The sequence below is a fragment of the Trachurus trachurus genome (assembly GCF_905171665.1).
Source record: "Trachurus trachurus genome assembly, chromosome: 18".
Taxonomy (NCBI): Eukaryota; Metazoa; Chordata; class Actinopteri; order Carangiformes; family Carangidae; genus Trachurus; species Trachurus trachurus.
In genome coordinates, this window is record NC_139909.1 from 28,064,704 (window position 1) to 28,208,882 (window position 144,179).

At 41.7% G+C, this 144,179-nt stretch overlaps 1 protein-coding gene across 5 annotated transcripts; it reads right to left on the reverse strand.

Annotated features, from left to right (window-relative positions):
* Positions 1–2,907: 2,907 nt before the first annotated feature.
* On the reverse strand, positions 2,908–102,786 carry LOC311001766 (receptor-type tyrosine-protein phosphatase delta; the record flags this gene model as incomplete). Of its 5 annotated transcripts, none has more annotated exons than XM_083992903.1 (35): positions 2,908–4,166; positions 4,712–4,847; positions 5,064–5,218; positions 5,915–6,040; positions 6,276–6,402; positions 7,206–7,384; positions 8,742–9,027; positions 16,431–16,585; positions 16,703–16,822; positions 19,421–19,596; positions 22,200–22,323; positions 26,088–26,185; positions 26,752–26,793; positions 28,749–28,861; positions 29,749–29,760; positions 31,838–31,998; positions 32,990–33,199; positions 35,096–35,189; positions 36,246–36,502; positions 36,597–36,697; positions 37,144–37,731; positions 38,711–38,828; positions 39,269–39,295; positions 39,645–39,838; positions 40,707–41,012; positions 42,677–42,821; positions 43,476–43,621; positions 45,236–45,817; positions 47,602–47,871; positions 52,388–52,498; positions 54,501–54,518; positions 56,414–56,602; positions 76,915–77,056; positions 79,038–79,183; positions 102,684–102,786. In XM_083992903.1, the coding sequence occupies 35 exons, from the start codon at positions 102,784–102,786 to the stop codon at positions 4,098–4,100; spliced, it is 5,826 nt and encodes a 1,941-aa protein (XP_083849029.1). In that variant the 3' UTR covers positions 2,908–4,097. The 5 variants fall into 5 exon arrangements, with proteins under 5 accessions (XP_083849029.1, XP_083849028.1, XP_083849026.1 ...); XM_083992902.1 differs by having other exon boundaries at positions 29,749–29,763; XM_083992900.1 differs by lacking the exon at positions 29,749–29,760 and having other exon boundaries at positions 28,749–28,921.
* Positions 102,787–144,179: the final 41,393 nt, after the last annotated feature.

The window sequence follows — 144,179 nt, forward strand, 5'->3', positions numbered from 1 at the left end:
GTAAGCAGTTGTATAGTTGCTGTGACTGTACAGGATAGAGGCGCAGTGTTGCTATCACTATAGACATGGTGAATCCTCATTCATTTCCTGAAATACCTTCCTGTGTTGAGAAGCTTTAAGTAAATATATATCTTTTTTAAATGTATATGATCTATATGTGCATATAGATTTATAGTTATTATATATTAATATTTATGACCACACATATTTACCAATGATGATATACATTACCAGAGAAGATGGAGCCCCCCCCCCCCCCACTGGCTGTATCCAAACCAGTGCATGTCAAGTCTATACACTGAATCATAATATTAAACACATTTAATATGATTCATGGTTGTGACCTTACTTGAGGGCAACGGTTATACACATCTTGTACTCTCGTACGGTGAATACATACAAAGTGGATGAGAGGCACAAACACGCAGCAAAGAACTGTAAAGCTGTGTAACTGCACTTACTACAATTGAAGTGTGGTTTTAGTTCTGAGTCTCAGCACCACAGGACTTTTGTCACTAGGGTGAACAAAATCTGTGTAAAAAAAAACAAAACAAGGCAGCTTTGAAAACATTGCACTTCATCTGTCAAAGGTTCCCCTGATGATTCATTGTGGCTGACATCAGTGACAGAAAAACCAGAGCGATGGAAATCTATTTAAATGCGGTGAGGCTCAATTTCCCCTTTCATGAGAGAACTGTGGATAATATGTTGGGCCCAGACCAGTAGGGGGTAAAATAGCTTCATCTGTCTTTTCAAGTCAAAGTGAGGTGGAGGGAAACAAGTGAAACGCCGATGCATAACACTGACATTTTTTAATAGAATTCATTTATAACAAATGGAACTTGTGTCAGCAAAGAACTGATTTTCATACAGACTTCTTTCGCCACCAATGTAACCTAAGTAAGAAAATAAAAAGCACTCCTTTCATTCAGAAAAAGAAACATTTTACGCTTACAACTAATCAGAGGTAATTGTATGATCTTTTTAACAAGCCTTTTTTTTTTACAATTTCATTATTTAATTTTTCAGTCTATGCATCCAGACGAGAGATAGATAGAGAGAGCAGAGAACACAACGTTTATTTCTGTTAATGACACTCCAAGCTTGAATGGCAAAGCCACAAGAACAGATGGTTGTGGGACAGATTTTTCTGAAGTCATCTGCTGGAGTAACCATGGCATCAGAATGGATGCTCTTTTTCGCCACAAACTTTTTTTTTTTTGTCTTTTTCAAGAATTGATACCTTTTTTTGTGTTATTTACATACACACAAAGTGAACGTTTAAGGAGATCTTTTTTATAGATGGGTTCAAGTAATATATTATTGGGTTTAGAATCAATAGGGCAGTGCATAGTACAAAGATAGAGAAAGTGCAAGTCTTCCTACCAGGCCAGCTTTGGCCATTCTGCAATGTTTCACCATGCATACGAAAAAAATAAGGAAAACAAAAAAAAAACTGAGATGAGAAAATAAACATGTTCCGAGTCTTGAACATAATTAACATTAGCCACCATGAGGTTAAATAATAGCACTTTTATATCTCAAAATTATGACAAAATGAATCTGATAAGCAGTGGACAAAATTAAAACACATAGCTGCTTGAGTTAACAAGGGAAAGAAAGCACCTGGAATGCACATCCACAAAGCCATCAAAGAGGGGACAGAGAAGGTAACGAATGCTCAACAAAAGGACTGAAACATAACCAAACTAAACCCAAGTCTCTGACCTTTATGTCATAAAAAAGACATGGCACACCGGATTGTCAGGAGAACAGAACCAATATTTTCTTTGCAGTTTGTATTTCTCTATATCTTCTTTCGGTAATGACACACATGAACGTCTACATTTCCAACCTAAGGCATGAAGAAGAAACCCTTCGGTGATGACCTGTGCATTAGGCATTTTTTTGACCAAATCAGCTTTTACTGGAGTGTGACAAAGCATTTTAAGATCTGTTGCAGAATATTCTGTACTTTGCTGCTGTAAAACGTGAACTGGTAAAAAGCTCATTAATGTAATGTTGGGCCTTGACACATGTACTATATGGACTTTTACCTCATCCTGTTGAGTTCTGAGACCAGTATTCTGTTATCTCATCCCCAGCTGCATGTTAGAAAATTTTAAATAATATGTATTGTAGCTATTGAGTATTCTTGACGGTTTTCTTTAGAGGTCAGTGTTATATAAAGTGTTTTATTCTAATTCACTCAGCCACAATAAGGCCACTGAAAATGAAAAATATGAGCTTTGAAATGTTCTTATTTGCATATATAATCTCATCATGTGACAAATGAATACTAAAGGTAAATAAACTATACAGTTACAATTACATTTACACTAAATGCCTAGATTACTATAAGGATACATTAATATGTTAAATGAAACATTATAAAAACAGGCATAAATATAAGGCACTCTAAATGCAAAAGGAAAAAAAAATGCCATTACCGTCGAATGCTTTAAAGTACCACAAGAAAGTGACGTCTTTGTACCTTGCCCTATTGTGTGGCGCGAGCGGTGAGTGCGGCTGTGTGACCCCTCTGCCTCTAATTACAGACCGTATGAGAGTTTGAAAAAAAGAAAGAAAATGCACCAGTGATGCTTTGACTGGCATCTGACATTCCCGCTCCCACACGTCACTTTGCAGGGGGGGAGACAACAATGTCATGAGTGAATAACATATCCACATAGAACCCTATCTAAAAACACACATATTTATTGCACAAGAAAAGATGCACTGAATCAGAATACAATTTTGTCCTACTGATGTGCATTCCAGTGAAAAATATCTTCATTTCCCCCATATAGCACACAACTCTCAATTTGGAAGCCTTCATAGACATTCCATATTTTATATACTTTTACTCATAAATTATATATTTTATTTATATATTTAGACTGTTATATTTATGGTTTAATATATATTTTACATATATTTGACAATCTGTACCATATATCTATATATCTTATCCAATTTATCAGGTTCTCTTATCATCATTCTAACATGGAAGAACTAAGATAATCGGTAGCAGCAACTTCATACTTTGCTCATCCCTGTTGATTCCACAAAGCCCCAGTTTATCTTATGGGAGTAATTAAGTTACCATGTATGTGATCATGGACAAAAACCAACAGAAAAATCAAGACCAAAAAATAACTCTTGGACAAAGTTAGATTTTGGTAGTGTGAATTCCGTTCTGTGCACTTAGTGCAACAAAATGAAGGGGAGAAAATAAACCAACAAAATAATAAAAAAAAGCAAAGAGATTCTCTGCAAAACAGCACATACGTCAGAACAGTTCTACAGCTTTAAAAAAACAAAACAAAAAAAAACATTTACGTAAATACATTTTATCACTTCTTTCCAAGTGATAAATTTGTGTAAAAAAAGGAAATTCACACAGTTCAAAAAAAGCACATCAGCTGTATAATAAAGTACTAAAAAACTAAATCAATAATTTGTATTTATTTCATAGATCATTCTAGCGTAACCCTCTCCCAAAATTTAGATGATGAACATTGTGACAGGAAAAGGGGTATTTATTCATTATTACTTTAAGTCTGTCCTGCTGTTGTGGACCAAGCATTGTCTTCTTTTTCGATGGGTTGGTTGTCTGTGTGTACTTGATTGTGAAACAGATTTTTTTTTTCTTTACAATGTGCATCAAGTTTTTTTCCCCGCAATTCTGTGTGCCTCCAATGCCTCTCGTAATGGTTCATAATCACTGATGCATTTCTGACGATGTCATTATTGTTCATTTAACTTTTTTGTTGTGTTGGTTTCATTCAGTTATATGAGCCCCAAAATGAATCCTTGAAGCAAAAGAGAAAGGTAATTCCGTATGATGCTTCAACAGTCAGGATTTCCTCACTTTGACTCAAGGCGAGGTTTTCTTGGGGTTGGTAAATACTTGGTCCTCCAGGAATCATCTTTTTCATTTTTTGACAAGTCATGTCTCACATCCAACACTTAATGAGTTGTTAGCAAGGAGTTAAGGAGTACTTTCTCAAGCAGGAATTTATGGCTCAGAAGAGAGGCTCACTGGGTTTTCTTTCCAAAGGGCCCTCTGCTTTTTTCTTCCAATACTGGGTCCTTTACGTTGCATAGTGATCAAAGCTTCCCAGGTACTCCAAGCCAGCTCTGTAGCAGAACTGGTATTGATCCTGAAAACAAAGAAGAGTCTTTAGTATGCACAGCCTCTGGCATCTTGAGTGTTCTCTATCACTTTTTGGTCCATTGTGTCTTAATCACAACCATTACCAGTGTGTTTATTATTAGAGCCACATGAAATTTGCGTGCTGTCATTAGAATTGAACTAAAATATTTTTTGTATAAAACAGCAGAGCTGTCAGTTTTGACAAAGGTGTAGAGAACATGTTGGGCAGTCTTTATGAAAAGGTGAGATTAAATTGCAGAGGAGAGCAGACAGAACTACTCTAGATTGGACCAGCTACTAAATTAATCACAGCCTTTAACAGAGACTTGCTTTAGTTAATCTGTTTGGCTCAAGAGGAGACTTGGAACCTCACCAGACCTTTCAGGCAAATGGAGTGCACTATCAAAATTAATAACACAGTAACTGATTCCATGTGCAGTCTGTAGTGTCACAAAACCTTAAGTAGCTCTATTACTATCTCAGTGCAGTCTGTGGGTTAGGTTTTCTTTGCAAGTGCAGTGGAAAAAGAGGAAAAGGATCAAAATGTCTCACCTCTGTCTGCACCATAGCTGGTCTCTGTGTCCGCAACATTTTCACTGTCTGAAAGATGTCTACTACGCCTTCGTATCTCATTCGTTCCAAGACGATGCTGAGGGTGATGAAAACTCCAGTTCTACCAACACCCGCGCTGTGTGGAGAGATCAGAAGGGCAGCAAAGTCAATGTTGAGGCCAGACAAAGGAGATAATTATATAAAAAGAAGCTTAGCTTTAAATCAAAACAGTCTGTTAGTACTGTATGCTATTTTTTAAAAACCAATTCCAGCTCTAGTGATATTTGCATCAAGTTTCATTTGATGCAGAGTGATGATATGGTTTGGTAAGTCATACCAGTTGCTCACTTACCTACAATGGACTGAGATAGGCCCATCTTGGCCAAACTGCTCTTTTGTTTTATGTACTTGGCCAATGAAATCGATGAAGCCCTCTCCTGATTTTGGCACTCCTTGTTCAGGCCAGTCTGTGAACTGAAACTGCCTTACTGTCCGTGACTGTCCATCCTGGAAATAACAGGATGGGAGAAATAGAAAAAAAAAAAAGCACAAATTGGACATTACTCAGAAATATGGAAAATTGGCAACAAAACCTGAAATGAAACAGTCTGAGTTGTTTTGCAGACAGCCAACCCATGGCAGTTCATTCCATGACCATCTCCATCATAACGCTGCACGCCTTGGTGCATTCTGCAGTGGGAGACGACAGCCTTCTTGAGAAAAAATCTGGGAGCTCAGGTGCCAAGTTTAAAGCATCAGAGAAAATATTTTGTCATTAGAGTTATTAGAGAGTCTGTCATTTTACCTGAAAGTATTAAGCATGAGCACTAAAGATGCAAATTCCTTTGATGTGCTACCCCCCGACAGGGTGCTTGGAGAATCGACTTTGAGGGTGTGCATTACTTAAGTGATATTGTATCCTCTTGATAAGGAAAGCAATCCCATTGACGAAACAGTGGAACATGCAGTACAAAGGGAGCCTGCACTATTTATCTGTGTAAGCCTTTGATGGAATTAAAAACTCTGGCAGCTCACTGCTGCCGGCACAACATTTGTTTTTACACACTGACATGTGTCATAAGTCCCACAAATATATTTATGCTTATGTTACACTTAAGGCCATAGTTTGGTATAAACAAATATTTGACAGAATGCCACAATTCTGATCTAATAACTAGCGTACTGTTAAGATGCTCTGCTTACCCTGGCATCAGTCACTTTGAACTCTCTCAGGATATACTGGGGCATGTTGTACTCGGCCATGGGGTCCACCACAAAGTACTGGTATCTGGCCGACCTTTCTGCTGGCCAGTACTGGTGGCATTTTTCCTGTAGGGAGTGAAAAATAGAATACCACAGTGAGCCACAGCATTCCCTCCACACACGAGCTTCATTCCCAGAAATTTTGTTATTGTAATCTCATGGCTGAATCTATGGTATTTCCTACAAGGTTTTTGTAACATGCCCCTCTGTGTTCTGTTGCCAGACAAAGGTTTATGTGCAAAAAAAAAAAAGAGAAAGCAAAAGACAGGACAAAGACAGAAGAAAATAGGCACATGCATACCCTGCCCATTTCTCTAAGCTTGGTGAGCATAACGACGATGGTGGAGTTGTGCTCCCAGAGCATTCTCCAGAAGTCCTCTGTGGTCTCTGCCAGTGGTCCCTGCGTGGCAATGTAGGCTTTCTGTTGCCTGTGGGAATCCCATAATCACATGATGTTAAAGGTGTGACATGTATCAGGGAAATACATTTCAACTTCCACTGTGACCGGTTTGTAGATTAATGCTGCGTTCAAGACAACTCGGAAGTCGGAAAAAAAACGAGCTCCGAGTTGTAAAAAATGAATTGAACGGCGTCGAACTCGGAAATTACAGGTCGGAAACTCAGGTATCATATCAGAGCTCCGACTTTCCGACTTGACGTCACGACAACATCAAAACATGGCGGCCCTCGTCTTAAACAGTTAGAATTTAGACATTTTAAGTTCTTTGTTGAGGTTTGAATGCATATTTCTGTGTATTATTGCAGTAGCCTATATGAAATACGTTTATATTTAGCTGTGATTGTTGTATGGTGTGAAATTGTGTTCCTCGTATGTGACGGAAATAATGTTTGTGACGGAAATAACGTCTGTTATCAAGGCTATAACATTATATGTGCACTCATCTGCAGCGTCTCCTCTCCTCCAAAATAAACATCTTTTACTGCTGCATTGATTTTTCGTATTCAGCTATGAGCCACAATACGCCAAACTTCCTTCAGGTATCCATGTTTTTTTTCTCCTGAGTTCCTGCAGCGTGAACGCAATGATGTCGGAAATTTTCTAGTTGGGATTTCCGACCTCCGAGTTGTTATGAACGCAGCATATACAGATGTAAAAAGAACCATATTAGCAATGGTTGATGGGAAACATGGCATTGGCTCTTGTCTTGTCCACTGACACTAAAACTGTTCATCTAATACACAAGGGGTGGCATAGTACTTGAGCACTTACCTGTATCCATCAATGAAACTGGCATTGATGTAGTCTGAGCCCTCAACTCCTCGAATGGGCTGAAGACACACTCGCGTGGACTCGTATGGCATTATGTTAACAAGGCGGTTCTTGAACTTGTTGCAGGGGAGATTGGCACTGATGAATCGTGATGTGTGGGCTTTAGTGTTAGCTAAACGCTGCATGGGAAAAAAGAGAAGAATAAAGATATTTGAACATAGCGCTATCAGCTACGGAGCGCTGACATTCTGCTGTTTATTTCCCCGGTGACTGACTGTGTTTGACACTAAAGGTGGATCGTACATGATAAAGATCTGAGCACTATGAACAATTGCCTGCGAGCATGCATGCCTGGAGAGTAGGGAAGAATCCTTAGCATAATAAACTGAACATAGTGAGTGATGAAATCTACACTATAATGGCTGCTAGTAGGCCTATACTGTGGTTATATACTATTTCAAACCATAAAGTATGGAAATAGCATCAAAGTGATTACTATCACAGCTTGCCGGTGCTGGAAAAAAAAGAGGCATGTTATGATGAAAAGACAGGGAAATGGATACCTAAGCAAGTCTGGGGTGGACAGCAGTGCCAAGTAATCTAACCTGCTTATCATCATCCAATGGAATCAACATCCTTCACACAGCACGGAAGTGGGTGCGTGACAAGCAAGCAATAGCACGCACACAGCACTGCCACAGACTGCAAAGGGCTGAATAAGGTTGGTGGAGCCTCTCATTGTTAATGCCGAGTGTATTGCTCAAGTCCCTCTGGCAACTGTTCTGTGGCTGGGAAAACCTATGTTTGGTGTTTTCATGTAAACCGAGAGCCTTTGACCAAAGGAAGGGGGGAAACAGAACGGGGAAAGTTATCCTATGTTGCGTTACACAAGTGAGTCAACTAAAGGGAATAGAGGGGAAACCACAGGCCCCATGCTGTCTGCTGAGCCTAATGGTGAGTGGAAGCGTAGACTTGGCCATGCTCGGTATGACTCCCATACTGTGACAGTGGGGTCTGCTCGGGACGTGACACACAGTTGCCACTTTGATGTGTGTAAGTTCTCCTTACATATGGAAAGTTGTTTCTGTAAAACTCAATATCAGGTGTGGTTTGAAATATTCAGATTATGTGGGAAATTAAGATCCATATCTTACTATTCACTCTCTTCAACTTTTCTTGAATTTCCTGCTCTCTCCATATCCCACATCCTTACTCTGTCTTTTTTTTATGATTTCAATCTATGAATTTTTTGTACCTTATTTCCATTGTCTCTATCACTTTGTTCTCTATCTCCTCATTTTTGCTCATTTTGCTCATATAACGTTGATTATGTGTGCAATTAATCTCCTTTTTTTCCTCTATGTTTATTTGTTAGCCATAGACATTTGTTTTGTTGTAATTAGTGACAGGGGTGGAACTTACGTACAAGCCAATCGGCTTCGTTCCCTCCTTGCACCATTAAATATAAATGTGTGCTAAATAAATAAACCTAAACCTAAAGCAGAAACCAAAATGACTGCACACACAGTTCTTTACCTTGAACTCAAGTTCCATGCCGGTGACATTCTCTCCGCCCTCTATCTGGGTCAGTTTCTGAATGTAGGCGTATAGGTTTCTGGCGGGCACTTCGGTGGTGCCGCAGTTGACGGCCTCTTGCAGCGCGTCATGTATGAAGACATACTGGTCCTCTGTCTGCACCATGTAGTTGCGCTGGGCACGCATTAGCGTTACATGCCCATAGATGTCCACAGTCTTCTCGTGCTTGATACGTTCCAGCATGGCATCAATCACGATGAAGCAGCCTGTGCGTCCCACCCCAGCACTGCAATAAAAAAACAGAAAACATCAGTAAGGAATGTTTATAGGATGGATTTCTCCACTGTAGCTCTAAAAGAAAGGTTCAGAATGTTATAGAATAAGACAATTTAGGAGAGCGCTAAAGTCACTCCTGTTAACCAGTCAATACTTTCCACATGGTCTACCTATCTAAACTGGGATTATTTTATATTTCTTATCATATGTTTATCAAGCTTTTGTATTGCATTGTACAATGTTAAATCATGTTAAACCTTGTTTGTATTTATCATATATGAACGATTTTTGTACCTCACAAATGTATGCTCATTAGCTTAGAACTGTAGTCGGAGAATGCCACCCCACAAGCCCCTGGAGGGTTTTTTTTGGCATTTCCCCTTCACATTGTCTTAGATTTTATATATTATATCTTTTTTAACTTTTGATATGTGAAAAATAAACAAACAAACAAACAAACAAGAAGAGAAAAAAATGTAGAAGTTGCCTAATTTGACATGTTTCTGTATCATAACGTCTGCAGATCATGGCAATGCTACAACATGAAGGTCGGTGCATGCACACAGGTTTGAAGAATTTACTTTCTTCCAGTGATGAGGCAAAAAGGTAAACTCTCTGTGCCAAGTTTTGCGCAGTAGGACGGGCCATTTGGCTTGGTGTGTAATTAAATGTGAAGTGGCACTGTGTGGAGAAGAGGGCTTGGCAGCAGCAGCCTTCAGTGGGCTCACTGCTGGCTTAGCAATCTCGTCTCTTCCCTCTAGACCCCACCTGTGCTCTCCAGCCCATCAGGACTAATCACTTATGCAACAGCAACATTTAACCTTTATGTCATAGTTCTGAAAAGTGCCACTACAACAAATGCTCACATAAATGTGGATACACAGTCGCAATTCTGAGAGTCTGATTTTTTTTTTTTTGAGGGCTTTGTTAATGTGCTGTGCAACTTCTGAGAAGTGCAGCTGACTTCAATTAACGCCATTAGATTAGCACAGTGCACCTAAATGGCATAAGAGCTTTAGAAGAGGCACTGAAAGGCAGGTCTCTTCATTAAGATTCACATCGGCACATTTTTACATTAGTGAGAAAAATGCACAAGTGAAAAGGCACTCTGACAAAGAGGGGAAATGTTTTGCTGTTTCTCTTTGACCTCTCCTTGCAGGCCAGTTTGAGACATGTGGTATAAATTTAGCCCCGTTTCCAGACTGCTGACGGTTTAAGAAAGCTCACCCCTGCACATTACATGTTTTAATAGCGCCAGCCTCCGCACAGATGTTTTCTCGTGACAATTTATTTACCGTGGGGCGACAAGGTGGTGCTAAATCTTGTTTGTTAACTTTCCCTCTCGCAAAGCGTGGCATTGACGAGACTTCTCCGCGCACTTGGCACTCCAAAGTAAATAGGTTATTCAATCCATTAAGCTGACATGCCTACGAGGTGTGAGCCGTGCTCCCGTGCTTCCTCCTTCTGATGAAGCATTTGTTTTTCATTTGTTCCGAGCAACAGGGGAAGGGTTGAGAAGGAAAACTCAAGAGGGAGTAAAGTTGGTCCCTCAGGGAGAAGTCTGCTTAATGTGCCATGCTGCACTGGAACTGTGCTGCCAGTGGAATAAAGACACATATGGGAGTCATTGGCTTTAACAAATGATCTGGTGATCACTTTCAAAATGGCTGATATTGGCCAAATGAAACTGAAGTCTTTTGTTATGTTTTGACAAAAACCCTTCACAGCTCCAGGTCCGATTCCAGAAGGCTTCGCATGTGAGTGAAAGAGAGAATCGGGCGGCATAGAAATGTGAAAAGTGTCTGAGGGATATTTGAAGAATGAATCACTTCCAGGTTTGAGAACACCTCAGCCCTTGGGCGGGCAATACAGAAAGTGGAAGAGATTTCTCCCTTTACCCCAGCTGCTTCCAATCTGAAAACATTTTACAGTGCAGCCCTGAATGTGGGAGAGTGATGACCTGCGAGAGAGTAAGTGACAGGGTGACAGCGCCGGGCTAGAGAGACGGAGACAGAGGAAGATGAGGAATGGGGGGAGAGAGGTGTGGGGAAGGAAGGAAGGTAGAGTCGTGGAGAGAGATGCTGCAAGTTATCTAGAAGTTGTGTAGTTCTCAAGTTAGTTTTCTAAAAGGCTGAGCTGCAGGGATATATATTAACCACCTTTTTCCCCCCAAAATGTAAGACCGGAAACTGTTAGAAACATGTGTAATACTCCTTTATTGACAAGCGATGGTGTGTGTAGTGGGGTGAGGTGGTGCAGAAAGCCGTCAGAACATTTGGCAGTTGAAGGGGGTGCTGGGCTGGCGGACTGCACTAATGACCTGACACTGCCTTTTCAGCCAGTCAGGACCAGCTGCTTTGGACATCCACACACATTAAGTGTCAGACTAATATGCTTTCCAGGAGTTTAGGGAATGGGAGAAAAAGTGCAGTGTAAAATGCAGCTGCAATGAGTACTGAGAAGATAAAGCACGAGCAGCAGTGAAAGCAATTACATATGTATTGTTACCAAATCTCTTGCTGTCAGCTAACCTGTCACCATTCCCCCCACTCTGCTTATTGAACAGACATATACTCACCAGGATCACTGCATAGCTGCTAATGCAGTCAATAATCATTTTAGTCTTTTGCCTGTGAGAATATACTTTTCCCCAAAAAAAGTAAACTTGGATTTACAGAACAGTGTTTTCAAACACTGAGTGCACTTTGAAGGTTTAGCCACTTTCCTTAAGAAGCCACTGGAAAATGTTTGTCTGCTGATCTTTGTCCATAGTGAGATAGCAACAGCAGTGGGACTGTTCCTCTGGCATGCAGATAACACCAGCACAGAGGGTGAGTGTCCTTCCCTGTATGATTGAATCTAAACAGTTGTTTGACCCTCTCCAAGAGCACATCAACTCTTTATGACTTTTCTTTTCCACCAGCCGTGTTTTGTGTGCCTCCTTGGCACTAAACCCTTTGTGCAACTCCTCTATTGTACCGTGTCAGGTCTCTGATGGTGGTGATAGGGAGGCCAGTGTTAGATCATTTCTTGAATCTTTCATTGTAGGAAAACATTGCTGAATTGACCATTATGTGTTGAGAGGCAGTCTAGTGAATCTCTGTCTAGACTCAATGGGCCCTAGTTTCCTTGACCGAGCTAAGTCTAAGCTCAGCGCAGCTTCGCCACGCCAACGGGGCGTGGACCAGGTCCATTTCGCAAGATTGGTGGGCCGCGCAGTCAGACTTAGACCAGCGCAAGCCCTTCCCTCGTCCCTCCCACCGGCGCAAACGGCAAAGAGGGAGGAGAGAGGGCGGGAGGGAGACAGGAGGAGGAGAGAAAGGCGTGGAGTGGGTTTGACACAGCCGAGTCAGATCTTCACCAATCAAAGGAGCTCCTCTCCTCACCTTTAACTGCGCGGCGGGTGATGCGCGCTGCAAGTTTGTCATTTTATACTTTGACATGGACGGAGGAAACAGCGACGCCAGAGGCCGAACCTCTCCCCGGAGGAAACAGCTGTTTCCCCGGAGGTCCGAGCTCAGAGTGACCAATAATGAGTTTACTAATATACTTAACCAGGATTGATCTGATACACTGAGAACGGCTGCCCAATGTAAGAAACAACAACTAATAGACTAATAAAGAAACTCACATTTATTCAAACCCTGTGTAAGCAAGATGAGAGGTGTAGCCTACACTAATCACAACATAAACAAACACCATGAAATCAGCGTAAAGGACGCTCTCTCTCTCTCTCTCTCTCTCTCTGTCCTCCTCTCTCTCTCTCTCTGTCCGTCTCTTTTTTTCTCTTTTTTTTCTGTGATAGAGAGTATACTGTAGTAGGCTATATACTGACTATCTGATACCGAGGCTGTGGTGGACTAAGAGAGATGATGATTTGTGTTTTGTTTTTCATTACGGCTACGTGATGCGGTCGCTCGCTCTAATGAATTAATAAGTAAATAAATAAATAAAGCGATCATCACAAGGGCAGAGTGGTATCTCAACACGGCAGCGACATGCAGTCATCCACCCTCAGTCCTGCTTGGGACATCCACAGCTGCTTTTCAGTGCCAGTTCGTCCCTGCTGTGTTAATTCAGGTGGAGTTTCCATTACGCTGCCGACAGCCTTTGATCTCTGCTTTGATCTGACGTCAGATGTGACGGGACAATCTATATAGATATAAATTCACTGTTGATTCCATTAGTTGCATTAAATAGTGGTTATTGTGGATATTTATTGCATTGAAATGTGCCTGGAACTGTGGAGATCTGCCTGTGAGGTCTTGGTGACGTGTGTGCACTGCAGGTCAGTCAGCCAAACTTGCACTGCACCTGCTGCGCTCCGCGCTGCGCTGAGACTAGACCTGGTTGGAGGTGGCGAGCTTTCAGCGCAACCTCGGCGAGACATTTTCGCACAAAACTTCCACTGCACCAAGCTGAATCTGTGACGCCTCCCCCTGCTGCGCGGCCACGCCTATCTCAGCGCAGCGCGATCTACAAATCTCCCAATCTGACTTTGCGCTAGGCTGCGCTGGTCGAAACTTGCATTAGACCAGCTGCGCTACCTTGCGCCACCTGCGCTGCGCCAACAAACTAGGGCCCAATATGTCTATTGAAATTCATCAAATTACTCTTTCATTGTAATCTGTTATATGGCTTCCGTTTTGTGTGTTTTTGCTATAATGTTAGTTGTGTGTGTTTGTCTTCCACAGTCTCAGAAAGAGAAGTTGAGAACCTCCATACAAGCTGAATTATGAACAATACACAGTAATAAGAGAAAAAAAGGAACATAACTCGGTTGTCAGTTGAATTCTATGAAACTGTGGCTTGTTCTATCAAATGTTTTTCTTCTCAGTCACTAAGAAAGGTCAACATATCCATGACATTCAATCATGTCCTTTTGACCTCTGCTTTGACTTGACATGGCCTGGGCAGCTTCAGCTGGAGGAGCAAAAAGCTCTCTGACCTGTGGGTTAGTGGAAACCGCGGGAAGCAGGAAATCATGAAATACGTTGTAATGTTCCTGAGAGACAGGAAAAGTAGTGTGATCTCACCTTGTGAGAAGTGCTTCTAGGTGGAAACACATGAACGCATTTTGATAACTACTCTTAAATACTCCCGTGGGGGGGTGGGGGTGGGGGTGCATTAGCCACCCACCAAAAACATATTTGCAACATCCCAAAAGCAAGTGCTCTGATTTGTGCTTGTATGAATATTTCTGAGCCTTAATCTTAGTTCACAGTTTGCTTTCTGGAAACTTAGTGATTGATTCTCTGCCTTACATGGAAAATTGTCACTGATGCAGGGAAAAAGAGAGAATGAAGTTTATGACAAATTAGAGCAATTTAAGTTTGTACTAGCACAAATGAAATACAAAACCCTTCTTCGAACTCTTGCTGTGTGAATCGCCTCACGCTGGAAGAATCTCATACAGTAACCTAAAATGAACATGTCACACCTAAAGAGTTTATTTCCATCTGCATCATCAAAATGTCTATTTTTTTTTTTTTTTTTAATAAAAAATTCTAACTTGAATCTCACACACAAGCTGCCACAGAAAACAAAATGAAGCAATCAAGGGCCCAGGATTTGTTTTCAGTCTTTATGGTCTTTACATAATGCATGTACATATGTAGTAAGAAATTTTTGGCACATGAACTGATTAATCAATCACTTGAGTCTGCACCACGCTGTTAATTATGGGCAACAAGTCTTTTTTCTTTTAGCTTTTGTTTAGTCCTTTCTGTATGTGCAGAGACATTTGGGCAGATAACAAGCTGTGTTGATTTCTACTGTACAAAATACCTTTATCTACAAACTATCTCTGCCTAAGCACTTAACACTCAAGTAAGTGGGTAAATATAAAAGATGGCTCCATTTAAAATGTGTGGTCAAACATGAAGTGAGAAAATGCCTCTTTAAGGATTTGGAGCAGGGGAATGACTGTATCTGATAGGAAGCCAGAGGAATTAAAACCTCCCATCTGCAGAGTGACATTAATTCCTGCATTCTGCTTCATTGTAAAAGTCAGGATTTTCAATTTGAGGCGATTTGGCAACTAGCTCTAATTAACTTCAGCATGTGGTAATTCTAATTCTCCAGTAATCCCCCTTCCCTTTTTGTCACTTTCTGACACAAGTTTGTATCTCTTACACTCACTATTGCCGTTTCTTCATTTTTGCCCCCAACCCCCCCTCAGTCACTTGCTTTCTCTGTGCAGAGTCTCTGATGACTTCCTGAGTTGAGAGGAGCCAGAAGTCTGTCTGATATCTTTGTTCCTCTCTGTTGGGAGTCTGGCCGCTTATGTAGCGGAGGGAAGTGAAGTTGGCATGAAAGTGAAAGTTATTTGTTTCAGATGCAGTAACCCGGGGGATAAGCCAAGGACTTGTGGGCTGCTGATGTGCGACGTGTTAGTGGTGTAGCGAGGAAGACGACAGGCCTGCGTGTGTTTATGTGTCAGTGTGTGGGAGGAGATGTTTGAGTTAGCTGAGGGCAATGACACTGCTACTCCTTGTGCCGTGATGTTGAAAACACCTTCAGATTTAAAATGCCTCCTGTGAAAGCTAGTGGGATGATTCATTTGAGCTACAGTCGTCCACAGTTTAAAGGGATAGTTCACCCAAAATTCAAATTTCACTCATTATCTACTCACCCTCATGTCGACTAAGAGCTGTGAGAAGTTTCAGAGTCCTCCGTCCCTTCTCTGAGTCCGCGCAACAGTATTTGTCCATATAATGGTTGTCAATGGATACCAACTTTCTTCGTCCAAAAAGACACACCAAAAAACATCCAAATACCTCCATACTGCTCGTCTGAAATGTCCCTCTTGTATTGAAGCCCCGACATGAGAAATTGTTCCGCCGGTCAGTGATCTGAGACACTGGGAGCTTCCGTTACAAACAAGCTTAAAATACAGACTTATTTAATTTTTTTCGGAACAATTTCTCATGTCGGGGCTTCAATACAAGAGGGACATTACAGACGAGCACTATGGAGGTATTTGGATGTTTTTTGGTGTGTCTTTTTGGACGAAGAAAGTTGGTATCCATTGACAACCATTATATGGACAAATACCCCCCCCCCCCCCCCCCCCCCGTAACTCAGAGAAGGAACGGAGGACTCTGAAAATTCTCACAGCTCTTAGTCGACATGAGGGTGAGTAGATAATGAGTGAAATTTGAATTTTGGGTGAACTATCACTTTAATTCCTATCAAACGCTCTTCTGCTAATATTTTTGCTTCTGTTTTATATCTGATCTCTTTCAAAATTTTTTACTATTAGTACACAGATGACTTGGATATAAACCTCTAAATAACCATGAATGTATTGTGCTTTTCCATATGTATTCATATATTCATTACAGCAAATGGAGGGAGAAAAATCAATTTCATGCTTCAGGATGTTTTTTGTGAAAGCATGTTGTTTCTTACCTGCAGTGTACCACCATGGGCCCTGCATCTGGAGGATTACAAGCCTTCACCCGTCTGAGGAAGGCCAGGAATGGAGTGGGGTGCTCCGGTACCCCATGGTCTGGCCAGGCTGTGAACTGGAACTGCCTCACCTCTCTCTTCTCACTGGAGCCGTTCTGCATATGGAGACGGAGAGACGTTAGTGACCACCGTGTCTTTGCCTCAACTACATGACAGTTGTTCCAGCGCCCAAGTGGCTGCCGAGTGGAAAACAGCTTCCAAATGCCTCTTACTTTAAAAAGTGCAAATGTCCTGACACAGTATGTAGCCAGTTCCACTGTGTCCAACAGTGTCACTTGGATGAGGCCGTAGGTCTCTGTCCCTCTGGTGGGCCAGTACTGGTCACATTTCACCTGTAATAGAGAGAAATATTTAGTTTATTTCGGACATGTTAAAAGAAATAAAACATAATACAGAAATTGAAAGACATAACAAATAAAAACTTTGCAAAGACAACATATGAACAAAAAAATAAAATAAAATAAAATAAATTGAAAATAAAGATAATTAGATTTTTTTTTTTTTTTTTTCATATCCGAAAAGGAGTGGGAAGAAGTAAAACTTATTTACTCCCACCCCTTATTCATAAATTATTTATCAAGTTATCTAGTCATTATAGTCTATACAATAAATTACTTTATGAGTTATTTAACTGGATTTATTCTAATATATATTTATATACATATAGATTTATTCTAACATATGATTACTAATCTTTATCTCTCTATATAGTCATATACATATACAAACATTCATACATACAAAGACAAACTGAAAGTAACACAAACAGAGCAACAAATAAACTAAGTCGGTAAATAATACCCAAATAAATAATAATATTACATTCAACAAAGAGCAGTTGTTCTTTGTAACAACTGTGCTGCTTTACATCCAAACACATATATTTAGTCAAACCGTGATAAAATAAATACTCAAGTTCTCCTCATTGCTGCTGACTGGGTTTGATTTTATTATCAATAAAATGGCCTGAGAAATGTGTATGGAGCTGACGGTGCTATTAATAGTCCTGACACACATATAATTACAAAGGTAACAACAGTTTCCAATCATATTACCGACTCAGCTTTATTGCTCCTCGAGTGTACAGCTTTGTTTCCCAGTGAATGGCCAATAAAACACTGTTCCATTATAGCAAAGCTGCTTAGCTGACAAAGGGAAACACTATTGGTATTGGGGAGGAAATAACTGGGTTTCAATTCAGTTGTTGTTGTTTTTTTCATATTGTCCATTAGAACTGATGCAGTTTTAGATTTCAGTATGTTCAGTGCAATCAAAATGTCAGCTAGCTCATCATATCCTGATGCCCAATCCTCTGTGGAATAGCATGACAACTGGACATAAGTATGGAAATATCTAACAAGTGTACCATCCACTAATTCCTTTTCCTGAGCAGCTCGTACAACATGGACAAAAAGCGTAATGAAGCGATTGTGACACCAGGAGTAATGAAATGATTCATAACGGCATTTACTTGCAAATACAGAAGCTTTAGTTATGCAAATGTTCAGAAGAGAGCCTGAGCTGTTCCCGGCAAATAATATAAGTGATAAATATGAAAGATAGGAGCAGGTAGTAGCAACAAAAACACATTATGAATGACAAATGTCAAACAACATAATGGTGTGGCAGGATCAGGGAAGGGGGGTGTCTGTACTGCACTCATGTATCACAGAGCATCTATGCAGAGAAACTGACACCTGACAGCATGAACCAAATGGATTGGTAGAATCATGCATTTTACAGTGGCTGTAATATCGAAAAACAGCCAGAGGATCTGATTTGCTTTGCAGATTGTGAGGATACAGAGAGGAAGCTGCTCTCTGGATTGAGTCAGCACCCCGGTTAACACTGTGCCAAGCTCTTAGAAAAGGCATACAAGTGTGAAGGTCAGTAGCTTCTAAAGCACATGCCAGCTTTCATGCGCTCAGTCAAACACTGTGAGATGTGCCAGCGAGGGAGAGAGGAGGTGCGTTTTCACCATGTCAACCTTAAAGGACTACTGAGTGTACTGTATACAGCCTGGCAATAGCTATTCAGTCCGTGGATCTTTTTTTATCACTGATTGTAATCCAGTGCCTTCAGCAGTGCTCGGCTAATGAAGTAAGCCACTAATCAGTCAAGACTAAACAATGACAGAGTGTGGTGTAAAGACAGCGTGGAGTAAACTGTGCATCAGAATGCAAGCAAGCTTTTTCCTGCAGAGTAAATATGAAGAAAAAATGATGTACCTCGCTGAGAATTTCAGTTGCGATGGGAATATCCTGTTTGACTTTGCTCAGGTGTCAATTTCAGTTTTTTTGGCCTAACCGACAGTTAGGACAGCCCTATAAATGCAGATACTACTGACTGAGTGAAGTTACATCATAGCTCAGCCAGGTTCCACTGTGTGATGTTACAACATTGGTAACATGCCAAGTGTTGGAGTTTTCCCATCGGTCATAGCATTCAAGAAATATAGCCCAAATCACTACGCGTCTGTAGTTTGTAACTTGATTGTGTGCTGATTTTGTCAGAAGACACGGTTGTAAAATCTGGATTTTATAACAGGGCAACACACGGGCCATGTGACAGAGTGTTTCATACTCGTCTGACAACAGAAAACTTGTAAAAACAGCTTTATTGGGAACTTGGCTGTTTTAAAATGCTGTATATGTGAGCACAGAGAGACACAAACGGATGAAGTGAAAACAGCTGACACAAGGCAGAATGCAAATAGCCAACGATGCAGTCCAGCCATACACCAGGTTTTGACCTAGTCTTGTTACAAGCTGGGGGTAAACATTTCAAAGCTCAGAGTCAAAGAAATGTAATGTTATCAGTTTGACCCTGTCCTTTCAGTTGAATAGAGCTCTTCTGATTCATGAGCTGCTCTCTATTAGATAGAGAACACAACATAATAATACAAGTGTTTCTGTATTTCTGTCACTTACCCTGGACCTCTCTTCCAGTTTGGTCATCATGACGATGATAGCACTCCTCTGCTCCCAGATCATCCTCCAGAATTCACCAAATGTCTCTGGCAGAGCTCCTTGGGTGGCGATGTAGGCATTCTGTTTTCTGTAGCCATCGATGTAGTTGGAATTGATATAGTCACTTCCAGGGATACCTGAGAAGAGACAAGTTGTGTCACTAGCTGTCAAGCTGCTTTATCATGGTTAAAAAAAAATAATAATAATAAAAAAAAACAGATTCTGTCATAGGACATAGGAATCAGATGGTGCTGGACACTGTGTGTGTGAGGCTATCCTCAATGGTCCCTGTCAGTTAAGCAACATTTTCTGTAAGTGTTAAATAGAAAAATAGCACAAAGCCGTCACATTTGGAACCAGTGTTACAGTCCATTAGGATTTGGGTTTGCTATCAGCAACACATTTAAATCCACAGTTTTTGTGTCCCTCTCCCATATCTGCAACTGACTTCCAGATAAAGCTTGGTCTGTAAAAGTCTATCACCTCACATGGAGGAAAAACAAACCAACAGAAAACTAGCAAAACAATTTCCCCCCTTCCCCCTGCACTCCTCCTTCCCTTTGCTTATATTAAATGAAAGGCACAGCAGCCTTTTCCAATCCAGGGGAAAGAGACAGAGCTGACAGCTAGTCAATGCTTTAGGACTGGCAGTTTAGGGGCTCCATGCACACATGGTCGACCAAGATAAGTCTCATCTGCATGGATGCCACGTCCCAGAGAATCCCCTCACTCCCAACTGCTTCCTCTCCCCCCTGTCCCCCAGACTGCCTTCTACTCCCAGGTAACTTATTCAACATGAAACAGCAAAGAAAAACGGGATATGAACACATTCAAAAACCCACCCACATATTTTTTCTACCCTCCTCCACCCCCCCTCTCTTTTTTAGCTGTTGAAGTTGTCCACACAGGCAGGCAGTTCTACATTTTCCGTGATGGACAAGGGATAAAAACAATTAAGCCCAGTGTGTTTTCAAATTGAAAAGAAAAAGCCAAAAGAGACATTACTGTGGTTTAATGAGAATGAGGCATGTTGTTTAATGCATATTTGCAAATGGATTTTGCCTTTATGCTTTCTGTCACTCAGGATTTATATAAATTCAACCATTTTCTGTCAGTATGCTCATTAAGAAATAAACATTGCATTGTTGTTTGTTGCTCAGTCTTTGCTTAAAAAGAGAGGGAGAAAAAAAAGAATCCCAAAGGAAGTGCAGACAGATTTTGGGGTGCAGTCTTGTAATTCTGATAATGATTATGACTCTTAGTAGCAGTGGTGGTACTACCCATATTATATTCATTTCAAGAAGCTGTGTATTTCCAGGCTGAGGACAACACAGTTTTTCGGATTCCTGCGCTGTCTGACTACACAACAGATTTATGAAGTTGTCACATCTTGATTAGATTTTCTCAACAAACGACATCTACGTTGAACATTATGTGAATAACTGTAGCTAACTGTAACACAGCTCTGGTGATTGAATAAGATAAGACATGAGACAACTTCCACACCAAATATAGACCAATGGAAAGTGAGTGACTTTAATGTTCCAAAAATAACAGAGACTCCATGGAATTTGGAGGGAACAGGATCACGCTATCAAAATGACTACATTCTAATTGAAATTAGAAACTGTACAATTTCCCCAAATGAAGGGTAAACTAAATTTTAGGGATTAACTTTAGACAGCAGTTTAATCCCGGTAAGCCCTTGTTTTGTGTGGTCAGGCAACTTGGCAAGAGGTTCCCTGTCACTTGTCAATAGTGGAGCAAATGCAGTGATGTCCCGACCATTTAAGTCCACAAATGTTGTGGAGCATCAGAGCGCTTGTATCCCAAACATTCTGCTGATCCATCCCTGCATCAATACATTCTGAAAGTAGCTGTCTTCAAATTCTGATGTCAAATCCCAAATCCCTTTTTATTCAAAGAACTCAATCAAAGTAAACAATAGACGCATTGCTTGCCAAACGGCTTTGTTTAAGCTTAGAAGGAAAAGAGGAAGTCCCTCATGTCCCCCTGGCTGAGAACTACTCACTTGCTACGGCACAAAGACTCCAGTGTGTTTGTGCAGATGTGTTTATATGCCTGGCTAATGGAGTCCCATCAACACTCAAGCTGTGTGTTGTTTCTGAGAGACAGAAAAAAGGGGGCTCTCTAAGTCTTTATCTATCTGTTTTTGTCACATTAGCCATTTACTACTTTGTTTATTTTCCCGTGCTCTCCGTGGGAGCAGCTCAATGGAAATGGTTAATTAATAGCTGCGTGTGTGTGTGTGTGTGAAATTATGTTATTGTTTAATTGTGTTAATCCAATAAACTGTTGAAGGAGCCAGTACTTAACCAGCTATTTCAAAATGGCCAAGTATTCCTGAGAAGTTGTACCATGCATCTTAAATGTGCATAAAGCTCTGAGTGGACTGGACACATCTTGAATGAGTCTTGTCCATTTAGAGCACAAACAACTAATGTGTATTACAAATGATCACGTCCTTCCCTGTGTTTGCATCTTCTGGTGCACTCACTGTCCTGCTTTCAGTAAATAAATACATAAACTAGGCCTACTCAAGTAAAAAAAACATGTTTTTTTTTAAATATAAGCATTGTACATTAAAAAGATGATCTTAAAATGAAGTTAAAGAAATGCATCTGGGCATGTTTGTGTAGGAATTGCAGTACAGCGTGGTTGCATTCTGGTCATACAGGCCGTGTGTAGAATCAATACAGCGTTTGGGTGGGCGGCATACCGTCAATACCAGAGAGCAAGACTCTGGAATGGTCGTAGGCAATCACGTTGGCATATCTGTTCTTTGGTTTGTTAACCTCCAGGTTAGAGTGCTCCCAAGTGAACTGCTGACCGGGGTCGATGGACTGGAAGAGAAGAAAATGTATCAGTATTACAATAGTATAATATTTTGTGCTGTTGGCACATTTTACAGTAGTTAATGGCCCCCAAAGTTGAAATTTAGCTCTGTGTGAGATCAGTGTCTGACAGCTCACTGACATATGCCTTTCAACACGAAACATGATCTAATGTAGTTTACTGATGTTTACATAGATTTTATGAGTTTGCTTGAAACTCCATACGTTCTCATCTATGCTCTGTAGGTTCCATATGACTTGCACTGATGGCACATTTGCTTTAGAGAAAATGCTAAAAAAAAAAACACACACATTTAATTAATTTTAACATTAATTTCTAATGTCTTTCCATTGGAAACCTTTTCCCTTTTCCACAACAGTGATGAAGATTGGAAAACTCTTGATAAAATATGGCTGTACTGAGTTCATCTCAGATGAATTGTTTTCCCTGGAGGTCAGATCATGTCAGATTGAAACCATCCTTTTTGAGCTTTAAATTTTCACCAAGTAAAATTAAAGCAGAAGTAAGTGGAATTTTTGTGTTAATATAAGTCTTAAATAGTTATATCTTCCGACAGCAATCACTTACATAGAGTGTTTGGTCTGAAACACGGGTCTGTCAGTCACTCTGCTCTGCTGTAAGCCGAGGAGAAAACTTTCTTTGTATCCTACAACCTTTATCCAATGAGGAGAGAGAACGGCATAAAGGGGCGGTCCTCTCTGTGTGTGCAGCCAAGGGATGCGCGTGAATGTGGTGACGTAGGGACGAGGACGGGGACTGCTAACTCCATCGTTAGTTGGAGCCAAAATGACCGGATCGCTTACTTCTGCTTTAATATATTTCACAAGCACCACATCTCTAAGTTGGTCACTGTAGTACACTTTTAAGAAACTCTGCAAATACACCCATTCTTTTAAATTAATTATTAATGCAATCACATACTTTCATGCATTCATATTGCTCATCAATAAAAAGGCCCCAAACTGTATACACCGACATGATTTATACACATCAAATGCCACATTTCTGAAAGTAAGTTTTGAAGATGAAATCTTCTTGACATAGGAGAGAGTCTGAAGGAAATGATCTTTTGACTGAAAGCTGATTTAGTTGATGAATAGTCGAACTCTAGCTTGTATTCTTTGCAGTTAATTTAAAAAGAGTCTGTTCTGGCCTCTGAGCAACTCGTGGAAAATGGGATGTCAGCTAACACTGGAATCAAAGTTGTCTCTTTTGATCTTTAAATAAGTCAAGAGTATTCTGTACAGGAAATTTAACTTGAGTGGATAGTTCACTTTAAAGAACTGTGTGAAATGTGCATCGTCTTTGACATGGAATAACCGCTGCATATAAATGATTAGATTTCCAAAAAGATACATCAAGAATCGGCCACAGAGGAAAAGCTCATGTTCCACCAGCTTTGCTCATTTGATCAATAAGACTTTATGGCGAATACTACAATACCACACTTGAGACTAGTTTAACAACATTTCCTGTCCAAGTCCCCTTTTGGCTTTGTAATGTAGATATCAATAATGGTCCCTCATCACCAATGAATGAACCATAAAACATAATGTCACAAAGGGAAAAGACATGAAAGATGGCATTCCATTTCATATTACAGGGGAAATATTTTGCCTGTGTTTTTAATGACCAGTGACTGCTTTTATGTGTTAATCTCTGCTGAGAGTTGAAGAAGCCAATGTACAATAGCACCGACTGCAATTAAAAGCCACTTTAGGACAATGACCTGTTTTATAATCCAGATAGATCTGAATATGATCCTGACTTTATTGCTTATTTAGAATAATTTATATCAACAATAAATGCATTGAAATTATCTTTATAATTCACTTTCAGACTAGTTTAATGATGTCAAACTTCAGATTACTTCGACCACCATAGAAGGAAAGACATTAGACGAGAAAATCACCTAGCAGCAATATGGGAGCAGGAAAACCAGTGGCTAAGTCTGATACTTTATCAAAATATGTTGAAACAGTTGCCTGCATCATTGCTCATAATAAAAATCTTTATTTTATTGTACTCTGAAAATTACTTTCCACTGCTCTTGAAGAAACACAATGAAATTGGAATTCAGTGTACTTAAGCTGCAATAATGATTGGGCAGCTTGGCAGACACCCATATGGTGACCTCATGGGTTTTGGAGCCGTTGCAGGAACCACAGAGACAGGGTGGCTGCTCCTATCTCATATGTACAATGCTGCAGAAAAACCCCTTGTCTGCATAGTTTCTCTGGCCCCATGAGTGCTCTGCAAATAGACATTTATCTAAAATACAATTTCAATATTAAGTAAAGGGACTGAATAGAGCCATCAAGGTTTTCAGGGCACTTGAAGTGTGAAGACTTTTTAATTTGAAGGTCTAATCGCACAATGCATACGAATAACTTACACCTTTGTTCGGTGGTGTATTTTTATTCTCTTAGTGGCCATACATTCCAGAATGAGACTTCAGCTAAAGTGTAGAGATAAATTAACTAGCTGTGTCAGTAAACCGTAGCCTTTGAAATCTCTAGAGTACTAGTGCATTAGTCACACCAGCGGTAAAGCATTATGTTTCTCAAGGATAAACAGTGCTGAATACCTCCATATGAAATACACCGCTTCATCCAACACACCTGTAGTGCTACGTAGTTGTAGTGTTGCCTCCAGGTGCAGATAGCCATGCTCAGCCTACTCACATTCCGTATGATCCCAGTATATTAACTGATAAACACTGATCAACCTTTAAAACAGTGGTATGATTCATTTGGATCTGCTATTTTTGTGGAGGTTTGGCTTCACTGTGCCGTTTTTTTTACTGGGTGTAGTCACATACAGATTTTTCACAGCAGACATTTGGACTTGTCACAGGGGGAAAACACAAGTGTAACTAATAACATTAATGATGGCCTGCTTTCCTTTTAACTGTCTCAGTACGTCATGTCAATGAGCCAGCAGCACAATAGCAGGGCCCTGAAACTGGCCATGATTGGTGTTATTAATTATTCCAGTTTGTTCCCTGTTATGGCCTGTCAAACAGCCTGAAGTGAAATTGTAGGCTATACTGGCTAATATAAATCTGTGTTATTCTGATGAAGATATTTTTCATGGAAATAGTCGCCCCTCCTCTCTCTTAGGCTTTCCTCCACCAAACCAGTTGACACATTGTTAACATGCTTGGACTGCAATGATAGGATTAATATAAGGCTTCCAGGCAAATATCATGAAATGTAAGACTGTGGACTTTGGTCAGGACGCTAAATAGTTACAGTAATTCAAAAGCATAATTCATGTGGGCACCTGGTACACGATTGTGTAATACTAGACATTAGGGGTGGGAGAAAAAATCGTTTCACATAAATATCGCGATATCCTTTTTGACGATTTTTAAATCCTTTTTTTTTTTCAAAAATCGATATATATATATATTTTTTTGAATTTTTTGAAACATTGTGCAATGTGCATTTGTTAGCCTTTTTTACATACATAGAGTACAGGTTTTGAAAAGGGTTTAAGTTCACTTTATAATGGAGTATGTTAATTTATAGGCTCCTACAGTATTTGTGTGCAGATGAATGTTAAAAATGCAGACTAAAAATCGAGAGAATCGGCAATATCGTAGAATCGCAATTTAAATTGAATCGCCATGCAAAAAATCTGAGAAGGATCAAATCGGGAGAAAAGCATATCGTCCCAGCCCTACTAGACATTGTGGTACAACACTCTACAATCTGATAATCAACTCTGGGACTTTGCAGACGCATACCTCATATTCCTGTGAGAATTTGAGGTTGTCGTTGGCCTTCAGCCGCTCCTGATGGTCTGCTAGGTCCATGATGGGGATTGGAGGGTGGCTCGCCATACCTGTAAATACAGGATGGTTTGAGGGTCAGTCACTACTACTACTAAAGGCCATCACCCAAGCACAAGCCAACAGTGAACCATTAGATAAGCAGCATGTGTGTTTAACAGGGGGAATGGAAGAGTGGATCTTGTTAGGCTAGGTTGTTCACTCAAAGCAGTGGCCATGCTCATAAGGAGGATATGGACACAGAAGCCAATGAGAAGTCATCGAGCACACTTGCCCCATTGGGACTCTCCCTATTGAGAGAGAAGAAAGTTATTCACACAGAAAGCTGCGGTGTGTAGTTAGCATGACAGGAAGACACAGACGCAAACATCCCAAAAAGCCAAAAAAAACTAAACAAAAACAAACATTCAAAATGTTAAGCCAGATGTCGACGTCTGCTTTGAGTGATGAATGTTTTCAAGCTTTAATTTCAAACTCCGCCTCCTGTGATGACATAGCATGACACCAGATGGATTAGATGGAGATGGGAATACAAGACTAGGCAGAAAAAAGGAAAAGAAGGCAATTGAAGCTAAAATGGAAACAAATCATGTCAAATGCATAATCGAGACCAACTAACTTGACAAATGGAGGTTACTGGGGTGACTGGGCGCACCTGAACCTGTGGAGGAAACGGCGGTGTAATTAAAGACATTGCAGACGTTACACAGCAATGTGATGACAATTTTTTTTTCCACAAACAGAAGGTAGAAATGTGACAAGAAGTAGTTGAATGATTATGTGTACTCTAAATGGGACATTCATTAGTAACAAATCGTCATGCTAGAAGCTCAGCTATGCCACCATGCTTATTTCATAGAAATAAGAAAGCGTACAGGGAATAAAAGTCCTATAGCAGCACAAACCAGAAGCCAGCAACCATTTGATATAAAATGTCAATCGTTTTTTTTTTTTTTTTTTTACCCAAAGACATTGTGTCATACTACTTGGATTGTCTTCAGCACAAAGTTTCATCGTGCAGTTGAGTTCACTTGACTTTGGCGATGTAGAGTTGACATTGATCAACACTGGGTGGTAGTCAAGGTGCATGTTTTCATCTGCATATTCAAGAGCTCAGATGTCGGGGAAAGATGAGAACGATACGGTTCTACACCTGAAGACCTGTGACCTAAGATTTCAGGTGCCATTTTGACATAACCGTCGACAGAGTATCCCTCTCCAACAATGAGGTTGTACCATTTTGGTTGCAGACACAAGTGGGCATTAGCTAATGGAACCCGTGCCTCGTTTTCCCACCCACTCTCATGTCTCTCTGAAAGACGGCAGAGGGTGTATCTATTGCAGCCCACTACTCAAAATCCATTTCCACCACTGGGGGACAATGAAAGTACCATTTCCAACATGCCGTCGCTCAAACATCAAGCATCCTTAAGATGAAAATGTCCATTGAGGGGTAAAGAGGTGAAAGGAAGGGTAGAGAGAGTCGGGGAGAGAGGTGGTCTAATGTAGAAGTGCTTCAGGACTTAAGAGAAAGTGGTCATGTGGCAGGAAAAAAAAAGTTTGGTCCTTTTTGAGCAGTGGAATAGACAAGATACCGGCTCTCAGAAAGGCTGTCAGGGAGGGGGGGGGATGATGGCTTGAGAGGCGAGTGAAATAGTGGGAGGATAGTTGAGATCACTCTGAGCCAAAAGGAAAAATACCCCTGTGCCAGGATGAAACAGCCAGTAATGGTCCTAACATCATTGAAGAGCTTTCATAAATATGCATAATCTTTTTTCAAAAATGAGCCTGCAGAGATAATTCATCCTCCTTTCATACTAGCTGACCTGAAAAATATGGCTTTGATATTACAACATTATTGGCAGTCTGTGAACACCTGTCCCAAAGCAATTGGTGCTGGAGGAACTCAAACGGCAGTTAAGTATGTCTCTGTTGGTTTCTCATGCAACCTTTCCAGGCGATGCGTGGACTGTGACTCCCCAGTCGTGAAATGACCACTGACCACCACTCCACCTCCACACTAAAGGTCACAGCAACTAAACACTAGCGTTTTACAGCTCATCAGCCCTGTTTCATGGCTGTCTGTTGGCTCGCTTACAAAAATGCAAAATTGTACATCATCCACGACGCTGCATCCCGGCGCCTCCAGCAGCAGGATGCTGTCCGAGCGGGACCATGCTATTCTGAGTTAGCATGACAAGTTCTGATGACCTGGATAACCCAGGTGCAGAGGAAGATGACAGCTGCCATAAAACTGTCAAGCTTGCGTTCCTGCCTCTTCATTTTCCACTGATAAGTGTCTCTAGGGAGGACACTGTCAGTTTTGACCCGCTGTACCTTCTCTAAGCACCTGTCCACTGTCTACCTGCAAACCGCCTGCCCGTATTGTGCCAATCTCTCTGCAAAGATGATGGAACTTTGTAAGTCGTTATTATATTGTGCTTCAGTATCAGCAGTGTTTGCAAATGTAGAAACAATGGAACCTATGGAGCGAATTGTATTTTTATGTTTTTCACCCAAAAGCAAGCAATCAGTAGCACAGACGACTCCTTCCACATTGCATATCCAGTTGTAAATTCACAGTGAAGGAGTGAAGGCTTCATCTGAAATACTTACCAGGCGTTTGGAAGTTGAGACGTCGGAGCTCAACAGGGTCGGTGGGGTGATGCAGTGGCATTTCCTTGCTGTTGGGGAGACTGCCTTTCCTAGCTTCAGATTCAGCTCTTTTTCTGCAGAACAAACAGTAAATTGTAATTATTTTTGATAAATTATTTTCCTGTTGACTCTTACTGTATAACCACAAAGCGTGCCTTGTGGTCTGAAGGAATAATGAAGGCGGAAATATAATTAGGAAGGTGACAGGACTACACTCTTACACTACATTAGGCTACAGGGGGTGGACTAAATAACATCATCACTTCACAATAAAATGCAACCCAATACAATACCCCTTAGCTCTTAAATACTGCCTTTGTGAAGTCTGTATTGTTCACTTTTCAATGATAGTGTCAGTAAGTACTTAGAGGCTATTGTGCTTTCTGTGTTTGCATTGTGTTAGGTTCTTGTTGTTTGTTCCTCTCTCTTTTGTTTCATGTTACAGGATTTTCTATACACGATTTGAGATAACTATTGCATTGGAAGTCTATATACATGTATATTCTGAACACATTTTGAATGTACATCAGTGCCACCTCGGATTTAAAAGCCACTGTGAGAAAAGCTGGTTTGTTCATTCATACAAATGAGTACAACGCTGGTTGTAGGAGGTCACTAGTAATTACGGCGTTTTATAATGTGAAGATGATTCATTCATTCAGTCATTATATGGCATTGTGGATTCAGAGTTTATTGGTAGGAAAAGTCAAACTGCTTGTGTTTTGATTCCCCATTAAATGCCTGCTGACAGCTGTCATAGACACAATGTCACATTGCTAATAGTCAGCAACATGTGTTTAACACGTGTTCACTCTGATTAAACACATCGCATGATTTCACGAACGACCTCAACTTGTAGTTGGTGAATTTCCATATGTTTTTTTCCATATCAGTTATACAGTCCAGGAAGAAAATGGGTTTAAAAGGAATTGGTTTCTTGTTACATGTTTCTCATTCTTACCTGTCTGGTTTACTGCTCCATTGGTCAGCAAGGAAAAGAAACATTGACACAACATTAGGTGGTTAAGACCTTTGACTAAAATTAAGAATTCTAGAAACTTTCTTCAGAGTAAGTGAATGACTGACTATGTAAGAGTCAAATGATACCAATCATATCTGGTTTGCTTTGTGTGCAAGATTAGTGATGCTTCACTTCCGAGATTATACTCAATTATGCTGCCTTGGGGCTCTTTGTTTCAAATACTACAGTTTCCCAGGTGCATCCAAGATTTGTACATTGTATCTCTGCTATTTCAAGCAGTTTCAGCTGATTGCTTCTTGTTCAAGCATAAAAGTCATCTCTTGACTCCTAATTGCCGTGTCTGTCTTTTCCAGCAAATAAGCCCACCACGGTTGCATTTATTAAAATCGAGAATTGCGCATATTTAGGATTCATGCATGCATTATCATAAATGCAAACAACATGTGGGATCATACGTTTTAGTCATTGTGCATAGATTAACCATATAAAGTATTAAATGCATGTTAACATTTATTCTTTTACCTTTTATTTGAGAAAGTGCAGAATTTATTAGTCTAGCAATAAACTGACATAACTTCAATAACTTAAGTGTAGGTGTAGAATGTACTGTTATTTATGCTTCTCTCCGAAGATGCCAATTGTCATCCCCATGTCACTGTGTCAGCATCACATGGCTGTTGCCCCTTTGTCTGGCACAAGAGCAGCATCCTGTCACATAAAAATTGATCTCGACAGGAGAAATATCTCCTGGTTATGCACTGAATGTTCCCTAACGTGGCGGTGACACTGGCTTGGTAATCGATGTGTAAATCTGCCTGCCACAAATGGAAACTCTAAAACCCCTCCGTACACACAATCTTTGCGCAGTTTCAATTCACTTTTTTTTGGCCATAAAACCAGAACTTGACATAGATGGATCCCACAGGCAATAAGGTGTAAAATGGAGCTAGAATAAAGTAATATGCATAAACCTTACATTCCTCTAAAATCCTTTTTTTTTGTTTTCATTATTGGTTCTGTTACTGACTCTTGTGCTGACTGCTCAGTTACTAATCTTGCGTTTTCCAAATTACATCTTACATCAGGACTTCTGTGAAAATTCTGCTTAGGACTGGATGTTTGATTAAATGCACTTTGCTGAAAAAAAGCCTTATGTAATAGGTGACAAGAGGCAAGATAGCAAAGGACAGAATAAAATCTGTGCGTGTAAAAATGTGTGCTTCCTGAAAAAAGCAGCAGGGCAGGATAAGGTCAAAGTTGGGATTGAGAGCTGAGTTCCCTTGTGGAATGGATAGTATTGAAAGGGGAGGAGATGGGGCTGCTGGGATGGCGGCCCGGGCCCTGGGGCCTCTCTAAAGCTGCACACACATGCAGTGACATGTAGCAGATAGTCAAAGCTCTGCCCTCCTACGCTTGACTGATGAGCAGTGACAGCACAAGGTCTGGCTACCACTAGGGGGTTTCAGACCAAAAAGGCTGTTTTGATTCGGTGTGAAAGCGCGCTCCAGCGAGTGTTTTTGACTGCTTTACGTGTGTGTCTGTGCGTGCACGGGGTAGATGGATGTGTCTGATTAACTTTCAGTCAACGCACATGTCTGTGTGAAGGATTGTGGGCGTCTGCATTGGATGGTTTGACAGTTTGGGTATAGCTGTGTGCCTGGATTTGCTTAACCAAGATTTAGAGTGTGTTTATGCAGCTGAGAGCGAGGGTCATGGATAGCCTGAAGATCAATGTGCCTCAGGGTTCAAGTTACAATCTTACATTTAGTGTCTGCATTCAGATATGCTAAGTAAAGATGTGTGCATAGTAACGCGTGTCGCTCATCGATGTTAAATAAATAAAGTGACTGGTCATACATAAATACTGAGTGGGCAGACATGACATGAATTTTAAATGCACATATATAAGTAATAATGTGTATGTAGTGTATGTCATGTTACTGTTACTGTGTGCTAGTTATGTATGTAGAGTGTGTAAGCTAAGTGTTAGAGTAGCGGTCCCATCTGAGCTGGATTACTCTACATCCAGGCTGAGTAGGGAGAATGAACCATCCTCTCATGTCCTTACCTCTTGTAAAGGAGGATGGCGATGACGATGCATATGATGAAGACGACTGCTAGCACAGGGCCCACCACCCAGATGAGGCCTTCTTCCTCGTCGATGATTGGCTGGGGGTCGATGTCCGCTGAGACAACCGGGTCGGAGTAGGGGCTGGTGGCGTACATGATCTGAGCCAGGAAAAGCAAATCAATGATTAGCACTCTTATCATAAAATCTGCTGTAGTATGTTTTTTTCCAGCATTATATTCTACTTATTGGACATAATGCTGCTACTTTTCCACTCTCATTATCTATTGTCTGGTAATTTTGAAAAATATTTTCTTGCCAGTGTATCCCATTGTGCCTTTGACAAAGGAAATGAGAGTAGATCCGCTCATATGAGGAATGCTCATTTAGTTTGCCCCTATTACAGAGCAAATCTAACAAGACTCTGACAAACACAGCATGACCAACAATACGAATTATAAGCCAATTCAAAGTTTTGCTGTGTAATTTCTGCTAAGCTGCAGTCCAACCAATCAAAATTATCTTCAGTATCTGCTCCATTGCAGGAACCTTGATTGAACCATTTCACATTCTTAGAAAAGATTAAAAAAAAAAGGTCTTGTGGGAAGAAAATATATGCTTCAGTGGGCAAATTAGAGATTTCCCTCCGTCTATCATTATCGTTTTTGCTCTACCTGAACTCAGGGTTAGTGGAGAGTGTGTGAGGCAGCACCACAGACCCTGCAGCTCATCAAATCCATCATCTCGCCTGCAGCTGCCTAATCATGCGGCTTTCAGGTCTCCCGTCCAGCCAGACACACACACACACACACACACACTAGCTGCAGCAGCGGAGATAAGGTGGACGGCACGTAGGACGCAATTAAGAGGAGCCGTGTTATCGAGGTGTTCTCGCGATCGGCTGTGGTCTTAAGGGGTTTCTCTCCCGAAAGCAGCAAGGGTCAGCTGCAGCTTTAAGTTTTTAAGTCAAAGCCTCACAAGGGCTGAGAGTAACACATCTGACCAGAACCAACTCTGACCCCCTGCAAAGATGTAGTGGATGTAACCCTCTGTGCCTATTAACATGTACAATTGTTAGCACAAAGAACATGATATCACTATCAAGGGATAAAACTGAGACATTTACAAATGTGTGAGAGAGAGCAGACTCACGTTTTCAGACATCTCCAGAACAGCGAGCACAAAGAAGATGTACTCCTGGCCGTTCTGGAGTTGCTTATTTTCAAAGTCCCCGTAGATCTTGCCATCTCCCAGGGTGAAGTCTTTAGGCAGGACTTTGTAGTAAGCAGCGATATAGGCTTTGGGTTCTGCCTGCCTGCGAAACCGAAGGCCTCTGCTCGTTCGGTTTATCTCCTTCAGCAGCTACAGTGGTGGGTAAGAAGCAGATAGTTGATAACACACAGGGAGACGTTCCAGCACACACATGAAAACACATCCACACCAACCAGATCTGTCTATCTAGATTTCCCCCCCCCCCCCTCTGATTGCTGAGCTGAAAATGCTGATTGCAAAAAGCAGAACATTACAGAAAAGATCAATGACTTATTTCATCTGTTTTTAGACTACAAAAGACTGCCAGATTAAAAGATTGTGTGGCTTTCCAGCATATAAAACAGCTGAGGATTATCCAACAGCTTCAAACGGTAAAAAAGACTGAATTCATTTAAAACTTACACAGCTCAATTATTTTTTCTTGTTGATACAATCAGAAATATTTTTTGCTTAAACATGCAGACAAATAGAATTTGGGGATCTTTTTATCGGATTTGATTATTAGTGCACAATTGTACATTTTCCTGGTTCATTGTTTTGTAAATATGAATGGAAGATGTGCAGCATGAGGATAAATAAGATATCATGTCAACAAATCTCCTCAAACTATGCTTCTCCAGGTTATACAGATTATAGCTCAAAAATTAAAAATGCCAGAATGTTATTCAGAGGATATTCAAAAAAAATATGCTCACACTTCAGTTTTTAAAGGCTATTATGACATATCACTCCACTGTTGTAATTAATGTTCATGCTAAAAATAAGACCTTTGCTCCCCCAACCCACTCTAATAACAATACTAATAGGCTGAAAGAAACAACATTAATTGTGTCCTTCATACGAGTCTCTATCATCTGACTTTAAACTTCCAGTACAAAGTGTGGATCATAATTATGCTAATTAAGCCTGGCTAGTTGTTTGGGCATCTGATTACCTATCTCTGACTTGTGTGCGCGATGTGTGTGCGCGCGCGGGTGCAATCGGCGTGTGCCTGTCATTCACATCAGAGTGTGTGCGTTCTCGTGTGTGTTCTGTTTTGGCTGCCGGGCTGTTGGTGCTGCCCGATAATGTCTTCAATCATCTCTCCTGTCAACACGGCTAAATCTAGCTGCCCTTGGGAAAAGTTGTGAAAAGGTGAGTGCCAATATTGACAAACAAATAAATTCTGACAGAGGGGTGAATTTTGGACAATCGGTCAAGGCTGCAGACATGGGCCTGTAGGCATGAGCTGTAAACCCAATGGCAGATGAGACATGGTGTGTTTTCTTTTAGCCTCCTCGACATGTGATGTATTGTTATGTTTCTACAATAGAAATAAGTACTTGAAGAATTTCAAATTGTAGAACCTGAAGGGGAATGGCTCTTCAGAAGTTCCCACTTTCGGTAGCTTTTCCGGGAAAAAAGAACTGCTGCAGTGTGCTGAAACATTAGCATCACTACAACTAACACTGCATCTAGAGGGATGTCTTAAATGTAATCACAGCTTATAAATAAATAGTGATAAAAACTTTACTTTTCTTACACATTTAGTCATGCATGCAATGCACAGAAGCTCCTAAATTGTCTCAACTGGCTTAATATAAAAGTTGTCAAGTGTTTTGTGCATACACAGGAGCACTAGGTTTGCTTGGAATGAGAAGAGACGTGAAGGCCTGATGCAGCTCTTCAGGTAATTACCACAGACACAAAGAGGAGGAGGAGGAGGTGGGGATGGGGGTTGAGTTTGCAGTGCACTTGATGGCTACTTCATGTTCTCATTTCCATATGAACAGTGCTCTCTGCAGTTATTTGCGTCAATCAGTGAGGCTCATCTCCTGTTCCTCCTGCCCCCTTAACTGGCTCAACTTTTTTTTCCAGTTTCGAAAAAAGAAATGAGTGATATAGAAACAATGGTTTGCTGTGAAGCTGGGTACAATAACATAACTGAAAATGTATACTATTCTCTCTTGATAGCATGAGTCACAATCAGCGATCCTTTAAACCTACCTCCTCCAAATTCATCTCATCAGGATTGTCCCAGGGTTTGAAAAACTTGCCAGTGCGCTGCTTCTTCAGTGGCACTACCACAATGTAATATCCCCTGCAAGATAACATGTAGAATATAGCACATTAACACTAAAGACAAGGTCAAATATCAATTTGTCCTTCCAAAAGACTCAAATCCATCAGCTGTATTTTCAAGTCATTTTTCACAGTTTTCTGGATGAACAGTGCCCATCATGGTCTGTTTATCAGAACCCATCAAAAAAGATGTAATCATGCCATTAGCGTGATCACTTGATTGGGACCATTTGTCTTGTATGTTTTCTGTGTAGTTTAAGCAGATTCAGAAGTCAGACAATGCAGTCGCCTCACTCTGGCCCCTTGTGGGTTAATTAGGAGACCTCTGTGTAAGGAGAAAAGATACAGAATTAGAGGGATTTTCATCCCTTCATCAGGGTGGAGAGAGAGAGATAACAGCCTCTGCCAGAGTTGGGCTTCCTGGTCGGGCATTGCACTAGCTAGCGTTAGCCAGGAAGGCAGTGTGGCAGGCTAATGGGAAACTAATTAGCTTAAGCTCTGGCATGGGAGACAGTGGGCCTAGTGCATCCAGCAAGATCAAAACACCAAAGATGGGTTTGAAGCGTCGCTCTACAATCGGATGTGCTCCTTGGCCTTCTGACAACCCTGGGCTTTGTTGAAAGGCTATAAGAGACTTTATAGGGCTTAGAGGAGTGTGCTTAAATGAGTTGGGCTGCTTCAGTGTGTAATGACTGAGGTGAAGTGGATATTACACTGAAATGTAGGGATGAATATAAATGACTCTGTTTGCAAGAATTGCTTCTGACAAGGTCAGCTATCAAGTTAACTTGTTTATTTCCATCCATTATGCATCAGTAAGTAATAATAATCAGTTATATGGACAAATGATGTCTTTACAAGTCAAATCACATTATGCTTGATTTAGTTAAGATTTAGTTTGCTGAAGTCCACAGCTGACGATGTTGTTATCCTGTGTTCCTTTAAATACAGTAAAACAGCTTATATTGAAGAAAGAGAAAGTACTCAGTACCACGCCTCACATAACATTTACTGTATGGGCAGCTCTAATCGTAAGCAATTAAAGATCAACTTAGGTTTGATTGTCGGCACTCACCTTACTCTCTCAGATGTTTCTACTGCTGGTAGCTCCACAGTCACCATACCGTCCGAGTTGGTCTTGCCGATCAGGTATGGTTTAGTGCGAAGAATGTCTGGAGCCGTCATGGTGGACACACGGTGCTGCAGACCCCCAGCACTGTTGCCCCGGTTGGTCAGGAGGAAGGAGTACTGGGTCTCAGGCTGAAGGCCAGTAATTAGCTTCTGCGTTAGCTTCCCATCCACCTCCACGCTCTGGCCATTATCATAGAGGATCTGTATGCAAATCAGTTGATGTTGTATGTACACAATATTGTCTCGATTGTGGATGTTATTGAAATATTTTCTTCTGTATCTTGGCGGTGCTTACAGTGAAAGGCTGGGCTGCGTTGTAGTTGTCTGGGATTTCCCAGGTCAGCCACACTGATGTCTTCATGGCAGCTTTCACGTGGAAATTTTTTGCAAACACTGCTAAAAGAAAGGGGGAGCAGGTGATTTAGACACAAAATATCTCTTCAAAAGATCTGTCTACACCAATGGGCTCCAGTGCACCAGTCCTTACCTGAGAAAGTCTCCTTCAAAACCAGGCTGAAATTACTACTACACTGAACTCAACACTGTCTTCTTACCTTCTTACCAACACCAACTCTTAAGTTTATGACTGAGCTTTGTTTGACTGACAAGACACAAAGAGACACACATACTTACTTAATGTGAGTTTCATAAATCATGTTTAAGATTATGGAGACTAAGTGGCAGGGCAACATGTTAACACCAGAGTCCTCTGGTTGATTCCATACTTTTTCAACTTCTGCCATTTTGGGCCTTTTTGAGCAAGCTGCTGGGGGAAAGGGCTGCGCAGGGAAAGGCTGCTTTTAAAAGAGGAAGGGCTAAAAAGGTTCAGGGACTGATCCTACCTTGATCCAAAGGCTGTGTCCTGAATTGGACACTGGGGCTATAGGGACCAGAGCCCTTGCTGGTGAAGGCACACATTTTAATATCATAAGTGGTATCTGCTTTAAGGCCGTCCAGGATGACCGTTGATTCCGGGGCGGTGATGAAGAGTTCTGAGGGGCTGCGTGGGCTGTTGATGTCCTTATACTGCAGAGCGTATTTCACTATTTGGCCGTTTCGCTCTGCCAGCAAAACAGGTTGCCAGCTAACCTGAATGGTGGAGGTGGTGGCACCCTCTGCTGTGATGCTCTGAGGGTAGCCACTCGGGACAACCTCATTGGTGGTGACTTCTTTGATTGTCTCTTCACCGAAGCCCACCTTGTTTCGCGCAGAAAGGCGGAAAGTGTAGGAGGCTCCCTTATGGATCTCTTTAGTGGTGTAGTGGGTCTCTCGCTCAGCGAACTCAATGACGGTCAGAGGCTCCACGTCTTTGCGGCCGAAGCGGAGGCGATAGCCTTGCAGGGGCCCGTGGGTGACAGCGGGGGGGTGCCACTGGATGAGAGCCGTGCCCATGTTGGTGGTGCTGACAGTTAGCCGGGGTTTTTCAGGAACTAAACATGAGCGAAGAAAGGGACAACTTATTATTATTATTATTATGGGTTATCAACAGTGGTGGACAGTAACAGAGTAAATTTACTTGAGTACTGTACTTAAGTACATATCCAGAGGATTTGTACTTTACTTGAGTATTAGATTCCTTTGGTACTTATTACTCTTACTTGAATACATTTCCAAGACAAATATTTTTACTTTTACTCGAGTTAATTTCTAGGAAGGCTGAAAAGTACTTGTTACTTTCAGGTCTGCTCTTTTTTTTTTTCTAAAATCCTATTGGACACAAGCTGTGTTTGTCAAAGAAGGAAACCCTAACCCCTAAAAGCAGCACAACAGCAGTGAGTTAATTCTCAGAAACAAGAGTTCAAAGCTCCTTAAATTCATTTAGAAAAAAATGAATATAGTAATTCATTGATGTGAAAAATAATAAATTTACTCTTACTCTTACTTTTACTTAAAGTAAATTTAAAAGCATGTACTTTTGGATACTTAAGTACCTTTAAAAGCAAGTACTTTTTTACTCTTACTTGAGTAACATGTCAACTGAGCTACTTTTACTTGTAACGGAGTAAATGTTGATCAGTAGTATTTCAAGTACTGGGGTGGAGTACTCTGTCCATCTCTGGTTATCAATAACCATGTTTCCATCTTATCATATTTGTAATAGGCTGCCATTTAGTCTCATTTGATCTGTGTGTGCTGCAAACAGAGTGGAGTAAATGAGCTGAGCAGCGCTGTCATTTTTCTTGTCTTTCTTTCACTCTCCCTACATTTTCCATTACTTTAGACATGCTTTCAGCCCTGCCATGTCAAACCACTGGGTAAAAGTTGTTGCACTAAATGAGACAGCAATTTGCCTGGTGCTTTTTTTCTCCCTCATTTGATGCAGTGTAATGCTTTACAAAGCACACATTCAGTTTTCTATATACTGTACAGTATGTAAGAGAACCACAGGAGGTTTGTAAGCAGTGTTACCTGCGCCAGTGGTAGTGATGAGTTTGGGCTTGCTGCGTGCACCGTCGCCCTTTGTTGTGTAGGCTGCCACGGTGACTGAATACGTGGTCTCAGCTTGCAGCTCTGTGATGATCATTACCTGTAAAGATTCAGGAGTTAAGTTGCTGTTAAGCACTCACTTGCTGATTTGCAGATATAGGCAAACAGACGAATACAAGTGGGATGTGATATCAGTTTAATCAGCAAAAAGGACACAGCAAACACATTCTCTCAGCATATCCTTCAGTGAATAAGGATGGTGTTGATAAGCTTCAGTTAATAAATAACTAGACTTTTCTGTCTAATAAAATAACTAAATCAATAAACACTAACAATTACAGTGTTTGAGTTATGGTCAGTTTAACTTGAATTTCCTCTGAAGGTGTTCCATCTGCAGTTTTTGAGGTAAACATCTGAAGCTATTTTTTTTTTTAGAAATTCGGCCATAAACTCCTGTTGCACTAAAGACACATGCCACTCATGCAGACTATGAAAGCAGAGGAAAAGGAGATCAGAATATTGTCACGTTTAGCTACTCACATGTTCAGTAGAATCATCATATTCCCACTGATTATGATATCAGAATATGGAGAGAAAAGAGACAGTAGATGAGGCCAGGCACAAACACTACTCACTGATTAAAAAATATATATAAACAGTTTGCCTGAAATCAACCAATATGTCTGAAAACAATTATAGTAAAAGTCGCAATAATCATACAGAGGCTTGTGCAGCATTTCCAGCAGAATAAAATTAGTCAATATTTTACCCAGTCCATTATTGATATGTCAGGATGAAACTTAGCATTTGTTCACCCCAAAGGAAATACTTTATTGTTGCGCACGTAAAGGTGAAAGAGAGAAAACAATAGTGTGTGTCTGAGAGAAGAAGTGTGTGGCTGAGGAGGGTGTTGTACCTGAGCATCATCAATCAGCATGTCCTTGATGACTGGCTGTCCTGTGGGCTCCCCATTAACCATCCTGACATAGTGCACCTGGTACCCTCGGATCTGACCGTGCTGCTTGGTGGGCATCGGTGAGCGCCAGATCACTTTAATTGATGAGGAGTTGACAGCCTCCACCTCAACTTTACGAGGTGGCCCACTAGGAACTGGAGGAACACCATGGGATAGAAGAAAAAAGGTCAAATTTATAGAGAACCTCTTCACCCTCTTTTTAAATCTTGCCCAGAGTTGTGGTGCAAAATGCTGCAGTGACAAAAAAAATCACAAAAGTGCAGCAAACTGCAACAAGCACATCAATATTTCAACAATGGCAAGTTGAAAAAACAACAGCAAAAACAGGTCTGACAACTGACCTAATCTTTAAACATTAAAAATGGGTAGAGTGGATTTTAAAAACATGGAATAAAAATGTGTTTTGCCAAAATAGAAAAGTGGAGCCAAAGGGGGGCTTCAAGGATTGAAATGCTTGAAGCACTACAAGAATTTTGGCTATGGAGCAAGGAAAAATAAATAAAAAAAATGATTCAATCACATGAGGGGAGAAAAATAAAAAATAAAAAATGGCCTTCAAAAAATTCTTCCACCATTTTGTTATTCCCACTGTCCAGAACTTGTCCTTTTGTCAAGTTCCCAAAAAAAGTAAAAAGAGCGCTGCTGTACAAAAAACACTGCAGAGAATATTTCAAAGTTTCAAAAATGACAGTTGGGACTGGAAGTTGGAGGCCAGCAGTTGAAAATGCCATACCATGTGTTGAAATTGAGCAGCTTAGGGTTTAAAAATAAAAAAGCCCAAAAGGTGCTTTCGTAAAGTGAGTCACAGTTTTTTGGGGTAAAAAAATGCAAAGTCCAAAAAGCTAAAAGTGTCAAGTGGCGACAGTCACATTAGAAGCAGGCAGAGAAGGGTAGAAAAGAAGAGGGGTTGTAGATATAGGCGAGGATGTTAGTATTTGACGGGGTAGGTTAAGAGGGGTAGACTGGATTTGCAGCTGAGGCTTTGTTTTAGCGAACACATACCATCCTCCTCTGTGCGGACCAGCTGTGGTTGACTTTCTGGTCCTGCTCCCACATCGGTATGAGCAATGACCGTCACACTGTACTCTGTCCATTTTTCCAAGTTTTCCAAAAGGTACTGGGAGACTTCCGGAGGGATGCTGGAGATTTGCTGAGTCGTGGTATCCTCTCCTTCCGTTGCAGCATATTGGATGCTGTATTGTGTTATGATCCCGTTTTGTAATTCCACTGGGGGTGGCCGCCAACTTACCAGGATGCTGGTGGAGCTGGGGCTATGGCACTTGACTTCCTGAGGTGGGCCGGAGGGTTCTGGTTGGTGGGTTGGGTTTTTGGAGCAGGTGCAGGATTCGTTTTGTGCAGGTTTTTTTTTTTTTGGTTTGGTCCGGCCATTCATTGAGTTGGACATTTGTTTTAAAGAAGTTGCAGCATTTTTTTTGATCGGGATGATAATGGTAGAATTGACCAAACAAAGGAGAAAAGAGGAGGAAAACAAATGACACAAAATAAGGAAAAATCACAAGGACTCATGGATATATGGAAAACTTAAAATCAATGAAACTTCACAAGTAAAGACAAAACAAAAAGGCAAAGACCAACATAAAAAATGTACTCACTAATGATGAATGGAAGGTGTTGATTTAAGGGACAGTGTTACCAAATGTAACCTACCTTTTACCATGGAAAAAATTATGTACAAAAACAAAGGGAAACAAAAATCATATATCCTAATATATTATTTCTAAATGATGAAGATTTTTAAAATACTTCAAGGTAAACTATTCCAAAAGAATTGTAGTAGTAACTAAGACAAATTTGGCAAGCAGTTACCATCAATCCAAAAACATAAAGGTTGATGTTTTAACTAGTTTAAAATAGAAAAATATTGTTTTTGTCACCAACCTTTCCGAAGCCTGTTGGTTTGTGGTAAAAGCCTGATTGTACAACAGAGAACTTCCCAAGGAGACATGACTGATTTATTAGAGTCTGATAACATTGGCATGCACTTTTTAATTAAGTCCATTATTTACCTCAGAGGCAGAGTTTTGAAATTCAGAGCTTTTATACCCACCTGATCTCTGCCCTCGTCTGCCACAGACCTCAGATTAATGTTTTGATATTTCAAGTCAAGTACACAGTTCAGTGGTTTTTCTCTTCCAGTGTGTTTTAAGGATATTTATATGATTGGAATCAAAACTACTGAAAACAAACTTCACTGGATTCAGTTTAATTTTGTAATAAACTGCACACTCTCAATTTTGTATTTTGTATTGTTTCATAAATCTGAGGTCTTTTGGGTGGATTGTCCCTAACTACAGAGACAATACTTGCTTTGAGCTTTCTATGATATTATTATTCCACAGCTTTCCTGATTCTGGTTTAAATTAGGAATGTCACATCAGTGGCTGTGCTTTAAAGAAAAGGAGAGGTGCCTGTGACATCCAGGGATATGGTTTTTGGAGGCATAGCTTCATAGAAAGCTCAAAAGTCCTCTATTCTTATTTTTGGCCAACATGCAATGTCAAGAGACAAGGCTTCCCAAAGGCCAACCATGCCATTCCCCTTAAAAAACAGTTGGATAATGTAGATGTCGGCATTCATATAAATAATTCAACGCTTCACCACTCATTTACGGCAAGACTGTTTTTGCACAACAAAGGTGGGGAGAGCTACTTTTTATAACCTTGTCTCCTGACTTCACAGGAAAGCCTGGGTACACTGTCCATGCAACCTTTTCAAAATGAATTCTGCATGGTCAGGTAGACTCCATAACGCTTATTTACGATTTACTTTGCTATTTTCAAATGCATCAATCCTTTAAAGGAAAACCTCATTCTATCTGTGTTCAGGACTTGCCTGACATTTTTTGTCACTTTTTTTGGATTTTGCAGTGCGCGTAAAAAATTTGGAATGCATTTGAAAATGTTTTCCTTCTCAATCATTTTGAACTCTGTCAGATAAGGAAGAAGACCTACGTGTCTGTGGAGTTTCTGCAGAGATCTCATTGGTGTAAGCTCCGACTCCGTGTTTACTACGAGCAGCCAGCCGGAAAGTATAAGTAGTGAAGGGCTTCAACTCCTTCAGTAGGTATGTTGTTGTCGGCTCAAAACTGACACGTTTCTGTGGGGGGGAAAAAAAGTTTTGCATTGTCAGTTTTTTTCATGAAAATAGGGAGTTCCAGATAATAAAAGGGATGAATATAAGCATGCTGCCCTTTCAGATATTGAAAAAGAGAGACAGAAATTGAGGGTACAAGGGATCTCATTCAACTGTCACAACACAGATTAAATGTTTGTGTATATCATTAGAATGAGTCACACAATTTCGAAGGCTTGATTTTGACAAGGCACATGATAAACTACCTCCTTTGAGGTCAGTGTCTGGCCAAATTGATAAAGTAAAAAAAAAGAAAGATAACAATAGTTTTAACCCTTTGTATCACAAATTCCTCATCCTTAAATTTGGCTTCCAGCTTTATTCTTTCCATTATTTGACTTGTTAGAGTTTGAAAAACTACCAGATCTATCCAATCTCATATACTGTTCACATTGTACTGTAATAAATTACTTGACTAATAAATGATGACTGTTTGTATGTACAGGTATTTGCACAACACTGGCAATCCATGCACATTACAAAATTGTTGAGAATAGCAGAGCTTATAGTGTCTGTTAAGTCAGAAAGCAAATACAAACTGATACTGGCACTAAAATGAAACACTACATTAAAAACGATAACAGTAACACAATGCACACTGAGTCAGACAATAATTACCTCCTCCTTGTCGTCCCTCTTCCTATACATGAGTTCGTATCCTGTGATTTGGTTTTCCTGTCCCGTCTGTGCCGGGGCGATCCATGACAGTAAAATGCTTGTTTCTGATTTGGCTTCTCCCTTGAAGTCAGTTGGCTGGGAAGGAACTGGAATTAGAGCAGAGAGATGAATTCAGTACTCTACACATCTTGCACTTTTCATTATAATTACAGTCATAGACTTTGTGGTTAGAGTTATTGCCACAAGAGCCGGATCAAGTTGTATTTCAGAAGACGCAGGCATTTCAGCCTCATTAGCACTTTGCAGACACAGTTACTTCATGCTGAAAAAAATATCGAACTTTCTCATCAGAAATAAATAACACGACTTTTGAATTTCTTGTTCTTAGTTAACTGTTCTCATAAGAAACTATTTTCACTCTTGAGGAAGCCAGTTGAAGTGTTTGTTGACAGCCTAGAGATGTTTGTGTGTTTACAGCTCTGGTTCACTATTGTAAACCCACTAATGAGGATCTGTGACGGAAACTAAATTATGCTGCAAAACTGTTTGTGACTCAACTCTTGAGTAATAACATATTTTAAACTTCAAATTTGTTCAGTTTGTATTTCACTATTTTGTATTGTCAGTTTAGTTCTTGAATGACACAAACAACAGGGAGCATGCCTATTCCCACAGCCCTATGTTCCCTCAGCGCTTTGTTCCCTCAGCCCTATGTTCCCTCAGCCTTATGTTACCACAGTCCTATGTTCCCACAGCCCTATGTTCCCTCAGCGCTTTGTTCCCTCAGCCCTATGTTCCCTCAGCGCTTTGTTCCCTCAGCGCTTTGTTCCCTCAGCCCTATGTTCCCTCAGCGCTTTGTTCCCTCAGCCCTATGTTCCCTCAGCCTTATGTTCCCTCATTTGTAAGGTTTTTTTTTTCTTTCAAAAATTAGGCCCTATGTTCCCACCTTTCCTTTATCATCAATTTGCATCAGATTTTATCCCAATTTCTCCCAATTTGGTAGTTAATTACACCCAACCTATTATCCAGTAGCAGTTGACTACAGATGTAATGGAGCTTTTAGCTAAATCTGGGAACACAGGGCCCTGGGAACATAGGGCTGACCCCTTCCAACACCGCTACTCCAACATAGGGTTGAGTGACGAACCCTTATACCGAAATTATTTCACCTCCATGAGTTAGTGCAATTTAGACAACAAACTTCTACAGTAGTACAAATAGCGTTAGTAGTAGTAAACAAAGCATTAGAAAGTCTGTACAGTAACTGTACAAACTTTCTAATGCTTTGTTTTACTACTACTAGGGTTTTTTCTGCATTATAAATTTTGTGGCGGCCGCCTCGCTCAAATTGTCTGCCGCCGCGCCTGAAAATGATTGAAAATCAATGTAGTTATGGAAGCTCAGTGGCGCTGTTTTCAACTTGGTTCAACTCGACCGCAGCAGAAGGGGTGCGTTTGATTTCAGCTCCGGGCTCCGGGCCGCAAGGTGACGTTGAGGCGCTGCTTGTGTGCCCGCGGGGGCTACTCTGAATCATCCCTTTAAATGCGGTATAAAAATAAAAAAAAGACTTGACTTTTTGAGAAAATTCTTAGAAATAAGAAAAATCTTAGAAATGAGGCAACATAGGGCTGTGGGAACATAGGGCCTAATTTTAAAAATTTTCTGTGAGAAAAAAATTCTTAGAAATGAGGGAACATAGGGCTGTGGGATCATTGGGGCTGTGGGAACATAGGGCTGACCCCAAACAAAACCATCCTCACCTCCTGTCTTTGCGATGATTTGAAGGTCTGCAGAAAGAGGTCCATCACCAACTGAGGTGTAGGCCAGAACCTTGATGTAGTACGTCTTATTGGGGATGAGGCCTTGGATGGTGACAAAGTTCGACCCCCGAACGATCTGCTTTTCCCAGAGGTTGACGTGCTGGGTGGAGTCCATGGTGTAGTAGACTCGGTAGCCCATGATCTGCCCGTTGGCCTCCTCCGGTTCGTCCCAGTGGATGACGGCTGTGGTGGTGCTCATCATGTGACCTCTGACCTGCCTGGGGGCCGTGCTGGGCGCCTGCTCGGCTGTTTTGGCCTCGATGCTCTCGCTGGGGGGCCCGCGCCCGATGTTGTTCACCGCCACCACCCGAAACTCGTAGTCCGAGTACGGACTGAGACCCCCCACGCTGTACCGAGTGGTGGCCACGCCGTCGATCTCCTTGTACGAGTCATCCGAGTACTTGGACTTGTGTTGGATGATGTAATACGACACCGGCTCAGGATTACCAGAGTCCCAAGTCAGTGTGATGCTGGTGGCTGTGCGCTCCGTCACCACGGGGATGCCAGGAGCCTTGGGCAACGCTGTAATGATGATTATTACATAAATATTAATAAAAATGCAAATTATGCTGCAAACATTACAGAAAAAGTTATACCTCTGTAGAGTACAGTAATTTATGTTATAGTCCATAGAGACTTTATTTTAATTTGTTGATGGTTGAATAATATTGATGACATTCATTTACCAGCCCACTGCACTCGATACTGATGATATACCGTGTATCTCGAATCATAAGAGACTCATACGGTGTGTGCTTTCTATTAGTAAGTTGGATAGTCTTACCAATATTTCACTTCTTTAGTTTACATTTGAAAAAAAAAGGTCTCACATTGAGTAATTTGTGAGATTAAAGCTGTGCACACCCCATGTACAGCAGCTAGGAAAGCTGTTGTCGTTAATCTCAGATTTCCCAGTGTTTATCACTTAAATAATTTAGCAGGTAAATTTATTGCTTTAATTCCCCACGCCACAGCACATGGTAAAAGATATCAAGGCAATAGATTGTCTTTATATGCCATTTGAAGTGCGCATGTGGGAGAGCTGGCTGCCAGACTGCTATATTGTGACTAATATCTCTATGTTATGTCTAGGAAAAACAACACTGAGCGTGTGTGTGTGTGTGTGTGTGTGTGAAGGTGGGTCTGTGGGTCCGTCCCTTGTGTACACGTGAACACGGCGACACCAGTCTGGGATATCTTTCTGGTACGCTGCAGTGTAGATATGATTACACCCAGATAAGTACCATGCCTACAGAGGACACCAAACAATACTCACTACGTTTCACACCCCCACCCCCCTCACCTCCCCCTCACCTCCCCCTCCTCCCCACCTCTCTCTAACAGAAATGGTGAGCTTGTGGCTCTGTAGCTCTCTGGCTGAGAGATAAGCACTTCACTATATTCTCAATCTGGCATCTAATGCACTGAGGCTGGTGCCAGGGCTTGTCTAAAGCTTCAAGGAATCCTCTACAGATGACTTATCGTGGCAGTGAGGTAAATAACTTTCTTTAAAGCACTGCAAGTATTCTCTGCTTGGATAGTTCACCCCAAACTTATACCACCTGCAAACTGCAGTATATACTTTCAACAACTCCAGAATTAAAGGTATTATATGTTGGAAATTTAGGAATTCCCCCCATCTAGCGGTGCGGTTGCATATCGGAACGTATTCTTGATGTTGCATTCACGTGAAATCGGGCAGACGTCAGACAGACAACAGACGCTGCATGTAACAGGATAAACAAGTGGTCCGCCAGCACGAGGCAAAACAATACAGGCGTGACGTCGAGTAAAATGACATCCGGTTGGTTTGCCGACGGCCGTCTGCCTGACTGCACCTGAATGCAACACCAGTGCCTCCGTCCTTCCTCACACTACACAGTGGTGACAGTTTTAACAGGCCGAGCCCACAGCTCCGCTCAGTTTCCGTGGTTACCTACGGTCACGCTGCCACTCAACGTAAAAAATGGCGATGCAACATGGCCGCCTCGGTTCGGTGCGTCGCCCACTTATGTATTTGTAACGACTTGTAACAACTCATTCTAAGGTACCAGAAAGCTTTCCTTTGTATGTGGGTGTGATTCCACTATAGTGAAATACGTAGGCTATTTATGAAAGACATATTTGATTTGATTTTTGCTAATTAAAAGCCAAATAAGTGACATACTGGGGCTTTAACATCCATAGTAAGGAAACTGCTGCAGGTGAACTCCTATATGAAGTCTCCTCCTGGCTTCAATTACTATTACAGAAGTATGACATTTCAGTATTTAATTATAAATGAAAAGAATAACAAGCAGCTCCACCTTTGACTGTTATCTGTGCCATGGCCTCTATCACCCCCAGGGTCGACATGGCCACACAGGTGTAGTTGGCCGACTGCCGCACGTCAGTGAGCTCCAAGACGTTCCGTCCAATAGGCATGTCGTCCTCTGGTGTGAGGTCTTCAGCACCCAGCATCCACTTGACATATGGCATGGGAGAACCCACTGCCACACATGTGATATTGACACTGCCGCCTGGCATGATCTCATTGTCTGTGGGTGGAATGGAGAATCGTGGTGGCACCCGGCGCACTGAAAAAGACATGACATGGTGTGAAAAACAAGCAGAAAATGGAGAAACTGAAGAGAAAATGTTCTGTGTTCTCAAATCTGTATTGCCAAAAGAAAACAGATTGATCATTTTTACATTTATGCCTAGAATGTAAGACTATTCACAGAATGTTAGAGGTTTAATCGTTGCAAAAAGAAAAAAGTTTTTAGATCAATAATTTATGATCATTTGGTGAAAGTTAAGAAAACACATTATAACACATTTCAGAGAGAGATTTCAATGGCGAATGGGTTAACATCAACACAAGCACCATGCACAAAATACTGTATCACCATCGGTACAGATAAACAGAACTGGACAAAGTGCTGGAGAGTCGAGAGCACTCCACAGTTGTATGCCAAGAAACAACTTTTAGGCTGCGCACTTCCAGCTGATGTGAGATAATGTGCCGCATCACATTCTCACATCACACAAACATCAATAGTATTGTTGAAGTCGCACACACAACAAAGGGGTGTGGTGTTTGTCTCTGTTTTTCAGGCTCAGTACAAAGTAGAAACTAGGGCTGCCAAATGTTATGCATTCACACTTTGAATCAATATAATGGGAAAAAAAAAAAGAAAACACACACACACACATTTTTCAGTCCTGCCTTTTGGCTCTATGTCTATTTTAGAGATACACTCCTGAAGTCCTTTGTACCTTAAGTGCAGTCATGCAAGATTACATGCCTGCTGTGATTTGTGCTCGCTTACCATTAATGTAAACAGTGGCATGGAAATGGATAAGAGAGATACACTTTTGCCAGACCTTTGCCAGATAGCTCCGAGGATAAAGTGAAGTTATAGACTTTCTTTATGCTTCAGTGATGAAGGAGAGGTCTTTAGTTTATCACAAGCGGAGCAATTATTCTGGCACTTAAAGCATTAACGTGTCTCGCCATGCTACATTCATTCTGTGATTGCACAAATCAATCCATGCCTGTGAATGAATCCAAATCAAGAACATTAAACGATGCTAATTCAACTGCAGGCTTTTAAATGCAGTTTAGGGTAAAGAGCGGAGAGAAGTCTTTTAGATAGAGATCTGTGAAACTCAACTTTACCTAAGGACAAGTATCACATTTGATGAATTTCTACTTATGCCATGAGTCTTATAAGAAGGAGGGATAAGATGCCTCTGCAGAAAACCTCACTGATAATCAGTAATCTAATGATATATGTATACACAGTAATCATTCTGCAGACATAAAAGAAGGATTCAGGAGAACACTACTGAAGTGGTACACTGAGTTCTTACTGCTGACTCTTATTTTAACTTTTAAGACTTTTGGTATATAATTTTACTTGCGATTCAGAGGTCCTACTGATGTTTTTCACTCATCTTCAAAATATAACCACTGGATTCAAACTGCATATCATTTGGCAGCTCTATCAGATACACATTCCAAAACTGAGAAAAAATAAACAAAAAATAAAAGGCAAAAAAAATTCAAAGAAATGGTTTCACTTTTAAGTGAACTTAAATTTAAAACATCCATAATGCACATGGACGGCTTCAGTGCCTTTTAGAGGAGAGCAAGAATCTGTCATGCATACGAGAACAGATGTGACTTTGCGAGGCGACCGTGTAAGGGAGTCAGGGGAGAGGGCTGCGGGGGCAAAAAAAAAAAAATAGTAATAGGGTCAGGGGGTAGCGCACTGTAAATGGTAGGGTTCTACTATCTGAGTGTAACACAGCTGTAAATGTGGACACCACAAGCTAAAGATCCTGTGAGAAGTGAAAACTCTGAGAGAAAAAGGATAAAAGGTAGACGAATAGACACAAACAAAAAGAAAATCAAGAAAATATTCGACCTCCTCAGGTTTTACTGATTTTGATTGGTATATTTGAGGACAGCTGATGTGGATAGGTGAGGGACTTGGACATACAGTAAGGGAAACAAAGAAGGACTCTGATGTTATATAACATCTTCGGGGAGAAAGTCAGTGTTACTGCTCATGGTATTCTGAACAGATCACTATAAGCCTGGGTTAGATTAATTCTCTAATGAACCATGAAGAAACCTGTTAAGGAATACGTCACTTTTAAAGGTCTACATGAACGTTACTGCCCGTTGAGTGACCCTGCTTTGTAAACAGTCCTGCGACTGTGAACTGGTTATTTGTGCAGGTATGTGCTGTGTTTGACTGCAACATAGGCACGTGCTTCCTGCTGCGTGCTACTAATTCGCAAAGCCCATTCTGTTGAGCAGACTGCAGCTCTCCAGAGAGGAAATCTAGGGGAACTGCTTGCATTATTAAATACAACGTTTCTCTCACTTAATATTTAATTAATAACCAATTGGATCACGCTCCCTACAGACATAATATTATCCCGCTCATTTGAATATCATTACATTTGTCAAGTCTTGTGGATAACACTCTAAATACATCATTCTTTCATGACTTCCTGCGCTGAAAGATCCTCGTCAGAGGAAGTGCATAATCTCTGAGGGCAAGGTTGTTTATATAGCTTGCCTTTTGACTTTTGTTCCTAATACAACAAAGCATGGATTTTGCTTTAAGATATATACCTATAAAAAACATTGTAGCAAGAGCTAATCTGGGCAAATCTGAGTGTAGTGATGCTTAAATGACTATATGAAGAGAGAGATTCAGCAGGCTCATGAAGCAGCACAGCAGATATGTAGAGCAGATGTTCCCATATAAAATCAACTACATTGTTCTGGCTGGTGTTGTGAGCACAGATTTTATAGATTTTTTATTTTTATTTTCTTAACCCAACGACCTGTTGACTTATGAATCATCAGAGAAAGCAAGCAGGAACACTGACAAGGTAAGGGCTGGGGGAAGGGGACGGACTAACTCAGGCATGAACAGGGGACCATGCAAATAGACTCTGAGACAGATGCAAATATCGTCCCTGCCACCCCACCTCAAAGATGCAAACATGCACCACCTGTTGGACAGTGAAGCATTCTGACACGGACCAGGGGCATTCTTAATGGGAACATGAACATTGAATGTGCGACAAAGATAGAAATGATATCATTAAAAAAAAGAGAGAGAGAAAAAAATATAAAGGCCACGACACATCTGTGTTTCAACTTGGATATCTGTAAAAGGCTTTTCTTTGTCATGGAAAACAAGTGAACTTATTTCTGTTTTGTGTTGTGCTCAAAAAGTAAAAACACACCAACCTTCTCGCAGCTCTGAGGGATGTAGGGAATTTGATGCAGAACAAAATGAAATAAGGAAAGGAGAAAAACAAGGGAAACACAGAGAGTAAAAAGGCCATGTTTTAGGTGTTCAGATGCTACTTAAACAATTCGAAGGACCTTATGTTTCTAAGAGCAGGGAGCCCATGTATCTCCCTGGCAACCAGATTACAAAGAAATATTTTGACCTGTCAGAGCTCAAACATTTTGAATTACAAAGAACATTTACTTTTAACACAAATTTATGCTCAAGCCATGTGGTTAGCTTATGATGAGAATTAAAATTAATGCAATTTGCCTCTGTGTACATTATGTAAAAATGTTATTGAGGAACTGGATCATAACTGATGGTTGTAAAAGCTAACCACAGGACTGCAGAGCATTGTAAAATTTATATGAAAATGATAAAAACAAAGATGGAAATTTTATATTTGCTATACATATATGCATTTATAGAGAATTTAATTAAGACAATACTGTAAGAATGACAAATAAAGTCAGGCCTGGACTGATGCAGGTTGTGCAAGTAAAAGTGAGCAGCAGCATTAACAACAGTTGCACCAACGCATTAAATATCTGGACTTTAAAAGAATGAAGGCTCACTCAACTGCTGTGAAAAAGAAACGATTACTAAAAGGAAGCCACTGCTCTAGTCTGCCAATGTGTTGTATTCTTTTGGCTGTTTTCTGTAGAATACTGTATTCTGTTGAAAACAAAAAATCCATACTTTCTAGAGACCAAAAAATTGGACTGTTTTATTACAACCCTATTTTAGGATTATGAAATACCCTCTATCGTGAAATGATTTAATACCAAATTTTGACTCCTGTCTTTTTATTTATTTATTTGTTTTACTGTCAGTAAGAAAACTAGTGAGATAAAAGGTGTCCTTCCAATCTTGATCAATAGGGAGGAACAAAGGCCAGGAAGGATCTGTTCACTGTTGGGGAAAGAGTTGGGACTGATGGAGGAGGGCTGTCCGCCCTGTACCACCCCCGACAGTCGGGTTTGAAAGGCAATTAGTAGATAAACACAGCAGGCAGTCTGGTCATTGGTGTTAGGATAATCAAAGAAAGGGACCAGAAACACATAACAGAGCAGATACTGTAGGTTCAAATCAGTGCAGGTAAGTCAAGTGCAAAAACAAAAGAAAGAACTAAAAAATCCAAAACAAAGCATATACTTACAATGGCCTCACAGCCTACAGCCCCTGCAGACTTTATTGGCTGGTTTAAATAGTTCTCATGAATTCTAAAGAGAAAGTTAATATAATCTTTGACAGAAACATGGCAGTGCTGTTAACACTAGTTTCCTACCTCTGACATATAGATTTGCTGGGGCAGAGTAGCGGGTTCCATCGTTGTTGGTGGCCACACATTCATACTTGCCCTGGTCAGACTCTTCGCTCTGCTCTATCTGGAGGGCTCCTGGTTGGGAACAGCAAATGGAATAGCAGAGTATGTTTGGTTAAAATTATGTTATTCGCATTGCGTTCACAAATACAAAAGAAAAAAGAAAAGAACTTGTTTGACCTCAAGGACGCCAACATCAGCCCCCTTCATTTCTAGTTTTGCTTTGTCCTTAAAAGCTTCAGTAGTTGAGCAGTTTGAAAAAGGTTGTAATAACACAATATCCAATAAACTGCATGAATGAAATACTACATTGATGTGTCTGTTGCTAATAGCTCAGTATTTTAAAGTTCATCCCCCACCATTATCACAGCCTGATCCATTGTCTGAGGTAAATGGAGACTGTGTTTTCCTACTGTAGGTGAGGGATAGTTTCAAAAGGTAAGCATGCAAGACACCGCAATACAAATATGGTGTTCCTCTTAACAGGCCTAAAGTAAAAACAAGGGAAAAGAAAATAACATTGTGTCAACCAAATCCAAAAGAAAAGAAACAAAAAGACACCTAAATTATATTCTGCCTGAAATTCATTTAACCTTGTTGAAGATTTCTTTATTGAAAAAGGCTGATTTATGTAAAAGGCTACGGGGACTAAAAAGACACTCATCCTAGTGCCAATATAAAAAAAAAATGTCATAATTTCACTTTAAAGAATAGGGGCAAGCCCTTCAATATACAACATGTCACTGGACTGGTCAATATGGGGATGAGTGATACCGCTTCAGGGAAACATGGATCAAACAAAAGAGGTTTACAGTATAAGAAAGCAGCATAACAAGGGAGGACAATTGAAAGAAAGAAATTTAGGTATGAATTTTAGCATATTCAATCACAGATCAAGTGTAATATTCACCTAACAGAATAATTTTGGACTTCATCTAGGTGAAGTTACTTTCAAAAAATGCAGCTCGTAAAAAAAATTGAAAAATGCTGCTCATTTATGTGGAAAAATTTTAATTGAAGTATTATGTAAGGCAGAACCAACACATAACCCTCTGTAACAAAAGTTTGACATGCAAATCTTGGCAAGAAATGTATGTCGGCACAACTTACAACCTTCTGACAACCCTTAGCTGAAAAATAAAATGCATTTGTATTAGAAGACAAAATTCAAAATATCGACCTGAGCCGACAAGAAAGTAACCAACCACTGCTTTAGCTTGTGAAAGCTACAAAAGACACCCATAAAAATCCACCAATGGGATCAGCAGTGTGGTGTCACATGACCCAGGGAAAAATGGCTTTAAGCATCAACAACTCTCCAGCTCCATGTCACACGGCAAAAATGAGCCAATCAGGTCCTCGCCAGACTCTACTGTGTGCCTTCCCAAACCCTGAAGAAAAAAAGTCAAAAAGTAAAATATTCTCCAAACCCAAGAAAAGTAAGAAAAATAGGTGAAAGAGAAAAAAAGCACCGTAGAAACTTTATCAAAAAAGTGGTTGTTTGGGCTTTTTTGTAGAGGTACAGGAGAGGAAAGCAAATAGAAGAAATGGAAAAAATAGTTTGCAAAGATAGGAAGATTTCTTTGGGAGAAAAAAGCAGAGTAGAGGCAATGTTGTCTTCAGCATGCCTGCGTGATTCCACAGCATCTGTGCATATTTTTAGTGCTGAACAAGAACAGCTAAGGGGGAAAAATGCTTGGTTGTTTTAGTTGGACAAAAAGAGGGACACATGATTCGCTATGGCCAAAAAGAAAACAAAAATGAACGGAAAAATATAGTTTAAAAAATAATTGTCATTGGATATGCTTATTTGAGCCAGGGCAAGCATATCACAACTGAGCTAAACAGGCTCTTGAAACCAGAATATAAAGGAGTAAATAAAGCATAGACAAAAAGATGGAATACAAATTTAGTCAACGAAACAGGACAAATAAGAAGGAAGGTCCATATGAACGTAATGGGATTTGGTCTTGGTAAACAGGACAAAAATGGAGGTGATTCAAGTGAATGGATGGGTTGACAGCAAGAATGAATTTGTATTATTTTCATTCTGTGAACGTCAGTTCAGCACTCTTACCTCTTATTGGTGTACCACCTGGGTGGATAATATGAATGCAAATAAGATTAGAAAGAAGAAGCATTAGTACGAGTAGATAGAGGCTGGGGGCTTTGGAAGAAGAATCAAATTAGATTTAACAGGGTACGTAAATAAAGGTACTAGAGGAAAGAGAAAGGAGAGAGAAAGAGAATAAGAACTTTTCTGTACTCTACTGGCAAGAAAGACAGGATTCATCATAGAAAAATCATAGGTCAGAGAGAAGAACTTGTACAGTGATGTACCACGGGGAAGTGCCATTTTGGAAGTGGCAATTGCTTCTGAAGACCATCTACTGGAGGGAAAGACTTTGAGGACTTTGTGTGTGAGATTGAGAGCAGACTTGAGATTTCTTTGCTTGCCCTGAGCTATCCCCCTCCCTAAAATTCTTGAAATTCCCAAACCTATGGTGCTGGTGTTAAAAGATTAAATAAGTAAGTGGTGGGTCAGTGAGTCAGTGAGTGAGTAACAGACATGTGAGAACCAGGTCAGTAGGCTATATGGCAATACTAAATAAAATAGGATTTGTGATTATAATCTCTGGATAAAGGTGACACTGTAGCTCACTGGTAGGACAGTGGTGGGACAGTGGTGAGGGAAAAGTGTGTGTGCCTCAAGTAGTATCCCTGAAACTAAACTATCTGTTAGTAAAATGCATGCCATGCATTTTAATATTTGTTGGAAACATGGAAATTAGTGGGGGGTGATGTGTGCTTTAGAGCTAAGCACTTACCAAAGGATTCTGTAGATTTAAAAATATAGAGAGAAGAAAGACAGCATAAGAATATGATTATATTAAGTAGTATATTAAGTAAGTTTAGTTAACAAAGTTTTGTTAATGCTCTACCAACTCTAGGTGAATCAAAGTCGCACATTAGAAATAAGGTTAATTCTACACAGTTCTGTTGAAAACAAGGCAGCAAGGAAGTAAGGTTAACAAGACGATTTACAAGGACAGCTGTGAAATCTGTGAACACAGGTGGTCAAACATACAAGACTTAGTAGTTGTTCTAATATGTCGCCGTTAGCTGGCACATAAAGCTGGAAAGCTATGCCTTATGTAACATTTTTAGAAAGTAGAATAATCTCTCTTCGTATTGAGATATTGAAATCAAACTTGGGATATTCAGGCGAATGGATATATTAGGGTATGTCACAGGCAAATAAAAACAAAGATGGCATCTACACATTAAAGCAGGGGCTGTAAGTTCAAAGAATCAAGGGGTAAGGGAAAAGCCTTATGAGGTTTTTACGCACTACTGTGGCTGATTAGTGTCCAGCATTAAAGTCTTCTTTAACCTAAAGAAAGCTCTTATACAAAGGAGTTTTAACAGATCCCTCTTTTGAAAGTAAAATTTCAACCAATGCACAAGATTGATGACTAATTTGCTTTTCTGCATGTCACCTATTTTAACATGTGCACTCCTTTGCAGATTCTGAATGAAGCCAAATGTTGAATATTAATTGTTAAAAAAACATAAGAAATGAAGAGAATGGATCCAAAAAATACTGCACCAATGCAGTGGAAAAGAAACCAACACAAAACAGCAAAAGAAGTCATTGTAAAAAGTCACAGCAGTGAGCAATGAGGGCAGAAGTTAGGGCAGAAGCCAGCAAACACAGAGGGGAAACAATCCCAACAGCCCATGACAACACTGGAAGACAAAGGGAGACGCACATACAGACAACACACACCGGGGTGTACAGAGCGTAGAGGACAGGAAATAGTAGAAACAATGCCATTACCTACAAAATTAAAAGCCAAATGAGAAGTTAAATTATGGGAGGAAGAAGAAGATGAAAGAACAGAGGAGACAACAGGGAGCAGATCAGATAGAGGAAGACAAGAGAGACGTCTCCCTTTTGTAAAGAAGTTTTCAGCAGAGGAAACCTACCTGATCTGAGCTGTTTAATGCGTCCATTGTTGTTGGTGGTGTTGACAGGGAGGAAGTCTTTAAACCAGGAGATGTCTGGGTCTGGGTTGCCACTGGCAGCACAGAGCATGGTGGCAGTGCGTGTTCGCTCCACCACTTTCAACTGTGGGCCCATGTCTATGGTGGGGAAACCAGGGGGCAGCTGGTCCTCTGGAAATACACGAGACATTGTAGCAGAGTTAAGACTGAGCAAGTTAGTGTTCCTCCTCAAACCCTGAGTCAGTGAGGAGGGAGCCAATGGAACTTGTGGTAATCAAACAACAGAATTGCAGAAGGAGTGAAAGCTAAAGCAAACAGGAGAGAGACTGTATAATCTTTGACCATATGTAAGGATAAGTGTGGAATAGCAAAGAGAAATTAGAGTAGCAGAATGTTTTTGTTACACAATTAACTCAACTCAATAGATTAATTTTAAAGCCATTTTCATTTTTGAGAAATGATTTTCCCTCGGCACATTTGGTGTTGACAAGGACAAAATGAACAAAAAGTGAAAATGGACAAAAGATATGCTATGTGCTTTGAGTAATTAAAAGGAAAAGTTCGATATGCAGTGGTTTCAGAAAGCATTAACAGCCCTTCACTTTACTCTTTATTGTATTGTGGATTTAATTGTAAATAGCACTTTTGCCCATCGGTCTGCACTTAAGGACAATAATGACAAAATTTCAAAACATATTCAAAAATATACTCAAAATCAAAAACTGAAATATCTCATTTGCAGAAGTACTGCGACCCTTAATTTATTACTTTGTAGAACCCCCCTTGGCAGCAATTACAGTTTAGAGTATTCTTGGGAAGTCTCTACAAGCTTTGCACACCTGGATTTAAGCAGTTTATCCCATTCTTTCTGGCAGACTCTCTCAAGCTCCATCGCTCAGGAAGGGAAGTGTTTGTGAACTGTCATTTTGAGGTCTCTCCACAGATGTTCTGTGGGGTTTAAGTCTGGGCTTTGGATGGGCCACTCGAGGACAGACTGAGACTTGTACTGCCTCTCTAGTGTTGTCTTGACTGAATGCTACAGGTCATTATTATGCTGCCAAGTCTGGAGCAGGGTTTCTCTATATTCTGTTGCATTCATCCTTCCCTCGTTTCTGAGAGATGGAAGTGCTATTGAGAAGTATGATGTTTCCATCACGGTGCTTCAATGTGTTGGGCTGTTAGCCAGATAGTGCTTGGTGTTTGTAGTTCTACCCAAACAGTTAGGTTTTTGTTTAATCAGATCAAAGACTCCTTTTCCTCATGCGCTTATCATCATGACATCCGGAGATCTGTCCCATGCATTTTACTCAAGAGTAGTTTATGTCTAGACCTTGACTGATGGAGAACTGCTGAGATGACCGTCCTTCATGCTTGGTTGACAGGTTCCTCCCTCTCTGCAGAAGCCATCTGATGTTCTATAAGCCTTGTCTTAAGGTTCTTCTTCAACTCCCTAACCAAGGCCCATTGCTGCTACGGCCTGGCCATGGCCCTTTGACCCGCTCCGTTTGGCAGCTGACTCTAGGAAGAGTCCTCTAATTCCAAACTTTACTCTTTAGAATTATTGAGGCCACTGTGCTACGGGAACACTCAAAGCTTTACAAATGGTTTTATATCCTCACCCTGATCCTTGTCACAATGTTATTGTGGAGGTCTACAGAGAGTTTATTGGAGCTTGTTCTTTGTGCTGACAGGTGTGTGCCTTTTCATGCAAAGTGCATAGTCAACTTAATTTGTCACAGGTGGATTCAAATCAAGTTCTATTGACTCATCTCAAAGACAGTTAAAGCAACCATTGACCACAGTGTAAATGGTCACAGTAGTTTTGTAAATGGGATTTCTTTCCCAAATTACTGTTGTAGCACTATAATTTCAATATGAGGTCGCTGTGTAGGCAAATATATATTGACAAAATATCTGTCCACCAATTAGGCAGGTTTGCTTAACTTGGCAGCTAGTATGGATTTAACAAACGAGCTATAACTAATATCTAATTAAACTGCTTCAGAGCTGGTGGTAAGCTACAGTAGGTGCCACCATCTATTTCAAGTGTTTATGCTAAACTAAGCAAATTGTTACAGACAGATATGATAACAGTCGCCTTTTGATCTTCTTATCTAAGTCATTGTAAGAAGGCAAATAAGGATATTTTTTCAAAATGTCAAATTCTCCCTTTCATAATAGAAAGTAAGGCACAGTAGCTACACTGGCTACACGTGTCTCCAGGAGAGGTGGAGCTTTGATGTTCTTTGATGATGGCAGGTGGCTTTGCTGTGTTGTATAAGCTGTCTTGTTCCTGCCTGTGTCTCAACTCACTGACTGAACAAGGGCGGGCTTAATCTTGCTGCAGTTTGAGATGTGAAAGAAGATAACTCGCATTGCTCTTTGCTCTAAATATGTTCTTTTAGCAAAACAAAGAAAATCAAAGCCCGGTGCAGCTTTGTCTGAAGCCCACTGCTCTGAACAGGAAGTATTTTTGGCTTGCAGTGAGCAATGATCTTTGAGAGGCTGCAGAGTCGAATATTCCACACACCATATGAAGCACATATGCAAAATGTCTGCCTCTGTGCAATGTTAGCTAAGTGTTAATCTCCGAAACAAGACCTGCTTATTTTGAATGCCAATGCCGGTTTATGTGCACCTTTAAGTTTTCCTTCCCCTGCTGTGATATGGCTAATTAGTGTCTTCCGTTGCTCTTGTAAACGGCACCTTTTTGGAAACACTTTCTTCATTAAATTTTCATGAGGAGACATCAGTCTGGAAACAGCTTTGAGATGCCATAGCCTGCACACAGCCAAACGACAATCGTGGCCACCTTCCAACAACGCTTTTGGCTATCTGGCATGAGGAGCCACCTCAATGGGTAAATCTTCTCAGAAATAGACTGTAATACAAATGAGTGACTTCAGACTGAACTGCAAAAACTTTCTAATGCAACTCTGTCCCTGTCTGAACTAAAGTTTTTTGACAGTGATGGAAGTGTATTGTTTGTGGCATGTTTTCAAACAGCCAATCACACAGAAATATTATCTTATTTTTTTATTTTTTTTATTTTTTCACGAATTGCTTCGATGAGTTCCAATCCTCTGTAACGATTTCAACGCTAGTCATTTTCTGGGCAGGTGCGCGTTGTTAGTTACATCATCTTGGCCCGTGCTTCCTTGAACACTTAATCACTAAGTCCTTGAAATTATGGGCAATATATTATGTATGCTATAGTTATTCCTTTCAGTGGCCATTAAGGTAATGAGAGATGCTCTCTCTTTACTCATGCTTAAAGTTGGTGTCTGGCACTATGTTTGCCTGTTGTAAAATTGATGTGCTGCTCATTAAAACAATAACTACTTCGTGATTTGACCTCAGTCACACAGTGGCCATATTTAAAGTAGAAGAGTTAAGTAGGAGGAACGTATTCTCACCACTCCGGTTTGTGGATGTGGTGATACAGTGTATTCTTTTAATGTTGGATATTCATTTAACAGGCTTCAAGAAAAGATAGGTATACATATTCAGGATGGAATCTGTTTATAAAGTGCAAATGAGCACACAAAAGTGTACTGTATTCATCCTTCACATGGAAATGAATGCCCATTTCTCTGTTCCCCGCATTTATAATTAACACTATTTTGAAGAGTGCTCAGATATTCATGCATACATGATGTGAAACATTTTTACATGTACTGACAAAGGACATTACACAGAGGGGGACACACTATATGAAGAACACTGCATGAAAAGAAGGAGAAAAAAGGTTGACTTGTAACCACCTGTCTTTTTATAAAAGCACCACATTAGCAACTATCAAGAAATGAGGGAACATTCTAATGTGAGGGACTTCACTTTCAAAGGTGCTCATTCAAATGGAGAAAGACAGGGAGGAGGAGAAAGGAATTAATCGTACAAGGTAGCTCCTGTCCAAGCTCCCTTCAGCCTGTTCAAGGTCGAACAGACAATTAGTCGATTCTACAGTGAGTCAAAAGTATACCTGATCAAACACAATAGCCAGCAGCAAGCCTAGGAGCAGGGATGTGTGTTGAATATAGTAATTGGATGTGACAATCCATGCAGACTAAAAAGCAACCCCTGTGAAATTGCAATGTATTGTAAAACAAAGTGCTTAAGAGATCATAATTTAGCTCTTTAAAGTAAGAATTGTTCTCATTCTGCAATATAACATGTCTGTGTTTATTCAGCTCGAAGGAGAAAAGAGGAAGGTGCACGACAACATTTATTTTAAATTGTAAATGCTGAAGCTTTGGTCAACGTGGTAGCTTTTCAACATCCTGATCCTGTGTAATGTTTGGCCAGTAATCCCATAGTATTTCTGTCTGATTTACATAAACTACAGTATGATTCACTAAAATTGTGAGAAACATAAAACATGAGGATGGGTCAAGTGTACAAAGGGCACGTTAACCAAACCCATCTTCCCCCTCCAGTAGAATGCGTTACATGATACTATAGTCTGTAGTTCCAGTGCAGGCGGCTGATAGGACTCCAGGCAGTGCATTTAAAATTAATGATCTGTTCCAAAGGTTTCTGGCCTTTTGATGCATTCTTGCTTAGCCCAGAAATGAAATTTATAGCTGCTTACAGATGAAGCACTCATGCTCATCGAGAATGGCCACAATGTCATGACATCAACTGTGAGATATCTAAAAACTTTTCTTTTGTACAACTAGAATCAAGAATCCCGCCACCACCACCACTCCCCCAAAAAATAATAAACACATGCACTTCCCAAGCTTCTTACAACTTGACATCAAGAATCCCCCCACCCCCCAAAAAAGGAATGAACACATGTACTTCCCAAACTTCTTGGAACCCTCAGCTAAAACCTAATTTACTACTAGAAACTGAATTACCGCTGTGATAATAAATTGAGGAGGGGAATTCAACACATTTGCTAGCTTGTGCTGTGATTAACAGCTCACGTCAACCGAGCTGCTGCAGCATTTTCCTTACAAGAGACCAAGATTAAATCAGATTAATCACCGTTTAATTGGCGCCACAACATATTTGTGGCACATTTTTGGAGAAGTTTGGTTATTGACAAACTGCTACAAGTAGAGAATGAAATAATTAATCAACACATTTTTCCTATGTGCTATGTCTGCAGGTCCAAATAGTCACGAGTGCGGTTTTTTACTTGTGGTTACATAAATCATCAGCAAGGCGGTAATTCATTACTCTGAGCAGCATTGTAACAGGACGGGAAATTGGAAAAGTTTGGTGTGCTTGTTGTGCACTGTGTATGCGTCTATGTTGTATCAATGTCCCCATGGGTCCTTGATATACTGAAAAAAAAGTATTTATTTTATTTTATTTCTATGGATATACATATAGTAGTGTCATTCAAAGTGATTCAATGTATACATTTTCCTTCAACTCAGAAACAAGTCCCTGTCTATGTCCTTCAACTTACACAATACTATGATGTTTTCCTGTACCGCTGGCGAGACAGTATGTCATCACTGTAATTCTTTGAATTTCTGTATAGCCTGTTAGTTCCTCAATTTATCGTGGTGGTGACAGTGATCAAGCTTGAGCTGCATCTCAGACTATGCCATATTGGGTCCTTGTATTGAACAGATTGGGCCTCGAAAAAACACAAATTTGAGGTTTTAAGATGGTTTGGGAACTCAGGTTGTATGCCAAGCTACACTGTGTAACATCTGAAAGTCAAAGCTAAAAGCTGAAAGGTGGAATTAAAAAAAAAAAAGAAAAGCTTTTACAGATTTCCGGCACTTCCTTACTCCACCTCGCTGAGAACTGCAATCTCAAGGACAGTCTAAGACAAGGGCAGTTTCTGCTTTACAGACCCATACTGTATATTCAACAATGGATCTACACATTAAATGGGATGGAAGGGAGAGAAATGCTGAAGTCACCTTCTAGAGAAGTGCTGAGCACTGGTGCTTGATATAAAAAGACTCCCAATGACAATTTGCACACATTAGCCACTACCAGGCTATCAGGCTGGATGAGTGTGTGGTGCCAAGTATGGGAGGGGTATAAAAAGGACATTGGCTCAAAAAGTACCCGAGTGAGCAGATTTTAGCTGGAGACATAAGGCCACTGGATGTAAACTCAACCCATTAGCAGATTATATCTATTGATCATTCATACAAAATATGAGCAAGAGGGAAATCACATTTGCTGTGTGTGATGGTGGCCATTTCACTCCCTAAAATGTTGCTTAAATGCAGCATAAATTCAGCACAATTTGTCGTCATACTGCAGTCACTGCCAGTACACACACACACACACACACACACACACACACACACACACACACACACACACACACACACACACACACACACACACACACACACACACACACACACACACACATTCACGCTCTCTGTTCAAAGTGAATTTCTCACCTGCTGTTGTGGAGTGATTTAGGCAAGAAACTCAAGTGATGTCCTCCTTGTTTAGGTTCTAATTAAATAAGGCTAATTGAGTCTCAGCAGATAAAGGTACATTCAGTTGTGAACAGTTAGTGTTTACATTTTTGCTCAGTTCGTGCTGCAGCAAGGCACTTGTGTGTATGCGGTAAGAGATGATGTTTACAAGGTATTACAGGCCTAATGCAGTTACATCTATGGAGAGCAATTCATTAGAGAGATAGAGATGTCAGACGGTAAACTTAAGGCCAGGCTGTTAGCTTGAGTTTGACTTGTGCTCAAACAGACAGCTGTGTGATAGTGGCTCCGAGACACTACAGGTGAATAGTGAAAAAAAAAAACTAACAGATATCACCATGAAACTTCCCAAGTTTATCACTTACATTAAGACAAGTATTTTTTTTGTATTACAAAATAATAAAATTGTATGTTTAAATATGTAAATGAGGCAATATCTAATGAAATACAGTATGTGCTATTTTGCATACATTTCCAGAACTGAAATCTGGACAATGGGTAAAGCTACTTTCAAAATTGTTGTTTTATTTTGTTGACATATTAGTGTCAGAAGTTTTTACAGAGGAAGATTTTGGATATCTCTTTTTAACACTCTGTAAATGAGAAAATACTGTCACCAGCCCTAAAAAATCAAATTTTGCCCTGTTTTTTAGGAACAAAACGTTGTATTAATCAGGCTTTGAATGATATATCAACAATCCCCTCTGTAAAAACCTTCAGAATATAGACAGGAATAAAACTGGAAGGTTTGTTGTCTCTAAGTGCTGAGGAAAAACTTATTTTGAGAAAACGGCCTTTAAAGATTGTTAATGTAAATCATACTTTTACGATTGGTTGCAGATACAGAGGAAACAACAATTTTTGGAGCCTACATCATTGTTCAGGAGAGCAAGCTTTACAATGATACCTGACAACAGGCACAGCAAAGTATGTGGTATGATAAACTGAACAGTACACACACACAGCAGCGCTTTTCTACAGAGCTTTTTTTTGCAGTGAGATGTTGTTGCCAGATATTGATACTGTTACTGTAACACTGTAAGTAGTTAAGCCACCAGCTTTAAAGGTTTAAGTAGAGTGGGTTTGACAGCTTGTCTATAATATATATGCTAATATTTTCAAAGTGGGCCTGGTAATATCGGAGAAATAATGACACTCTTCAGTAGGAATTTAACACAAAATAATCCTAATGGTCAGGGCACCAAGTGTAAATCTCATTGATTAGGAGATGCTGGTTTATGTCACTGAAATCACATTTGGTTTCTACATTATTCAGTAACTACAAAAAAATTGGAGAGGAAAATGAACATTTTGTTGCACTGGACTGTCCAAGTGAAGCCATAAAAACATAAACCTTTCCGGTCACATTCTGGCTTAAATTCTGTGGTTGCTGCACAAGGATTGGATTTGGTTTGACCCTTTTCTTCCAAGCGGAACAAGGCTTTTCACCCTGCGGTTGAGGTTATTCTTTTGGGAAAATCCCTGCAGGCCATAATAAGATATATTTGTTGGACGTATTTGAGTGGATACAATCTCTTCAAAGAGGCTGTCACAGGTCACTTGCGGTGGCAGTGTAGTGGAGAAAAGTGTGTGTCAAGACGTATTGTTGTTTGAGAATCCCCTCCCCAGCCAAAGACCCTGGATTAAGGAAGTGTGGGAATTTTAGGGCCGACATCTTCAAGTATGACACTCTCACATTTTACACTCCTTTTTCCTCTGCGTTTAAGATTATTTTTGGCCGGTTAAGGAATCAATCTGATTCTCACAACTCCTCCCCAGATAAGATTTCAGCCGGCACAAAAAAAATCGAGCCGCAAAACATTACCCACGTAGTGTCACAGTATGTTCTTATTTTTCCCAACAGCCTGAGCCAAAGCCATTTTTTCCCACCACACCATAGCATATAATTCAAAGTTGAGGGACACTGATTAAAGCGCTTTCCATGCTCAAATATCCAGCATAAGTGAGAAATAAGATGGGGGAATTTAGCAGAGTTAGGCTGCTAATCATGTTAATCATACAGCACTGTTACTGCTCACAAGGACAACATTTGGAATCGACTTGTTTCATGGCTCTGCTAATGCATTGGTTGGCCTAGACTAAACTAGGACTGGGTGTTTGATAAAGTAGTCAGAGGTGATTAATGAGGAAAATGTTTTCATGGCTACAATGTAAGGTGAAAGATGAAAGACTGGATGGGGAACTGTACACACCACATATACATGGTCATAAACAGTTTGTAATGAGTTCTTTTGTGTCTTCATGAACATTTGTTCTTTGTGGCAAAAAAAACTTTTCTTTTTTTTTTTCTTTTCTTTTTCAGAACGAGTTTGCTGATTTGGAACACATTAGCACGGAAACATTGTCCGGTGTAATTTGTTTACAGTTCTCAAAAATTTTGCTGCGAGCTGAGTTAATACATCCGTTCAGAGACGACCTGAATCCTCTTCAACAAAATGTTCTGTTCGGCTCCTGTTCAACTGACGTATTCATTTTTTTTTTTCCTTTGGCATGGGAGAGGGAACTGTTAATTATGCTTTTGTTTTCACACAAACAAAATTACTCAACCAAACGTAAGAGCTCTTGATTAACAAAGGCAGGCAGTAATTCCATTTTGTGCCAATTCTATGACGGCATCTGTTCTATTTTTCCTCTTTCCCTCTCTCTAACGTTTTGCCACTTTCACCCACATCATTGTTGATTTCCTTGCTCTACTTACAAGGTCTGCCTTACGACGTGGTAAAAAGGTGTACTTTCACAATCTAGCAACCTGTGATTGACGGGTTTTAAATCTGAGCCCACCCTTTGCTTTATCAGCTACCTGCAGCTTGGTTAAACTATCTCTAACTTGGGCACAGACTGAGTTGCTTTACTCAACACTCCATCCATCATTCTGCCCATAAACTGGAGCAGAGGTGAAACTTGCCCCCACAGTCATTTTTGACCATGGGAACATTTTAATATTTTGTTTTATGTACCTTGTATTTTTCAAACTTTTCACGATTTTGATTAAATTTACTGCAGAATTACTACTTTAGTGAGATTATATTCATTTCACTCCTAGTTGATACTGTTTTCCACAGATGCCGCCTTTAGACCCAGACCTGGATTTGATGCAAGGTGGTTTTTTTGTTTTATAGCCTAACTACACACATGCCTGGACGTTGATGGGTGCATATAAATGTCTCAGCAGTGCCTTGGGCCAAATACTTGGAATAGTTAAAATGCAAGTGAAAGGGCTGACCCTGAACATTAAGAGCGTGAGGTATCATCCGTGATTGGCAAGTAAAGCCATAGATTAAGAGAGCATCAACTAAGAGAAGCACACAGAGTGCATTAGCACTGTGCATCGCTGCTGAGTAAAAAAAAAAAGACAGATAGAGATGTCTGAATTTTCTCTAAATGCCCTCAGAGAATCCAAACCCTGTATTTATCCCATTGATACATCCCAGTGCTGTTTGGCACATATGTTGTCCAGTCTAAATAAGATTAGGTTTTCCCCTAGAGCTTCCTTTGAGCCAGATTTCCTAAATAAGCCTCCTGGCACCTGCAATGGGCAGATATTGCTTAAGTAATCCAATAATGGAAAACAAAATGCACCGCACTTCTGTCTAATAAAGCACACAGTAGTGTGCGGTGTACAGTACATCACCTTCCTGAGTCGTTTTTGAGGCTTCACAGACTAGTGAACTCCGAGTCAACCCTCAAATTGGTTTAAAACGTGGCATGTATGTGGACTGATATCTGGGTTTTTGGTGATTGCCCAGACTGGAAAAGACTCCTGACGAGCTCAAATGTGAAAGTACCTCCCAATCATATGCCTGGGGCCACAGTTCTTTATGTTCCGAAGCCTTAAACGAACTGTGTTGAGAAAATGTTAAGTGACAAAGCATGACTGCCTTCAGGTTCAGGTTTACACATGTGTCTGTACAGGACTTGAAGGTCAGAACTAATCCAGTTGTATTGAGCCAAGTGAGTTTACATTTGTTCAGAAGGGCCTTGATCTATTTATCTTCACTAGAGATGCAAATTTATATTTCAATCTTCATAGTAAAATCAGTGAAGTGGTTAAAAGGCGTCTCTCCTAATGTTGTGAAAAACTACAAGGAAAACTGACATCAAGGCTGTTCAAATGACTGCAACTCAGTTTACTATCTCTAGGGCTTTCAGAAAACTAGAACATCAGTGACATATTTTTACTAATGTGGTCCTGTAAACAGCTCTGAGAGCAGTGGAAAATATGGCACTTTAGTAAAACTAAACAAGTTTGCTGCTGGGTCGAGGAAAATATGTTTCACTTTAGTTCATTAATTGATTCTACAGGTATAGAGCTTGCTAATGAATATTACTGTGAATGTGCTACAGTTGGCTCAAACAGCTAATTCCAATTTGCTGTAATAGAGTTTTAAGAGGAGCAGGCACACTCCAACACAAAGTGGCATTAAGTCTTCCTATCTTGGTGCCTCTAAAAGGTAGTTCAGTAATTTGTTGAACAAATGCAGTCTCTTTGAGAAAACTCCTAAAACCTGAGGGCAGACAACGAGGGACCATCTAGTATCCACTAAAATTTTATTTTACCCTCGCTGCCCGAAGGAGCGAAATAGGAATGGACTGTGAAATACTATCCAGTGTGTTCCTTTCTGAGATGATGAACGTCGCAACGAAATATAGGAGGGGGAAGGTGAAGGTGCAGAAAACTCTCTTAACCCAAGGTTCACAGCACTCTGTCTCAGTGAAAAATAGCATCTTGTCCCCCTTTGCCCTGTGCTGATTGTTTCTCCCATAAATCCCCCTTTGAGATTGTATAATTAATTGAATGCTGCTTATTTGTCATTAACAACCCTCGCCTAATGCCTGAGATTATGAGGAAAGCATTGTAGAATCAATCTATTAATCATCAGGCCTTTTTTCCCCTAGAAAAACCTTCACAGATGAACAATCTGAGCCGTTTCTCATTCTGAGTGACACTGAAGAACTAGTTGTGAAACTCTAAGTCAACATACCGCTGTCATGGTAGGCTATAGTATTTCATGAGACTTCTTCCTGAACACTTAAAACCACGAGAGGAGTAAAACAACAAGCATGTCTTCAGTGGATAAGACAGTGCTTCACGGAGTAGTGAAAATAAGCACGTTCACTATGAGAGACAGAACGCACACCTGCAATTTTCATGTTTCGCTACAAAGGGAGTAACCATATTGTTGACATTCTCAGGCTGCTTTTGAGATTTCTGAGTGTCCACTACTCCCTTGAAGACTGTGGTGGAAAGACCTACATTTAAGTCAAGGGAGATTCCAGTTGGTTAGAATTTTGTGAGAATTTGATTTGAAAAAGTGTTGTGGAAAGTGCATCCTGCTCACAAACGGCTGGAGTTGTGCGTTAAAAAAGACTCCACCTTGTGTTCGCCAAAGCCTGCGATCCCCTACAGACATTTTTATGGCCATTGCTGCTGGGGCAGATTGGATCAGCCAAGCAGAGGGCATGCAACAGAGATGTACGCCACTTCTGGCAAGGCACCCCGACTCTCCCTAGGCCCCATGTCATTCATAAACATGACGGATTAGCTGTGATATTCCTCCATTTACAACATAAGCGAAGGGAGTGGGAGGAAGAGAATGAAAGCAGAGAGAGAGTGTTAGTGTCGGATGCCCCTTAGGGGTAGTGCTAAAATGGATGGGTAAAGAGGGAGATGAAAAGGAGAGATGAAGCAGGAAGGGCGGAGAGTGGGCCTTTCTGTGAAGGCCTGGCTGGGCAGGCAGCAAGGCAGGCACAAAGCCAGGCACAAAGCTCCGTTTACGCTCAGATGCCCCCCATCCCACCCCATCCCACCCCCCACCTCTTCTTGCTTTACAGGCTACATGTCAGCTCAGCCAGATGTACTGTTCTGAGGAAAGATCACCTACAGGGGAGGTGGAGAGGGAGAGATTTCCAGACCTCTTCCACCTCCAATCATGTCTCTCCTCTCCGCCACACTGCCGTTGTCTATTGCGTTTGCCTTACTCACCGACTTCATCTGCCTGCATCCAGTCACGCCTCATCTGAGACTTAAAAAGATGCTTGATGTTAAAGACTCTCCCTCGATCTGTCTTTGTCTCTCTCCCGCATTTTTCCCTTCTGTCCCTCACCCTCCCTCTTCAGGAATTCACTTTGCATATTCCATTTGCTGGTTGTTACCTTGAGCAATGATTCCATTTACTTCCGAAAACAGTGTCCCATTTATTTAGAGTTGGGGAAGGAAGAGGGAGAGAAAAAAAAAAAACTTCTGCTCTTGTCTCCTTATCTGCCATCAGCATTTTTTTCCTGTTATTATTAGGAATATTCAAAGGAGGAGGGAAAAAACTAGTTGACAACGCTTTGAGCTATTTGCCAAACACAAAGCTAACATGGATGTCGCTTATTCTCCACAAAATGCACCTTAGAAAGCCTCTTCTTCCTCCTCTTCCTTTTTTAATTTTTGTTTTGTATTTTTTCATGTTTTTCTTAACAGTCCATCAACCCTTATCTGATTCTCCTGAGTGCATTAAGCATTCACAAATAAAGAGGACATGGCAGGGAATATACAAACAACAACACGCTTCTCCTCAGAGACGCCTCCATTCTCACCGACACTCCTGTCACGTTGAAGCATATACTGTCAGACATCTGTTCTCTTTTCATACTTCAGACTTATTCTGTGTCTATTTACCCTCTTAACGCCCACATGGGATGACTCTATGACGCTTGGCGTTTCAAAGTTTAATGAAGTATATGTGTGTGTTTCTTGAACTTGTCATTCTCGTTATGTTTTTTCTGTGTAAAAATTCTACAATTAAGGTGGATTCATTGTTTTCTGTGCAGGGGCAGCTGACAGAGGCCAAGACCAGAAGCAGGACCCGGCAGGGGCTCAAGAGAGTATCAGCAACCAGGTGAGTCTTTCTACCAGACAGAAGGCAAAACTGTGCGACACTGAGCTGCTTCATTAACCTTTATGTACTATACATTCAGAGGCATGCAGGTCAGGCTTTTTCCAATATTTTGGTGTGGAGATTCCTCACTCACCAAGATTGATTTTGCTATAGGGGATTTATCTGTTTTACCCGCTAACAGGATAAGGAAAACACGTTTTATTAGGCTATCCCTAATTGCTGGAAATAAATGTATTGCCATACTGTGGAAAAGTGAAAACCCACCCACTGTCTCAGTGTGGCTTAAGGAAGTTGCATCGTACATGGCCTCTGAAAAAATTATGTTCAATGTGAAAAAGAAACCCCATCTTTTTGAAAAATGCTGGAGTGACTTTAAAACATATCTGGATAACTTCTCACAGTTAACTGGTTGAGTACTGTCAATGGTGTAGCGGTAGTTGTTGGTTGTTACCACACCTGTAAGACCAAGCCAATATCATGACCTTTGCTGAATGTAATTTACTGTGCTTTGAACTTTCTTTATATTTTTTATGGTTTTAATTTATTTTTCTATTATTTACTTCAGTACTGTATTTAACTATCATCTACTTTATTATTACTGTTATTATTATCCTTTTTTACTATTATTATTTTATTTATTTATTTTTCATTATTATTATTATTATTATTATTATTATTATTATTATTATTATTATTATTATTATTATTATTATTATTATTATTATTATTATTAGGGGGGCAAGAGTTGGCCTATGGGCCTGATTTGGGAGGGGGTGGGTTTGGGTGGCATTTGAAGTTATACTGCCGTTCAACTGCTGCAACTGCTTGTGCGTGAGGAGGTGTGTAATATTTCATGTTGAAGAAAACATCCTATCAGCTGTCAGAGGGCCCACACAAAATCCTCTGAGCTTTAATCACTCGTTGCTTTTTGTGCATGACCGTGCCTTATATCTTTACGGGTCATGACTCGGGTCTTCTCCATGTGATCATGGTATCATCGGACTCAGACAAGTACTCAAGGAGACGTGCAGTATGAATGTCTGAGGAAACCGTCTTCATACAAGTTAGCGTTTTCCCTGAGAAAGGCAAAAACCTAGCGCCAGCCACTTCAATAATTCACATAGCTAAAAGCTCGCTACAGGAGAGGGGACTATGGAGATTATTCATGCTCGCTAACATCTTGCGCAAAGGACCTCGTGGCTTTCAAAGAGCCCTAATGGAAAACGGGGGTTATATCAGGCTTTTCAAATTTAGCAGACAGGCATCTTACCCAAAAGTGAGTGCGGGTGACGGTGGGTGTCGCAGCGCGCAGTGGGTGGCTTGGTTTTTATCATGGAAATTACTATATTGAGCCTATGTGACAGCTGCTTTAAAGCTGATGAAACTTGTGATGAGAGGATGTAAGGTTTTGTGCCCCTCTTCCCTTCATACAGCCATATAACATCTAATTATCCACTGAACTCATCCTTGCTGTACTGAATGTAATAATGTATAGACAACTAATTACACCCCAAAAATCAATTCTTGCCACATAGTTTTTTTTTTCTCAGTCCAAAGTTGTTTGGTTGTAATTAGCGAGCAGCCGTACCCAGCTTGAAAAGTTTCTCAAGATCATTAGATGCATTAGGGATGACCCTGCAGTACCCAATTAATCTAGTAGAAAATGACTTGAGTGCAGCTAAGATCAAAGCTACTAACATTAGCACCCCTCGACTATACCTGGCTCAGACTTACACTCTCCTCATTTTATGACCTTACGTCCCATCAAGCCTGGCAAATGGAAGACTCCTTCATAAAAATTGCTACTGTATGGTGCATAATGCACTGAGCACAGACTCATGTGATACGTATTAAGCTGAATGAAAACTAAAAATAAACAATGGATCAAATTTTTATCTCCTGACTGGCTCAAAATAGTGTAGTAGATGCAGGTTGGCATTACAGTTGTGAGTGTATTTGCATGCTGATGGTTGAGTCATTACAGACTCACTGCTAGTGCTGCGGTAGAGCTGCTCGTGTTTACTCTTTCATTGCAAACAATGTATTCAACGACAAATTACTAAATGATATTTGCCATGTATGTATTTGTGCATTTTTACATGACGAGGGCAAAGATTTAGATAGGCATGAAAATATGTTCCTACCTGTCTTTACCATACTCTGTTGTTTACCTCTAGATAATGTGAGAAACAATTTGCATTTTAAAATCACTGAGCACCTAATTACACCGGCAGCACTGTGGGGTCACTGTGGAGAACAATAGCATGTAAGACCAGTGAAGGGAAATAAACACACACCTCATTTGTCTGAATCAATAATTATTAATTGAGGAGGCTGTGTTTACTTTTATTAAAACAAATACAGAGCCACAGCATGTAAAGTGTTATCTATCATGTTCAGAGTGCAGTCCAAGTGTCTTTGTGGCTCCAGCAGATGTTTCTCACACGCTATGCAGACTTTACAGTCCACCATCCATCTTGTTGTCAGTGGTTTTGTCTTAAATCACCCTGCATGCTATACAGATACTGATAGAAGTGGGTGTGTGGTCGTTTGTGTTTCCTTTTTTTTTTTTTACTTTTACTTTTTTCATTTTGGAGAAGAAATCAGTTTCTGAGAGGACAGTCAATTCCATCTTTTTAATTACAATAATGAATAACTTGTCATCATGTGCTTCATTTTGGTGACGTATTGAGAGAATGAAGTTGGGAATTGAGGGGAGAGTTGCATCAAGCCAAGCAATAATTCTGCCCATGAATATTTTATGAAACATCTAAGAAAATAATTGATAGTCTGTGAAGGTGGCTGCCGTCAGTCACTATTTGTCCTGGCGTGCTGCAGTGAGATGTCAGTTTCTGACAAAAATGTGCTGCAAAGAACACTTAATGACTGCTTCTTCACATGCAGTTTTCTTTTACTGACACGGGAAGACAAGTTTGATAGTCCTAGATATTGTAAAAGGATAAATCAGTACCAATCATGCCTCATAGGGAACCAGACATTTCAGTTATACAATTCCTTTAGACATAAAAAAAAATACTGTTTCAAGAAGTTAAGAGTCTCCGTTTTGTGTTTGCGAAAAGAGTTAAGCTCCTACAGTGAGTCAGCATGTTTCCACGGCACCATTTCTTTGAGGAAAAATGTATTTTTCTAACAAAATTGAGTGTTCCATGTGGCAGCCCAGGTCTTGCCATTTATAAAGCGCCGGCCAGTAAACCAGAGAATTGTATGGTAGCTGCCGGCCCCCTACTCTCCTTTTCGCAAGCCACTGATCACAAGCACAGTAATTTTACAATGGTCACTTGCTTCATCCCCACTGCATCCCTTGCTCCGCCAGTCCGAGACAGCTGACACAGCGTTTATCTTCCAAGGCAATTTGAGCACACGGACCAGCTTTTGTTCATCGCTCTCTCTGCTCTTGTTAAAAGGAAGGCATTACATATTTAGAAAATGGTACAGAAGAAGGACACAGATGACAGTGGGTAGGATTAAGCATTCAATTTTGAGTTTTTTTTTTTAATCAGTTATTCCACACTTTTCTGTAGGATTTTGCTATGCAGGCAGCTCCCTGCAGTTAACGTTGACCTGTATTTCATGGACATGAGTTCACTCGGCTTAGAATATAAATTAAGCAGCTGTGGAAACTATTTTTCTCATAACAGTGACAAAGAGCTGAGTGCATACATTGTCTATGAAAAATTACTTATCATGTAGCAGCTCTTTCATTGTATGTGGAAAGATCTGTCTCGGCTACACGGCTTTGACCGTGCCACTGCACCATTCCATACAAATGGAAATGATGCATTCTGTTTTTCCGTCACAGGAGAGTGGCTTCCCATTTTCCACTCCCACTGTCAAGTTGTGCACAGCTGCATAAGTTTGCACGCTTGTGTGTGGGGCACAGGAAATGGCTGTTGACAGCATAATGGGAGTATGAGGATGCAATATAAATCCTTAATCATGCCTGAATCATGAACTGCAGCACTCAAATGCACACATCATTCTGCTGCAAATAACTTTTCTGGCAGAGAGTCTGGACCCCAGCTTGTTTTGGCTGTATTTTCAGACATTTTTATTCTAAATAATGGCCAAATGGTGCAAAGATTTCCCACTGTACTTGCATTTTTTCTGACAGAAGCACATTGATAGGCTACATTAGATCAAAAATTACTTCACTGAAATCATATCTAGCCATGACACCCAAAATGTGCTGTTCCTTCATTTTAATCTTCTTAACTCCTTCCTGTCTTTCTCAATCACCAGGCAAATAGAGACAACCCTTATTCAGAGACATGTTGTATCTGAGCCAGATCGTCTCCTAGTTACAGGACCAATATGTAGGATTTATGGGGATCTGTTGGCAGAAATGGAATTTGATATTCATATCTATCATGTGTTATAGTGTAGAATCACCTTTAACTACATTTGTGTTTTTTGTAGGGTTTAAATAAGCCCTTCATATCTACACATAGAGCTCACCATGGTAGACTGGACAAACCAACCACTGCCAGATGCCACTAGATTCAATGCACTGGTTCTACTGGACCAAAACAAAGGATGCAAAAAGAAAAAGTGAGATAGAAAAACCTGTACCTCATGTCATGGCTTGGCAGATTTGACTTGGAACATCATTACGTTTCAGGATTCGCCTTTCATGCAAATTGCTTCTCTAAGCCTGGAAGTTCATTACTAATGGTGCTTCCCATCAAGTTGGAGGCACATCCGAATACTAATATCCCCCAGTACTTTGGATTTGTCACCTCGAGTCCCCTCTCCTCGTAGCATGGCAATTACAACAATGTGCTTTTCCTTCATGGAATTAGGCATCACTCCCTGTGGCGAGCTTCCCACAACAGATGCTTTGCAGTCGTTTCCACAGACCATTGGAGCCTAAATGAACTAAACGAACAGACACTTTATATGTATTAGGCCTGGTGTAGTCGCACTCATCTTTGTTTTCTTATTTATTTATCTCTCTGATCCCGCATTAGACATTTGTGTGCAAGTTTTGGTTTTCTCCACTAAAAGAGCCAAAGATGGAGAGAAATCAATTCTGTTGCTCACAATGACAGATCAAGGTGCACTATGATGAGTAGCAAAGCAGCAACTGTAGTCAGTGTACTGTATTGTAGGTATTTTGGTAGTACATAACTGTTTGGTCTCGTAAATAATATATAATGCATGGTTGAGGTAACCTGGTGTAACCCTACCAAGCTCATACAGGTCTCTAGTCTGACTGCAGAGTTCCTGTTTGCTCCCCACTTCCTGGGAGTCAAATACGTCCTTGTCTCTGGGAAGGGAGGAAATTGATTTGACTGCATTATGGAGGTCTACAACAACTACAAGTTATAACCTCTAGTGCAAAGACCTGAATTGTGAACTCAAATTATAGTTATATTTTATTTTACCACAATAATCCTTGATACCTTTGTTGGCATTGTTTTCTTTGTATTTATGTTTCTATATTTTATGTGCAGCTGCTATTAAAGCTGTGCATACAATATTTCCTTGCTAAGACTAACCAGACACCAGTCTAGCAAATGCAAATGCTCAGACTGGGTATAGGTTGGATCCCTACAGTGTCATAGCAAGTGGTGATAGATGCTACTGAAAACGACCTATGGTTATTTACAAATCTCGCAGATTATTGCCGAAATCATTCACAAAGCCAATATTTTTGGTTTTTGTGTTTCCACAGAAGGCAATGCGACATCAGGGAGCACACCTTTAAAATCACCAAAGCTGAAAAAGAAAAGCTTATTCAATTTTTTTTTGGTCCGTGATAGGCCCCTACTCACCTTCAATACATTGATGGGAAAGGAGAGTGAGCAGAAGAGCAAAATGGAAATGGTAATAAACATGCTAATGCTAGGCCGTGGAGCCGGGAAGAGCAGCTTCTTCCCGTCCCTCAGCTATCTGTTGGTGTGTGTGTGTGTGTGTGTGTGTGTGTGTGTGTGTGTGTGTGTGTGTGAGGGAAAAAAAAGAAGAGATAGAGCGAGAGCGAAAGGAAAGACGAAATGTGCACAATATTGCATGTGAGAGCACACACACAAATACACACACTTTGTGCTTCAGAGTAAACAGGAGAGAGCTGCATGTGAACGTGCCACCTTTCTCTTTCAATCGGCCCCTGGAGACAGTGCAAAGGGCCTTTTGTTGGCTCATTGGTGAGATAAGAAGCAGGGGAGGAGGGGTTTCACAGTCTCGCAGAGCCAGCTTTTTTTCTATAGGATGGAAGCACCCCTCTCAATAGGAACTCATTTGCCATGTTGTGTAATTGTGGTACATAATGGAGCACACCTCATTCAGGCAGCCCAAGGCTTTTTTTCTAAAGCCATTTTCTCTTTTCACAGCCAAACAAGTCATGTTTTAGAGAGATATTATGCAGCCTTTTGAGCTCAGGGCCGCCACATATTTGCTTTAGAATGGAATGTTGTGTGTAATCAAGATAAAATTTTGCTCAGTGCTTATTATAAAAGAGCCACTGTCAACCAACTTGATATTTGTCATCTGACTTTTATTCTCTCTGCTTGCTGGAAGTAAACAAAGTGGCTGACCTTTCCCGCCTGGATTGTTAAATGTGTGTGCAGAGGAGTGCTGGGTATTAACAGCCACTGGTCACTGAGAGATACCGGCCTTGAAGCAACCTGAGACCAGAATACTAGCATAAACAATATACTGTATGCTTGTTAATCACATGAGCATCCACCGCTTTATTTTCTACATGGTCAAACGGATATCAAAGCTGAAGTGCAGAGATGAAAAATGACTGATTTGAAAATTATTGCCGAGCTTTTCCATTAAACCACCGCAGGCTAGGAATAGATGGCTATTTGCATAATTTAACTGGCATCTTAATTATTGTGTCAGGAATCTGCATGCAAATGACTTAAGTCACTTAGAAATGGAAACTTACTTGGCTAAATGGCTAATGGACTAAATCTTATCAAGTTAGAATACACAACGTGACTGTAACCAGAGTCTCTAATTGGGTTTGACTGTGTGGTGTGACAGTGAGAAACAAAGAAAAGAGGACAGGACAGACATAAAACAAGTAAATGCAAGCTTACCTGGTTAGCTGGGAGAAAAAGGGCATGTTAGTGGTGTGTGTGTTTGTTTTCTTTCGGGGGGGGGGTTGCTGAGAAGGACCTACCACGTAAAACAGTGAGTCTGGTGGTAGCGCTCGTCTCTCCAACACTGTTGGAGGCGACGCATTCATATATGGCTTCGTCTCGTGGCGTGCGCAATGGCTGAATTCTTAGCACTGAACCAGAGCCGTCATCGAACTCAATCACCTGCAGGTGCGAGAGACAGGATATGTTAAAGGAGATTTTTTTGTTCACAATGGGGGAGGGACCTTCTGCAGAAATTAAAGAACAAACAGACATAAAGAACAAAACTACTGAAGACATTTGGCTAAGGACACTGATGGTGACTGACACAAGGTGCTTCCTATGACATAAACAGACGTTGCTGCCTACCTTGCATTGAGCCCTAGTGATTTTGTGTGGATTTGTGAATATTGTGGCTATATACTGTACAAGTGCATCAGGATCTGTGCATTATTTAGATAACATGGAAGTGGTTAGCAAATTAGTTTGTTTTACTGTTATATCTTATTTGCTGTAGGTATGTAGTAGATCCATTTTGTCATGTGCTGACATGTACATGGACTAGATCTGATGTGTAATTTAACATTGTTGTTGCATTATTTGGTACAATAACTGATGCGGCTGACTAACTTTAAGAATGGGGAAGGTTATTAGAAAGCTTTTGTTTGGATATAGGCCTGAGGAGTAAATTTAAAATCTGAATATGTCCCACTCTTAAAGTTAACACTCTATCTCTTGAAAAATGCATCACACTGGATTGTGTCAATGGGACAGAAACAAGCACAAACAGTTAAAAGTGGCTTGATAAAAACGGTTACGGACAGTTGTACCATGGAGTGAGATAGTGGTACAAAAGACAGGACCGACTGTATTGGATGAACGACACATAAAATGCTCACAAACAGGTGTTTGTTGTAGCTTATTCAGCTATTTTTGCATGCTACATATTGTATACTCACTGAGTTTAGAAAGCCCTGTGTCATAACTCAATGTCTTTTAAGCATAGAGGTAGATTTCAATAAAGATAGGCCTGAGGCCTCTGCTTCACACACATACTCCCACACACCACCACACACACACACATACATACACACACACACAATCACACAGAGGCCTACAGGTACCAACATTTTTAAACTTCACAATATATCTGTGCACGTGTTAGTTGACAATTAACTTTCATTGCATTGGCCGAGCTACAGCGGCGTTGGCATTCAAGCTGACAGCAGGTGATGAAATAACAGCCTCCTTTCTTAGCCAGATCTGAAGAGCGAATTAGAAAGGAAGTTGCGAGCGTTTGAAAAGGAAATGGGTTTTTGTTAGAAGATGAGGCTGCAGTACGTGATTGAATGGGTGTGGAATGGTGGCAGCCAGAAAGCCCAGTGAGGCAACGAACAAATTAAAATTAGTGTGTTAGCATTCAGCACGTCGTGCAACGCAAACGCGATGAACTCTGATAAGATTAGATTTCTGTGGGCATGAGACGCAAATAAGAGGCGGGAAGAGGTCTCCAAGCTCTGTTAAGCCGTTGCCGCTGTGCAGTAGCAAGCAAATATGGCATCTAGAGCAGAGCAAAAAAGAAAAAAAAAAAAAAGTGACACCATTATGGTCCCGAGGAGTGACACAGAAATTAATAGAAATCTTATCAGTGTTCTGCGATGATGTTATTTCTCATGGGTATTGAGCCCAAGTGCAGATTAAAGCTGACCAGAAATCAAAGCTTCAGCCAAAATAAGGAGGGTAGGACATGCATTTAGATAAAGATGCCACGAAGCAAAAGGATATTTCGAAGTGAAAGTGCTACTTCCCCCTTCACTTTGCATAAAGCTGGCAAATGTGGCATGATGCTAATGTAGGTATCTGGGTCACACCACAAGTTGTTTTTTCTTTTTTTCTTTTTTTCCATCCAATTGCTCTTTTCTTGTTTTTTATTTAATTACAAATCTGTCCTCCGATCTTTTGTGTACTAGCTCATTAAAACTCATGCATGTTTAAAAGGCTGGCCAGCATGATTATTAGAGCCTGCTAATGCATGGTGGCATGTCAGGGCGAAAAGCAAGTGAGCGAGGCTTGGCGCGATGGATTATGTGCAAGCAGAGCCAAAAGCAGTGCTGAGCATTCTCATTTTGTCGAGCATTTTACATCAGAACAATAGACCTAATACCTCAAATCTCTGGTTGCTGACTTTCTTCCCCTTCTTGTTCCACACAATCTTCGGCCGTGGATCTCCTGTAGCTTGGCAGATGAAGGACGCCACGCCTCCTTGCACGCCTGTTTGGTCATTGGGGGTTCTTAAAAACTTTGGTGGTGCTGGAGAGAGACAGAAACAGAACAAAAGATAACAAAAATAGTTAGCGAGCAAGCTAAGCATTACAGACAGAGCAATTAATCTCTCTTATCAAGCCACACGGCACAAAGTAACAAAGTTGCAGATTTCAGCATGTGGCCGTTAAGAGGATTGTCTTTGGAGGTCAAGACAAGAGATTGTACTGACTTTATTGTGCGAGTGGAAACAGTTGATCAGTGGCTGAGATCAGAAGTAAAAGGACAGAGGTCTCGGGAGCAAAATGTACAAAGCATTTTATCTTGACCCTGGAAGTCTGAAATCTCCTCTGAATGATATTCAGTGATAAACAGGCTGCCTCTCAGGAAGAATTTGCTCTGGCAGATTTGTTGGATCTTTGTGGTTTGAAGGTCAATCGTTGGAGAACAGACATAAGATGATATACTTGATGTTTAATTTGTTCTGATATGTGGCAAGCTTGGTTTTGGGTGTGAGTTTTTTTAGACTGTAGCGGTTGGGTCATTGATGCAAACTTCTTTTTTTTCAGTTCAGTTTCAGAGACAGTTTTTCGGTTCAGTGGGAGACAACACTAATCTTCAGAAAACCAACAATCGGAGCGGTGGCTGTGCCCCACGCAAATGGGACACGCACCTGATAAGGTCCTTGCAATGCTCTGATTGGCGATGTAAGCATTCTGTTGCTCCTAATTGGTCCCTCAATTCAGCACAACAAGTCAAGTGTAAAGGCAGTGAGGATAAAAATGCTAAAAATGCAGGGGAGTGAAGGTGAGGGAACAGCAGAGTGGAACAGTGTTTGCTTTGTGTGGATGGCGTGGACATTCCCTTCTACACTGCACAATAGCATTTGTTCAGGCTCTGATCTCCATATCAGTGAAGAACGCTGCATCCCCGTTCCTGCAGTTTGATTTTTAGAGAAACAGTCTGTTAACCAAAATGACAATTCTGTTTTTTAACTTTTAACTTAACTCATTTGCCTAAAAATCAAATGATCACATAAATGCGATTCGTAATCAAAGGAACCTGTCTCTTCCTGATGATAGTTTGATTGTGAGATTTACATTCCGGTTTTATCGTGACGATCAAGGCTTATAATTTCAGTAGCAATAATGTCATTTGCTAAGTTCGACCCCCTAGTGTTTCCCTCTGAAGCTTGAGTGCCAGCTTCAGTGGGAGGTGTAGCTCCATCTGTCCCCCTGTGGAGCAACTGTTTGCCTTTTATCAATCACTTCAGCAGGCCATTAGTGGCCACACAGCTGCGGTAATGCTACCCATCTGAATCACCTCATCTGTGTGTGTGAGAATGTGCGATTGTGCTTGTTCGCGTGCCTGACCCCCCGCCCCTCCCCCCTCGCCCAGCAGCAGCGGCAGCAGCAGCGGCGGCAGCAGCGGCGCTGTGAGAGAGCGACAAATTAACCTGCAGGATTGGTGGAGAGGTGACATAAGATGTGTGGTCAGCAATCAACAGGACCAACAGATAACAGGCAAGCAGCTGGGCTTCCACTGGGCAAATGAGTCTGGGAAATCACCTGATTGCCTCATGACATGCACACGGTCTTGAGCGCATACACACATTAACAAACAGACACACACACACACACACACACACACACTTCTGCTAGAATCTCTCTCTCATTCACCGTCTGACAGCTCCGACAGGTGGGCAGCAGAGTTGACACTGTGTAATTTGTACACGGCAAAAAGCACCATTATATCTGCATTTGCGCCTTATCTCATTGACTCGGCTTGGGTGTGGTACACACTGGCATCCAGCCAAGAGGGTGCTGATGGGTAATTGATATGCTATTGGGGCTGTTTTCGCTCCGGGGCCATCCATTACGGCTCAGTGCGTCTCCCCGCGCCGGCTGTGATAGACTGCTACGACATGTACGGCAGATCAGCACTGGAGGTGAGGGGAAGGAGGTGAATTGGGAGGGGCGGCGGGGTGGGGATTCATCGCACAATGTGGAGTGATTGAGGCGTGACATGGAGGTAATGGTGTTTTCACAGACATGGCCGCTGATATCACCATCATACCCCCATTTTAGGTCTGCCACTGACAAACATCCATTTTGGTCGACTCCTTGGATGGCTTCAGGTCGACAGAGACTGATTGAAACCTTGAGTTTCTCTGAACAATGACACGTCTCGCGCCTTGACAACAACCAAAAAGATACAGTCCGTGAACAAACATCGCACAAACAAATCGTACAATCTCATTCGCTGCAAAGACCCTGTGATTTGTGTTGGCAAAGTCTTTGTCTATACGGCATCATACCATCACAACAGTAAATTGTTTGTCTAATTGGGAGTTGTTTGCCCCTTGGCCATATTATTTTTCTGATAAAAAAAAAACATTTATACTTATTAACATGGAAGTAGAGTTACAGTGTGTGGACAAATCATACTCACTGAATCCAAACCAGCCATTAAAAGCTCTTGTTACCTTTGCGGCATGCTGCATCTCCTTTGAGAGGTAACCATGATCTGCATGAATTAATACAGTGGCTAGGCACCTCTTAATCCACCGCTAAGCTGTTGCCAGAAAACAAATGAGAAGTGTAAAGCCAGTCACAAGCTAAAAGGTTAGTGACATGGGCCTGTGCCTGCTCTCCCTTGAGGTCATTATGTAACCTTCTTCTCTTTGCTGCTCTGTAAAGGAGGAAGCTCTTCATAGCATCCCACTGCTCTGTTTTACATGGATCAATGCTATGCTGATAATTGGCTGGCTGAAAGCCTTTACTGTTCTCTACAACACCCATGTCCACGGGGATGAGGGGGCAGACTCTAAGTGTATATTTCTTAATGGATAGATATAAATGGAAATTGGAAGTCTTCAACCATGTGGGTGGTACAAAAACGGATCTTGAAAGTTTTGCAGTTGCTGCTTCTGTATACTGTCCTCATCACTTAGAGTTCTATTCTCATTTAAGAACTCACATGAAGTTGTTGGAAGCCATTACCACACTGGGTCAGTAAGGTTGTATTCCCTTTCACCCTAAGTCTAGGCTTAATGTTCCCACAGAAATATCTGTGCAACAGAGTACTGGTCTGTGATCAACCCCTTTTGATTGAAGTCGTTTTGCTACTTAGCTGATTTTGTAAACGGCATCAAGATGGTAAAAAGTTTGTTGACTTGTACTGAAAAGGAAAAATGCAATTGATCTCCAGAGACATTTCTATTACTTATGTCAAAGACTAGAATTGTCCAAAACAAAGGCAGTTACACCAGACCAAAGAGGAGGGGGCAATGGCTGGTGGCCTCCACACTGCTGTGCAACACTGGGCTTCAGTGAAGCTGCTGTGGCCAAGCTCTGTTTGAAGAGCTAGCATCATGACACACACTTATATAACAAGCTTCAAGATTCTGACCTTGACTTTGCAGGTTTGCATGTTTTTGTATTTGTTGAGTTGAACTATCAGAGAACTAAAAGCCTCCGCTCTGTAGAGATGTTGATGTGATGTTTGATACCTGTTGCAGAGACGGACTAAGTCAAGTGGACTCCATGTAACTGGATGCTGGAGCTAATGATATCAAATTTTTCTCTCGTGATGCAGAACTCAAAGGACGGTTGGGTTCAGAGCATCTTCCGGATCTGCATTCATTACAAGTTTGTTTGATATTGGCTTAACTCACAGCCAAACATTGCATTTAAAAACTGTTCTCAAGGAGATCAGAGTCTTGGTTTCATTCATAATGGCCAAAACATTTCAAGTCATCAGGACTCTGCCATAGACTAAAGTTTGATCTGCCAAGCCATTAAAGAGTATGAATCAAAGAGTGGAGAGAGGAACATTAATAAACCGACTTTCAGTTGGAACCTCTATTCGGCACAGACACCAGTCCAAGATGGCTCGGTTTTCACAATTATACTGACTGACATATTCAATTTCATTTGCATGAAAGGGGCCATTTCCTCTCTGAATCTTTAACTTGCAGGGTGAGGTGGGGTTGTGGAGGGCGATAATTAATCCTAACACATTGGGTGTCACTCTGCAAATACCCTGCTCCATTTTGGACATACGGGTGGAAGAAAAGAGCATTTAAAGATGCCATTAACCTCATTCAACATCTTTAAGCCCCAGCATATCAATTCTATAATATTGATGAATTGTCACAATGGCAGCAACTGGCACAAATTGGACTGAAAGGAGTGGCTAATGTTGTGAGAGGGCAAAAGTCTAGTGTAGTGTATGTGCCTAGGATATTTGACTTTATGGAAAGTCTGAAAGTCCATTGCAGAAATATCATTATCATAGTATTTGAATAAATAAAGGTACAGAGATATGGTTTTGTTGGTGAGTGTGAATGTTGTTGTGTATGTGCCATTTCAAAAGCAACACCCTCTCTATGGATTAATTAACTGTCTATACACTGTTTAGAAACATCTGACCCCATGCCAAAAAGAAAACAGACTGTAGTTCTGCAGACACACAAACACAGCGATAAACAATGCAAAAAAAATATGAGGGGAAAAAAACTGAGAGAAGATAAACCACACATACCAATCAATGGAACAAACATGAGCATGAACCATTTTCTTGGGGCACTACACAGCTCTCTATCTGCAGCATTATGATAAAAAATTGTCTTTTGTAATGCAGTGGAAACAAACTCCACATTGTATGTGCTCACAAAGGGTCTAGGCAGAAAGAAAGAAAAGGAATTGGAGCTTAATTAGAACTGTTGGCTGATTTGCATTGCATGCTCATCGGTAATCTTGCCTTAAATGGAAACTGAAATTCTTATTGCAATTAGTGATTACTTGAAAAGGGATATGGCCCCCGAATGATTGTTAATTACTGGATCAGGAATAGTACATTAATTCACTGCAGAGGTTTTAATGCAGTGCAATGATGGGGACCCGCTCTTCCATCAATATTGTGCTGCTTGTCACACATAATGAAGTTCATAATACAAGCCTTCTCCCACACTGCTCCCCCTTCCCAACTGCTTAAATGTGCTCTCTAAGCAAAATTCATAAGTCATTATGTAAAACTAATTCAATAGAATATACAAGAATGCAGCTTAATGACACATTAATACTGAGACTGCATATGGATAGTAGGGCTGCAGGTCCATTTTATGATAGGGTCAGGGTCTCTTATTTGGCTCATAAGCCGCAGAGAGTCTCCCTTGAATAAATAAATGCATTTCATCACTTAACAGCATTGCTTCAAAGGCAGGAAAACTACAGCATGCATTATAATACACAACTCACCAGTGTATTCTCCTTGCCAAATATTCTGCCCAATGACTAAGGTTGCAGAAATCATATTCCAAAGGGACTTTCTTAACCCCAGTCAGTGTGTATTACTCATGCTCAGTGGCACTGCAATGCAAGGTCTGAGCTTCTGGCTATGGCTCTGCAGGAGTTAGGCCACTTTTGCACAGACAACAGCAACAGCTTCAAAAAGAATGGTTAATGCTCCCGTCCCACATTCAACACGCTGACAGATTCTCTGACAAGACGGGAGGATGGAGAGGAAAAGGCTCCAGAGGTGCACGAGTACAACCTATCATGCACATGAGCATGCACGCTCAGACACACGGTCTCCCGGGTGTTAGAATATTCTCGCTGGATACGGGAACATTGCAAATGGGTGAACAACATTAATAAATTGAAGAGTGTGGGACAATAGAAAATTCTGGAAGGTTCCATTAAATAAATATAAAGGGTTATTTATGGAACTGTGCTGAGCTTCTTAGCCTGTGTTTCATGGGATAAGATGGAAGCTGAAAGGCTTCCTTATTCAATTATCATTGTAGATTCATAAAGGCAGAAACCTTTCAGTTCTCCAATGACAGCTACATCAGTGATGTGGTCTCTTCACTGGTTTATTACAATGTTTGCAGAGGGAAATTTGTCCCTTCTCTACCTCTCTCTCTCTCTCTCGACTAGACGCACACACGTACATAGACACACACACACACACACACACACACACATACACTGCCGTCTCCCACGGGACACATTAGCGAGGTAGAAGGATCCAGTTTGTCACTTAATAAAACGGCCCACTCAAACAGATGGCTTTGTTCAAACGGCCCCCAACGCTTTAAAAGCTGGAACTGAATCGTTGCTGTGGCAAATCAGACACATGAAAGCCCACCTCCCTTTGCGGTGGAAACCAAACAGAAGGAAACATATAAATATTGAATTGCGCCACTGTCGGCGCAAGACTGTGCGCCCGAGGGTAAATAAAAGAAAAAAGACTGAGAGGAGGGGGAGTGAGGTGGAAAAGACGAGACCCTCCTGTCGGAAATTCTGAACATCTGGGCTGAGGTTGTCAAACGCTGATGCAAAATAATACAGAGGCTTCACTTTCAATAAGACTTCATTTTCATCTCCTCTCATTCATTACGTGTTCATTTGTGTATGAATACACAAATCTGGAGCCAATTCGTGTGTGACCATTTGAGGAAAAAACAGTCAAGCAAGAAGTATGAAATTTGGATTTGTTTGTCTTGTTTGTTTTTCCTCCAACGTCTGGAAAAAAGAAAGAACACAGATAAGTAATTCTAATTGTGCAGGCTTACTCTGTTTGGTAGTCAGCGCAGTCTATTTGCAAAAAGTTAATTATCTGATAGGATAGGCAGTGGCAGCCACTAACACAGAAAGCCATTCGTTCATTCTGTTATCCACTCAGCAATGGAACGATTTATTAAATGGCAGAGCTGCAGCAAAATGGCCAGTAGTTATCACGCTGGGGCTGCACTGACTTGAAAAGATGTTAAAAATGGCAGAAGTGATAAACAGTCTTTGGCCATGTCAGCTTACTGCCAATGTAATGTCATGTGTAGATACTAAGAGAACATGATTTGGTATGATTCTCATGCTTCTGCTGCACATGTGACGTTCATGTTACGTGAGATTGATAAGGAAATATCACCATGACAGCACGTGCAGATGACAATCTCCAAAGCTGCCAGCTTTCCACTACATTTATTATAAATCAAAAGATATGGATGGGAAAAGTGGAATGGAAAATCAAATAAGCAACATATTCAACTTGCCCTATTCACTATGCTCAGGCCTGTCCTATTTCTTTACAGCATAAACTTCACATAATTGTCTTTGCCCTCAACCACGGAGCGGAAAAGCTTGCCTCATATTTGTCTCTGTAGGAGCAGAGATGGATTATGTAGCAAATCATTCCAGGGATTCGACATTGTATATTTAAACGGACTCTAATTTTATGGATAAGTAGTGCCAAGCCATTTCCGATAGATGCCAGTTGTCAGGCCATAAGAAGTGACACTTTCCCTGCACTGTTTTCTCAGGCGCTTACAGGCAAACTAGCTCATGCTCCAGCAATCCTGCATGATGGCAACTGGCTTCCTTTCAGCGGCTCAGATATCCTGCAAATGTTCCTAAGTTCAGCAAACCAGGTTACACCTAAATCGAGCTTTTTTGGGGGAAAAAATAAGTGGGCCTTCCACGTCTACTGTACATTCAGACATCAAAATTAAAACGCAGTTTGCCAGAACCCCAGAAAGAGGAATTTCTCGGCACAGTTCTCATTGCCACTAGCTGTAGTCATGGCTATCCTCAAAACAAAATCCCATTACAAAGAATATGCAAGGGAGGTACCTCACTCAAGGACCAAAGTGACCTTTCACAGACCACAAATTTTATGCAGCAGTGAAGGAAAGTATTGCATATAAAAGAGATGAAGAAAAATGGTAGTAATTGAAACATTTTTTCAGTAGAAATCACCTTTTCCTTTTTGAAGCCAACAATGAGTGAGAGTAGCTTTGGATCATTCTGGAAACTCTCAATGACACACACATATTCAGAAGATGTGATAAACTGTAAGTATAGTGTTTTTGTGCCTTTTTTGTAATGTTATGCATGAAGCTGCTAACTCTAAATGCTTAATAAATAAAACTGAAGCTATACTACTTAATTTCCTAATCACAATGCGTATATATACTCTGCTCATAATGCTGTCGATTCACCATTTGCCAGCTGCTCCCTGGTTAATGTGATTTTATTAAAGTCAAAGTTTCATAAAAACATTAATTAATATGAATTAAATAATTTTTTGTGGTCAAAATATTGCCTCTCGGCTGCTGCATTTGACACAATATAAGTCAAAATGCCACATAATTGTCACCATTAATTACGTTGAAATGATTATTCTTTTTGTCAGTGTTTTAATTACATTTTAATTAGTTTGTTTTACATTAAATGAGTGACATGCAATACTGCAGGATAACGCATTAGCTGTGTATTAGTGGGTTGTTTTTGTTAGCTACACATTATTAATATGTCTCCAACTAAACCACATGCAGTAAATCTAAGTTGAGGTCTTTGAATTCTTAATTGCAAACCCCCGAAGAAAACAGTTGAGTCGGTGTGTGTGGCTATGTCTTTGAAGAGCTACAGATGGGAAACAAATGAGGGCGGGTGGTATCGGGGTCAGGCTGGCGTATGGGGCTTTTCACTTGGAAACAAACAGTGCAGTGTCACCCCAGGAGCAAAAAACAACAACCCTCAGGGGACGTAATTAAAATAATCCAGTGAAATTAAGTGCTTCAGATCACTTTTGAAAGGCTCTTTCTTGATGTGTGTGGATGTGGGGATGATTCATCAGCAGACGAGTAGAAGTGTAAAGAGGATGACGACGCGTGTGTGTGCCGTCTCTGTCTGTTTACAGTGTGTGGGTGTTTCTAGCTACAGTACTTGGGCTTTTGAGACACTTTTTTCAGGTGTATTCATTAAATGCATTAACCTCTTTGGAAATGTTCTATAACTTTACAAAGCTGGTTCTAACATCCTTTGTTTAACAAAGACTCAACTTTATGTCGAAGTCCCTCTTAATGGTGGTTAATCCAAAAACTATTTAGGCAAGAATACTGTCAACACTACAGATGGACTACATTATATCTGATTTCTAAATCTCGTATACGCAAAAGAGAAAAAGTGAAAACAAACAAAAAAGAAGCTTTATACTCAATACTAGTAATAACTTCATGAAAACCTCATGCATAAATAAAAGGCTAGAGCTTCTTGTGATTCATGAATACTATATATTTCCAGCTGTGTTTGTCATGTATACTATGTATTTCTAGCTGTGTTCCCATCAGCTATTTAATTGAATATTTTGTTATTTCTTAAAGACTGCATGAAAAGAAAGGGGGTAGATTTCTAAAGACCAGGGTTCTGTTTAGGGTACAAGGCCGTTGGGGACCGGAGATGTGGCCTCTGGACTGATGGACTTGATTACTCTTCTCTTCTTAGTCCTTTTCACCCCTCGCCAAACTGAGCCTCGGTTGACAGAGCGAGAGGGTACACAAAGGCGTCGGCCTCAAGTGCAAATGTTTGCCAGCAGTAATGGGCTCTAGTCCACTGGGCAAGTGGATGTGTGTGGCACTTATGTGTGTATTAAGTGTATGGATATACGCATCGTACTCTACAGACAGCATGTAATTGTGGGTCTAGACAATGCACTTGTGTATTTATGAGGGGAGCGTGTTGTACTGTTCATAAATTTGCAAGTTAAGGGACAAATTCCCCTATAAAATATAAAGACCTATTGATCTACAATTCCTTTTTCACAGTTGCCTGGATTATTCTAAAAGCACACCTGTGAGTAATGGCTGGGTCTATTGGTTTTTAATGTGGAGTAGTGAAACAGTGAGGGAGAGAGTAAAAAGCCAATGACATTGTCACAAAATGCCACAAGGTACCATTGTCCCTCGGTAAGTAATGACTTCATCCGTTTTCTCACATAGATTAAAGGTTAAATAGTAAGCCGGCACATTGACTCGGCATGATTGTTAACTTCATGAATATTCTACGAAATTAAGTGCACTTAAGCCCATAAAGTGAACACAATGTGACTGATTTTTCAACTTAAGGCAAGTCATCCCGATAGGCCGTTGTAACTACTGACAGAGTAGCTGTTATTTGTCATCTGGATTATATCCAGATTAAATCAAGTAAGATTAGACAGTAAAAGTTACAAGTTATACCCAGAAATGAATTGGACTAAATCCTTCTTAATGTGAGGATCACCTTAATGTGCTGTATGTAGTAGTTTCTGTGAGGTAAGGTAATCTTATATACAGTACCTATCCAAAGTACCTGCATCACTTCAAGATACTTACTGTAACATCTTGTGTAGTCAGATATTGACTCTAGTGAAGTTTTATCCACATATTTGTCCCTGGATAAGAGTTGTTCTCTATTTTTCTCTAATGTTCTTTTCCTGACCATTTTTATTATAGTAATAATCATACTGTACATTAGTAAATTGATATAATTACATTGTAACTTCCATGTGTCCCAGTTAAAATTATATATTTTCACCACGGGAAAACCATCAGGGAAGTTATTACAGAACAGAAAAAGCAACATTATAAACAAAATTCTCTACAATGCCGCAATGATTATTGTTTAAGGCAAAGGGATCTAAAATCCTGCATCTGTGTAATGATGTGGTAAATAGTAGAGGAATTATGTTTCTAGCAGAGCTCTCCTTGATGTGCTTCTGAAGCAGATACTTTCACTCTGCAGCGTGTAAGGTGAGTCTGCTGTCATTAATCATTCCACAGGTGCAGGGGCATTGTCAGAAGCCATACGTCCCTTTGCCATTTCAACCTGAGAGGAAAGTAGAATGGTGGGGAGGCAGTGGGGTGGGGGGGTAGAGGGGGGTCTGGCTGAACACGTCCATAAAAAACAATTTCCCTTCTCCTTCTTCTTCTGCACTGAATTTGTCAGGAGGGGGAACGAAGTCCAGATTAATTAAATTCCATTTTGTGGTCATCTTCGTTTTTGTTTTTTTTCCTCCTTCCATGACTCTTTTCTTTTTCTTTGTGTGCCTACAGTCCTTACAGCTATCCCGGCACCATTTATCACGTTGCCATCTCGACAGTGCCTTCCCCCTTCCTTGCTGGGAAGCCATTAGAGCATCTCTGCATCATGGCAGCCAGATTGCATTCCGGTCCCCACTCGCGACATTTATCATCTTTTGTCCTAACTTTTTATCTGCCCCTGCCCTGTGTGAAGCCCTATCTGCAATGCCCACTATAATGAAACTCTGGGAGGTGAAGCTCAAGTAAATAACCTAATTAAACCTAGCAAACAGGGACAAAGGTGAAAAATGCACAAAAGGCCTTTTGTGAGAATGCCAGTGGAGGAACACTCACAGATGGCAGCGAGGAAGTCGAAGCAGTGATGTGGCACAATGCCCATACCACCTTCTCATCTCTGTATTTATAGTACTCCTAGTGGTGCTGTTGTTTTGTCCAAAGATGTCCTCTTTATGTGATTTGGAACAACATAATATGACAGCTTATATTTTCCAACAAAGCACTGATTATACATCAAGAAATAAGCAATGTAAAGAAATGAATCCTTGTGTACAAGAGGGAAATATCTCTGTGATAAGACCAAAACACCGAATAATGGACGCAAGAGAAAATCTATCCTTCCTCCTCACTCCTTTTCACTCCTCTCTAATTCTTAAGCAAAAGTAGAGCCAACTCTGATTGGTCTCATTAGGGACAAAATGAAGAATGCCAAGCGTCATAATTATCGACACAGTGCTGCAAACAGTACCTAGTCGATACAGCAAAATGTCAGGAGGGCATTAGTGGCCAATTATTAATCCATATCAAGCTGGGGTGGACAATTTAATTATCACCTAATCGATATTTTCAGATCTTGTACAGATGTAGAGCAGTGACCGGGTGGATAGATCTGCTTTCTGAGAAGCCCTGTGTTGGGTGGGAAGTAGGAGGCAGTTGGGAACAGTGCAGGACTGCAGCAAACAGGAACGTGCTTTTCTGCATGCATGACCAAGGGCACACTCTACGGCTTCCTGAAGTGATGGACACCAGCTCCAGTCTACCTGAATACATTACAGCCAGAATAAAAAGAAGCAGATACTGTACTGTACTAAGCTAAAAAAGCTTTCTTCTCTCCTGCAGTTGGATGCTCAACAAGCTTTAGTGCCAGTCTGTGGCTGCTTTGACTTTGATTTTTGCTCATTAACTGACTCAAACCCAAATTTTGCTCTCTTGTTGTGACGCTGTCACCAAAAGCGACCTTGACCAAAGGTACGACTCGGTGCTCATTATGGCCTGGTGCTTCTCCGACTTTGTCATTTACTAGCAAGCTTCAAACAAGCCAGTGCATGATGCAGGAGTGCTGTGTTGATGAAAAAGGGCCCCAGAAAGATGCCATTATTTGTGTGGCTTTTATTAGCAACTTGCCCATAATAGTCTATCATTGGCAGTAATATTGCTTACTTTCTGTTGGTACTCTCTGTGTTCTCGATGCAGCCTGAATAATTACTCTCATTGTACCTGAAACAAACTATCTCAAATAATGTCAGTCAAGCCTTTGTGCGAGTGATGAAACAAAATGAATGCTGTGTAACGGGCCCTTGTGGATTTCAAAGACGCCACACAAAGAGGCATGGCAAAACAAAAGTGGCTGTCTTCCACGAGATAGCAGTCATCTTGAGATAAGAATACCCTCTCATGATTCTGTTTTGCTTTTTTGTTTGCTATTATTGTGACTCCCATCTCTGTCCCTGAATCGCTTTAGTCACTATGCATCCAATTGATTACTACTAAGTCTCCTGGACCTGGGTTATTTTCACTGCTTATTGCCTTACAGTCTGTTGCATTGGATTACGATTTTAACAGAAGATTGCATTTTCAGCCCAATTTTTCCCATCCCAGAACACAGTATAGACCTAGATTATTCTTCAATTTCATCTCCAATAATGCTTCAGCTTCCATTTGCCATAACAATAATGAAATCATCATAATAGTGATGAGAACGACACCGCCAGCCAATAGTCAGTCAACCAAAGTGCTTCCCGTTGTGCGCACAAATAAAAACTCACTTAATTCATGCAGCCTTGCGATGTTGACTCGCCACTTTTGATGGAAGTTGGTTGAAGTTAAATTTAATGATTAATACTTTCTAGATAAAAGTTGACATTTTTCATTGTGTGTGACGAGACACGAAAAAAGATCAAAATGTGACATTCAATCCCAAACTGCAATATCTTTAATCTGTTTACCTTTGACTTTCATTACCAAATTTCAGATCCTTAAAAAAGGGGGTTGAGATCATTTCATAAGATGTCAGGAACTTAATCATATCTGTAGGATTAAAGTTGTAGGCTCCAGGATTACTTTTTTGGAAATTATCTTTGAGCTCTGGAAAAGAAAAAAAAAAGATGAGTTGTGACTAAGCAGTGAAGAAACATAAAAGAAACCCTTGTAACCCATATTAGCTTTGCCTTTCCTTTATTCATATCACCTCATCTGGTTTGAATTCCTTTGAAAGTCAGTCCATCCATTCTTGTAGTTAATCTCCATCTAAGCTCTTTCTCTCCTGTCTTTAAGTGTCTTGTCTATATACCCACTGCTGCTCTGTCAGTGTACCTTAGCATGTTGAGATTGTGTGGCATTTTACACACTGATTTTATTTGTATTCATGTATTCTGATGAATTTATCGATAACTGTTCCTGTCATCTCTCTCATTTGTATACAGTACTGTAAATGTAGCACATCACTGAGGCAGACATCAGAGAATACTTATTTTTAGCAGAGGTCAAAGTGGATTTTCCAGACCATCTGATCAGTGGTGCTCTTTGTCAGTAATGGAGAATGAAAGCATATTATTACAGATATGCCATGTTGTCCATCTCTTGGTTCCATTAGATGTTCAGTACTGTATGTGTGTGGAGAACAGTACTATTTTTATACATGCATACCTCTCAGCCTATGGGTTTGTACACAACTGTGCATTGCTCCTCTTGTTAGCATACATGCTGTATGCCTGAGGATCACATACCACTAGCTGTACGTGGGAGGGTGTAGAATAAGATGGATGTACTAGCATGTTTACACAGGTTTGTGTCCTCTGTCACACATTGAAATTACATTAAATTGCACTGCAGAAAGCTCTTCAATCATAATGATATTATTTTAATCTAGGTGCATATCAAACCAAATACACTGCTTGAGACTGAGATTCAAAATAATTCTGTATTATAAAGGGTGAGAACCTTTTTACGCTGATTTTGATCCAACGTTGTGGTATTACAAACAACATTTCATTGTGTTTTTATATGCAATGATATTCTATCTATCTATCTATCTATCTATCTATCTATCTATCTATCTATCTATCTATCTATCTATCTATCTATCTATCTATCTATCTATCTATCTATCTATCTATCTATCTATCTATCTATCTATCTATCTATCTATCTATCTATATATCTGTAGGGCCAGTAGTGTCCTTAGCACTTACAAGTATCTCATCTCATCTCATCTCATCTCATCTCATCTCATCTCATCTCATCTCATGGTGTTTAACCAGGCCACTGAGTAGCCCCTTGCACCTGCTAACTGAGTAATGTCTCCTGGGCGTTTCCATTCTCCTCCCACTGGAGTTGGCCTAATTTGACCAAAGATACAAATAAGGCCGTCCCTGTGGGACTTAATGGCAAAACTACAGCTTATCCTTTCCGTGGACATCTCTCCTTGAATAATCACAACGGGGGAAAAGCACAGCCAATTACATTGCTCCGTGTAATGAGAGGCAACAGATCATGCGGTGTGAAATTTCTGTCTTACCCAAGCAGTGGCAGGAGGGAGAGGGAGAGAGTAAAAAAGGAATCTCTGCGAGACTCTCTGATCATGTGTTATTTTTCCCCTCTCTGAGGAGCAGGAGGGAAAGAGTAGGAAAATCTTATTTGGAAGGTGTACTTAAAGAAATCCATGTAGGCATAAATCCTGACATCATCAAGTCTACTCAGCAGCCTTCTCCCCTCTTTCCCCACGCCTCTGTATGCACTCGCTGCAGCTAACTATCAGACTGAGGGAGAAATAAAAGAGTAGCAGGACTGCAAGAAGAGCGAATGAGATCAAACCTAAGAGGACTAAAGTTTAGTGATGAAACATGCTGGATTGCGTGTTCACCTTCACATCGCCTTTAACATTCAAAGGGATGGAGAGAAACCAGATAAGGTATTTCATTCTGAGGCAAATGACCACTCCACCTCGGATTCTGCTGTCTGACTACATCTCTGTTGCACATTAATTATCTACATTTAACTTGAAATATCCTTCATCACGACTCAAGTGATGGAGGGGACTGCGGTAATTAATTAGTTGATGAGAGAATGATGAATGACATGCAAGATGGCACCAAGGGAGTATTAAAGCTAAGGAGAAACAGACTGTTCATGGATGTTATGATGGATGCTGTATAAACACCTTGTAAATGTCCAGGGACCCCTTCAGTAATTGTGTGTGTGTGTGGGAGAATGCATATCCCATGTTCCACAGTGTGATGGGATGGGCACTTAGAGAGCTGCACCATTAGAAACAAGGCCTTGGCTCAGTTTCAACTGGAAAAGCCTATGGGTCTGGCTGTGGCGTGAGAGCACTTTCACCTCTCAACGGAGGCTTTCATTCTCATTTGCCATAACTAATACACCACACTAAAGCTGTGTGTCACAATAAATCTCTGCTCCTCAAATGGCATGACTCATTTGATGGCACAGAGAAGCCAAAGAGGGAGCCAGCATAAGTTGCAGAGTGTGCGCGAGTAAGTGCACAAGAGAGTGAGTTAATGAGTGAGCAAGCAAACAAACAAGCGAGAGGGCGGGGTGATGGAGAAGAGTGACAGATGTAGTGTGCGAGCGAGCGTTAGGTGAGAAAGACAGCTCTGCAAAGACGGACTGAGCACTCACTCCATCACTCGGCCCAATGTAAATCAGCTGTGACAAAAGGAGCTTAGGGCATAAAGATTCCCAATCGGCATCAGCGCTGCAGAGTGCTGTAGGTAAGAAGGTGGGGTTGTAAGCTTTCTGGCTGGGATTGAGAGATTGCCCCAAGGCAACTCCATGGAGATGAATGGTTTAGTCCATTAACCCCAGTGCAGAATCTCAACATACCCCACAGGCACACAAATGTGCTGTGCTGAGATCAGTGCAATGTGTCGCACTCTTAAGACCCCTGGTGTGAGACCAAAGCTCTGGCCCAGGGCCAGGTGTTAACCACACAAGCACATACACACAACCACACACACACACAGAAGCATAAATTCAGGGTAGAGAGAATTCAAAAGCACTTTTTCTAATGGAACAGTTATGTATTATAAAAGTGCAGAACAACACATCCCCTCCCTCCAAACACGTGGAGTCAGGAGGCAGGATTCACTCCCTCACACAGACTGATGCTTTCAGCAATATCCAGGTGGCTCTTTTATTTTCAGGAAGATGATTAATTAATAGAAGAAACAAATAAATCCTGCCGCCGTGCAGGCTCAGTCCTACTGTACATCTGCCTTTCCGCTCTATAGTTTTCAATTCACCAGTTTTGCTTGTGGGACACAGAATACAGACTAGTTCTGGGAGTCAGTGTGTAACTGAGTGAATGCCATGTGCTTAACATGTATGATATGGTGCTGATACTCACTGTGACTGTAATCAGAGGTCTGCTGCACTAAGCAAAATCTTACTCTGCAAAATTGATTAATAAGCCATGAAGGTATTGCAGACAAAGTCATGCTTTACAGTATCTGAACCTGCAGCCAATGACCATTTATTCTGAGCTACCTGTGTGCAGCACGTGCTTAATGAGTCAGTCCACAGTAGATAAATCAGCCGCCACTGCAGGATTGCGCTTGAGACAATTTCCAGTCGCGCTGACTTGTATTTTAAATCACAATCCCTGGCCATCCTGTCCGTGTGACATCCCTAGCCCAGGTACATGCATGTGTAGATGACGCATAGCCTCGCTCTTTATTGTTCACTGCGGTAAAACATCATCAGTGCTGCATCGCCGTTGCTGCAGCCACGGCATCAATCTATTAATTGCACCGTCACTGTGGCAATGTCATGAAACACCTGCATTGTTATACAGTTCACTGGCATGGCGTATGGACGCTGATCAGATTTAGTACATATGCCAGCAATGCTCGAATCATGCCAAGTATAAGCCCAGCAGATGCAAAACAGCTGGCATTGTGCTCAGCTCACCGGCTGATCCCGGCTTCAAAGGCATGCTACAAGGTACCCTTTGTGTGAGAGAGAGGGAGACGGTGTAAGTATAGAAATCTAGTCTGGTGCAGTGTTAACATGGCCCTCTATTGTTGTTTTGTTTTTTACTGCGTTTTAAACATTCAAACGACAGATAAGAAGGCACCAGGCTGAAATCCATACCATTACACAGTATGATAGATCCAGTCACCTCATGTAGAAGTATTCAAATATATGGATTGAGAGAAAAGGATTCTTGGAATTTTTTGAGTGCCATTCCAGTACATTTACACTTTGGCTCATATGGCTCTTTTGTCTTGTCAATATTCCCACTCTGAGATATGAATGGCACAGAATGACTAAATTGCCCCACCATTTTCAAGTCAATGTGTCTTGGAGACATAAGTGCACTTAGATATAGCATTAGTGGCTTGGGGCTAGCCTTTAATTACCTGCATCTGGGCCTGTACAACATCTTCATATTGTATGTGATTATTTTCTTTTCTTGAAAGTGGGAGGCACAGGACTGTGGTGAAAATTGCTTGGCTTTTGTGTGATTCTGTGGTCTAAGTGCAAAGGCAAAATGACTACAATCCATAGATGAAGCTAATGGCCTTAAATAATACACTTGGGTGTAGTTGCCAGAGAAATCGGCATTCATGGAGTTAATCATGGGCCTGATACAACCTTTAGACATAATTGCACAGCACATTGTTGACATGGAGTTGGTTCAGGCATTCTCAGCCAAAGAAAATGATAATGACTTCTTACTCATTTCGTTCAACCTGCAAGCAAGAAGCATCTTGCATAGCGCTGATAACATTGTTTTATCTCAGATTCCCAGTCTTGTCACAAGGTCTTCATCCAAACAACTAGATGGTAATTAAGTGCTGGCACACTCAGCCGAAGGTGTTTGCACCACATTTATTTGAAGTGTGAACATGATGCGTAGTGCCTCCTCTCTGTAGATGTTGATGCCGCTTTTTTAAAGATGTACTGTACTAAGACACGTTTTGAAATGAACGAGTGGAGCCAACAATGAGATTTCCACTTGAGCAGTGTCCGGCAGAATGATGAACGAGGTGGTAGACTGTGGGAGGGGATTGCAGCGATTTAAAAGTTGGACCAAAACAGCTACGAGTTCTGCTCACCTCCTGCTTTAATGTCATTTTCTGTGGATACACAAACATGTTAGGTATGTGTTTATTTGTGTGTCGAATTCAATGTGTACCAGGCAGTGTGTGGGGGAGACGAATGTAGGCTGCAGCTCCTAAGAGTACATAGTGTGCGTTCATATGTGAATTAATGTGCCTGTGTGTGCACGTGCACGTGTGTGTGTGTGTGTGGTTTGTATGTAAGCACTGTGTGGGTATAAGTGTAAAAGCGAATGGAATAGACTCAATTTAAATCAAATTAGCATGCAGGCAAATTAAGCAGAGGGATTTAATTTGAGCTGTTGTAAAAATGCTAATTCCAGTACAGCCCGGAAGCTCATATGCAAATACAACACTATTTTACAATAATTCATATTAGGCCAGGCATGCATAAAACACACATATTACAGCCTGATGTCATCTGGGGAATAGAGTATCATTAGCTTTTGGACTTGCTACAAGGTGATCCTGTTGAGGGGGACTGTGTGTGTGTATGTGTGTGTGTGTGTGTGTATGTGCGTGAGTGTGCATGTTTTGGGGACTTGGTCCATTCATCTGTATGTATCAACAGTGTGGCTGCTTGATTGCATTTCAGGATAACACTGTCCCGCTCACAGGAATGGTAGTGTGTATGTGTATGTGAATGTGCATGCTTATGTATTACAGTCTATCCCAGCATGCCTCTCCCTGATTGTTCTCTTCTTTTTTTTTCAACTTTTTTTTTCTTGTTTACTAATATCCAAACGCCACCAGAGATTGTATTTACAATCATCTGCATTCTACTCACAAAGTACCAGATCCAGCTGGCAGATGCTGTTGGATTGTTACCACGGTAGCACTAACTGAATCTCTCCTGATAGAGCAGTGGACGCTCTTGGAACATATAGGTATACATTGCAGCAGCATATTTTACAGTGAACAAATTAAAAAACAAAACAAAACAAAACAAAATCTATTCTAACTGGATGACAAAGGAGAGAAAAACGTATTTACTGAACAAACATTCCAGTGTGAGTATATCATGGTAAAGTAAACGTGCCCCCTCCCCTCCCCATCTTTCTGGTTTCACACTGCAACGGCTCTAAAAAAAAAAAAAAAAAAAAAAAAAAAAAGCTGCATCAATACATGACTTACTGCTTTCGTGGTTTATGTTTGTTGGCACGCAAACGATTTCACATACATTAGATGCCTGTGAATGCTGCGAGGAAGTGCATGTGTGTGTCTGTATACACAGCTGCCTGTAAATAAGCATAAGTGAGAGAAATTAGGTCTGGGTGTTAACATCTTAATGTTTAGAGAGGCTGGGGGAGCCTGTCGATACACATTTGACGTGTTAAAGAAGAAGTGTGCTGGCTCACTGGGATTGGCCGTGCCATCCACCAGCACTGGGAGAAATCAATTAAAACACTATTGAGCCCAGGGTCTGACATGGTCCAGCTCAGCATGTGGCATGGCAGCTAAGAAGTGGCTGCACACTAGTTTTCCCTACAAATGTAACTCAGCGTACCGTCAACAGGCATATTTTCTAAACTGTATTTCTGATGTGAATTTGTTTATTGGAAGCAGAAAAGCCCCAGAGTGGTGAGCGAGTTCGACTTCTGTAATCTAGCTCAATCATTACACATCAATGTATGTATACTATAACAAGATCACAAAATATCCAAGTCACACTTTGTAACTGGGGTTGTTATTGCGTCGTATCAGTGTCGGGCTTGTGAAACAAAATACATGGAGTTAATGAAGGGCCAAGTTATTTAGTGCTGTTTTTCACACCAAAGTTTTCTCCTGCTTCATCCCTGCCCAGGTGGAGATGTTAAATGCTTCCAGCGCTCCTCTCATCTTCCAACGCTTCCTTTCTGTATTACTGTTCGGCAAACGACACAGAGGAATTGTTTGTTGCCTCCCTGCTCTCTCTTGTGCTCTGTCCCCTTGGCTCACCAGGGACAATTATGCCCCTCTTTCAAGCTATTGCCAAGCCCAATTTGCCACACAAATTAAATGGGCCGCATTTGAAGAGCGAGGGGGACAGGGTGAAGGAGAAAACGAGAGAGAGCAACAGAGAGAGAAGGCCAAAGACAAAACAATGACGGAGTGAAAACAAACCAACAGACCAAACAAAGAAACGCAGCTACGCAATCCTTTAAAGATGATTTCTGAATACGTTGTGTTCCGACCAGCTGCATACAGGTCTCATTTGGAAACATTTGCGGTGGGAAAATGTTTGGTAGTACTCCAATCAATGCTTTAACAAAAATGTGTGTTTATTAGGGGCCCTGATTGGCAATTTTCTTGAGAGGGGGCTGCAGTGGCCACTGTGTGGGGTGGCAAGTAGGACTGGCTCAGAGGATCGTGCCATCTGTTGAGCAGGCCGACTCAGCCATTTTCTGCTCTCGTATGTCTCATATCCTCCACCATATCCACAGCCGGAGGCTAGCACACACCCAAATGGATCCAGTGCGCCAACAGAGGGCAGCTTTCCCTTCGGAAATGCAGTCGGATTTTTGCTGCCGAGGGGTTAGTCTGGAGCGGACAAAATTAAGTGGAGGTCTTTTTAGTCCTCAGCGCACGCCACAGATGGGGAGAGAACCCCAGAGTGTCTGGGCTGCTTATGCATATGCAGCGGCACAGTAGAGGAAATTAAGGAGCTTCTGAGTCGCTGGAAGGGGCTATTGCACCGCTTCCAAACAGCAAGGCGGGAAGGTGGGGAGAAGACAAAGACACAGGCGGAAAAGCAGTAGAAAGGAAAAGCCAGAGTAAGGAATGAGGAGAAAATTGGCAAGAGAGCGATTAGCAAGAAAAACAATAGAAGGGAGCTGGGAAGGGGAGGAACAAACACGTGCATTTGGGTGATCAGGGAGTGCAGGAGCAGAATGGAGCAAAGATAAATCCCAGGGCTAATATGCAATTCCTAAAGCGGTTCTGGCTATGAAGAGGCACTCGCTCTGCTACCTCGGTTACAGACAGAACACACACCTCATCCCCGTGACCTCCCCGTCTCCCACACACCCCCACAGCCATTAACACACAGCCACCGTGGCTACCTCGTGGTAAGTTTGTTTTGGCTTTGAAATGATGAAGCAGCACAGCTGTCTGAGTAGGGCATGGTGTAGCGGCAGCTGCTAACAGCCAGACAGCTAAAGGAGGGCTCTTCATGGGGGGTTTGGGGGAGGATGGTGAGCACAGAGGCGTCAAGATTTGGGGGCTGCTGACTGCACTTGTGCAGGTCTCTGTTACATTTGTGCTCAAACGCGACTGTGGAATGTCTGGACACGCGAGAGTGGAAGTCTCATCAAGGCAGCTGTCTGAGGGGAGCTTTTGGCAACTGTATGTTTTGTTTTTTTCTTTATCAAATGCTGTTATGTAAATTCACGCTCGGCTGTGAAAGATGGGAGTTTCTGCGAAGATAGCTACTAAAGAGCCCCCTCAATGCTAACGTTTATCGACCGTTAATGCAGTTTTGGGAAGGTCCCATAATTAAATTGTGTCAATAAATCCTGGAGCTGCACATAAAACAGGGGATAAATGGAGAAAACATTTCTCCATTTGCCTCTCTCCCGCTGCGAGACATATGTGACAGGGGGCAGAGAGGAAAAACAAAACACATTTGAACAGATTGCAGGGAACATTTCTCAAGCACAAAGTTGAAAATCTCACTCATCAATTTCACTTTGCGTGGCTCCGCTGTATATGACCTTGGGTGAATGATCCCTTCATTCAGAGATATTCAGCTGAACTGAGGGGATTTCAGTCGGTGGAAAGGGAGCAATAAAACTTTTATTCATCCCTCTGTGACTCCAGAGGCTAATGATTCATGGATCTTTGTGTAAAAAAAGAGAGGGTAGCAGAGGGGGGGATGCTGTGGTGCAGGACCAGAACTCAATGAGGTTTGAAAACTGTTGTCACACATCAATGGGCAGGTGTCTGATGTCAAGTAACTCAATTCCAATGACTTCTCATCATGAGATTCTTGGCTGAGGCCTGAGCATTTCTGGTTCACATGATAGTTTTGTCGCAGAAAAAAAAAGCAGCCGGAAAATAGGGACTTGAACACATTTTGATATTTTTATGAGCTAAGGAGATGGATCATTGTAAAATATGGGGGTGTGAGTGTGCATGTTGATGTGTGTTTGAGAAAGAGAGAGACACAATGTGACACTAGGATTATGACTGGCCAACAGCCAAGATAGGGTTTGATTGATTTAGGACCACAACTGGCCTTCTAGCTGTGCATTCAGAAATGTTTCAGATACCTTCAATGTTTTACATTTTGTTAAGTTGCAACCTTATGCTGAAGAAAACATTTTTTCCCATTATCAGTCTACACTAAATTTGAAAAGAAAAAGCAGACATTGCTATGTTGCTTTAGCTTTAGCCCAGGAGCCTCATTTGTGAGATGTTTCTGTGGTAAATTCAATTGATTGGCCATGAGACTGACACCTGTACATCTGAGGCTAGCTGACAAGGCAGATCAGAGAAAAGAAAACCAGCTCTGAGGTGAGAGGAGCTGCCTGCAGAGCTCAGACACAGTGGGTCCACTCCTCTTACACAGAAACATGGGCCTTGATACAAGAGGTGACCCTGATGGCTGAGCTCCAGAGATCCTGTGTGGAGATTTCTAAAATTCTGTTTTCACTTTGTCATTATAGGGTATTAAATGTAGATTGATGAGTGGTATTTTATTTTTATTATTATTATTTCAGCATAGAAGGACAACATATTAAAAAGTGAAAAACTTGGAGGCGTCTGAACACTTTCTGAGTACACTGTTTGTTCATACCTGAAGTTCATTTTAAGTTAACACACGCAAACTTTCCCCCTTTTGCAAATGAATTTGCAAACAGTCTTCAAGCATTAATCTCTGACTCTAACATTCAAGTGAAATAACGATAAGCAAAAGAATATATTTGAGTGGAGGGGGACTTTAAATTGGAGTACCGTAACTAATACAGATTTGGTATTTCCTCCCATAATTTCATCCCACACAGAGTGAGCTTTAAAAGGGAATTCATTTACTGAAAACTTTATTGAATTTCTTGTGTTTTAAATACACAAAAATTGCATGTGTTTTGTGAGGGACAAACATCTATCTCTGGCATCATGATATCTCCCCTGTGTATCAGCAGTGTCATGACAGTACACAGCAGCATGTGTGTTCCATGAAGAAGATTGATTTACTTCTTAAGTTGTGTGTGTGGTCCATGAAGTCTGGTTGTGTTTGATGAGCAATTAAAACACAGAAACACAAGCAATCCCACCCCTGCCACCCCATCCCAACCCAGCAGGACAGAACACTTGAGGCCCAAGTGAAAGCCAGTGGTCCACTTACTTTGAGCGTCGGCGAGGTGGAGGAGCAGACCCAGGACAAGCAGCAGCGGCAGCAGCAGCGTGGGTCTGGCTCTGTGCATGGTGGGACAGCTTGGCACCAGCATGCTTTGGCAGCCTCGGTGGCACTGGCTCACAGAGCCCTGTGAGTCAGTCTGGTCTGATTTCTCAGATGCAGGGTATTCACAGCCTATGCAAGGCAAGGAGGGATAGGAAGAGGGAGAGGGAAGGAGGAGGGAGGGAAAAAAGAGAGAGAGAGAAGGACTGAATGAAACAAAGCTGTTTGGCTCCACGGGTTTTATCTATCCCTGCACATTTCTGACATACCCCCACACAGCCTCGGCTGGAGCTGACAGAGGATAGGAAGAGGCTGATGTGCTCACGGGGTATGTTCTGACAGTTCTCTAAATGGAATAGTCACTTCACACAATGCGTGTGCACGTGTGCATGAGAGGGAGAGAGATAGAGAGTGCAAGAGAGAGGGAGAAACCACACAGATGAAAGGGTGAACTAATAAGATTTTGTCTTCACAGCTTTGGTCGCGAGCACCAATTAAATACGCTGCATAATAAGAGTACATTTTAAGTCCTCCTCAGATCAGTGTTGATATCTGTTTCACATAAAGAACGCCTCTTGCATGTAAGAATAGTCAGGAAATACAGGAAATATTCATAAATGCTGAAAGCCACTGCGTAGCTTCAGTGTGGAGTTTAAGCAAATTTGTCCACTTAGAGCCTGTGGAGACTTTCTTGAGCGTAGTCTACAATACACAACATAAAGGCTGCCTTTTAGTTACATTGTGATATACACGTTCAATAAAGCAATTCATCTGAAGCACATATTTATGCTTCTTACACCGCATTTAATCCACAGTAGATGCTTTAATAGCTCTAAGTGTCCATACAAAGTGATGGAGCTGCTTAGCTTCAGCAAACGCGCACACACACACACACACACACACACACACACACACACACACACACACACACACACACACACACACACACACACACACACACACACACACACACACACACACACACACACACACACACACACACACACACACACACACAAACATCTACCCCTTTATCTAGTTCTGCTCTAACAACAAATAAAATCTATAAGACAGAGTGGCCAAGTCATGTTTAAGCCTTTTATCAAAGGGCCACTACATGGCTGTAAAAATCAATGTGATACAGTGAGCTAGCATTAGCTGCAGACCGGCTCTATCCCTTGTCATCCATTTGCTTAAGCCAGCGCTTGATCCTTAGTGATGGATGCTCTGCAGTAGTCTTGGGCTCGTAGCGCGGCTCCCAGCTAATCCAAGTGTGTGAGCTTTGATGACATACTGCGCTGCTGGTTAGCATGCTAGCAGGTTAGCCTGCATTGTTCTGCAGGATGCTGTTGTTTCAGCTGTGGCGACCGGTCCAGGCAGCCCAGCACACGGTTTGTGTACCATGACATTTCAGCTACTTTATGTGCCATGACATCAAAGACACGACATGTCAGATCTGTTGAGGTTTTGGAATTGTGCACTTTTAGGAGCCGACTATTGCAAAGAGCGTGCATGTAAATCCTTTTGCTAGAAATAATATTTATTGGACTGTTTATCTGCAGATCTGCCCGCCACCCACTAAAAAGAAAAAAAAAGGAAAGAAAAGAAAAGAAAAACAAGCCCCCCTAAGCCCAATCAGTAGGCCCGATGATGACAAAGTACCTCATTTCCCTGTTACCAATCATCCTCTTTCTCGCTCCTAGCTCTCCCTCTTTCATTTCTGTGGGCTGTAAATGGCAGAAAAGACGGGAAGATAGCGCACCTGTCACACTCGATTTGTGCTGGGGGGAGATAGACACGACTACCTGTCTCCAAGCGCCGCGGGGCTAGCAGCAAGCGCAAGAGCGGGGGACGTGTGGCGAAGGGAATCAATTTGAGGCAATCTCATCCTCCGCTCACACCACCTCCAACACACACAAACACACACACACACACACACACACACTTTTTACATACACAGATGCGTATACATATACATGCATTCAGGCACGGCTGATATTAGATATTTTCACATGAGTAGTGTTTGTAGCGACTGTGAATTAGATTAGAATCAATTGGACTGGAAAACCCAGGGCAGGGTGTGAAGGGAGAGAAACGTGGTGTGATCCAAACGTAGTACAGGTGTACAGCTGTCTGTCCCCGCCACGCAGTGTTCTACACATCTACCCCTCCAAATCTAAGATAGCCTTTGAGTTAATTAATGAAGTGTGAATTTCCATAATGACATGACATTAAGCAGCACACAAGGAACAGTACTCGGCAGCCCTCCCCCTCTCTATTCATGCCCGTCACACGGACACACCCATTTACGCACACACACACACACATACACACACACACACACACACACACACACACACACACACACACACACACACACACACACACACACACACACACACACACACACACACACACACACACACACACACACACATAAGCTGATGAGGCAAACAAAACCATCTGTATGTTGTGTAACCACCAGTGAGGCAACTAAGAGGCTGTGCCATGCAAGTAAATACAAGGGGGAGCTAATGTAAGCATCGCTACCGCCTCCACCACATGCACACATACACCGAAGCCTTGATTTATACCAAAAAAAAAGACAATCATATATTTGGTGTTGATTTGAGGTGTTAATTTTTACAAGTGAATTGCACCGCAGATTCCCCCGTTATGTGCTGAGGGGGGACAAACCACCTGCCAGACCTGGCACCACGGCAACAGTTTGCTGCATTGTCATCTGACAATAGATTTAGCCCTAAATGCTGCATTTTTTTTATTTTTTTTTTGTAGGAAATCTTGTGCGCCTGCATGTGTAATAATATGTATGAGCACGCACATGAGTTCAAATGGTCCTTTCCATTTCTTTTATACCACATAAAAAGGTGGACCCACCTTTGCCCGTTTTATCCCCAACATGGACATTTCAGCGACGCACTCTGCGCCTTCACTTTCATACGTTTGGTGGCACTGATGCTTTCCATTGAACATTTATTACAATAGAAAGAAAAAACAATCTTGTCTTTCTTCCTGAGCCCCCGGTGGTATTATTGTGTTCCCATTCAGTGGTGCTTCATTCAAAGGATTTTGCTGCTGATAGCAATCATGCATTATTAAACAAAGCCTGACAACATGCACAATGTTAATTAGAAAAGGGGGGAGTGTGTGGTAAGAAAGAGAAAGGGGCTGTTGAGCTGTCTACTCTCTCTCCTTGCCCATGATCCTTATCAGAAATGTGGAGGAGAAGGAGGGAGGGGTGTTTGTATTCTCCATAATGGCTGGTCTCTATTCTCATTTAAGCGTGTGTGTGTTTGGTATTCTGGTCTATTTAGACAGGCAATATTATTAAGGGGAGAAAAACAAAGGAATTGGCCATATTTATCTTATATTCCAGCCATACAACAATAAACTTGTTATGGGAAAGAATGCAGGCAGAATAGTTATGAGTCGTACAAAGCAGCAGGTTCACAACATCCGTATATCACCGATTGTGTCTTTCCATGTTCTCTCATATGCCGTAATATCTTGGCAAACTGTGTACAAACCAGTGGGAAACGAATGCTGACGTGAGAATGCTACTGATGGTGCCATTTTTAACCAATTCAACATGGGTTTGGCTGTAGCAGTTGTACCACATTATGCTCATCCTTCGTGCAAGTTGACTAATTTCACTGTGGCCAGCTCCAGGGACTTTTTAAACGGGGTGTTTTTAATTTCAGGCTCATGCACAAACTGAATTGAACTTGAAGGAAATAGTGTAGTTTGGGCATGTTATCCTAACAGACCACAGCAGCCACAAAAATGCCACCAAATCTATTAAGGCCAATCCCTCTGTAATTAGCCCAACACATGCAAGGACAAAGCACGGCAAAACTACCCAGGATGTGATCCATACTGCGCTGTTATAAAAAGTTGCCCAGTATCATGCCCAGCCAGGCAGAGCAAATAAGAATTTGCTTCGTTTTACGAGGCAGGACTTTGTATTTCCCTGTGGACTTGCAGAGTAAAAGAATGCAGTAATTACCCCCCACATGCACACTTGCAAAATACAACTATATGCACTATAGCACTGAGTTCACAGGGAAGGCTGCTGTGTGAGTACTGCAGTGATCTCTATGATCCTTCTTTTTGATTTTGGCCCTGACGCTGAGAGAGTCAGTCCCCGCTTCTGAAGCTCGGCTCCTGTTGTGCAGTTAAGTAGCAGTAAGTTGACACACAGTGGACGGGAGTCAGAGCTGCAGCTGATGAGAATTCCACCACCTTGCATTTGCTCTTGACATAATATGTAATTAAACTGTTCTCCAATATAACACCCTGATGAAAGCCTGATAGTTGACGGTTGGGGAATAAAGCACAGCATGTTAGAGAGGAGTTATCTGACATCTTTAATTCTGATGAGCCCATATCGACGTTTACGCTCTGTGTACATTCTCAGACAAAGAAGTAGTACATCATTGTGGATATTCTATTGCAGATGAAACTTTATCACTGAATTACAATTGAAACATGATTGTAAATCAAAACTCAATGATTTTGATTGTGTTTAATGTTCATACTTTTTTGTTTGTTTGCTTATATTATTAATTTGGCATCATTTATAAAATGCTGCCTTAAAATCACTATAAAAGTTTTTTTTTTTATAGTTACCACACTATATACTTGTCTGCCATTAATGTGTGATTGCACACACTCTTTACTGAATACCAGCCAGGTCACATTGTGGAATATAAAGTTATATAATTTTGCATTTGTAAAGCAGATACATAATTATTCATTTGAACAGGCTGTCCCACTGTCCATACATGTCCATACATGCTATAAATTATGACTATTATGTTAGCTGCCTTTATGTAATATCCATACGGTAGGTGTCGTTGACCTGCTCTATGTGTTTTGCCCTGAGCTTATTTTAGCTCAGCGTTAGTCGTGATGCAAATGCTTAATGATCCAATATCATTTAAATAAGCCAAAAGCACAGAGCATACGCCCCAGTCTTTACAACCACGAGGTCCGAGGCCACAGAAAAGGTCAAAGGTCGCTGTGTACTAGCATGTCTCCTCATTCCTCATTCAATGGCATGGCTGCCTCTAACAGCAACCCTCTCACGGTGCCCCTGGGTTTGTTTTTTAAATTTTTTTTTTCAAATGTCATATGACCAGATTTATAAAATAAGCTCATCAAAGGCATAGCTCCCCACCCACATACATCTACACCCACCCATTTCCTTTTTAAATCCCCACTTCCTCATCAAGGGAGGTGAAGTTTGGGTTAAGTCAAGATGTGTTTTACATGCAAACTGCAGCCATCTTTTCTCTTTTTCTCTCTTCCCACAGTTTAAAGTCTCAGCCTCTCTTCACTGCCTGAAGTCCCTTTCCTATGTATTGTTCTTTTTTTCACAACCACTCTTTCCATGATTTTCACTTGTGTTCTTTTTTTTTCTTTTTCCCTCAACCACTACTTTCTTCTTCTTCTGGCCGCGATGGTGTGATTTAAGAGCGAGTGACAAGGCCGTTTCTCACACATCGCTCCCGATCAGCCGGCATGTGTAATACCATCCCTCAAGCTAAGCTAAGCTATGCCCTCAAGTGCAGCCTCCACATGAAAGACCCTGACAACCACACATCAGAGGAGTTTATTTGCTATACTTATTTATTTACTCTTCCCCCCTCCCTTCTTGCTACCCCTGACCTCCCTCAAATAAGCCTCCCACGGTCATAAACCATCCTTTGGGTGGTACCGCCTGACTCTCTGTTTGAGAAAGTCAGGGTTTATAGTTCCGCCTGCGAGCCTGACTAATTTTTGAAAAAGCAAATGCTTCCAGTGCTGCCGCTGATGTCTTTGGTTATATCTTGTTTTCTTATGAATGAATCACCCAACATGAAACACACAGCAGGAAGCTAATTGGGTCTGATGACATTTGTCTGTCTAATAATTGGTTTAAAAGCACCTGCTGCGGCTGTAGTGCAAGGAAGCTATCATAATCCCATCTCAATTGTGTGTCCGTTTCATATCAGAACCCAGATATTTCAAAGCCAACCCCCCACTCTCATTCTGGAAAATGAACTGGACTTTGAAATGTCACAGCGCAAATTGTGTAAAATAACATTTATTCACCTAGCCTGTGAACACTGTCATTAATCAAATCACATTGTCGGGCCTTTTCTTTGATAATTTCCCTGCAGCGAGCAAAGGTTACACATCTTCACAGAGAACAAAGCTCAGCAGAAATAACTTTGTATTGGGAAAGAAAAAAAAAACACAGGTCAAGGAGAATGTGTTTCAATTTTAAAATTGTTACCTTGTTTGGGTGCAAAGAGCAAGGTTGTGTCCTCATGAGGATTCAGCCCACCCACACTGACCTTGAATGTACACTATAGTAACGAAAATGACCACGTAGCATCAGCTTGCAAATACTCCTCCTCCCACTCCTTCTTTGTGCTCTTTTTGTTTTCAACAGCCTCTCCTTGACTTTTTCTCCCTACCTGGACTACCTCACCACTTTCTCTCTTTCTGTGTTTCTCTCTTTTCACCCATCTTTCTCTCATCTCATTCCTCTCATACGTTTCCCAGCAGCTGTTGGGTTCAGATGGATGGTCCCCACAGTGCAAGACCCTGACCTGCAGTCTAGTGACTGATTATCCCGGTGCCCTGTTGTGCTGCTCCCTGAACGCATACCAACACACAGTGCACACATAGGCACGCACAAATAAACAAACACACACACACGCACACACACACACACAAGGTTATGGAGCTATTGGATAAGCCGTAGGGACACTGGGGAGTTTAGAGAGGAAAAAAAGCAAAACACCAAAGCACAAACATTTTTCATCCTTGTCTGCATGTTTGGATCACCTCCTTTGACCTTGGTGACACTGGTAGACACGCTTCCTATTGAACGCTAATTGACAGCGCTAATGGCAACGGATAAAAACTACAGCAGAGTACAATCGGCCCTTGGGTGAGCGTGTGAGCTGTATAAACGATTCAAATGATTGTGGGCTTATTGGGAGGCCTTCCCTTGTGCTGTGTGTTTGCTTGTCACAATGTGGGCGGCTTCTATAGTGCCAGCATGTGCCACTTGGGCTGTGCTTGACCTTGCGCATCAGCATTTAGCATAAGGAAAGAACTTGTTATCATGCAAACAGGCTGAATCTTGAGGAGTCTATTGTGTCGGGAGCAGAGAGTGTGGCAGGACGGGGGGGAAAATTAGAAAAATGGTAGACGCAGCAGCAGCAGCAGCCAACCTGGAATGGCTGGGATTAAATTTACGCCGCATGAACAGGGGAGGGCTAAATCATGTTACATATTATGAACCAGAAAAAAGGGAAGGGGGTGTGAGAGGGGGGCGGAGCAGAGGGGTGGAAATATAATGGATAAGGGGAGCAACGAGGCAGAGAGGGAGAGAGGTGGCGAGAGAAAGGAGAGGAGGACAGGGGAAAGTAATGTGGAAGGAAGGAGGGAGAGGAGAGGAGAGGAGAAGAGAGGAGAGGAGAGGAGAGGAGAGGAGAGGAGAGGAGAGGAGAGGAGAGGAGAGGAGAGGAGAGGAGAGGAGAGTGCACTGTAGGGTAGAGAGCGGGAGAGGTGGAGACAGAGGGAGGGAAGCGAGGGAATGTGCCTCACTGCCAGCTTTTCTCACGCTCCGTCTGTGCTTGTACGCCTAACACAGGCAGCGTGAGAGAGGTGGAAGAGAGGGATGAGGGAAAGAGCAAAGAAAAAGGCAGGCGCTGCTTAACGGGAGAAGGTAGTTGCGAGGCCACTCTGGCAGTCTAAAGGTATTGTTTCATGAAGGGAAGAGAACTGGAGAGGTGACAGCAGGTGAAAGAAAGAGAGAATAAGAAACATGGCATAATTAAACACCGATCACCCTCCAAACCAAAAAACTCCGGATCAGGTCCGCATCCAATCAAATAGACGCAGCCAGAAACAAACAACTCCTACACATACATGCTCACAAATGTAAACTCTGGCGCTCATGTGCACAAATAGACACATACAAGCAGAGCACAGGCACGCATACCCTTTGCACCGCATGCTGCTGGCACTTTGACATCTACCCCCAACACTGCAACGATCTGTGGGAGGATGAATAATCTCACTTCCGTGAGGCACAGAAAATGAGAGAGAGGAAGGAGGGTGAGAGGGAGGTTGTTCCCAGCCCGAGCTCACGTCGTTTTTATGGAAAGCGCAGAGCCCTCGAACAGACAAAACAGCATTCCACTGCCACTCGCCGACATGGCAGAAAACATCAGAACAGAGCTCTATTCAAAATAACTGAATAACACAGCGCTGGGAATTGTGTTGCATGTGGCATAAGTCAACAATATGCTTTCTTATCTGTTCAAAACAATTGAACACCAAGGTACAATGTGTGGTAGTGACATTTTAGTGGCTTTTGTACACAAGCCAGGCCGTTTGGTATGTAAATGCACTACTTAGGCGTACATGAAGGATGCAAGGAGGTGCTCGGGGCATACACGCTACACTCATAGGGCAGCAAAATAATTAAAATGCCAAGTGTCTCGCATTATCTAAATGCTAATTTGCCTCGATATACCCTGAGCTAAAATGTAATGCCACATTATGGTTTGTGTAGTGCACTAAAGCAAAGAGGGGCAAATTTCCCTTCAATTAGCCTAACACACAGCGCGCTATCTTTTACCTAAGGTGATACAGTGGATGTGTTCATAAGTGCACTCATCATAAGGCCTTTGTGTCAGTGCATGTGGATTCCTTAAGTAGTTCTTGTCCCTCTGTGTCACAGAGCTAATCAAAACTAGATTAAGAGGTTATAGTGTTGTGTATAGTCTGAATTCTGTGCGTTAAGTTATATAATGTGACTATTCTCAACAGGCTTCAAGCCATGCATAAATGTTATCCTGTCTCACGCCAGTGCAGGTGTTTGCTTGGGAAAAAGTTGGTCAAGCACTTCTGGTATTTCAGTGTTTTATGGGCACTGGTGTTTTTGCCACGACTCAGATTTGATAAGAAAGCCTGAGTCAACACCTGAAAGAACAGACAGGCAGGCAGCATTAGAACCAGCAGCTTATCAAAGGGTTTTGCATGGAAATACATCAGTGCCAACAGGGAGGGCAATGGGACAAAAAATATTATCACAGATATGAGATGTTTTTGCTGAATACACAGATAGAGGTGAAATTGTGTTGTTCCTGCTTTTCCATCTATATCCTGATAAGACTGTCAAAGGACATGCTAGGTGGGGATGAACAGCATTTTAGAAAGCTGCTTCAATATTTCACAGGTTCAAGTATTCTTACTAAAGTTTACTGAGCACTTTGATGTGGGCGCTTGCTGATTAATAGATTTGAAAAGCTAAACTTCTTTTTTTTTTGTTTTTTTTTTTACTTCTTGGACGCCCTTGAAAGGTGTTCTAGCCAAGCTAAGCTATTGTTCTCATGAAAGGCAGTGCAGGCTGCTTGTGCAACTCAGTCGAGGGAAAAGCAATGGTTCACCCTCAGGCAAAAGCAACAATTCCCCCTTTGTCGTTTCTCGAAAGACAAATGCTTGCCATTGCGACGTTAGCAACCCAACAAGAGCAGTTCTCCGTCACTGATGCTATATTGTAGTGCACGAACAAGACATTTTATTATGCTAGTGAAAATGAATGAATAGGTCCTTTTCTCCAGCCACAGTTTGGAGATTGAAATTCAAATCAAATGCCACCTTCAAACAAATGTCAGTACAGGAAATCAGAACTGCTCTCTGCCAAAGCTTGGCATCAAGCAAAATACACAGTTTGACATTTGGAAGTGATTTTCTCTCCCTCTGTCCTTGTTTCATATAAAATTAACTTGGTGATAGTCACAAAAATGCATATAAACCTGCATCACACAAAAAGGTCCTTGCTGCTCTCGCTCTGCATCTAACACCCTCTTAGAAACCTTTATACAAGCTTCCCCAACCCAACACAGTCCACTCCCGAACACTCACAAACATGATTAAGACACTGTCAAGCCTGACATTGCCATCTCCCATGCTGTCAGTGGCCCTCACTGGGAGTCGCTGTTGACTGACTGCCTGGATGTGCCTTATCATTAACAGGGCCGCTTGTGCCACCACAGAGGGGCTTTGATGACAGAAACTAAGGCCCCAGTGCTTGCCCCTCCCATTTTGCCTGCCCAAGTGTCATCTAAATGAGATAGGGCCCAGGAGCTAGGGGATTAGGCACTGCATAATTACCTATTTAAAGACCCTAATTGAGCATTTCATTAAGAGACTGGCACTGAGATTTTGCCAAGGAGGGCACTACAGGGAGAGACACGTATTTGTCTGTGCATGCATGCGTGTATGCCTGTACGCGTGTCTGTGTCTTAGGTGACGATGTGAAAATGTGGGTGTGTGTATTCCTGTGTGTGTGTGTGTGTGAACTGCAGCAGACTGTAACCTTGAATTCAAGGGTTACCTTGTTAGCATGGAGGTCCCTAGCTTGTTTTTATGTTTACATTGCACTTAGACTGTTTGGCACATGATTGTGCAAGTAAATCCAATAGTATTTCACCTTTAGCTACAGACGGATGGCCAAAAGTAAACATACTGCCTTCCCACTGAAGTGTGCTCTGCTCTTTCATATGGTCAGTGCTATAATTATCTAAATTAATTTACATACATACATACATACATTTTAGATAAGGGGGGATGGTTTTAATTTATGTTAGACTAACTTTCCTCAGCTGCAGTGAAAATAAATATATGAGAAGACTCCAAACAATTCTGATGACCTTCTTGCTATTAAATTAAAACAATGTTGTTATTGTATTCTCTAATGTAGAAAATCTATATCATATATCTATACACAGTAGTGGTTACAGGCAATTTACACAGGCATTCACCCCTTGCTTTAGCCAGTGAAAACTTGGTTGGGTGATATTAACAGTTCTAGTGTTAATTCTGCTCCAGTTGTTCCAACTTCTATTTTTGGCTAACATTGTCAATGCCAGACAAATAAAACTAAGAACCAAATGAGAAAACTTGAGAGACATGATAAAAAGAAAAAAAATGCCACAAAGCAACAGCATTTCCCATCTCTGTGAAGCTAATTGAAACCAATAGAAGGGAAAATTTGGGTGCACACATTACCACTCCCTTCAGCCCAGTGACAAAACACAGCGAGCATGTTAATGCCTCCACCAACACTGTCAGCTGTCAAACTTATGCTTTCATGATGCCCAAGAGTGTCGACCCCGAGGCTTCCAGTGCCCCATCTACAGCAGTTATGTCACACAAGGAATGAGATACAAGAGGGACATATAGAATTGTATCTGGCTTGCAAAAACTTCTAGTGGAGGTTGGGTGGTACAAAAAAGGGGGGGGGGGGAATCACATTGACTTCAAAAGAAGTGTAAGATCTTCAAAGCTTCAGAGACAAAAGCACCACCAGTTCACAATATAGAGAATTCTGTTCATTTGCCTTGACAACATTTAACATTTCTGTGTGGCCACTGATTCCTATGCAAATTGCTCTTTGCTTATTTACTCACGCATCTCAGCGTATGAAAGATTCTGTTTTCAGATCATATTTCTAAACGTCCTCATTTGGCCGATGGCAGGGGCTGAAGGTGGACTCCAGTTGACACTGTGGGGCCCTGATCTTTTCTCATTCCAAACCCTTTATAACAGCAATCATTAGAGCAGAATGCTGGACCCAGATACTTTTCTGATGACCAAATTTGACCTAATTGCCGTGACCCAGCAGGCTGTGGCTCTTCCTTGCCCCCTTGTCTCTATATTTGGGTTCACTGGGGACGTTGGCAAGTCACTGGCAGTTGCCTTGCGCATGATTGACTTGTTTGCTAAATGACTAGAATCTGAAGTGGCAACGCTAGCTGGGGGCTATTGGAGTCTTTGGGGCAGACACCAGCTGCTGACTGTTACAGATAAACTGTCCCTCCCTCTGGGGATTCATGTGAGCACTATGGTGGGGAATGGTGCTGAAGTCTGGCCAAAGATGCTCAGGGCGGTAATGACACTGAAACATCATGAGTCAGTCAGTGCTGTTCTATCACCAGACTCATTATTCTTCTTTGACATGATGGAGGTTGAAAAGGTTCCTGCACTGGCTGGGAAATGAACCTGGATCTTGTACATGACAGGTGAGAAATTGGTCCCTGAGCCACCAATGATAACAAACTCAAAAGTGAATCCTGTGTCTTTTTCCATGTTAATTCATTGTCAGACTTCTGCAATGGCATGAGGAAATTATTCCATCTTTACATATCACATTGTAAGCCGTCTTGTACATTTTTGGCTTCCTTACCCGTCACAAGCAAAGGTGCATCCATGCAGTGTCTTATGGAACTATAGTATTGTGTTACATGTACAAGGAGCCACTGCTGTTGTGATGATGACTTAATGTAAGCACAGGTAGGTGGGTAGGTTAGTTAGTGGGTAGATGGCCTTATCCGAATCTCTCTCTTGAAATACCATCGTCTAACTCCCTCTCTTTCATTGTTGCATTACAATGAACTTAAACAATGAACTGCACAATAAGCTGTGGAGTCTGAAATATATTCACTTGCATAAATGGCAGATTGGCAAAGGGTACACAAGAAAGCAAGACACATAATCTCCAAGAGAAAGCCTCTTTGTGCGAGAAAGCGTGCCCATGTGTGTACTCCTTTCCAGCATAAAATTTTCGACGGCCTTGTCACTGCTGTGATTGTTGAGTGGAATATAAGCCTGTTCGCTTTACGCTTTGAATGCTGAAGATGGGGATTCCTGACAGTACAAAGTCCTATCATGACTGAGCCTGTACCTTGTGACTGATTTTAATTGGCTATGGGCTTAGATATTTAATTATTGATGCAACCACTTTTCATTTAAATGTTCTCTATTGTCACTGAATTTTGCAAATCCTTTTTTCCCCATGACCAGTGCTACATCTCATGCTAATCCCACCTTGTTACAAATGCACTTGACCATGTTTTGACCGCATATGCAGGAACAAACACCAGGGTGTATTCAGAAAAATGTGTGCAGAACAGATTCCACACAGTCCTCTGCTGCCCTCCTTTAAAATTCTACTACATCAGTGGATTAGTAAGCTAACTTTAGCTATGGCATAGTGTAAGAGAGCCAAATATTGCATAAGTCAACATTTGTGTGCGGTCCTACACGTGGACAAACTACCTACTGAGCTTGTGAGTCCCCCATCTGAAAACAGAGTATCCTCTAAACCAGGCTGTTCCTGTTCCAAAGTTCCTCAGTAGTTCTGGCAGCCGTGGTGACAGTGGAGCCAATCTAACGGGAGGCCCAATGTGGGTCCTATCAGGCCTCATCTTGGCCTTGTGCATTCCCTATCTTCCCATCGCTTTTGAGGAGACATCCATCTTGATTTCTGCTGAGTGCCAAAAAAAAGTAGTAGGAGAATGAGAGGGAGAAATGGAGAGGAGGATGAGGAGACGGGTGTTCACCTGATAAGGCCGCTGAGAATCAGAGGAGAGGATCTCAGGGAGCGTGGCCCCAACATGCTGAAAGGAGGAACTTCATCTTTATCTAATTACCACAGGGCCGTTTTGCCAGGGTAGATAGCGCGAGCGATTATGGCGGCCGGTCGGTATCACAGTACTCTCATGCTTTTACAAGCACACGCATTCTCACGCACAAACTCATGCAGATATGATTAACATTCAAATACACTTCCAGTGACGCAGAGAGGTACAAGAGTGTGCACACACACACACACACACACACATACAAGGGGCCCAGGGCTGAGTGCCATAACAGCCCAATGAAATATATTCAGATTAGAAAGGTGTCGCATTACTCTCCAGCCGGATGATAAATACGCGGTTAGCACCGTCATTAATCTTGTACCCCCTCCCCACCTTCCGCCTCCAGACGCAGTGATGTAAGGGGAGGGGAGGGGGGGGGGGCTGGAGCTGGTGCTTCAGTGAGGGTTGCAGCGGTGTGGCTGGTGCATGCGTGGAGCGCTGGCGCTGCCTTGTTCTGCTAGATCTCACAAGCACAAGAGGTCAGGGCAGCCTGACTCACTGGGCTCGCTCGGAACGCCGCTGCTCGGAGTGGCAGCTTGGTGGATTGAACCGAGGTGATGCTTGTTCTGTATTCAGGGAATGTCACCGAGAGAAAACATACGACCCCCTCCTCCTTTGTCGCACACACGGTCTCTTTTGTTCTCAAGCTGTCGATGGACGCTCCCTGTCATTCTCTTTACAGTCACCTCGCTGTCCAATTGCTCTCGCCCTCCTCTTTCTTTCTCAGTGCACTGCTTTCTGCTGCCATCCTCCCCTTCTTTCATCCCAAGGGTTTCTCTGACATATTGCCCCTGTATGGCATTTCATGGTAAGTGGCCATTGTCTGGCTAATGAGCAGCATGCATAAAACACCAGAGGGCTGAGGAGACAATGACGGACATCCACACAGAGACAGAGACACACGCCGGGCACCGGGCTGGATTCACCACCAGTGGCTTCAGCAGCATATTTCTCCTGCAAACACCGGCGTTTCCCTCGAGGGAGGCTTCAGACAGACAGTTCAGACAGTGGCACATTGCCCTCAATACAAACACAGCCCTAGGGAGGGGTCAGAGGTCAAGAGCTGAGGAAATTACTTGTGATAAATTGGTGATGGTGCCAGTAGAGTTGTGTATATGTGAGTGGGGTCATCCTCCCCTTCCCCTTCACTACTGTGTTTGATGAAGTGTATAGTCTTGCAGCGTACAGCCTGTCTCTGGCATACTGAAAGCCAGAGTTTGAGCGGGATCCTCCCACAGATCCTCATTCAAGGGGTGTCTCTTGGGAAAAATGAGGGGGAGCACTTCATTGGATTTGGTTCAAAATGATGACTAAAAATTTAAACGCTCAACCGGAGCGAGACTGAGTCACCACAGCTTGTAGCATTATGTCTTTTTTTATCATCTATAGTAACATCTGCTCGGATGCTGATGTCTGTCGCGTACATTGTTCATTTCCAGTATGATGAACTCTTCAAAAGAAGACCTGTTGTTGACCAGATTACCAACATGTACCAAGATCAAGAGCTTAGTAAAACAGTCACATCCACAGTCACAACAACACTACTCCGTATTACAGCAGTTTAATTTAAGCTCACCATGACGCAGATTTATGTATTTATCAGACATTCTCAACATGAACGGGTCCAACCCAGTGACGTCGCACCGCAAACTGTGTCCCTGAAAACTGGTTAGACATCATATTTACAAGATGTTTTGCTGATTCAGAAGTCCTACAGGAAGAAAGTCAAGTTGATTGGAAATTCACGGCTGATCTCCCATTCCAAGGGCAATTTTGCGAGGGACATTTTCTCATTGTTGTGAGAAACTTCTGTCCACACTCCAGCCCGCAGTTGCCATAAATACTTGAGGCCTAATTTTTGCCGTCTCAGATTATGGCCTGTTTTTTCTCCTGTCTCCATTCTGTAATCACCAAGACAACAACAGGATGAGTTTCAGTCTCGCCAAGACCTTTGAGCTTCACAACAAGCATACGTTGGGACTATTGTGTGTAGATGGGGCCAATATAAACTCGAGTGTTTCATTGCAAGATGGCTGATTAGCTCTTAAGGGGGTTGTAAAGAATTTGATGCCTTGGTTTTGGGCTTCACTCACGAGACGCTTGTTAAATTAGGGTGATGAAAACTATTCTGCACACACATACATACACTGGCATATAAAATGATACTATAATCAAGCACAAATTCCACACAAATACTGTCACGCTCACACAGTTACCTTGTGTTGGGCCAATTGTGTTACCACATTTTTATTGAATCTCTCAGTCGCCCCCAATCACTCTGTGCTCTATAAAATGCTGGCAAGTGGATTGGGGCTACTATAATGGTGGCTCAATGCAGAAATAAACTTGTTTTACTGCTGCAAACAAAGTGATGTGACCTGGAAAGGTTGTATTTTGTATTTTTGCTGGGATAATGACTGTATTTTAGAGTCAGGCCTCAGTGTGAACTCTAATTACTTGTCTGGGGTAACTGAGCTACGTTGGTCTCAGGCACTTAGTAATAAAGTCCACATTGGTTCCATGTTTATTAAACACAACATGAAATGTCTGGTGAAAACAGCTTTCCTGAGTACTCACGCTCTGGATTTACTGTTGCTTCAGGTCATTCCTGCTCACAGGAGGACCTGGATTATCATCCTGTAGGTTTAAATACTTCAGCTAAAAAAAATAAAAAAAACAGTTCAAGTGCCCGTCCACCACTTGTAGAATACAAAGGTCTGTCATGGATATTTTTAACATCTCTCAACAATCACAGCAACCACTAAACCATCTCTTGACATGAATCACCAAAGGCATGCTGAAGTCCAACTTCACCAACTCTGCCATGAGGCCGACAGAGATATTTTTAAGAATATGTCCTCTGACTTTCACATTTTATATGATTTCATTATCCACACTCTGCAGAACTGGCTCCCAGTTAACTTAATCACTGTGACACCCATTTCTCATAAATATGCAAATACAATACAGACATCTTGACTACTTTGAGAGTAAAAAGAGACTTTAGGCAAAGTCTTGCTGAAGACCCTCTCTCAAATCTCATGTCAAGTCTTTGAGCGCCTCACGTGGGCCCACTTTTTTTGTTCAGGAAATTGTGAAGTTTCTGGGTTCCCACAGCAACATGTTTTGCCAAAACACAGCATGCTTGCTTGTCACAGTAAATTTAATCACACAAAATGGGAGCACTCTGTGCTGCTCTCATCACTGCCACTTTTATTTATTTATTTATTTATTTTGAGTGGTTTTGTTTCCACTGTGGTTAGAGTTGAAGCAGATAGAGTGGAGGCAACAACAAAGACAGAAAACCATCCTTGCAATCTTAATGAAAATAATATTGTAAAAATGTCACAATGGAGGTCTGGTTATACAGCTAGAAATACAGTTTTACACTCAGGTCCTTTGTGTCCTTCTAGACCACTGGCTCACTAGTAAAACACTGCTCCACAGACTGAAAGGCGGCATGGGTTTGTGAGATGGTAGGGAAAAATAAAAGAGACGTGAGGCAGGAAAAAGGGATTTGTAGGGGTATTAAGGCATTGCACGCCTGCTGGCTTGTGCCTTATCCCACTGTACATTCCACTAGTGCAGTGTGCAAAACTTAACAGTCCTCCAGCCAGCAGAAAACTTAAGCACACTGGGAGCGCACGCACAACTTGTAACCTGCTTGAAAAGAACCATCTCAATCTGTTCTGTCACCTGTCTTGTCTTGCCTCTGTGTATGCGCTCGCGTTCCCGCAGATCTACTTAATCTGTGACAGGGGGGGCAGAGCTTGGTGGACTAACAGCTGGGAAATCTCTGCCCCCTGCTGCCCTTGCGCTCCTCCTCCTCCTGCCACCCACTCTTTCTCCCTCTCACTGCCCTACCAGGTCGGCCTACTGACGGCTAATAAAAGAAGTGGCCCTTGACTGTGAACAGCTGGGTTCCTGTGATCTAACTCGGCATGCGGCTCGCCGGGGCTTTTTCTCTGTGAACAGAATAGCAAAACATATAAGAATAGCAGGGGAATGAGGGCGACAAATACAGTACACAGAGCGGATTGAGATGAATGAGAAATAAGGGAGCGGAAAAGAGGGAAAAGTGAGAGAACAGACACGCCGGCGTGCGGTGGTAAGCTGGAGGAAGGGGCTCAGTGACTGTCTTGTCCCTGGCTTTTCATGGCCTAACCAGCTAATCAATAGCACAGAGAAACACTATTTCAGTTGGCTCACAGAGCTCTCTGTACAGGAGAAATACTTGGACTGCCAACTTGGTTTTTCAGTTTTTTTTCCCACCTCTGTCTCTCTCTCTCTCTCTCTTCACTGAGCAGCAGCAGTTTTTCTCTTAATATATTTAGCTGATACAGGAAGTGATGCATCTCGTGCAGCGGCGAGTGTGCACCTACGCAGGACCTCGGTTGGACGTTAGAGGGATTGAAGTGAAGGCAGCGAGGAGCTGAAGTATGTCATTGATATGAACAAGAGAGTTCACACAGCAGGGACTGCAGTGCCTCAAGAGTTTGGTGAATAGAAGAGGTGGTTTTAAAAGAACTAAATAATCAGAATCCCAGCCAGAAAAAAAAAAAAAAAAAAGATCAAAATAGTCACCTCAATTTGTCATTAATTCTTAAACCAAACAAACACGGACAGCTGAGTGATTGCAAGAGGCTTTGAGGATTATTTTAGATATAGACCCCACTTTGAAACTAAATTCTTTCAGTCCTGCGGGACGGCTTTGATGCGTCTTTGGGAGTGCAGAAGCCGTTAGAAATGGATGAGGTCCTGCTCTCTCTGCTGCTGGCATTCCAATCTCGAGAGAGACGTGAGAGTGGCACCGTTACTCTAAAACAAGGACTCCAGACGGGGTCATGGGCGGGGGGCTATGATGTGAGGGAGGCTGAAAATGTGGCAGACTTAAATAGCTGTGCATATGACCCGTCATGCCTGACCTACGCTCTCTTATCACACTGCTGCTCCATAGATATCTCTTCTAATTCTGTGCGTGTGCGCGGACAAGTATGTGTGTAGTGTGGAAGTTGGTGAGTATGAAAGACGACTCCAGATGCTCCCAGCTGGCTGTTGCCCAGTGAGGCTAATACACTTCTGCCTGCCTAATTAGAGCACACACTCACACACACACGCACAGTCGACCCCTCCTCACCACTCATGTCCCGCTGTTTGAATGGGTTTATGGTAGGAAGAACATATGCCCCCCCTGTGTTTTATACAGGACACACATGCAGACAGCTAAACAAACAACCAGGGGCTTAATTACCTCATAAGGGAGGCCAGGGGTGAGGGCTGCTGATGACTCACAGTAGTAATGCAAAAAGGATGCACACTGTAGCCCAGGAAACAGCAACGCTATCCTGTAAATGCAACTGATTTGTGGATTTCGATTTAAAAGAATAGTTCACCCAAAATTCAAATTGCACTCATTATCTACTCACCCTCATGTGGACTAAGGGCTGGGAGAAGTTTCAGAGTCCTCCGTGGCTTCTCTGAGTTACAGGGGGTCTCGGCGTAGCAGTGCATGTCAATATAACGGTTGCAAATGGATACCAACTGTCTTCGTAGCAAAAAGACACACCAAAAAACATCCAGCCCCGAAATGCGAAATTGTTCCGAAAATATTAAATAAGTCTATATTTCAAGCTTGTTTTGTAGCGGAAGCTCCTCTTCCTGGTCTGTCCAAATCCCAGTAATCGCACTGAAGCCAGCGCAAATCTCGCGAGATTTGGACGGACCAGGAAGAGGAGCTTCCATTACAAACAAGCTTGAAATATAGACTTATTTAATTTTTTTCAGAACAATTTCGCATTTCGGGGCTTCAATACAAGACGGACATTACATACGAGCAGCATGGAGGTATTTGGATGTTTTTTGGTGTGTCTTTTTGTTACGAAGACAGTTGGTATCCATTTGCAACCGTTATATGGACATGCAGTGCTACACCGAGACCCCCTGTAACTCAGAGAAGCCACGGAGGACTCTGAAACTTCTCCCAGCCCTTAGTCCACATGAGGGGGAGGAGAAAATGAGTTTTTCAATTAAAATTTTGGGTGAACTATCCCTTTAAGCATCAATTCAGGAGCAACAATGTTCTAGACTGCAAGCGGTGTGCAAACCTGATTAGCTCTCAATACCTCTATGCTCAGTGTAAATACACAAACTCACAGGACACTCCCACCCCCCGACCTGGCACAATATGGTGGCCAGAGAGGAGAAAGGAATGATTAGCGTCTAATCTTAAAGGCCCCGAGTGTGTAAGAAGCGGTCAGCATATTTTTCTTGTCAGCTTTGACACAAATTGATTCAGGATGCCATATAGACATATGTATGTCTGGATGTGTTTGGCACACTGACCCTTCCTCTGGGCTGTCAGACAGCACCACTGTACTCCAGCAGCAGCAGCAGCAGCAGCAGCAGCAGCAGAACTCCCTCACAACACATCGTGTCAGACATTTTCCTGCCAGCCTGTCAACGCTGGGCTGTGTGTGGCAGCTTGTTCCCCACCAGCCCCCCCCCCCCCCCCCCCCCGTTTATTCTTCTTTTGTCTTGTTGGCACTAACACATAAAACAGCAATATAAAACGACTCATACCATCTGCAGGCAGAAATCAGTTTAACATTTTTTTTCTTGCACAACATCTCTGTTGTCTGTCTCATGCGTTTCCCAGCGATATATTTCCAACAATAACCAATCAATAAGCATTTATTTATTAGTCAAGCTGGGATAACTGTGGAGCCATTCACCACAGCTGCTAAATGTTGTGTAGAAGCCTGAATCCAAAAAGGGCATTGTCAGTGTTTGGACATCAGTTTGCGAGTCATGTTTGACCACAAAGCAGGGTCTAAACGGGTAAATGATATCCTCAGAACAACACACAGGGCAACAGAGCCAAATGAGGACATAGAAGCAGGGGGAGGGAGGTTTTGGGCAGTGGAGTAACAGAGAAAGAGATCCCAAGGTCAGTGTTGTGGGTCCTGCTATAGACGAGGGGAGAGAGATGGTGTGGACAGATGTCAAAAGTGATAAACGTCAGGCCTGACAAGCTCCAGCTTGGCTATCAGTTACTACTCTGAGCCTGGGGTCGGGCAAGTGCCAAGACAATGCCAACGCCTCTCTGTGACGATCAGTGCCTCCGGAGATTGTGCAAAATGGCTGCCGCCATGCCAAAGCATTATTACGAGTCACTGCCTCTGCAATTTTTTTTCTCAAAGGAAGTGCCATCTGTGAGTGACAGCGGGGCCTCAGCCATTTATTTTGAAGGCAGTAAACAAAGCTGCCATTTTCACTTTCTGAGGGTCTCGATGCTCGCATGTTACCACCCGTGAGGCTGGTTTGTTGTCATGAGAGAGATTAAGCACGCCGTGATGTATATCCTTCTTCCATCTCCATTTTTCTAGTTGAAGCCATGCTCTCTTATACACATTACTCAAGCAGCAGGACAAAATAAATCCTCATTTTCACATTTGAAAGCAGGCTGGACAAAAATCCAATACGCAGGAGAGTGCTTGGTCTTGCTTTAAGCATAACAACTCATGAGAAGAGAGTGTGTGAGGGGGGAGCATTGGAAAATAAATCTATATCAGGCCATTTACTTACATATTCTGTGGTCATTGACGATCTGTCAAACCATTTATTTCAGAGTCTGAACTGCACACCAAAATCATTTTCCAAAGAACTTTCTCTACATCCAAAACAAATAATGAATAACTCACAAATCAATACAGTGTGCTTTATTGAGCTCACATGCTTGACTTGAGTCTGGCACCTGGCCTAATTGTTTTTCATTTGCCAGATATCCTCTTCTCCCCCTCCTTTGCTCTGCTTTGTATCAGGCCAAATAATAACAAAAATGTGCAGACCTGCATGTGCGTTGTGCCTGATGTGAACAGTAGCAGGAAGACGACATCTTTTTTTAGGGATCGCAAAACTCCGTTGCACCCTGCCAGCTCCGTTTCCAGAAAAGAAAAACAAACCCGATTGTAACAGACTGATTTGACTGTTGAATATATGGAGGCTCAGCAGTGTGAATCAAAAACATCCGGCACCCTCGATCAACGCCTCTCAATGGGCCTCGGCTTTCTCAATGGAATCAGTGTTGGCAATGCCACATCGACCCGGGTCGCACCCCGCTGTTCTACTGAGTGTGGCTGAATCAAATCTTTGCATGCAGACTGCGACCAACGCCAGGGTAGGGTCAACTGCTCTGACCCCCGCCGGGAGATCAGGCCTCATCTTCCTGAAAAGAAAACCACCAGCAGAAAAGCGTCTATATCAGCAGGATACCAAGAGAATCACTGGAAGAGGGGTTCCAAGCAGTTTTGACAGACAGGCAAACTGGCGTTTTGTGCAGAATTTGACAGTCACGCATAGCCAGCTCTTTGAGGAGGTCTACTTTCAAAGAGAACTGGTCAAAAGCCAAGTCAGTTAGCATGTGCTTGTGTAGACCGTATGAGAAAGGGAACAACTCATATGAGATTCAGGATGTGAGAGAGGAAAATCAGAAAGGCAACTGCCTTATTTTAAGCAAAGAGAGACATTATGCCTCCAAGGTACTCAAGAAAGAGCTATAGCAACGGGGTGAGGGCCAAGACGAAGCTTCTTTCATTTCCTGCCTTCCTCTCACCTAAGTGAAACTGGGGCATTCCTGTCTGTCTAAGCATGAACAAACGACTTCCAATCCTCACTGACCCACTCAACTCCACCGTCTAAGGGTCCCTCTTGGGTCATGGCCTCAGTGTCACATGCCAGTGGACGAGAAAGGGATATTGATTACCAATAAACTCATTAAGAACTAAGAGAAGGACTTTCCACCCAGACACAACAATTTGTTTCTGTCAAAACAAGAGCTTAGCAGTCAGATTGCTTTCACCTAGTCACTTTACTCTTACGGCCTTTTGAACTCATTGTTTTGCAAATGAGCTAAGGCTCCATGCCAAATCAATGATTTTAATATCAATATCAATTTCAACAATTAGGTGAACGGGCATAATGTAATAGCGCAACAATGAGGATAATGTAGTGGCTGTGATTCTAATTCTAATTCTCCTTGCTTTGGGACATTATTTTATAGAATGAGCGATTGATGGAGATGTCATGTGTCTGCTCCTGTTGTGCATCTGCTGTCCCTGATGTTAGCTGGCAGATGACCATATCTGTTTCCATCCTATCTGCAAATTAGGTTTAATGTGATGTGGAGCTTTCAAGGTTGTGTAACCTGCCGCATGAAAATTACTATACCACGCGCTGTCAATGTTTAGATGAACATACAGGATCTCCTGATGAGTTTATTTTCTTTTTACTTATGTATTAAAGCAGAAGTAAGCGATCCGGTGGTTTTGGCTAACTTCCTGTCAGCTGATGGAGTTAGCAGTCCCCGCCCTCGTCCCTACGTCACCACATTCACGCGCATCCCTTGGCTGCACACACAGAGAGGACCGCCCCTTTATGCCGTTCTCTCTCCTCATTGGATAAAGGTTGTAGGATACAAGGAAAGTTTTCTCCTCGGCTTACAGCAGAGCAGAGTGACTGACAGACCCGTGTTTCAGACCAAACACTCTATAGAAGTGATTGCTGTCGGAAGATAGAACTATTCCGCTTACTTCTGCTTTAATTTCTAAAACATTTCAAATCAACAGAGATTTCAATGGCTTTCACAACCATTGAGGCCTTGCAATGGTTCGTCTTTGAAGCACTGGTTGGGGAACCCCGTTTTCTGTATTGGCTATGCAGGGAATTAGAAAACTTTCCCAGCATATCAGTGATAAACTGCCATGTCGATGCCCTTTTGCACCATCTATGACACCCCTGCTCTTCAGGCCCTGGAAAGGATGTGCCTGAAGATCGAGATACCAACTGAGGACGTAGACAACTACGGTTATCGCAGCTCCGCCATTAATAAGATCGCCCGGTGGCTTGTGTCCCGATGTTTACTGGTCTGTGTTATCATGCTTCGGGACAATCTAAAATGAAACAGCGCTGGAAATATGGCGCCAGTATGACAGGGGGTAAAAATGGGAAGAAATGTGATGGGCCACGGTGTCAGCGTGGTTAATCGAAAATAATGGCCAGCAATTTATAGTTGCCGTCCTGACCAGCACTGGATGTACTGATGCAGGAGATCGAATTTTAATGTGTATAGTCCATCACTTTATACAGGCTACTGATGTTTAGGCAAGGCAAGGCAAGGCATCTTTATTTATATAGCGCATTTCATACCAAGGCAACTCAATGTGCTTTACATAAAGATAAAACATTTAAAAAAAGAAGTAGCATAAGACAGAATAAAAACAAACAAAACAATAAAAACAGAGTTAAATGCAAGAGCAAATAAAAGTAAAATAAAAGAAACATAAAAAAAAAAAAAAAAAAAAAAACATAAGACAGAATAAAAACACTAAAAACAGGGTTAAAAGCAAGAGCAAATACAAGTAAAAGAAAAGAAAATAGATAAAGTTTTAAGTTCTCAGCTATAAGCACGTGAAAAGAGAAATGTTTTTAACCTGGATTTAAAAGTGCTTACAGTTGGGGCTGATTTCAGTTCTGCTGGTAGTTTGTTCCACTTGTGAGCAGCATAACAGCTAAATGCTGCTTCACCATGTCTGGTCTGAACTCTGAGCTCCACTATCTGACCTGAGTCAGTAGATCTCAGAGCTCTACTGGGTTTATATCCTACTAACATGTCATTCATGTATTCTGGACCTAAACCATTCAGTGATTTGTAAACCAGTAGCAGAACTTTAAAATCTATTCTGTACCTGACTGGGAGCCAATGTAAGGTCTTAAGAACCGGGGTGATGTGATCTGATCTCTTTGTTCTGGTTAAAACTCGAGCTGCAGCGTTCTGAATGAGCTGCAGCTGTTTGATACTTTTTTGGGGGAGACCAGTCAGAAGACCGTTACAGTAGTCTAGTCTACTGGAGATAAAAGCATGAATCAGCTTCTCCTGATCAGTTTGGGACATAAAACCCTTAATTCTGGATATGTTCTTCAGTTGATAAAAGGCTGATTTGGTGACTGATTTGATATGGCTGTTGAAGGTCAGATCTGAGTCTATCAGCACGCCAAGGTTTCGGACTTGGTCTTTAGTTTCTAAAGACAGTGACTCAAGGTGTTTACTGACAACAACCCTCTTCTCTTTATTTCCAAAAACAATGACCTCAGTTTTTTCTTGATTTAACTGAAGGAAATTTTGGCTCATCCAATTTTTGACTTGCTCTAAACAGTGACATAATGACTCTATTGGACTGCAGTCATCTGGAGACAGTGCAAGATATATCTGTGTGTCATCTGCATAACTATGATAGTTGACATTAGAGTTCTGTAGAATTTGACCCAAAGGCAGCATATACAGGTTGAATAGAAGGGGTCCAAGGACTGACCCCTGAGGAACTCCACATGTCATAGCCACTCGATCGGATTGATAACTACCAATGGTCACAAAATAACTCCGTTTCTCTAAGTAGGACCTGAACCATTTTAGGACTGTCCCGCTGAGTCCTGCCCAGGTTTCCAACCTGTCCAGCAGTATACTGTGATCCACAGTGTCAAACGCAGCACTGAGATCCAACATGACCAGAACTGACACCTTGCCTGAGTCAGTGTTCAGCCTTATGTCATTTAACACTCTAATCAGAGCTGTTTCTGTACTGTGGTGAGGTCGGAAGCCTGATTGAAATTTGTCAAAGAGTCCACTGGAGTTCAAGAAGTTGCTGAGTTGATTAAAAACCACTTTCTCAACGATCTTGGCTATAAAGGGAAGATTTGAGATGGGTCTGTAATTGGTTAAAATGGTAGTATCCAATGTTCTCTTTTTTAAGAGTGGCTTGATGGCAGCTACTTTCAGGGGTTTAGGAAACGTGCCTGATTGAAGTGAGCAATTTATTATTTGCTGCAGATCTGTTTGGACAGAGCTTATAATAGTTTTAAAAAAGTCCGATGGTATTGTGTCAAGACAACATGTCGATGTTTTAAGATGCTGAACTGTTTCTTCTAAGGTTTTTTGGTCAACTGTATTAAACTCTGACATTACAGTTGATTTATTCCTAGGTGATTTTAGGGATTGCATCATTGTATTATTTTGCTGATTTGTGTTGATATTTAGCCTTATGGATTTGATTTTTTCATTGAAGAAGTAAGCAAATTCATTGCATTTTTCTGTGGAAAAGAGTTCTGAAGCTATCTCTTTTGGGGGGGTTGTAAGCTTATCAACCATAGCAAACAGAGCACGAGTGTTGTTGATATTCTTATTAATCATTTCAGTAAAGTGTTGCTGTCTAGCCTTGAATAGCCCATGGTTAAAATTACAAAGACTTTGTTTGTAGAGGTCATGGTGGATTTGAAGTTTAGTTTTTCTCCATTTACGCTCAGCTTTCCTGCATTCTGTTTTCAGAGCCTTTACCATCAAAGTGTTCCTCCATGGTGTTCTCTGTCTGGCCAAGGTCATCTTAGTTTTAAAAGGTGCAATGGTATCAATGACATTTGAGATTTTGCAGTTGAAATTATCCAGGAGTTCATCAACTGTCTCTGCACTCACTCCGGCTGTTTAGGGCTCCGGCCAAACAGCACATGAATCTATGGACTGAGGTTATCATACAGCAATAATAAACTGGGCAACACTCTAAAAACAGAGCTCTGTCTGCTGTGTTGGTGTGTTCATAACGTGTGTGTGTATTTGTGCCAGCAGATTAAAGAGCCTTGTTTAACATCGGGGTGGTTTGACAGCCATCTGATTTCCACCTGCGGCCGTTGTAATAAATAAACAATAAAGGCAGAAGGAGGAGTAAGCTCGTGGGAAATGCAAATGAAGGCCACATGCTGCGTTGCTGAGACCACAGGGAACCGTGAGACCCATCAGTATTTTTCCCTCATTTGACAAGAGTCCATCTAATCTCCCTTCCCCACTCGTTCCCCTAACTGTGCTCCCCTGGTGTTAAACACTTGAAATGGATCCTGGGGAAAAAATAAGTCCAGATGTACGGCCCCACGGTGCTTTGCTTTACAGCGCTGGTTTTGTTGTTATTTAATGTACCCCAGCCCTGGACTAATCCTCAGCATTTGTCAGTGTTTTGTCAAGTCCAACGGGTCAAATTGACTATAACTTTTCCAATAACTTGTTCCTTAGTTTGAGAAACAAAACCTTGCTTAGCAAAGCCTCTTATAGGTTTGTACATGCAAATATCTTCTCGGCCGCACTTTCAAAGCTCAGGCAAATTTCTGCAAACTGTCCAAACAGTAATCACTGATGCCCCTTTCAGACAGCGACCTGGTTTAGTCCGTCTAAATGGGTCATCCCATGCAATCTGACATGGCCGTGTTCACCAAACAACAGCTCTAGAGAAAAAAGAGTCAGCCAAGGTGTGAACATTTCTAATCAAGTTAATTGCGTACGGTAATTGAACTGTTGATTACTTTTCATTTTAATTACATACTGCACAATAAACCAAAGGCAACCAAAACCATGCCCCGCTATTTTCTCTCACGTGCTGCAAACAAAACACCATCAATCCCTGAGTGACGTACGGATGTGAATGAGTAAGAAATGACAGATGATTGACAGACTGACCTGAAGTGGCTCTTAATGCAAGCTGCTGTGCTGTGAAGAAAGGCTAGTTATTGGGAAGGATGTTGATACCACTTTGTTGCAATCTACGCTATTACCAGCCTTAATCAAGACATCACAGGGCCTTTGGCTGTTTGGGACAGTGCAGATCTGGGAGGACCTAGTGGCAGATTAAATGTTTGCTGTACAGAGCAAAACTGGTCTGTGGGAACCAGTGTCATAGGCCACGGTGTGAGTGTGTCATCTGTTTTTTTCTTGTGAAGTATAGAAGTCAGCAGAGCACAGCTTGACTGATCAGTAAAAGACGCTCTGTGTGAACGTTTTTCAAAAGAGCTTCTGATCAGCAGGTCTACGCTGAAATACAGAAATTAGAGATCAGCTGTGACTCATGCTCCTCATTGTTAGCGTTTTATTAAACTCACTCATTAAGCTCAGACTGTATTTTCAGTTCCTTCGCCTCCAAACACAAAAACGAAATAACCCCCTATAGGGCATAAGAGGTAGAAATCAACTGCATACACTGAATCGTTTTCTACATTTCACTCCTGACGTCAGAACTCTTAATGAAGACGGCGTAGCTCGCGAGTTCTGCACAGCCAGTCTAAAGATTTTATTTCACTGCTTCCACAGCTTGCCTTATTTCACTATGGCTTAATGAGAGTCGTTTGGAATAATAGGCTTCCATTGAACGGAGGCATCTGCATCCACACAGCTCTAAATGAGTGAGCTAATTTCCAAAGATAATCACCTCTCCTGCTGTGTTTTTATGCAGAGATGCTGTAGATTTTTAGCCTCGGATTTAATGAAGTCAGAAATTACCTCCACTGCTCTGGTGAGGTCTATGGAAGCTGAATAGGTCACCAATATTTTGTCTTTAAATCGTAAAAGGAAGTGTACTATTTCTGAAAACAAGACAGTTTATGAAATGACTAATGTCAATATCATAGGGAGAGAAAAAAATCTAAATCTGAAATTGTGTATTGCATTTTTTCTATGGGCACATTTCAAATGAGCATTATGCCACCAAATAACTGGTTTATAATTATGACAAAAGCAGCTCTACACATGTGAAATCTGTCATCCACTGCTCAGTTGGAATCAAAAAGATGAATACTGTAGATTTTTCTGTAATGAAACTGAGTTTCTAAACAGAGCAATAATTAAAAATAGTATTACATGGAAATGTCCTTCAATTCCACTACTGTAAAGGGTACTGATGAAAACACCTATCAGATCCATTAGTTGTGCGCATAATCATCAAAACTTACACACTGCAAAGAAACCCTTAGCTTTCCTGACTGCTTGAAATATGCCTCTGCCCGTGCTACAGAGAAATTTCGACTAGCCCAACTGAAGCGCTCCATGCTGCTGTAGAGAACATAAAAAGAACTACAAACGCTTTTATATGTTTCCAAGAGCAAACAAGTGAGATTTCTTGGGATGCCTGGGTAATGAAGTCCACTGGGACATTCAGAGACACAATTAAAGGATGAAGTGAGCACTCTTTTTCGCTGTCTCTTCTGTCCCCCCTCTTTCTTCCTTTCCGCTTGCTCTTGTCTAGTCCCAGTGTGTGTGTGAACGTTATCACTGATGACACAGAAGCTGTGGCGTCATGCAGTCACTGCAGATGGCAGATATATATATATAAAAAAAAGGACAGGAAGGGAGGAATCGCTTACAAACGGCGTAGGCCATTTTGACAGAGAGAAACCCTGGCTTGTCAGAACAAATGGGAAAGGTCACAAACTGACAATGTAGTGTTGTCCCATTGACTGAACTACACTATCCTTTATTTAACTTCCCACTTTCACGTCTACTAACTTGTCTTTAAAAAAAATGTCATGCCCTTTATTTCTGGAAAGGTTGCACTAGAGACAGCCACAAGCAACGGAGACTGAGCTGTTTATCACATTCACTGTGTATTTATGCAGTTGCGCTGGAGACAAGCTGTCAGTAATTTGGCAACATTTAGAGTACTTTTCCCCCTGTGGCTCTGTTGGAGTGGCCGTTGCACAAATTTATACAATATGAAAGAAACAGCAGCAGAGGTTAATTCCCTGGTGCAGTGTTATGCAGGCTGGCAGTCCAAGCGGAGGAGCAAGACAACAATATGGCTAGCAGCTAGCCACAGCTTTGTGTTTAGCTTATCACAATAGACGGTCGGGAAGGTTTCCAAATAACGGCACAGGGTGGGAAGATGGGAGAGAGAGCAGGGGGAAGAGGGGAGGAAGGGACTGCATTGTAATGTGTTTTCATGGCTACCAAATGAACCCTTCTATAGACTATGACACAAAGAGCCCAGGATTGTAAAACACACACACACACACACACACACTTCTTGGAGTGTCACAGCAATGAAAATCAGGTTCGGCAAGAGGAAAATCCATTTGCAATATTAAAAGCTTGAGGGTTGATGGCCAGCATCGACAGCCAAATTGCCATCCATCCGCACAGTTTTGTTTGATGTATATGAATTTTCTTTTTGAGTTAATGCTTTTAAAATAAAACCTAGTCTAATTGGCACCATTTTCCTCGTCTAGACCTGAGGCAAGCCATCAAATATGGATGACAGTTAAAGTTAGTAAGCCATTTCACAGTAAGTCTATATTTCAAATTCAACTACAGTCACGGTGGTAAGGTCTCAGGTGGTGTTTTTCTCCTGAGCGGTCCTCAGAACCTTGCAGATATTTTATCCTGCTGTATTTACCCATTGTCAAATGATCCCTCCCCTTGTAGCCCTGCAAATCACATGCATAATGTATGTGTGTCTGTTACCATTTCTTTGCAGAATCATATCTTCACATATCCACACATGCCCAAGATGTTGTCATCCTATCTAGCAGCAAACCTCTCATTAGCCTTTTGTGATCTAGGGGAACCAAGCTAAGGCTTATTTGTTGCCTTACATCATGTAATCCAAGCAGCATGTTGTGTTAAACTTTCACAGATTGGGGAAAAAAGAGAAGGCTGTACCAAAAACATTCCAATTCCCACGCACAAAACTCTCCCTTTCTAAGTGTCAAACACACACAAGGCATGATGGTGTCCTCTTACAGCGATGCTAAAACTCCCCTGGAATGTTTCTTTAGGGTAGATCGACGAGAGAACACATGCAAGAACAAGGTAGGGATAGGTGGAGGATTAAGTGTGGCAGCTAGGGTTACACTGCCCTACACCTGACATGGACTTCCTTCAACAGCGTGAGACATTCAGGGGAAATTCTTTGTATTAGTTAGAGGTCACAAAAAATTCTAGTTAACTATCCCCTACAGGGATGTCATGATGGCTGGTGGTATTTGCACCTGTATGTGAGTGTGGGGTGTGACATTGAAAATACTCATAATCATTGGTCCAATTATTGGATTGGTGTAACGTGGTTAGAGCTGATACTGTGTGCGACTACGACGTTGTCACACTTTGGCTTTTGTCTTCATCACATGGACAATTTCACGCTGTGGCAAACCTCAACATTAAATTATGATGATGTAGAGCCGTGTTGCATGTGGAGCAATGAATAACTTGGTGACTTCATGGGGTTTGGTATGTGTTGCTTATTTATGCCATCTATATCTCCGCTATTTGTGGTATCTGGAGCCATTCTGCATGAACTTCATTTCAGTAACCCAAGTCTGCTAAAGAGCTCAGGCTAAAACTGCCTTTCTAAGTTTAACTGTTGCCATCTCATCTCCCAGTAGATTTGCCTATACACAGATCCAAATATAGTTAATTGCCAAAAGGGTTCATGGGGGTGTAAAAGTTGCCGGATGCTTGCGACTTATAGACTTATTTGCTGATTTTGTTACTTATACAAGGTCAAAAAGCTCCTCTAATGTTTGGATGCTCGGAGTAAATGAATAGGACTGTGGGGAAAGACATCTTGTAAAAAAATAAGACATCTTGTAAAAACCGCCCTAGTATCCCCTGGTACCTAAGGAAATTTAAACACTGGTATTATTCTATAAATACATTGGCGGGGTCATGTGCGTCATAGTTTTCTAGCATTACTAAATATAAACAAGGGCTGTCTGTAGCAGTGTTATCTATAACAGTGTGATGCAACTCTCAGAAACCCCTCTGAAATAGTTCCTAAAATATACATGAAAAGGGAGCGGAAAGATATACCCGTTCTTCTTCTGTGTTGGCTGTTTAAAGACTTGAACACAACCTTCCTCTGTCATACCTAAAATATCACAACAAGGGAAGAAATCAAGAAAGGAGGGAAGGAGGAAGGAAAGAAACACTGAACGAAAACAACAAAGACGACGCTGAATAGAGTCGTCAGCACTGTTAGTGCTAGCACCGCTGAAGCACATCTGTATGAACAACATTCCCATTCTCGTGTAATGTAAAAAAAAAAAAAAGACAAAATACCGAAAAGTTTCCTCTCAGGTTCTTGGCAGGTTTGAAATAGGCAGCACAAGGAAATGCTACAACTCACATTAATGTCTAATACTCGCTCATTTCTTTCCCACACTGAGCTCTGTATTCCCCCCGGGCTACCATTTGCTTTGCAAAATGCATGCATGAAATTCTTGAGACCAGCCTCCCCACAAGTCTAAATAATAGATTACCAACACAGCATCCAGCCTGTGCTATAACTTCAGCCCCAACTGTCTGGCCTCATTAGCGAGAGAAGTGTAAAAGATAGCCAGCTGCTAGCCCAGGTGACGGCACTCAGCTCTGGCCTTTGGCAGGAGTGGCCCACCCTAAAGAGAATATACGGCGTCTCTCAGTGCAATTCATCTTGTAATCCGTCTTAAGGCTGCTAAGCTTCCGTTGATGGCAAATGAATGGAGACCAAAGGCAGGAACGATGGAGACAGAGGAAGAAGAAGGTGAAAGTTGGAGTGAGCAGCACAGGGAGGGGAGAAAAGGACAAAAAATGTGTTAGATTCATCTGCGAGGAGTGACAGAGGGAAAGACGATTGGTTTGAGCCGTCTGGTCAGAACCAGAGGTGACCTAAGCCATTTTCATCCACTGATTGTCCCCCTTTCTCCCTCCTTCTGCCCCTCCCTCCATCTCTTTTCACTCTCTCTTCTATGGCTCTGTCTCTCTCTGCCTCTCTCTCTCTCCATGTCGGCTTCCAAATGGCAGTCATTATACCGGACATGAAAAGTCATTTTAGTTCCGCCTGGCTTCTTCAAAGCAGCTAGCTATAATTGCAGATTGAGTGGGGAGAGAATGCCGGGGTTACACAGAATTTAAACGTTGACTTCTAACCTTGTAGTGATGCAGGAATTAAAATCTGAATTCAAACGAGAGGGACGCATGAGGAATAACAAAGAATAAATATTTACGCTATGCCAGTGTCAATCTGTTCGGATTTTCTGCCCTTTTCGTATTATTCTCCTCACTTTGCCTGTGAGATTACCCTAAATATTTAAACACCACTCTTTGGACATGTGGGTGCCAGACTTTGTGAGGGAACTGGAGGCACTGGACTCCATTACAACACGTGTCACATGAGGAATTATGGCACAAATTGGGGACACTCTTCCAAATTATGAAAAATCCTACCACTATTAAATGCATTCTTCATTCGTGAAATTGCTAGGTGGCAATGTTACTGGACTTTTTAATGGCTTTTTTTTCCTATTTGCCAGCTCCAGTGGGAGTCTGGGAAATGCAGCTGACCATCAAATACAAATCTAAATCAGTGTTCTCTATGAGCTTTATTTAAGATGGAAGAAATCATTTTATTTTACATTCATTTCATGCAAATAATTTTCTGCATCACTGCTGCAGCAACAAACGGTGTGTGTTGGGTCTATCTTTGGGGTTAGTTATATTATACAGTCTCCCACATCCCTGTGTGTGTCGACACATACTTGGCGCGTGAGCGTGTGAGTGTCTGTGAGCTTGCGTGTGTTACAAATTCAGCCCCGAAACAGTTTACAGTCCCAGAGGGTCATATACGTTGCTCGTTCCCAGTTTACGAGCTAGCCACCAGTCTGAGCTGAGCAACCCTCCCTTGCACTTATCTCTTGCACCCTTCTATTTGGCACAGCAGGTAGCGTAATTGTTCTTGGAAAGAGCCTATCAACTAAAGGCTCTATTTTTGACTTCTCGTCACAAAGACCTTTATCATAACACCCCATTTTTGCACGGCTCCAGGCTCTAACCTCAGAGTGCCTCTGAACAAAAGTGTTTCAGCTAAGTCATTCCCTTTTGATGGGGAGGACGGACGGGGAGGGGGCGAGTGAGGTGGGTAGATAGAGAATATAGACTGGAAAATATGTCTTCTGCACGAAACCCTCCCCTCCGTCCACTCCCTCACCCCCAGCCCACAGCACGCAACCCCCACAAGCTCTCTCGCGAACAGAAACAAATTCTAAAACTGTCATACTTTAATTGAAATTCCATCACTTGTGTAGCTGCTATTGTGGAATAATTTGATAAAGCTGTGTGACATGAATGCACAGAGCTACCCGCCACTTCGATTTCTTCCCCCAGCTTTTATTTCCTCATTCTGCAGTTATTCAAATGAACCTCAGTGGATTCTGCTCTCAGCCTTAGCCAAAATTAAGATAAGAGAAAATGAGACAATGGGAAGGGCATAAAAAGAAATAATGTTTTGGGTAGCAACAAAATGAAGTCCTTAAAAATATTACCGAGGTTCCTTTTTATACCTCATCATTTTGAATCTTGCCGTACTTGAAACCAGAATTATAATGTTTCATTTGCAGACTTTAGTGTTCCTCTAATTGGTCCTAACTGTCTCAAAGTGCTAATGGTGACAGACTGTTCGTTGCCAGATGGGGGCTGATCCAAAATGGAGGTCAAGGACAGTATTCCAATCTTCTGCCAGTGCTAGTGACCCCGATCCAAATCCATACCAGCATGCTCTCTCTCTTCTATGTCTTCACAACTGGGTACAGGCGTTTGGCATCCATCATATCTCTTGAAACCCAATCTGCAAGCAGAGGACAGCTGCGGCAGGAAAGCCGTCCTCCTTTCTACTGACACATCGGTGTTCCCCCTGTATGCAAAGCCTGGAGGCAGAGCCTGGAGGCGACACGTTCTGTGTTGTACCCAACACCAAGTGGAGCCATGTTGGAAGTGACACTGCACTTTGTACGTTATAATGCATCCCAGTCAATTTCACAGCGGGTGATCTGTGTGGTGGAATTGGGAGGGAGAGAAAGGGGAAGGAGGGACTTATTTTCATGATTCTTCATTTTGATGAGACCCATCTGAGACGGAGAGGAAGACAGAGGGATGTGAGAGTGGAAAGACGCATGAAAACAGGGTTAATAAATCGAGAAAATAAGAGTAAATAAGAAGAAACGAGGAGCTCAGCCACAGTCCTGCGCTCCCTCCGCTGCCAGCTAATATTTACGCCTCAGCTTTCCGCCCTGACAGCGTGATGGACAGTAGAGGTGATTTTGCCTTGGCGTGAAAATAGGCTTCTTATTATTCCAACCCAGTGGCAACTTGAATATCAATAAAAACTGCTAGCGTTCCCCTATGTGTAAAACCAATGCCCCGTAGCGGTGGTTTTTATCAAGCAACCCACCCTTGACGCTAGTTATGCAGTACTAGAGGTTACAGGAGGAAATGCTTGCCAAGTAAATAAGTGAGTGAAGCGATTGAATAGAGGGGAAAAAAACAGTGGGACCGTGGCCAAAGTGAACCAAGGGTAAAGTCATGATCACTTCATTATGCCGTGGCGCAGCTCAGTGTTGTGCGAAATCAAACTGCTTTCTCGTTTGTCACAATGCATCAAGCCGGCCACTGTGAAGTAGGTTTGTAGTTGGCTGGGGGCCCCTGACACACAGGCACACATCGGTTGAAACATAAGGAAACTAAACCTTAAAGGTACAAACACACACACACATGTTCATGTCCAGTGTTCAACACAACAACGCTGGTACGACACGTACATTTTGATACCCCTCTTGCTTTATTTACCCCCTCCTTTATGACCTCCACCAGACTTCAAACTTCTCCTGCATCCGCCAGCCACCCACCCTGCCAGCTAGCCAGCCAGGCTGCCAGTCAGTGGGTAGTTGTTACGGCCCGTTGCTGGCACAAAAGAAGGTAGAATACACCCACCTGATTACAGAGGGCAGGCAGTGAGGGGGGTGATTGCTAACAGACCTATTGGCACTCCATCTCCTCCAGTTCCAACGCCACGGCGCCTGATAATTGTGGCCTCGATGTTTACGTATCCATTTTTGTAATGTAAGTGTTGATTTCTCATTCCACACTCGTAATAGGGTCCCTGGCCTTGGAATTCCTGAAGTACTGCTCGCACACATAGGCACAAGTGTGGGCACACTTACACACTGATAGAAAACAAACTTTTTTCTCAGCTCCTTTTTTTCTGCTCTTGAAAATAAACTGGTGAGTCAGAGCTACTTGGCCGTGGTAAGACAATGGGACTGAGAGGTGCAGGCACACTTGTTTGTGAAAGAGCTTGGCTTTGAGCCGTAGAGGGACTTGGATAAGGAAATATAAAAAGCTCCTGCAGCCCTTGTAGAAAGCCTCTGTTACATTAAAGGCAATTTTGTCAATGAGCTTATATGTATGAGCTTAACCTTTGATCAACTCATGTAGCAAAACACATTGGCAGGTAAATGTGCACTGGAAGAGTTATACAGATAAAAAGGACGTCTGAAAGACATAGTTGATTTCGTTTTAATTTTCGGTCTTGAAAACACTCCGTCTGTTCCAGACTCGGTCAGAAATGTGGAATATGTTTCCGAATGTGCTTCAGGCACAAAGAACTGGAGAAGATGGTAGTTCACGGGCACAAGGAAATACCCTAACTTCCTTATAGGCACTTTCTAAGCCGTTATATCATTCTTCTGTTTTATGCCTTGCATGCCATGAACTGTTTGTATCCTACACACACACACAGTTAGAATTTCACAATTTGAATTAGGGTTTTTCCAAAAAAGGAAAAAAAGCTATGTATTATTTTTGGAGGGCGTAAATATATACCAGAAGGTGAAGGATGAGGGTTTAAGAGAAGATGGCTGCGCCAGCACCGCTTTTCCATGACTGAGACACTTTGCTCCCTTCAACGACTTTAGATGGCAGCACTTAAATCGAGCACCACCTCGGTGCATATCCATTTTGTCTTTTCTTTTGAGCTGCACTGTCGCAACAGCGAAATTGGAAATCGAATGTGTAGTGACAGCGTTAATTGCGCTGTGTCAAAATTGGGTAAGTGCTATTTGTTTGAGCTTGGAACTGTAAAACATGTAAGACAGTGGAGGTGCTGGGGTGTACTCTCCTGGAGCGCTTACTGGCCATAACCTGGGAATTGCTTGAGCAAACACACATGCACACTAATTGGCATGCACAGACACACATTCACACTTACTGGCCATTCAAACACCTCACTCGCCGCCACCTCCATCCCTGATCCTCAATCACTGCCTTTTCAGACAGCAACATATTACAATGCATATGTATAGGCTTTTTAAAGGCTACATGTGCACAGATGGCACATCCAAAGCACTTTCAATAAAGCCTCTTTTTTTAACAACATAATGCTTCCTAACAGCCAAGTTTTCTCATTCTACTGACAAAAACTATTGATGTTAAAATCCTTCTCTACTCCCAGTCAAAAGTTTTTCATTTAATTTTTTCAAGTAAAATGAGGGAGGTCTTGGCATGGTAACTAAGCTCCCTTCTTCATGGCTCATATAGCCCCTCTCTACTGCATTGGCCTCAGTGGCTGGAGAGAATGAGTCCCCTAGTGGCCCAACTGGCACACTGAGCACAGGTGGTGTGCACCTCCGCTGGAAATACAGGTTCACTTTCACCTGATTGACAGAACGTCTGCGTGACTGGCTGGGTCTGTTCGTCTCACTAACATTTTGTAGATTTTTTTTTGTTTGTTTTGTTCGTTTTTTCTAAAATATTATTATTCTAAATGTGTGAGATCTTAAAAAAGACAGTCAACTTTAAACCCCGCGAAAATGTGTTCTAAAAATAAGAGATGAGACGAGGGATCTCTGGAGAGTCGCAGGTATTCACTTTGAAAATTCTTCACAATCGGCTCAGTGAAAAAGGCTTCCACAACTCTAAAAGGCTGCTCGACATGAACTGTATTTACATGACAGTGTCACGGCTCAAAGTGGGCTTAAAATAACATGTTGGAGTTGGCCGATTCTGACAATTTTGACAACATACAGGGGAGCAGAGCGACTGCAGCCCGCTGCTGGAGCAGTTAAGACTCAGATCTACTTAGAACGGTGCGTGGTGATGATTTCATGAAAAATGAAAACAGCTTTCTGACATTGGTCGCCTCTCACACTCCAACACAAACAGCACACAACACACTCCCCCCCCCGCACAATCACACACGTAGTTGAAAGTGCTGCTGATACTCCAGAGTATTGACTGGTCTTTGTGGCGTTTTTCATGCTGTAACGAGGCTGTGAAAGGAAAGCGCTGCTGTGCCTATTCAAGGTTGCGCGCATTCAGAGGCGATTTCTGAACTATAGCTGCCGATGACAATTATTGACACGGCCAGGTCCCTAAACGCAGCAGCAGCCAGAATAGAGCCCGTTTAGACCAGAACCAGGGAATAAATCCAGTATAAATATGTGTAACGGATTACAGACAGGCCGAGTGTGTTGGAAGCAACTTCATGAGGCTCTACGCACACCTGAAATCACTGCGGCAGCGACTTCAGTTCCGACTGTCACAAGCTCCAAACTCACAGGCTCCTCACACACTCTTACCTTATCACCATGTTGCGGTCACTTTGAAACTCAGTGTCTCCTTGTTTTTTCTTTATATAAAGACAAGCCGAGAGTTTGTTTTGTCTTTTGTTTTTCTTTCCTTTCTTTCTTTTTTTTTTTTTACATCCAGTAATGACAGCCGAGTCCCGGGGAAATAAAACAACGTGGAGGAAAGAAATCCGTCCTCAGGTTCTTCTGCCTCTTCTTCTCCGTCTGTTTCCCGTCTCTTCGCTCTTATTTCGGCTCTTTCCGCGACTTGTCCGCCGCCTCCAACGCATTAACGATCTTCGGCGGCGATAGGATAGAAAACACGCACGTGGAGCGTGTGCGGTATTATTCTCTGGTTCGGCTCTGTCTGTGTTGTGCTCGTTAGATCTTCATTTGAACGTGGCGAGACGGTGGTTGTGTTTGGAGAGTGCGGTGTGGACTGGCTGGGACACACAGCCCCTCGCGCGCTCTCTCTCTCTCTGTCTCTCTGTCTCCCTCTCTCTCCTTCACTCTCTCTGTCTCTCCCTTCTCTCTCTCTCTCTCTCTGACTGTCTCTCTCTCTCCTTCTCTCATTCACTCAGTCCCTTGTCTGTCTGTCTGTCTGTCCGCCTGACTGTCTCTTTGCTGAGACCAGAGCGCGCACTAAAGCCCCTGGTAGAGAAAAACGGGAGAGTGAGTGAGTGAGTGAGAGAGGGAGAGAGAGAGAGAGGTGGATGGGGAGAGGGGTGGTTGACGTCACTCAGCGAGGTCCCACTCTCCCAACTCTCCTGGATCAACTTTCCCCCCTTAGTCCACTGCAGGAATGTGCACTTGGACATGGCTATTTTAGAGAAAGATTTGTGTTAAAGAGAGACTTGAGTGGGTGTGTGTGTGTGGGTGTGAGTGTGTGTGTGTGCGTGGGTGGGTGTTTGGGTCTGACTTGGTAATCATTTTCAGATGGTAGATTGTGAGAATGTGAGTGCATGAGTGAGACCACAAGTGTCTGTGTATGTTATTCTACAGCTGTAGACACATACACCGTAATTGGTCAATATTAGAACAACTTGAAATGACTTCATGAATATGCATCAGCTACAGAATAAGTAAACACAGACTGAAAACCAAAACACCAGATTTTACTCTCACATATTCAAATACAAGCAACAATCCTGCAGTAAAAGCATCAAAGAATTTTTTACTCAACATTGAAATTCCTCACTATGCAGATTAGCCTGTGTTAGATTATTATATTACTAGGTAATTATCATTGATGCTATAAAATAGCAGTAATTTTAATGTTGTACTTGGTCAAGATGGAGCTAATTTTAACCACTTTACATATTTTTAGGTAATTTATTCGAACAATGCATAAAGACTATAAAGCAGCCTAAAATGGAAAGATCTCAAAATTCTGTCCAGCTTTAGTAACTAGTCATGAAAATCAGTGACTGAAGGGCATGTACTTACTTATTTTCACTACTTAGAATAGCCAGTAACTATAACTGTCAAATACATGAAATGAAGTAAAAACAAAACAAAACAAAAAAAAGAACAAGTCTTCCTCCAAAATATAGTGAGTAAAATTATAAAGATCCATAAAATCACAACTCAAGTAAAGTCAAAGTGCCAGACAGTTGTACAGTCAATGTACTTAACTACTTCCCCATGGTGATGCCTGTGCAGATGAACGGTGATGCCTGGCTTACATCAGTGCATCGTGGTCAGGCCAGTTTCAACACAAACTCCATAAAAAATGTCATCTTGCACAATAAGGTCACTATAAACTCATCACTAAGAGCCACAGACACACTCCAAATCCCTGTAGGGATATTATATTGATTTTGTTGTCAGACTGTGCTCGAATGTGTGTGCGTGCATGTCTACTGGGGTGGCATACTGTAGCATCATGCCGTTTTGTTTAGTTTTTTATCAAAGACACTGTTTCTTTCTCTATTTTGAGAGGCTGCTGTCATCTACTGCATTCTTTACTCCAAGGTCAGAAGTGTTACAACAGCCGAGCTGAGCGCGACCCACCACGGTCCACGTGTATCTCACCCTTCATGTAACCACTCCCAGACAACTCATTCACAACAGCTCCACTGAACAGACAGTGTTGCACAATAACACAGAAAGGGATAATATTGCTCCTGATAACACAGTCAAGTGCATGGTCCTCTGATGTACTGTAGGGCTACAGAAAAATAACAGCAGTGGCCTGGGGAGACAGTTGACTATGACCAATTGTGTTTTGAGAAAAGTTGCTTTTGTGGCAGCAACCCAAAGCTTCTGATGAACAACCTGGCCCTGCAGACACCAACATCTAACATCCAACAATAGTAGTCTGAGAGACAGAGAGACAGACTACTGCAGTCAGCAGATCTGTTTTCTTACCTGCACTCAGACATGTCATGTATCTGACTGAGTAACTGTGACGGTGATTTATACCTGCAAATTATACTGAATTCCATTTTCCAAGGGCAGAATTTGATACAGCCTCCGCATGTAGATTTATAGGTTAAGAGAAAGTGATGGTTTTGTGACAATGAACAATGGAGAAACCTGATGAAATTATGGTTATATGAACTATTGCCCTCTCCTGCAGGCTATGAGAAAGCGTAGTGGGTGTGATAGTTGTGTCTAGAGGCATGAAGCACTGTAGATCACAAATGTCTGCTTATCTGACTGTCAGCACAGCACTGATTTAGAAAATATTCTTATCTATCAGGAGTACAGGCTGAGTCAAGGGCAACTGGACTTGGTTGGAGGTACTTAAACGCATTTCATCAAAGAAGCTTCCTCAGTCCTCACACCAGCATGAACTGGGGAAGCCTCTTGAATGAGAGGTCAAAGGTTCAACCTAACAACCCTCAATTCAACTTTTCACAAGTGTCATGACCTGGATGTGCCAGAACCATTACAGCAGTGTTTTTCAACCTTGGGGTCGGGACCCCACGTGGGGTCGCCTGGAATTCCAATGGGGTCGCCTGAAATGTCTAGTAATTGACAAGAAAGATTACTGATAAAAATATTTTTTTAACTAACTTTAAAAAATTATGACACACAAAGTCACATCATGACTGCACATGATTGCGGGGTCACCAGAAATGTGTGATGTCAAACTGGGGTCACGGGCCAAAAAAGGTTGGGAACCACTGCATTCCAGACAGTATAGGCTGACGGTCAGCCTGCTGCTATGTTTATAGAACATATGCTAATCCTTGCACATTGAAACTTTCAATATTTTGGGAGATACACCTCACTTTTTTTCAATTGTTTAACCGTATGTATGATCTCTTGAATATCATTGACTGATAATACTACTCATTAGATTTACAATTCTGCTCTGCACCTAACCTTGTGCTTTCATACTCTTGCCACCAGCCATCACAATAATACAGCTGCACCTGTTGATAAATGAGGGGCGAGTGTGGGATTTATCAAGAGCGTGCCTCTCTGGCCTATTATAGCTGAACTTTGTCGCTCAGCGGGACACAGTCATCTATAAACCAACTGTCCTTCAGTGAGAAAGCTCCAAGACACAAAAAAGCTGAGTGCCAGGCTGAGAGAGAATTACCACACACTGCAAGTTTGCCGATTAATACTCTTGACAGTAGGGGGGGCATTTAATAAAGTCTCAGTTGGCAATTTTTTTCCTTATTGTAGGACAGTGGCAGTACGTTACAATTATATGAGCCAACTGTTTGATGTACTGCCT